The 111,983-nt window shown below is 35.6% G+C and overlaps 2 protein-coding genes across 2 annotated transcripts; both read left to right on the forward strand.

Annotated features, from left to right (window-relative positions):
• Positions 1-32,938: 32,938 nt before the first annotated feature.
• On the forward strand, positions 32,939-107,670 carry TMPRSS11F (transmembrane serine protease 11F). Its single transcript, XM_037989387.2, has 10 exons — positions 32,939-32,998; positions 63,643-63,794; positions 71,183-71,301; positions 86,168-86,235; positions 88,028-88,191; positions 90,526-90,564; positions 91,705-91,906; positions 95,263-95,522; positions 100,783-100,925; positions 106,795-107,670. The coding sequence occupies exons 1-10, from the start codon at positions 32,988-32,990 to the stop codon at positions 106,951-106,953; spliced, it is 1,317 nt and encodes a 438-aa protein (XP_037845315.2). The 5' UTR covers positions 32,939-32,987; the 3' UTR covers positions 106,954-107,670.
• On the forward strand, positions 97,075-97,593 carry LOC103235596 (putative synaptotagmin-14-like protein). Its single transcript, XM_037989392.1, has one exon. It carries the CDS (start codon positions 97,075-97,077, stop codon positions 97,591-97,593), a length of 519 nt encoding a protein of 172 aa, XP_037845320.1.
• Positions 107,671-111,983: the final 4,313 nt, after the last annotated feature.

A 111,983-nucleotide genomic window follows, 5' to 3' on the forward strand; every position in this document is an offset into this window, starting at 1 on the left:
AACTCGTACAACCTCAACCTCCACAAAAGAACACGTCATGAGATTACTTAACGTGTAATCAAAACAAAATCTGTTTCATATGTTCATTAGGTCAACAAAAGATATATTTAACATTTCATAAGACATTAATGTGACCTAAAGTATTCACTATATAGTGTTCTGTCTGAAGACATCTCTATTTCTACTGTCAGTGTCACATTGTCATGTTTATTGGGTTCCTTGCCCCAGATGTCAGAATAATCTGACATCTGCAGAACCAAATCGGTTAGATTGCCACTGATTGTAGGAAAAATGTTCATAGCCCCCAAATTAGATAGAGTTGTTTTCACTTCATTCTCTTCCTTTGAGAGGAGTGGAAATAGTGGTCCTATTGTGTTCTTTTCTTTCCCCAAATCTGGCTGCAATTCTTTAAACACAATACATTAGCACGTTTGCTCTGGATATTTGGTGAAGAATGCATACTATGCATCAGTATAAATCCCAATAGTGCGCAAGCAAACAATTACCTGTGGGATAACCTGTTTATATATTCTGCTGTTGCTACATCAGAATTACTTCTGACATGTCTGTCTCTAAAAATTCCTAAGCATCACCTCTTGCAATCAAGATACTTTCAGTGCTAGTGATTTGAATAGTTGCATGTGTAACTCCCGTCCACCCACCATGCCATCTGTTACCTACGAAGTATAGAAGTTGGAGTCAGGAAATTTGGCACAGTTCTCCAAGTGGGGCAACCTCCTCTACCTTCTTGGAGCCTGGCAAATAAGGTTCTCTCTTCTGTTCCTCTTTCGTCTCTCAATCAAATAATTATAAATAAACCCCTAAATGGTTTTATTAACTATTGAATAATGGTAGAGATCATAGGATGGCAAATTGTTTTTAGTCTGGATTTTTTTTTTAGAAGATAGAGCCCAAGGCAATTCTAGGGATATGCAATTCTAGGGAAGAAGGACTGAGGGAAAGGGATCAATGGAGAAACAAAGGATGGAGATGGAAAGCAAATGTAAGGGGTACATTACCAATTGGGCTAGAGTTTTATATCAAGCTAGTGGGATATCTTTGGAGAGTCTATATGAGCCACTGTGTTTCTGAATGATCTGTCTAGGGAGAGGAAGGGAGAAGAATTCACCTTCTTGTATCTGCCACTGGAAAAAATTCATCCCATGACACATCAACTGTGATACACTTTTAGGTTGTACCACCTGGCCCTCTAGCAGTTATGAGGAAGCAAGATCACAAAGCAGCAGTGACAACATCCACAGTGCCAGCCACACTGCATGAAGTAAGCTAGTGAGTGGAAGCAAGTCCGTGACACTTGCCACTGTCCATGTATAGTTTGCAACGTCACAAACAAAACTGGGCAAATCAGTGTACCTCCACAGTGTCTCAGAGGCAGTAGAAAAGCCTCACGTGGGAAACAAGAAATGCAGTGTAAACAGTGAGGCAATATGCTGTCAGATTTTGTCTGAGAACCCTAGGAGGGACTGGGAACAGGCACCTCAATGGAACTAGCTGGCCGAGCAGGTGTAGTACCATGAAAACATGACCCCAATGTGAAAACGTCAACAAACTTTCCTCCAACGAAGTCTGAAAGCCCTTTTCTATGGTATAATCTACTGTGGTAGATGCCAGACAGTTTTCTGAAGTATCATTAGGAGCATTCTAGAGAAAACTACAATCTAGAATCCAAGTAATTCCAAAACTAGGTTTAGCCAGTAACCCAACAGAGCTGAAAGAGTGAGATCATGATAATGGATTGTAGTTGTAAAAAAGAACTATTTCTGGAAGTTGAGCTTGTAAAAGGTACATGAGAATGAATCATTCTTAATTCTGACCTGTTTAAAATAAGTTCTTGAGTTTACAATAAGCTCTTTAGAGGTATCGAACCATTTTACAGTATTCACCAAAGTGAGGAAATTTTGACAAAGCAAATAAATAGTACCTGCCTGCACTGTGATAAGAGGCACTGTGAGGTAATGAAAACTACTTGGAATTAATAAAAACTGGGTTTCAATCTCAATCCTGTTACTCATATTGTGACCTTGTGAGCTGAGAAGTTGATTCAAGCTCCCTGATCTCAGTTTGCTCTCCAGTTTAATGGGAATAAAGTGCGTACTTCACAGCATTTGTAATAATTAAGGAAGTGAAGTATTAAAAAGTGCCCAGTGCAATAATAGGAAATCAGCAAATTTAAATCAGAAACTACTCTTAAATCCTACCTCTTCACTCATTTTTTCTCAGATACTTAATTTCACATGCAAATATGTATGCAGATCTCTTCCATCATCTATGTAACACCAGTTCGATATAAAGTGATTTTGGATGAAGTAGTTAAAAGTTCAACTGAGATGTTAAAAACATTCTATGAAGAATAATTCTTCTTGAGAATTAATAACTGGTTACTAACTGTAGCTCACTAATAATAGCATTTATTAAGCACTTTCCTATGTGGTGGTGAGGTAAGTATAACATTGATTATCTTATTTATCTATTTATTATTATATTAAAGGGACAGGTTCTTTTTATGTTGCCCAGGCTAGACTTCAACTCCTGGGCTCAAGAATCCTATCACCTCAGCTCCCAAGAAGCTCGGACTATGGGCATACATCTCTGCAACTGACTGGGCGCTAAGTAATAATTTTCAGGTGGTAGTGAAAAATGAAAATGCAATACTCCTTAAACTTTTAACTTCAAAAATATTTTATCACTTATAAAACATAATAGGGATGAAAATAGTATGTGGGTAACAATATAAACTAATAAATTGCAAAAATACAATTTTTGGTGTTTTAATTTTAGATCATAAAAGAAATAATACTTTATAATGTGTAATCTTGATTTCTCATAATTTTTTTTCCTGCTTTTCTGGAAACTCATTTGTTAGTTTATCAAAATTTGTTCTTTTTAAACTTCAGTTGATATAATTGAAATTAATGCCAGTTGCTCTTGGTAAGATCACAATTTGTTTTTTACTTTTTATAAAGATGAACTTTTCATTTTAGAACAGTTTTAGATTTACAAAAAAGTTAAGATGGTAGGGAAAGTTTCTATATATTTCACAGTTTCCCCTGTTGCTGCCATCCAAAGTGTGGTACATTCGTTACAATTAATGAACTGATATTGGTACATGATTATTATGAAAACCCATACTGAATTCATATTTCCTTAGTTTTTATTTAATGGCCCCTTTCTGTGCCAGGATCCCATTTAGGATACTACATTACATTTAGCCATCATGTCTCCTTAAGATCCTTTTAGCTATAATAGTTTCTCAGATTTCCTTTGCTTTTGATGATCTTAACAGTTTTGAGAAATACTTGTCAAGTATTTTATAGAATGTTCCTCAATTAGGATTTCTCTGATGTTATTCACATAATTGGATTTGGAGTCATGGGTTTTTGGGAGAAGATCACAGAGGTAAAGTACCATTTTAATAATATCGTATCAGTGGTTTATACTATCAGTATAACTTATCTCTGTTGATATTACTTTGATCATCTAGCTTAGGTAGTGTTTGTCAGGATTCTCCACCATAAAGTTATATTTCCTCACTTTCCATTTGTACTGTTTGGAAGGAAATCACCGTTTAGAGATGACATGTAATGAGTGGGGAGTTATGACCCACTTCATTGAGGGTGGAATATCTACATAAATTATTTGGAATTTTTCTGCGTGGGATATTTGTCTCTTCTCTCTCATTTATTTATTCAATCATGTATTTGTACCACTGTGGACTCTTGGATACTTATTTTATAGTTTAGATTAAAATCCAATACTAGTTTACTAATTTTATTGTTCAAATTGTTCCAGATTTGACCATGGTAACAATCTGTGTCTGTATTAAGCTGAGTTTATACTGGTGAGTATGATGATTTCATACTGATGTCTCCAAGTCTAATCTATTGATTACAGAAAGCTTGGTTGCTTTTTCAAAATGTATTTTATTTTGTTGTTGTTGTGTGTGTTCCAATTCCATTATTTTATTTTATTGTTTAACTTTTAGTTTCAGGGATACATGTGCAAGTTTCTTTTTTCTTTCTTTTCTTTCTTTTCTTTCCTTTCTTTCCTTTCTTTCCTTTCTTTCCTTTCTTTCCTCCTTTCCTTCCCTTCCTTCCTTCCGTCCGTCCGTCCTTCCTTCCTTCCTTCCTTCCTTCCTTCCTTCCTTCCTTCTTTCCTTTCTTTCTTTCTTTCTTTCTCTCTTTCTTTCTTTCTTTCTTTCTTTTCTTTCTTTTCTTTCTTTTCTTTCTTTTCTTTCTTTTCGCTTTCTTTCTTTCTTTCTTTTTTTAGATGAAGTCTCGCTCTGTCACCCAGGCTGGAGTGCAATGGCATGATCTCGGCTTACTGCCACCTCTACCTCCCAGTTTTAAGCTATTTTCTGGCTCAGCCTCCTGAGTAGCTGAGACTACAGGTGCACACCACCACACCCGGCTAATTTTTGTATTTTTAGTAGAGACGGGGTTTCACCATGTTGGCCAGGACGGTCTTGATCTCCTGACCTCGTAATCCATCTGCCTTGGCCTCCCAAAGTGCTGGGATTACAGGTATGAGCCACCACACAAGGCAGCAAGTTTCTTATATAAGTAAAGTGCATGTCATGGGGGTTTGGTGTACAGATTATTTCCTCACTTAGATGATATGCATACTACCTCATAGGTAGTTTTTTTGATCCTCCCCTTCCTCCCACCCTGCACCCTCAAGTAGGCCCCTGTGTCTGTTGTTCCTTTCTTTGTGTCCATGTATACTCAATATTTAGCTCCCATTTACAAGTGAGAACATATGGTATTTGGTTTTCTGTACTTGCCTTAGTTTGCTTAGGATAATGACTTCCAGCTGCATCTATGCTGCTGCAAAAGACATGACCTAATTCTTTTTTATGGCTGTATAGTATTTCACAGTGTATATGTACCACATTTTCTGTATCCAGACTACCACTAATAGGCATCTACATTGATTTCATGTCTTTGCTATTGTGAATAGTGCTGTGATGAACATGCAAGTAATACAAGTAAATGTGTCTTTCCAGTAGAAGGATTTATATTCTTTGGGGGTATATTCCCAATACTGGGATTGCTGGGTTGAATGGTAATTTTAAGTTCTTTGAGAAATCACAAAACTGCTTTTCATAATAGCTGAACTAATTTACATTCCCACTAGCAGTGTATAAATGTTTCCTTTTTCTGCAACCTTGCCAACGTTATTTTTTGACTTAAAAAAAAAAAGCCATTCTGATTGATATGAGCTGGTATCCCATTGTGGTTTTGATTTGCATTTCTCTAACGATTAGTAATGTTGAATGTTTTTTCATATGCCTGCTGGTCACGTGTATGTCTTTTGAAAAGTGTCTGTTCATGTACTTTGCCCACTTTTTAATGGTGTTGCTTGTAAATTTAAATTCCTTATGATTCTGGATATAAGACCTTTTTCAGATGCATAGATTGCAAATATTTTCTCCTATTCTGTGGGTTATCTGTTTACTCTATTGGTAGTTTCTTTTGCTGTGCAGAAACTCTTTGGTTTAATTAGGTCCAATTTGTCATTTTTTGCTATTGTTGCAGTTGCTTTTGGCATCTTTGTCATGAAATATTTGCCATGGCCTATGTCCAGAATGGTTTTCCTAGGTTTTCTTTCAAGGATTTTCATAATTTCAGGTTTTACAGTTAAGTCTTTAATCCATCTTGAGTAAATTTGTGTATACGACATAAAAAAAGGGTCAAGTTTCAATCTTCTGGATGTGACTAGCCAGTTATACCAGCACCATTTATTGAATAGCAGGTCTTTTCCTTATTGCTTGTTTTTGTTGACTTTGGTGATTATCAGGTGGTTGCAGGTGTACCACTTTATTTCAGGGCTCTGCATTCTGTTCCATTGGTCTATATGTCTGTTTTTGTACCAGTACCCTGCTGTTTTGGTTACTGTTGCCTTGTAGTAGGTACTGTTTCTTCAGATTCCTTGGATTAGGTTTTCATTTTCTCTTCCATCTTAATGATCTTCATTTCTATCCATATTTTAAGTCATATGTCTGAGATTGTAGCCATTTCAACTTGGTTAAGAAGCATTGCTGGGGAACTAGTGCAGTCATTTGGAGATAAGAGGACACTTTGGCTTTTTGAGTTGCTAGCATTCTTGTGCTGGTTCTTTTTCATCTATGTGGGGTGATATTCCATCAGTCTTTGAAGTTGATTTCCTTTTTGCTTTTATCTTCTTTTATGCCCTTGGGGTTTTGATTATGGTATAAAGTGGATCCTATAGACTGACTTTGATTCCTGGAAGATTTTAGGGTGCCAGGTGCTCGAGTCAGCACTCCTGGGCTGCATATTCTAACTCTGGGACTCTGGTACCCAGCCCCCTTTACTTTGTTCTCTGGCTCCTAAATATTTGGAACTTGCTGTGCTGGAGGGGCTGAGACATTCCTGGGCTGCTGGCCATAACACTCTGATGGGAGGTGCTGGCCAAAGTGCTTCTCATGGCAGTGGGAGTTGAATCCATGTTCGCTCACGTGTGCCAGTAGCCACAGTATCGCAGCAGGGTGCATGCGCATTAGCTGGGATACGGTGCTGGAGGCAGGTAGCCTTTGCCTTAGTTTTCACAGGTTCTGTATAATGGCAAGAATATTTTGATGGTGTATTTTGGGCTGTGATCCAATAGGTGGCGCCTGAGAGCGTTAGCCAGCACTTAGATGGCTAACACTTTCAAGTGCCACCTACTGGATAGGTCTTTTGTATTTTGGCTCAGTTGGCAGCAGTGTTCTGTGATGAGGGGCTGAGATAAGACCCCCTCACCTAATTCACCCTGAGTCAAAATTTAAATACAACTTTTATGACAACTAATACTGGAACTGTTAAGTGTGTTTTTTAGACTCTGACAACATTGGGATAAATTAATGATAAAGTATTTCAAAACTTAAGTTTCAGTACATCTACAGCTGATGATTTTTACAGAAAAAATTTTCTAAAAACATATAACTCTTCATATAAATCAGTTTTCTGTTAGTCTGAAATCAATTTTACATATATATTTACACAGTGGGGTTTTAATGTTTCTTCTGACATCTCCTGAAACTTATGGAGATAATATAAGAAATTGAAAGAGGCCTCGTGATTTATATATAATTTAAAGTATCTGTACAATAAAAAAATTAAATTTCAAATTATTTCTCCTTAATAATTGGTTCATCTAAAGCCTCATATGAAAATAGTGTTATTTTCCATTAAATGTGATCATGAGGGAGAATGCTAAGATGGCTGACTAGAGATAGTTAGGAAGTACTTCTCCAACCCAGACAGACCAGAATATTGAGTAAACTGGAATATTCTGAAAAGACCATCTGAGAGAATACACTGAGAGAAGTTAGAGTTGACTAAGATGCCAGACTGAATGAGGAGGAAGCTGAGAACCCTTCATAGGGTTGTTGAGCACTAGGACATATTCCAGGCCCTGAACAGTTCCTAAGGAAGGGGTACCTTCTGCCTCTGGTGCTCCCCACCATCCCCTGTGGAGTGCTGTTCTCAGCTGTCTGAGAGCACCTCAGCCCGTCCAGCCCAGCCAAGGCTTGACCTCAAGGGACCAGAGGACAAAGTCACAGATTCAGTCCCAGTCCCCCAGGATTAGAATACACAGCCCATGAGTGCAGAGCTGAGCCTTCCCCTTAAAAGCATCCAGAAATGAAGATATTCAACTATATCCAACTGGCACCACTATTAAAACCTCAAGGGCAATAAAGATCTTTAAAAACAAAAAGTCCCATCCAGAGGACAACAACTTCAAAGGAAAAAGGAAACTCAGCCTTCACAGATGAGAAAGAAACAGCACAAGAACTCTGGTACCTCTAAAATCCAGAATGTCGTCTTATCTCCAAATGATCACAGTAGCTCCCTAGCAATGGATCCTAATCAGATTGAAATGGTTGAGATATCAGACATAGAATTCAGAATCAGGATGGCAAGGAAGCTCATTGAGATACAAGAGAAGGTTGAAACATAATCCAAGGAAAAACATTAAAATGATCCAAGAGTTGAAAGACAGCATAATGATTTTAAGAAAGAACCAAAATGTACTTCTGGAAGTGAAAAATTCACTAGAGGAATTTCAGAATTTGGAATCACTAACAACAGAATCGACCAAGCTGAGAAAAGATCTCAGAACTTTAAAGATCACCACTTTGAAGCAACATGGGGAGACAAAAATAAAGAGAAAAGATTTTTTAGAACTGAACAAAACCTCTGATAAAAAGGGATTTTGTAAAGAGACCAAACCCACGAATTTTTGACATGCCAGAAAGAGGAGAGAGACATCAAGCAACTTAGAAAACATATTTGAGCATATAGTCCATGAAAATTTTCCCAGTCTCACTAGGGGGGTCAACATGCAAATTCAGGAAATTCAGAGAACTCCTGTGAGATACTAATGCAAGATGACCATTCCCACAACACACAGTCATTATATTCTTCAAGGTCAACATGAAAGAAAAAAATATTAAAGGCAGCTAGAGAGAAGGAGTAGGTCACTTGAAAAGGGAATGTTATTGGGCTTAACAATAGACCTTTCAGCAGAAACCATACAAGCCAGAAGAGATTGCGGGCCAAACTTCATTATCCTTTAGCAAAAGAAATTCCAACTGAGAATTTCATACTCTGCTGAACTAAAGTGCAGAAGAGAAAGAGAAATGAAATCCTTTTCAGACAAAGGCTTAGTGAATTTATTACCAGATACGTAAGGTCCGTCTTACAAAGGTGCCTACAGGGAGCACTAAACATGGAAATTCAAGAATGATACCTGCCACCATAAAAACACACTTAAGCACATACCCCATAGACATTACAAAGCAACTATACAATCAAATCTACATAACAATCAGCTAACAGTACAATGACAATATTGACCCTAATTGTAAATAAGCTAAGTGCCCCACTTAAAAGGCATAGAGTGGCAAATTAGATTAAGACGCAAGACCCTACTGTCTTCTGTCTTCAATAGAGCCATCTTAAGAGTAATGACATCCATAAGCTCAAAACAAAGAACTGGAGAAAGATCTATTCAGGCAAATGGAAAACTGAAAACAGCAGAAGTAGTTATGCTTATACCAGTTCAAAGAGACTAAACTAACAATGATCAAAAAGAACAAAAAGGGGTGTTACATGATGATAATGGATCAATATAGCAAGAAGACTTAACTATCTTAAATATGTACATACCCATCACTGGAGCATGTGGATTCATAAAGCAAGTTTTTAGATATCTATGAAGAGATTTAGACAACCACATAATACTGGGGGCCTTCAACTCTCCTCTGATAGTATTAGATCAATCACTGAGGCTGAGAACTAACAGATATCATGGTCTTAAACTCGACACTTGACCAATTAAACCTCATAAATATGTAGAGAATACTTCACCCAGTGATAACAGAATATACATTTTTCTCATCTGCACGTGGCACATAGTCTAAGATCAACTACATGCTTGGCCATAAAACTCATCTCAACAAATTAAACAAAAATAGAAATCATACCTACCACACTCTCAGACTGTAGGGCAAAAAATTAGACATGGTGCCAAGAAGATCTATCAAAACCATCCAATGGCATGGAAGTTAAACAATGTGCTCTTAAATGACTTTAGAGTAAATAATGAAATTTGGGCAGAAATTTAAAAAAATTCTTTGAAACTAATGAAAACGGAGACACAATATACCAAAATCACACAGATAAAGTAGTTTTAAGATGAAAGTTTATAGTGCTGAATGCCTACATCAACAAGTTAGTAAAATCTCAAATTAACATTCGAATGTCACGCCTAGAGGAACTAGAAAAACAAGAGCAAACCAACCCCAAAGCAATCAGAAGAAATGAAATAACTGAAATCGAAGCTGAATGGAATGAAATTGGGATGCAAAAATCCATACAAAAGACAAATGAAGCCAAAAGTTTGTTTTTCAAAAGATTAAACAAGATTGATATACCGCTAGCTGTATTAGTTAAAAAAAAAAATAAAAAAGAGAGGATCCAAATAAATACAATTAGAAATGGCAAAGGTGATATGACAACCAACCCCACAGAAATACAAAAAATCCTGAGAGACTATGGTGAACACCTCTATGCACACAAACTAGAAAACCTAGAAGAAATGGATACATTCCTGGAAACACAAGCCTCTGAAGACTGAACCAGGGAGAAATTAAAATCTTGAGCACACCAGTAACAAATTCTGAAATGGACTTGTTAATAAAAAGCCTACCAACTAAAAAAAAGTCCTGGACCAGATGGATTTATAGCCAAATTCTACCAGATGTATAAAGAACTGGTCTCTCTCCTATTGGAATTATTTCAAAAACCTAGGAGGAGGGACTCCTCCGTAACTCATTCTACAAAGTCAGTGTTATTCTGACACCAAAGCCTGGCAGAGATACAATGTAAAATGATAACTTTAGGCCAATATTTCTGAGAACATAACAGCAAAAATCATCAACAAAATACCAGCAAATTGAATCCAGCAACACATCAACAAGTTAATTCACTATATTGAGATGGGCTGTATTTCTGGGATGCAAGGTTGGTTTAACATATGCAAATCAATAAATGTCATTCACTACATAAACAGAATTAACAATAAAATGACATGATCATCCAATAGACACAGAAAAAGTCTCTGACAAAATTCAATGTCCCTTCCTGTTAAAAATCCTCAACAAATTAGGCATCAAAGGTACCTAAAAGTAAGAGCCATCTATGACAAACCGACAGCCAACATCATATTGAATGGGCAAGAACTGGAAGCATTTCTCTTGAGAATTTGAATAAGACAGGTAAATTCACTCTTGTCACTCCTATTCAACATAGTACTGAAAGTCCTATGCAGAGGAATTAGGGAAGAGAAGGAAATAAAAGGCATCCAAATCGGAAGTCAAACTATGTCTGTTTGCAGAAAGTATGATTCTGTACCTAGAAAATCCTATAGTCTCTACCAGAAGGCATCTAGAAGTGAAAAATGACTTCAGTAAAGTTTGAGGGTACAAAATCAATGTAGAAAAGTTGGCATTTCTATACACCAATAATATCCAAGCTCAGAGCCAAATCACAAATGTAATTTCATTTACAATAGCCACAAAAAGTATAAAATACCAAAGAATACAGCTTATCAAGGAGGTAAAAGATCTCTGCAATGGGAATTACAAAACATGGCTGATAAAAGTCAGAGATAACACAAACAATAAAAAACATTCCATGCTCATGGATAGGAGGAATCAATATTGTTAAAATGGCCATACTGCTCAAAGCAATTTACAGATTTAATGCTATTCTAATTGTTATAGGAGTTATTAAGAAATTATTTTAGGCAGATAGGACAAGGAGTCTTTGGGAAGTTATTTTATTTATTTATTTTTAAAGCAGTTCCAGAAAATTTTCTTGTATTACAGAAAACCCATTAGAAGCTGAGCTCACCCAAACATGGTGATTCCTGCCAATTCTTCAGGTCCCCACCTGTGCCTGGCAACATGGCTGCCCCCACATATCCCCACGTGTGTAGAACATCATGGCGCCCTGTGTTTGCATATTAAAAGGCCAGGGTGGGAGGGCCAGTTTTTTTGCCTCGGCTACTTGAATGACATAGCTGGTCAAACCAATCCCCTGGGTCCTATGCAAATCAGACATTGCCTCCTCATATAACTGACTGTTTTCTGCCACACTTGGGGTTTCCTCTTTTGAGTTGGAGGTCTCCTCCCTCTATCTCTGTAAGGGAGTTGCCTCTTCCTTCTTTCTTGCCTATTATGTTGCCTCTACTCAAATGCACATTCAAATATAAAATTGTTAAGAATTTAAAGATGGCGAGAATAAAACTTTAAATCTAGCAAGGGTCATTCTAGTGGGTAGTGCTCTATAAGACTACACAAGTTGCACTCTCCTGAAGCTATCCCTGGGATAAATATTATTATTTTCTCTATCAAAAAGTTTGCAAATTAAGGTTGAAATATCACCTCCACAATGTTATGTAACTAGTAAACAGCAAAGCTGAAAAATCCAAATATATCTAATTCAGTTGTGATGCTCTGCCATATCGAAAAATTCACTTCTAAAAGTTTTCTCAAACTTCCAATCAGTCACAGGAACTGCTAATGACTTATTCATTCTATTGAAGAAGTAGCTTAATTTTTCTATGAGAAATATCTTGTTCCTAGTTCCAAAGCCAAAAAAAAAAAAAAAAGGTCTGTGATTTTGACATTGTTAGTAGGTTAAATGTTATAATGAATGAATGAATGAATGAGGGAATGACTCCAAATAAAGTTCAGTCTCTGAATTATAGCTTGGGCATGGTCTTTCAGCCCACAACCCAGAGCACTACTGCTCAGATTTGAATCCCAGCTGGGACACTTATGTACTGAGTAATTTTGGGAATGTTGCTTAACTTCTTTGTGCCTTATTCATTGTTCTCTCATTGGTAAAACAGTAGTGACAAGAATAGGGGGTTTTCACTGAGATTATAATGAATTAATCCACATAAAGCTCTTAATACATTGCCTGGCATATATTAAGTCTGCAATAAATGTTAGCATTTATGTAGCTCTTAACATTTCATAACAGTTTTGTATTTGTGGATATCAGGAGTGAAGAGTTAAGAAAATCCAAAATTTTAACAGTGATTATCTCCAGGCGATGGAATTATGAATGTTATAACTTTATATTCTTATTTGTTTTCTAAATTTTGTATATACTAATACAATAAAAGTATTTAGTAATGTGAAGAATATATTTGTTATCTCTCATGCAGAGTCATCTAAATTTTCTCTCTCTGTCTGTCTCTCTCTCAGTCTCTCTTCCACCCCCATCACCCCCATACACATGGACACATACGCACACACACACACACACACACGCTGAGATGCATAATATAAATTTAGAAAAATATATGCATAGATCAATCATGTACTTTGGAATAAAATTGCCAGATTTTATAATAAAAGTACAAGGCACTCAGTTAAATTTGAATTTTAGTAAACAACAATGATTTTTAGAATAAATGTGTCCTAAATATTGCTTGTCCTAGAAAATAAGTGGCAACCTTAAGACCTGGGCAGTACAGTTCTGGGATGTAGGAGTATGTAAAATATTGCACGCACCATACACTACAAAATTTATTTTTATCTGAAATTGAAATTCAGTTGGGCATCTTGTATTGTATCTGGTGACTCTACTTTTCATCTCTGTTGGCAGATTAATGCCAATTTCCCCTGTCCCTATTTCTAGCCTGATCTATATATAACAAATAAAGGAATTGACGTACAGAAAAGCTGTATGTATTTAATGTATGCACCTTGATGAATTTGAAGATAAGTATACACCCATGAAACCATTACCATAAATAATGCCATAGACTTAGACATTGATATCTCAGTACTCCTCCACAAAACAAAATGCTTAAAACACTCAAGCATGTAATTTTTGCTCCCCTCCCAAGTTCTTGTTCTATTACACACACACACACACACACAGCCACACATGCAGGAACATATCTTCTCTTTTCTCTAACACATCCTCCTTCTTGCTGTCATAATGACCCACTGTCTCCATTCCTGTTGTCTGTAACTTTTTTTTAAGGGAGTGAGACAGCAGAACTAAAAAATTATACTGAGGGGGTAAGGTAAAATAGTTTGAATCAGAGTAACATATCCTGTTCTTTTCCCCTCATATCTGGGATGTGTCTTTCCAGTCACTGTGTGAGTCATGAGTCATGGTCCTTCATTTGCTGTGTTGAATCACAGGTAGTCTTTGTGAAAATGCTCTGGTATCAGTTCTTATAGTGACAAAGGACTTTTTTTTTTTCAGAGATAAATTAGCCTTAGCTGAATCATCCATTCATCCGCTGCTTGCTTCTTTGCTTACTATTTTCTTTGGTTTCTTTTTAGCTGAGGGCTTAGCATTTTGGGGATATCAGGGATTGTGTCTGGCTCCTGCTGTCTATTTATCTTGGTTGTATTTCCTTATAGGTTGCTCAATAGATATTTGACATTTGGGCTTCTACTCTGACTCTTTCTTAATCCCATCTCTCTGTGATACCACCTCTTTTCAGACAAGAGAGCCATTTGAATTTTTAAAAATCACCTTTCAGAAAAAGGTAGTGAGGCCAAGAATGAGTTAACTCTGTCAGGAAGTCAGCCATATAGATCCTAAGAGGCCTCATATCCATTGTCTGTGATTCAACAGCCCTTACATTTGTGGAATTAGAGAAAGAGGTGAGAGATATTGGCAGTTACTAATAATCACAGCCTTTGCTTAAATTTTGGAGAGGAGGCATGCAGAAAATTTTAGTACAGAGAAGAGACCGACATACATCAACATTTTCCCCTAGATTAATAGCTGACATAGTATAGTAGAAAAAGTCAATCTCTGCAAGCTAAAATCTTGGCCCTACTCCTTATAAGCTGTGTGACTTAGAATTTGGTCATTAACCTCTCTGAGTATTGATTTCTTCATATGTTAAAGGGGGATAGTAATACCTCAAGTGCTCTAATGTGGGTTAAACATGATATGATGAGGCATATGGCACATGATAGAAAATCAGTGGTTTTTATCTCGATTGCTATGCTTTCATAATTGGAAATTTAAGGTTGAAAATCATTAAAATATCTTCGTATATAAGTAAAGATACCATTGCATCTATGAATTTCAGCTTTCCTCATGATTTGAATGTGTATATCATAGTTGTTCTGTGAGAAAATGAGAGGAACAATGTGCCCTTTAGCTATTTCTGATTGGACTGTAAGTCATAAACAATTTCAACACACGAGAACTCCTTAAAAAACACACCCAAGAAACTTGAGATCCTAGTTAGGGAAAAACCCAAAGGTATTATAAATGTCAACCTTGCTTTGTTTTCTTATCCTATTCTTACTTGTAGCCTAACAAAGACACACATTAAACACATTCATATTATGATGCACATCTCATACTGTAATTGTTTAAAGATACTTTCTATGTACATGGTTTTGAATGGGTATATATTTTTATAAATCTAATAATGTATTCTACGTTATTGCCTTTAAGAGAGAAAAGCAAAGGAGAGTTAATGATTTAAGAAAAAATCCTGAGAGTTCCAGAATGCAAGATCTTTATACTGGAATACTCTACTTCCTATAAATTTCTTAACTGGAAGTTCCCTATAACTATACTGATATGTTAAAGGATAAACCACAGTTAAATATGGAAGCCTAAATTCATGCAAGTCAAAAGGGGAGATGTTCAGCTGAAGTTCCACATGGAGTACGGAAAATTTAAAAAAAAGAAAAGAAAATGAGTGACTAGAATATCTAGTGGGTTCCATACTTAAGGAAAAATGGGAGATAGTATTACTGTCAGAAGATTCCATTCATTATGTTCTCTATGAAAAGCCCGGTATTGTGGGAAATAAAGGATGACAAGTATATGTAATAAGGTAATATTTTAAAAATTACATCATTGTGCTTTTCTCTTTTGCATTTTTTCATGCATGAACAACCCCCCATCATGCCAAGGATATACATTTGCCTTGGGTTAGGAATTTTACAATGAATATTTTGTAAGAGAAAGATACAACTTTTGAAATCCAAAGTAAAATTTGTTTGTAGTTGAGGGAAAGCCATAATTTGAAAGCTAAGCTTTGACTTAAAAAAAAAAAAAAAAAAAAAAGTATTTTCTAAATCCTGCTAGCTCCAATGATCATTTCTAGAGCCAAGCCAGGACAAGATTGTTAACATTCCTTCCATAGTATAGAAAGGATATTCCTTCCTTATTTAAAACTAAATTCTGAGGATTACTGCCTCAAGGAAGAAAGTTATGATAAGGTAAGTCCATGCTGGAGAAAAAAAAAAAGAACTTTTCTTATTGGGTAAATTATGAAGAGAATGAAAAAGACTTGGGGAAAGGAGGTTAGATGCACATTTACTCATGCTCCCACTTGAAGTAGAACTCCAGGGGGTGGAGAGGCAAGTAAAAATAGAATCCACTGCTGCCAGTGGATGGGGAAGGGATGGCATCGGTGATTTAAGACTGTCTTTTCTGCCCTCTTCTAGTGCTGCTTTTAATGATATGAAGTGAAAACCAGGTACTGTGAATGGTCACTTGATTTTTGGTTCTTATGAAGGTGATTTTTTTGGTGTAGATGGTTGTTAAATTGGTGTCCTTGTTGGGTGACAATCAGTGGAGCCTTCTATTTGACAATCATGCTCTGCCCCTCTCTTGCTGCTATTTAAACTGCAGCCTCTGCGAGATTATAGATTTAAAAAAATTGAAGAGCCATGATCAGAGAACATTCTAAAATTTATACCTAAAGGAACATTTGAATATTGTAATCCCCAGAATTTCCTATGTTCTCTTCTCACTTTCTTTCTTTTATTTGTTTTACTGTTTGCCACCCATTTTTTCTCTATCCTGCTGAAAACCTCTACTTGTTCCCTTCTCTGCTCTTCCTCTTCCACATCCTGATAGCTAATATGAAATTTCATACTTAAAACTGTTACACTATATGAAATTTCGTACTTAAAACTGTTACACTTCTTAAACAATTTTATATTGCCAGTGTTTATATATAAAAATCACATTTTGTCTTATAAAAATATTTTTCTTTTGTAATATTTTTCTGCATATCTTTGTAGTATCTTTAAAATGCATGTTATTGGGGGAGAGGCCAAGATGGCTGACTAGAAACAGGTGTGGTCAGAGGCTCCCACCGAGAGGAATGAAAATGGTGAGTGAATCCTGCACCAACTACTGAGGTATCCAGGTTCTCTCACTGGGACTCTAGGAAGTTGACATGACCCACAGACAGCAAGGAAAAGCAGGGTGGTGTGATGGCCCACCTGTGAGCCACATGGGGCAAGGGGAGCTCCCATACGCAGCCAAAGGAGGCAGTGAGTGATCGTGCTACCCTGCCCAGGAAACCATGCTCTTTCCATGGATCTGTGTAACCTGCAGATCAGGAGATCCCTCTTGTGAGCCCGTGCCACTGAGGCCTTGGGTCTCAAGCACAAAACTGTTCAGATTCTCAGTGGCCACTCGACTGGAGACCACCTAAAGATATAGAGTTCCCCAGGGAAAGGGGCAGCCATCTTCACTCTGGTTGCCTGCTGCCTAAGACACCTGAACTCCCAGGGGGAGGGGAGACCACCATCACTGCGGCTGCCTGCTGCCTAAGATGACTGAACTCCCAGTGGTAGGGGCAGCTGCCATCACTGCAGCTCCAGTCTGTGGTTTTTTCCCCCTGCCAGTGCTGGGGATGAAACAGGAGTTAAAAGAAATTAAAGAATGTCTAAGCAAAAACTCAGCTGTATGTAAGAAAACCCAATTATCCCAGAGGAAGAGAAAGAGCCAAAGTCCTTTAAAAATTAACTGCCTGTTTGTCTGTGGCTGGTGAGCCTTGTCTCTCCCCTTCCAAGGCATCATGAAGACTCTGTTTCTCTAGCTGTGCAGCTGCAAGGTCACTAGACAGATAATCTCAAGTTGTAAAACATGTTTTTCCTTGGAAAGTAAGAAATGATATAATGCGTGTCTCAGTTGAATAACTGTCTTTGTTTCTTGCTTCTGTAATATGCTTCCCCCTGCACAGATCTCCCCCCGCCCCATAAAATGCTTAAAAGGTAACCAGACTCTATATTCAGGACTCAGTCTTTTTGGATGTTAATCTGACTGGGCTGGTGCACCTAAATAATACTTAATAAGTATCCTCCTCAACCCCTTGGTCTCTCTGATTCCTAAATTATCCCACTGCAGGGAGACTGGATGGTTTGGGCCCAGGAGGAATTCTCCCCAGCACAGCACGGTGACTGTGGCAGATGGTGGCCAGACTTTCTCTTTAGGCCAGACCCTCACCTATCCCTCCTTACTGGATGGGGCCTCCCTGCAGGAACTCCCTGCAACTCCAGCTAGGGGTTTAGGGACAGAATTCTGATCTCCCTGGGACTGAGCCCCTGGGGAGAGTGGTGTCCATGATCTCCGTGGATCAGCAGACTTAGTCTTTCTCTCTGCTGGCTCTGGGGAATCTGGGTAGTCCAGACAAGTGGGACTCCCCCCAGCACAGCACACCCCCTCTGCCAAGGGGCAGCCAGAGTGCTTTGTTAAGTGGGTACCAGATCCCATGCCTCCTGACTGGGTAAGAACCCCCTCCAACAGGGGTTGCCAGACACCTTATACAAGAGTATTTCTGCTGGCATCAGACTGGTCCCCTCTGGGACAGAGATCCCAGAGGAAGGAGCAGGCAGCCATCTTTGCTGTTTTGCAACCTCCACTGATGACAATCCAGGTGCGGGAGGGACCCAGGTGAATAGTTTCTGGAGTGGACCCCCAGCAAACTGCAGCAGCCCTATAGAGATAGGCCTCAGGATTAAAAGAAAAACAAACAGAAAGCAACAACAACAGCAGCATCAACAAAAAGTCCCATGTAAACTCCATGCAAAGTTCAGCAACCTCAAAGATTGAAGCTAGATAAACTCACAAGATAAGAAAGAATCAATGAAAAAAATACCAAAAACTCAAAAAGCCAGCATGCCTCTTCTCCCCCACTTGATTGCAACACCTCTCCAGCAAAGGCATAGATCTGGGCAGAGCATGAGGTGGATGAATTGACAGAAGTAGACTTCAGAAGGTGGGTAATAATGAACTTCACTGAGCTAAAGGAGCATGTTCTAACCCAGTGCAAAGTCACTAAGAATCATGATAAAACACTACAGGAGCTGTTAACCAGAATAACCAGTTTAGAGAGGAATATAAATGACCTCATGTAGCTGAAAAACACAACATGAGAACTTCACAATGCAACACAAGTATCAATAATCAGATCAAGCAGAGGAAAGAATTTTAGAGCTTGAAGACTATCTTGCTGAAATAAAACAGGCAGACAAGATTAGAGAAAAAAGAATGAAAAGAAACAAAGCCTTTGAGAACTGTGAGATTATGTAAAAAGACTGAACCTGTGACTGAACCTATACCTAAAATGGGGATAATGTAACCAAGTTGGAAAACATACTTCAGGATATCATCCATGAGAACTTCTCCAACCTAACAAGACAGGCCAACATTCAAATTCAAGAAATCCAGAGAACCCCAGTAAGAAACATAATCATCAGATTCTCCAAGGTTGAAATGAAAATGTTAAGGGCAACCAGAGACAAAGGCCAGGTAACCCACAAAGGAAAGCCCATTAGACTAACAGTGGACCTCTCAGCAGAAACCATAGAAGCCAGAAGAGATTGGGGACCAATATTCAACATTCTTAAAGAAAATAATTTCTAATCCAGAATTTTATATCCAGCCAAACTAAGCTTCATAAGTGAAGGGGAAATAAGATATTTTTCAGATGCTGAGCAAATGCTGAGGGAATTTGTCACCACCAGAGCTCCTGAAGGCAGCAGTAAACATTGAAAGGAAAAAATGTTACTAGCCACTGCAAAAACACACTTATATCCTTAATAAGGATACTTATTAAGTACAAAGACCAATGACAAAATGAAATAACTACATCAACAAGTCTGCAAAATAATGAGCTAGCATCATGATGACAGGATCAGATTCACACATTATAATATTAACCTTAAATGTAAATGGGTTAAATGCCCCAATTAAGAGATGCAGAATGGCAAGCTGGATAAAAAGTCAAGAGCCATTGGTGTGCTCGATTCAAGAGACCCATCTCATGTGCAGAGACATAGGCTCAAAATACAGGGATAGAGGAAAATTTTCCAGGCAAACAGAAATCATATAAAACAGGGGTTGCAATCCTAGTTTCTGACAAAACAGACTTTAAACCACCGAAGATGAAAAAAGACAAAGAAGGGCGTTACATAATGGTAGAGAAGTCAATTCAGCAAGAAGAGCTAACTATCCTAAATATATGTTCATTTATTACAAGAACACCCACATTCATAAAACAAACTCTTAGAGATCTACAAAGAGACTTAGATTCTCATAATAGTGGGAGACTATAACACCCCTCTGTCAATATTAGACAAATTATTGAGACAGAAAGTTAACAAGAATATTCAGGACTTGAACTCAGCTCTCAATCAAGTGGACCTGACAGATATCTAAAGAACTCTCCACCCAGAAAAATAGAATATACATTTTTTTTTGGGCACCACATGTCACTTACTCTAAAACTGATCACATAATTGGGAGTAAAACAATCCTCAGCAAATGCAAAAGAACTGAACTCATAACAAGCAGTCCCTCGGAACACAGCACAATCAAATTAGAACTCAGGATTAAGAAACTCACTCAGAACTACACAACTACATGAAAATTGAACAATCTGCTCCCGAATGACTCCCGAATGGGTAAATAATGAAATTAAAGCAGAAATCAGGAAGTTCTTTGAAACCAGTGAGAACAAAGAGATCATGTACCAGGATCTCTGGGATGCAGGGAAAGCAGTGTTAAAAGGGGCATTTATAGCATGAAATACCCACATCACAACGCTAGAAATATCTCAGATCAACACCCTAACATCACAAGCAAAAGAACTGGAGAAACTAGAGCAAACAAACCTAAAAGCTAACAGAAGACAGGAGATAACCAAGATCAGAGCATAACTGAAGGAGACAGACACAAAAAACCCTTTAAAAAATCAATGAATTCAGGAGCTGTTTTTTTTTTTTTTTTGAAAAAATTAGTAAAATAGATAGACCAGTAGCTAGACTAATAAAGAAGAAAAAAGAGAAGAATCAAATAGATGCAATAAAAAATGGTAAAGGGGATATGACCACTGACCCCACAGATATACAAACAACCATCAGAGAATATTATAAACAGCTCTATGCAAATAAACTAGAAAATCTAGAAGAAATGATTGAATTCCGGGAACACATACACCCTCCCATGACCGAACCAGGAAGAAGTTGAATCCCTGAATAGACTTATAACGAGTTCTGAAATTGAGGCAGTAGTAAATAACCTACCAACCAAAAAAAGCCCAGGACCAGACAGATTTACAGCTGAATTCTTCCAGAGGTACAAAGAAGAGCTGGCACCATTTCTTCTGAAACTGTTCCAAACAATTGAAAAGGAGACACTGCTCTCTAACTCACTTTATGAGGCCAGTATCATCCTGATATTGAAACCCAGTAGACATACAGCCAAAAACTAAAATTTCAGGACAATATCACTGATGAGCATTGATGCAAAAGTCCTCAATAAAATACTATCAAAACAAATCCAGCAGCCCATCAAAAAGCTTATATACCACAATTAAGTCAGCTTCATCCCTGGGATACAATGCTGGTCCAACATATGCAAATCAATTTAAATCATCCCATAAACAGAACTAATGACCAAAACCACATGATTATCTCAACAGACACACAAAAGGCCTTTGATAAAATTCAACATCACTTCATGTTAAAAACTCTCAATAAACTAGGTATTGATGGAACATGCCTCAATATAATAACCATTTATGACAAACCCACAGCCAATATCATATTGAATGGGCAAAACCTGGAAGCAGTCCCCTTGAAAACTGGCACAAAACAAGGATGCTCTCTCTCACCACTTCTATTCAACATAGTGTTGGTAATTCTGGCCAAGGCAATCAGGCAAGAGAGGGAAATAAAGGTTATTCACATAGGGAGAGAGGAAGTCAAATTATCTTGTTTGCAGATGACATGATCCTATGTCTTGAAAACCCCATCATCTCAGCCCAAAAGCTCCTTAAGCTGATAAGCAACTTCGGCAAAGTCTCAGGATACAAAATCACTGTGCAAAAATCACAGGCATTCCTGTACACCAGCAGTAGACGAGCAGAGCCAAATCATGCATGAACTACCATTCACAATTGCTACAAAGAGAATAAAATACCTAGGAATATAGCTAACAAGGGAAGTGAAGGACCTCTTCAAGGAGAACTACAAACCACTCTTCAAGGAAATCAGAGAGGACACAAACAAATGGGAAAACATTCCATGCTCATGGATAGGAAGATTCAATATTGTAAAAATGGCCATACTACCCAAAGTAATTTATAAATTCAATGTTATTCCCATTAAACTACCATTGATATTCTTCACAGAATTAGAAAAAATTACTGTAAAATTCATATGGAATCAGAAAACAGCCCCATAGCCAAGGCAATCCTAAGCAAAAAGAATAAAACTGGAAACATCATACTACTTGACTCCAAATGATACTAGAAGGCTGCAGTAACCAAAACAGCATGGTACTGGTACAAAAACAGACACATAGACCAATGGAACAGAATAGAGAACTCAGAAATAAGACCGCACATATGCAACCGTCTAATCTTTGACAGACCTGACAAAAACAAGCAATGGGGAAAGGATTCCGTATTTAATAAATGGTGCTGGGAGAACCGGCTAGCCATATGTGGAAAATTGAAACTGGACCCCTTCCTTACACCTTATACAAAAATTTACTCAAGATAGATTAAACACTTAAATGTAAAACCCAAAACTATAAAAAATGTAGAAGAAAATTTAGGCAATACCATTCAGGACATAGGCACTGGCAAAGATTTCATGATGAAAATGTCAAAGCAATTACAATAAAAGCAAACATTGACAAATGGAATGTAATTAAACTAAAGAGCTTCTGCACGGCAAAATAAACTATCATCAGATTTAACAGACAGCCTACAGAATGGGAGAAAATTTTTTCAATCTATCCACCTGACAAAGGTCTAATATTCAGAGTCTATGAGAAACTGAAACAAATTTGCAAGAAAAATACAAACGATCTCATTAAAAATTGGGCAAAGGACGTGAGTAGATACTTCTCAAAAGAAGACATTTACATGCCCAAGAAATATATGAAATAAAGCTCAACATCACTGATCATTAGAGAAATGCAAATCCAAACCACAATGAAATAGCATCTCATGCCAGTCAGAATGGCAATTATTAAAAAGTCAAGAAACAACAGATGCTGGCAAAGCTATGGAGAAATAGGAACACTTTTATACTGTTGGTAGGAATGTAAATTAGCTCGACCATTGTGGAACACAGTGTGGTGATTCCTCAAAGACCTAGAACCAGAAATACCATTTGACCCTGCAATTCTATTACTGGGCATATACCCAAAGGAATATAAATCATTCTATTATAAAGATTCATGCATGCATGTGTTCGTTGGAGCACTATTCACAATAGCAAAGACATGGAGTCAACACCAATGCCCATCGATAGAGTGGATAAAGAAAATGTGGTACATATACAACATGGAATACTATGTAAGTATAAAAAGGAATGAGATTATGTCCTTTTTAGGGACGTGGATGGAGCTGGAAGCCGTTATCCTCAGCAAACTAACACAGGAACAGAAAACCAAATACCACATGTTCTCACTTATAAGTGGGAGCTGAACAATGAGAACACATGGACACGTGGAGGTGAACAACACACACTGGAGCCTGTCAGGGAGCATGGGGGAGTGAGAGCATCAGGATAAATAGCTAATGCATGTGGGACTTAATACCTAGGTGATGGGTTGATAGGTGCAGCAAACCACTATGGCACACATTTACCTGTGTAACAAACCTGCACATCCTGCTCATGTATCCCAGAACATAAAATAAATTTAAGTTAAATTTAAAAAATGTATATAACTTTTTTTACATGAGTTCTCCACATTTTAAAAGGTTATTATTATATTTTATGATTTTTGGTCTTGTGAATGAAATGATTTTTAAATTATTTACAGTTAGCTGATAGTGTTAAAGTTACTTAATTTGGTATATTTATTTTTTGTATTAAGTTACTGTGAAATTCTTTATTAATTCAGTTTTCCTCTTAATTAGCTTGGAATTTCTATGTAGAAAATTACATTTTTTGCAAATAGTGTTTTTACCTGCAAGGCGTTAAATGTTCTTGTATAATTTCCTGCTATATTATATTATTGTGAGCATACAGAGAGCTGTTGATAGTATTTATATCCGTAATTTTTAACAATTAGAGAAACCATGGCTTAGAGGGAATAAAAGCCCATTTTAACACCAGTTAGTCAATGAAAGTATGCATATTAATCTATAATGAATCCCTATAATCCCTACCGATTTAGGTCATCTTTTTAGTTGATGTGAAGTAACTGTATGGCCATTGGTGTAGAACTAAGAATATATCATCCTCTTTTCAATATTTACCAAGGGCTTTTCGATAACATTTTCATTGTTTAAATAGATTTCTGGAAATTGTATAATAATGATTAAATCTCTGTTTATAACTGTTCTGTTTCCTAAACCAAAGAGTAGGTAAGAAGGAATAATTTGTAATATTTGAAATGTGTCATTAAGCCTAAACTTATCATCTTACTGTTAATTAGGCTTCTAACTATAGCTTTCATGAGGAAATCCTGACCAGCCAATATTGCATCATGACTGGTTTCATTCATGAATTACGGGCATAAAGTAATTTCTCCAGTGACAGGTACTTGATTTATGGATAGATAGTGAGAGAGATAACTAAGGAGTCAGTACGCTCACTGGAGATGAATGAAACAAAACACATGGTCTAGAAAGGCATGGACATTGATGAGCTTCAGTGTTCTGTGAATTTGGAATGGAATACAAATTTGGCTAGAATTCAGTAAGAGTAATAAGCATATTTTAGATGAAAAATAGAAATGGAGGAGAAATTGAGAGATGGTTAGGGCCACACTTGGGAATAAAAATTCCAAAGAGCAAAGTTGGGGAGTCCGTCATACTCGCCCCTGAGCCTGGGACTTAGCTTTGGTATACAGTTATCTCTTGTTTATGCCTATTAGTATATAAGGTCCAAGAAAATAAGTCAACTCCTTTATTTCTGTTTTTTGCCCTTCAGTATCGGAAGTCTAGTTTGTTTCAGTGTTGAAACATATCTAGTTCACAGGACTCCAGGGAAACTACCTAATTCATTTTAGAAAAGATAGTTCAAACTTGGTAGTTCTAATTTGGATTGCTAAGGATCAAATTCAAGCAATATTTTTTTTTCAAAATCAGTGCCATGACCTTTTAGTAGTCACATGACTCCTGTGAAACATGTATGTGTATCTATGTGTGTACTTTGCTGTAATTTAAAATATATTTTTACTGTGGAACATAGTAAAAATTTTGAAAAATAATGCTGCACTCAGAAGTATCAGAAACCCCAATATTGACCAGGAAAAAATCTTAATTCCTGCAAGGGTAATGTTAGAGCAGTGATTTAGGAGGAAGAGTGGGGGTAAGGTGTCAGTGGGTAGTAGTCTCTACCCCCAGCATGGAGGTATATTTTATCAGTGATGTTGTTTAAAATTGTTGGTGAGAGGTGATCATCATAATAAACACACCAACTTTGTTTTAAAATTCTTCATAGATAATGTACTCGCTTATTTCCTACCTGCAGAACAGACTGCTTCTGTTAACACTGGACTCCAACTTTGGTTTGTCATTGCTTTGTAACAGCAATGAAAGTTCCAATAGCCGACACTGGAAGACATCTAAGAAACAAAAGATTCAGTTTTTAGAGTCTTTAGGATTTTTAATGTACTTGAAGAGACAAAACTAGAGTAATACATAAGATAATAGCAAATAACACAAACCCACATATAATTAAGGGCTAAATTGTATGTCATGTATTATAAGTGATAGAAATCTATCACTTATAGAGGAGAGGCTAAGAGTTATGGAATAGTATGCTACTGTCACTAAACTGTTGTTGTTGTTGATGATGATGTAATATTTATTAAGTGATTTCTTTTTCTTTTTTTTCTTTTTCTTTTTGAGATGGAGTCTCACTCTGTTGCCCAGGCTGGAGTGCAGTGGCGCAATCTCGGTTCACTGCAACCTCCACCTCCCGGGTTCAAGCAATTCTCTGTCTCAGCCTCCCGAGTAGCTGGGATTACAAGCGCCCACCAACATGCCCGGCTAATTTTTGTATTTTCAGTAGAGACAGGGTTTCACCATCTTGACCAGGATGGTCTTGAACTCCTGACCTCGTGATCCACCCACCTCGGCCTCCTAAAGTGCTGGGATTACAGGCATGAGCCACCATGCCTGACTTATTAAGTGATTTCTTACATAATGTTCCAAGAAATCTATCACTTATAGAGTACAGGCTAAGAGTTAATGGAATAGTATGCTACTACTACTAAACTGTTGTCATTGCTTATAATGATGTAATATTTATTTAGTGATTTATTAGCGTTCCAATTAATCTACATTCATTATTTCATTTGCTACTCAGAACTATGCTAAAAGATAAATGCTATTTTCATCTTTCTTTTGCAGATGAAGAAATGGAGGCACAGAAAAAGTGATTTAACCAAAATCAAAAAGTTCGTAGCAGAACAAAGATTTGAGTCCAAGCAGTCTATATACAGGAACTGCACTTTAAACTGCTGTCCTAATCTCACAGAGATTTCGTTAAGGAGGTGGTAATTAGACTGAGCTTTTTCAAAGTGTCATATTTAAGTGAGAGAAAAGAATGTAGAGAATACTCCAATGGGAAGGAGGCTGTGATAATAGAAGATAAATTACAAAGTTAGAATGAGAATTACATGTTTTAAAAATGACAAAGCTTAGTTAGATTTAAAGTTCATAATGTGACCTATTATGAGAAATGAAATTGGGATAGATTTAATTCTTAGAAAATTTTGAAGGTCGAGTATGTTCTTGATGAGGTAGAAAACAGAAATCCAAAAGATTTTCTACAAATAGTCATATGATGAAAACGCGTTTTATGGGCAATTAAAGTCTTTAGTGAGCATGAATGTGTGTCGGAAGGAGAAAGAAACAAATGATGGAGTTCAGCTAGAAATCTACTGGAAAATAGAAACCCCCAAAACTATGAAGAGACGAAAGAATGCTGTGTAAGTCAGTTCCTGCAGTTTCACTGTACTGCTTAAAACTGATAAAATTGTTTTAGGTACTATTACACATACTTGTCAGCAAGGACACCATTTCACACTTGACCTTTGAGTGATAATAGAGTATGTATACCTTTGAATATGGTTATAATGAATTAATTAACTTATATATTGATAATTCAAATGTGACCTTTTTCTCTTAGGTGTAAAATATATGTTTTGCTTAAAAATAAAGTGTTCTAAAAGAAACAATTAAGATCTGACAAAAAAATTATTGACTTGAACATTGATGTGTTCCAAGACACACTTTTTGAGTTAAAATGCACATATATTATTTCTCTCAGTTCCAGAGTTTAATGAGCAAATGGAAGTGATCCATAGAAATGAATAGATTTTATCGTGAGTTTCTCCAATTTTTATTGTCTTAGTTTTTTGAGACAAATCATATCAATTCTTATAATAATGGCCACCCAATTTGGTCTGCCTTTCCTCAGGCCTATGATTCATTCATTCTAACTCATGGGACTCTCTGTCTCCGTTAAAGGTGGCCTCTTCTTTCCAAGATTGTGTCTTCTGGATGCTTATCTTTTGGATCTGATTGCTCATACTTGGAAAGGTGCGATTCTGCACTAAATTCCCTTATGTTCTTTCTTCAGTGGAAGAAATAGTACATTGATTGCATCACAAGCACAAGGCAAAACTTAAGGCCAACTTTTAGGTTATTAGTAGGTATAAATTAAATTATTTGCTGATGACTCATTTATTAAGTTAAACATTTAATTAATTTATTTTAAAGTCAAAAATTACAGGGAAGGGCACAGAATCCTTTTAGAAAGCCTATTCTAGATGTTGGGGTTTTAAAAAAATTTTCTTTGATTTTGAAGAAACATGATCAATTTGGCAGTATCTTAACTCTCCCCTTGACATCCTGGTGTAATGTCATATTATCGTTGACTTTTCCTTATTGATGTATTGCATCAAACATGCATTGTCTTTTGACTGATAATAAATCATTCAACAGTGCAGCAATAGAAACCAGTGTGGGCTGGGCGTGGTAGCTCAGGCCTGTAATCCCAGAACTTTGGGAAGCCGAGGCCGGCGGATCACTTGAGGTCAGGAATTCGTGACCAGTCTGGCCGATAAGGTGAAACCCCATCTCTACTAAAGATACAAAAATTAGCTCGGTATGGTGGTGCCCACCTGTAATCCCAGCTACTGGAAGGACTGAGGCAGGAGAATCTCTTGAACCCAGAAGGCAGAGGTTGCAGTGAAGCAAGACCATGCCACTGCACTCCAGCCTGGGTGACAGAGCGAGAATCTGTCTCGAAAAAAACCCAAAAAACAAAAGACAACAACAACAAAAAAACACAGTGTGGTGTTGGCCCACATATGGCAATACGTGTCTAACTAAGGGTGCTGAATGCTAATGAAAGAAAATTCACGTGTAGTAATTTCACTTTTATAGTATAAATTGCTAATGCCTGTCAACCCTCAGAATTTGTTTTATGAAGGCTTGTAAATCTGTATGAAGATCACTCTTTTTAAAATCTTCACATGCTACATGAACTAGGACCTAATAGTTCAATGTTTTAATCATTTATCACATTTTTGTTTTTAATATACTATATTCTTTCAGAGTAGTTTTAAGTTTATCATGAAATTGAACAGAAGGTTCAAGGAATTCCCACGTACCTTCCTCGCCCCTCCCACACACAAACTGTTACCCTGCTTTTTGTAGATAAATAATATTTTACATATTTATGCAATACATATGAGTGCTTTCTACATGCATAGAATGTGTGATGATTACCTCAGGGCATTTGGGAATATCCATCACCTTGAGTATTATCATTTCTATGTGTTGGTAACATTTCAAGTCTTCTAGCTACCTTGAAATACACAATATGTTGTTGACAACTATAGTTGCCCTAGTCTACTATCAAATATTGTAATTCATTTCTTCTATCTAAGTTTGTACCCATTCACCAACCTCTCTTCATTGGCCCTTCCTATATTCACTCACTCCCTTCACAGCCGTGGGTATCTATCACTTTATTCTCTATCTGCTTGAGAACGTGTGGAATTTGTCTTTCTCCACCTAGCTTATTTAATTTAACACAGTGACCCCCAGTTCCATCCATGTTGCTACAAATGATATAACTATTCTTTTTTATGACCTAATAGTATTCCATTGCTTATATATGCCACATTTTCTTTATCCATTTGTCTGTTCATGAACACTTAGCTTGACTCAATACCTTTATTGTGAATAGTGCTGCAATAAACATGCAAGTGCAGGTGTCCTTTTGATACACTGATTCTTTTGTATAGACACCCAGTAGTGGGATTATTGGGTTGTATGGCAGTTTAGTTTTTTGAGAACTCTTCAAACTGTATTCTATAGTGGTTATACTAATTTACATTCCCACTCACAGTGTATAAGAGTTCCATTTTCTCTGTATCCTCTCTAGCATGTGTTATTTATTTATTTTTAAATAACAGTCATTCTACCTAGGGTAAGATGACATCTCAGTGTGATTTTGATTTGCATTTCCCAGATGCTTAGCAATGTTGAGGATTTTTAAATATACCTGTTTGCCTTTTATATATTTTCTTTTCTTCTTTCTTTCTTTCTTTCTTTCTTTCTTTCTTTCTTTCTTTCTTTCTTTCTTTCTTTCTTTCTTTCTTTCTTTCTTTTCTTTCTTTCTTCTTCTTTTCTTTCTTTTCTTTCTTTCTTTTCTTTCTTTCTTTCTTTCTTTCTTTTCTTTTCTTTTCTTTTCTTTTCTTTTCTTTTCTTTTCTTTTCTTTCTTTTCTTTCTTTTCTTTTTCTTATGGAGTTTTGCTCTTGTTGTCCAAGCTGGAGTGTAGTGGCATGATCTCGGCTCACTGCAACCTCCGCCTTCTGGTTTTGAGCGATTCTACTGCCTCAGCCTCCTGAGTAGCTGGGATTATAGATGCCCGCCATTATGCCCAGCTAATTTTTGTATTTTTAGTAGTGACAGAGCCAGGCTGATCTCGAACTCCTGACCTCATCATCCACCCGCCTAGGCCTCCCAAAGTACTGGGATTACAGGTGTGAGCCACCACGCCCAGCCCATATATCTTCTTTTGAGAATTACCTGTTCATATCCTTTGCTCAATTTTTTTTTGGTTACTGTTTTTGTTTTTCTTAGAGATAGGATCTCACTCTGTCACCTAGACTGGAGTGCAGTGGCACAATCAAAGCTCACTGTAACCTCAAACTCCTGGGCTGAGACAACTCCATTGCCTCAGACCCCCAAGTAGCTAGGACTACGGGAATGTGCTACCACACTCAGCTAATTTTTACTTTATTTTATTTTTTGTAGAGATGGGGTGCCCTGCCTTTGAACTCCTGCCTTTGCCCACTTTTTAATGTGCTTATTTGTTGTTGTTCAGTTGCTCGAGTTCCTTGTGAATTCTGTGCATTAGTCTCTTGTCAGGTGAATATTTTGCACATATTTTGTCCCATTTAACAGGTTGCCTCCTCACTGTAATGATGGTTTCCTTTGCAATACAGAGGCTTTTTAATCTAATATATTCCCAGGTGTCTGTTTCTGTTTTAGTTCTCAATGCTTTTAAGGTCTTAGCCATAAAGTTTTTTTCCAGATCGATGTCACAAAATGTTTTCCCAATGTTTTCTTTTGATAGTTTTATAGTTTTGGGTTTTATGTTTAAGTTTTTAATCCATCATGAGTTAATTTTTGTATATGGTGAAGGATGGTGTCCAGTTTTATTCTTTTGCATGTGGATATCTAATTTTTCCAGCACCATTTATTGAAGAGGGTGCCCTTTCACCAGTGTATGTTCTTGGCACCATTTTTGAAAATCAATTGGCTCTAAATATGTGGTTTTATTTCTGTGTGCTCTATTCTGTTCCATTGGCGTGTCTGTTTTCATACCAGCGTTATGCTATTTTGGTTAATATAGCCTTGTAATATGTTTTGATGTCAGGTTGTGTCATTCCTCCAGTTTGCTCTTTATATTCAGTATTGCTTTGTCTATTCAGGCTCTTACTTGTTCCATAACATTTTAGGATTCTTTTTTCTATTTCTGTGAAAAATGATGTTAGTATTTTGACAGAGATCATATTGAATCTGTAGCTTGCTTTAGGCAGTATGGTCATTTTAAAGATACTAATTCTTCCAGTCCATGAGAATAGAATGTCTTTCGGTTTGTTTGTGTCCTCTTTGAGTTCTCTCATCAGTATTTTGTAGTTTTTCTTATAAAGATCTTTCCATTCCTCAGTTAAATTTATTTCTATGTATTCTATTTTCTTGTAGTTATTGTAAATTGGATTGTGTTCTTCTTTTCTTTTTTGGCTCTTTCATTATTGGTGTATAGAAACACTTCTGATTTTGGTATGTTGACTTTGTATCCTGCAACTTCATTGAATTTGCATGTCAAATCTAAGAGTTTTTTGGTAAAGACTTTTGTTTTTTCTAAATATAAGATCATGTCATCTGCAATGAGGGACAATTTGACTTCCTCTTTTCCAATTTGAATATCTTTTCTTTCTTTCTTTTTTCTGATTGCTCTGGCTAGGACTTCCATTACTATGCTGAATAGGAGCAGTAAAAGTGGACCCTCTTGTCTTATTTGAGTTCTCAGAGGAAAGACCTTCAACTTTTTTTCCATTCAATATAATGTTAACTGTCAGCTTGTCATATATGGCCTTTATTATTTTGAGGTATGTTCCTTTTAAGCCTAGTTTGTTGAGAGCTTTTATGATTAAGCGGTGTTGAATTGTATCAAGTGCTTTTACTGTGTCTATTGAGACTGACAATATGGTTTTGGTTTTTGTTCTTCTGTTGATGTGATGAATCTGTTTATTTTCTGTTGATGTGATATATTATATTTATTGATTTATGTATTTTAAACCATTCTTGCATCCCTTGGATAAATCCCACTTTATGAATATGGGTGCTCCAGTGTTGGGCACATATATATTTAGAATCGCTAAATCCTCTCCCTGGATTTAGCACTTTATCAGTTTGTCAGAGGTAGAGTGTGTTTCTTATAAGCAGCATGTATTTGGGTCATGTTTTTTATCTGTTGTCTGTATCTTTGAAAATTTAATTAATTTATTTACATTCAAGGCTATCATTGATATGTCTGCTTTTGTTTAAGTCATAGTGTTAATTGTTTTCAGGTTGTTTTGTGTATTTTTTATTCCTCTCTTTTTCTCCTATTGTCCTTTTAATACCTTTGCAGAGCATTATAATGAAAGTGTTACAATTAGATGCACATTGCATTTTTAGCATTTTAGATGAAGATATTCCGTACAATGAAAATACAAATTTATCATTTTTCTTTAATATATTTTGACTCTGAGCCTTAGTAGCTCTTAAAATTGTAATTTCTATTTTGTAACTTTTCTAATCTTTATAAGAAGTTCATGTATTTATACTGAATTATCTACAGATACATGAAAGTATTTAAAGGGATGGTTTGTAAATACTGGGGACTTCATACCACTAAGATGGACAAAGTTATTCCTAATAATAAGAAAGAAGAAAATACATTTTTGCTTTTGTTATTTACCTTTCTTTTGGGTAAATGAATTGTTTCAATACATTTTATTATATTTAGAGCTAAAATGGACAGTATTAAGAAAAGCTAATACAGTCCTGCCATTTTCCTCAGGAGGAAAGTAAGTCCCAATAAGCTGAATAATGGCTGAGACAGGTGCCCTGGTTCATAACTTAGGTCTTCTCCGCTCCACTATGCCTTGTTATTCCCTCAAAGGGAAGAGACAGAACATTTCTAATGAACAAATAAGTGCTATCAGTGCGCTCTAGTGTGCTTTGTTTTGTCAGTTTTTTTTTTTTTTTTTTTTAAAGCAAACTGGGGCCACACCTCAATGCTTATCATACTTCCCCAACTGGAAAAGTGTGGTCTTCTGAATCATCACAAGTTGCACATTCTGAGCCCTCTACTACTTGGAGCTTCTCTATGCGGATACTGACAATTACTTCCCTGTGTGGAGCCAGTTGGCACAAAATTGATCATGTTCTTGTTCTTATCAGGCTAGAAGACTGCATACCTCACTCAGTAAACCTGTCAAACTTGTTTCCTTTCTTGTTGCCAGTGACTGTCATTATTTTGCAGCCTCCCAGTCCTAACCTGCTGATACAGATCAGATGGTGACTGAATAGAAGCTGCCCTAGTCCTGGGTTCATGATGTACGCGTAAGTATTCAGCTTTTCTCAGTAAAGGTTATCAGTGGGGACAGAGGTTTACAATTCCTGAGACAGGTAGTACAAATGTTGGCTGGTGGAGATTGATTTAAACATTAGAGTTGTAATGTGTGTTATTGTATTTTATATTAAAGTTCTATTGTTGTTGTTTTTAAATATCAGAATTTTTTTGAACAACAGAGGCCAGTGTGGTGTTTTTTTTGTTTCTAAATAAAAGAAACAGAAGTGATATGAGGTAATAAGTTAACTATGTTAATATTTAAAACATTTAGAAAAACCTGTACTTCAAAGAATAAAGTGTTTAATATAGCCCATTTAGTTACTTTTCCATGTTCCATAGCATGATATACATTTTTATCATATGTTACTTATTGAAGTATATTCTGGGAAAAGTAAATACAAATTTAAGAGGAGAGTCTATTAAAATTTTTATTTGTTTAATTCTAATAGAAAGTATGATAGCAGTGAAGTTATTGTGTATATCATGAGTGAAATGATTAAAATTAAAACACTCATATGTAAAAAATTATCAAATTAACAAAATCTAGACTCTGTGTCATAACTGAACTCCAAAATAATTAATCAATTATTGAATTTAATGTAAATAAATTTGTATTATATATTTATGTTAGGTAATATTCAGACTATAGTTTTATAAATTTCAAAAGGAATAACTGATATTTGATGAAGGATTTCATTCAAACTGTGCTAAGTCTAGCCTTGTTTCTTAAAAAGGTTCTTGATCTTTCTACAGACACAAATTTCCTACATGTTCTGCACTGACTGATATTTCCAACTTAATCATGATTTTGTGATAATTTTAATTGTTCAGTCATTTGATTTTGTCTTCAGTTAACCTAAATACTAAGGCCTGTAGGCTCTGGCACTCTTAAATGATGAGTGTTCCTGCCCTCCCTAATTTACTTTTAAATGACAGCATGATCCTGAGGAAGATTGTCCATTTCATGCATAAATCTCCCATATAGACCCCATCATGATAGCATGATATGGCATATTATCTGCTCTTCTTACTAAATACAACAAAGTATATTTCTTATTTATCAAGATAAAGATAGAATAAGATAAAATGTACAGTAGAAAAACTTTTATATTTAACTATCATTCATATAAATATGATATGCTCAAAATTTCTGTAAAAAATTAGCAAACATTTTGAAGTTCTCTTATTCTAATTTATTTCAGAATTCTTCAGTATGTGTTTTCTATTAGCCTGGTTCTCCTCTTCCCAACTTACGGCATCATCTCTAAACACTCACTTTTCCACCCTGAAAATATCATTACAACATGAAATTTCTATATTGAATCCTCATCAGCTTTGATCCAGAGTTTATTAGAGTTCTGAGGATTTTTTTGTTTTATTTTTAAGTTGACATATAATAATTCTACATATTTATGGGCTACATAGTGCTACTTCAATATCTGTAATACATAGTAATCAGATCAGAGTAATTAGTATATTTATCATCTCAAACATTTATTATTCTGAGGCTTTAAAATATTCTTGCTAAATTAGATTTCAGATCAGATCTGCTTTTAAAACAAATACTCTATCAAAAAATATAGATTGTGTATAAAGATAAGAAGCTTAGACAGTGGGTTTATTGAATTCATTAGTAAAGGTATTTTGCCCAAGGGATCTAGTCTCAAAGAATGAATTAGATAGACTATAGCTTCTTAGCAAAAGCCCTGTCTTTCTCATTTTGGTGAAGTAGAAAGAGTACCAGCGTTTAGATGTGTTCAAGATCCAACTTTGGACTCACTTGTCTGGTACTTCTCTTTTTTTTTTTTTTTTTTTTTTTTTTTTTGAGATGGAGTCTTGCTGTGTCACCCAGGCTGGAGTGCAGTGGCCGGATCTCAGCTCACTGCAAGCTCCTCCTCTCGGGTTCACGCCATTCTCCTGCCTCAGCCTCCCGAGTAGCTGGGACTACAGGCACCCACCACTTCGCCCGGCTAGTTTTTTTGTATGGTTAGTAGAGACGGGTTTCACCGTGTTAGCCAGGATGGTCTCGATCTCCTGACCTCATGATCCGCCCGTCTCGGCCTCCCAAAGTGCTGGGATTACAGGCTTGAGCCACCGTGCCCGGCCTGTCTGGTACTTCTCAAGACCTCACTTTTATCTGTGAAATGTGGGGAAGGTTTATAAGTAAATGAATGAGGGGAGGGGTTGTCACCATTAATGGGCCTTGAAGTAATATTTGTGGATAGCTAAAAGCAATTTTTGGTTTATTGGTTTGTTCTTTGGTTTATTTTGGTATTATTCATTTGTTGTTGGTATATTTAAACTGTAATAAAATAAGATTTGTATTAATTTTGTTATTTTTTCTATATCTTAAGTATTAGTATAAATGTTATATTATAGATATATGATTCAGATTCAGATTCAGATATATGAGTATGTGCACCAGGCCATGATGTTGAAGATTTCTACTGTGGGTTATCATCAAAAATATTTTTTAAAACACTGCGTTAGATAGCCCTGAAGTCTTTTTGAATGCTTAATTCTATGATTTCAAAGAGTTAATAGCTAGTTAATATGGAGAACACATTAGCATTCTCAAGGCACTAGAGAACAGTTTAAATTATCCCACATTGTAGGTTATTTAAGTTTTTCTCATGAGTCCCTGTATTTGGTGCCCTCTGCAAGTGAGGCAGAGATAAGAGAGATGCTTATCTTTGTGATGAGGCAAATCAATAAGCCACATTCTGATGGCACATTGTGATCAATGGGAAAAAACAAATACTGACATGCTGCTATAGGGGTGCACATTCAATTTCATAAAAACTTCTTTGAATACGTAATAACTGTGTTTAGTTTTTAAAAGCAAGCAGAATTAGTAGGAGAAAGACGGTATTCTGGGTTGAGAGAACATAGCCCTTGCAAGGGTCATGAGACTTGAGATACACTCACAAACAGATGTTGGAAGTTGTCAGATAAAGCTGAAGTGATCATTCTGACTATGAAGGGCCTTTTGCACTAGGTTAAATGTCCATATTACATAATAAAAGTTGATTTAAGCAAGAGGAAAAAAATGACAATGCAATTTAGAACCATTGGAGTGTACCAGTGCAGCTTGGTGGTGCTATTGTCACTTTTTGCAGAACTAAATGAAGGGCGTGGCAGAGAGACTGCCTATGTATTTGTTGTTTCCTCTGCCTAAAATGAATGTTCTTCCTGACATTTAGTGAGACCGATGGTCTTCCTTCAAGATATAACAAAGTCACTGTGAAATTTTTCTCCTACCTTCACATCTTAATTGTTCCTGAAGTACAGCTGCCCTCTCTTCAAACATATGCAACGCATCGTGTATACTTCTGTTGGCACTCCTCTATTTGTATGCTAATTTGTTTTCATTTATATGTCTCTGCTTAAACAGAGAGCTCCATCCCTTTATTGCTAGTGCCAAACACATTGCCTGTCACACTGTAGACTCTCAACATTTGTACATTGACTTATGATTACATATGGCTAAAACGAAAGAACAGATACTGAGGAAAGAGGAAAGGTTAGGAGTAAATGAAAATTTCAAGTTTTACTGTTTATCATGTGTCTGTGTTTGCACATAGCTTACATATCTTCTTAAAGAAGGCCTGTGAGATATTTGAGATTCAGTAATTCAGAAAGTAAGTACAAAGCTGAAAATTAGAGAGAGTGTACTTTAAGTAAACTTAAGTTGTAGTGCTGATAGAGATTTATTGTTGAAGAGATAAAAACATCAGATAGATACTTATAGACTAGATTTTAAAGTTTCATTTATTCATTGATACAACAAATATTTAATTTAGCTTATAGTATACTAGTAGCACATTATACACATATGTATATATCTACATATGTTATATGTAGACATATGTGTTGTGTATATATAAGATGTGTTGTGTACATATAAGATGCATATACACACATATACACATATATGAATAAAATAAACAGAATCTCTACTTTTATGGTGTTTATAATACCATAGGAGGAAGAGGAGGAAACACGATAAATAAGCAAATATATATGAATTATGACTTTGACAAGTATGAGGTAAACATTTTGTACTTTTTCCAAAAAAGGTTTCTAATTCACTTTATTTCTTTAATGGCTAACTTTTTAGAAAGTAGATCTCCAGTTTATATAACATTTTACTGCCTATTTTTGTTTATCTGCAGGAAAATAAAAGCTAAATTTCTGAAATGCATTTTGAAAACATTAAATACTGGCATAACTTCCTATTGCACTTAAAGAAGTCTTGGGAAGATCTAAGTGGGACCTCTTAACACTATTAAACAAATGTAGGAAGACAGCATGGAAACTAGATCTTGACCAAAAAGATAAGTCTGTGTTGCTTTAAGCAGTTATTTGCAGTAGTCTTTAAAAAAGGATATTGTGTCTTTGGAGTGTGGGACTGGGTGTGTTAGGGTAGTGAATGGATATTTAGGGACAAATAGCAAGAAAGTTTTTATACGCTTGGATCATACAAGCATTATAAGGGTTCAATATTTATTATGAAGCATTGTCAACTTAGCATTTCAGGAACATTCATATTCAAAATCCAGATTCAAAACTAAATTCAAAAAACAATCATATTCAAAATCCAGGTTCAAAACTCAATTCAAGGAACATTCATATTCAAAATCCAGGTGCAAAACTCAATTCAAAGACAAATCAGAGCTATCTGCATGTGCTATTTCAGATTCTGTGTATTATATTTTCTTCCAGTATCATATATGACTAAACTTTGACTCTAAACTAATTTTCTGTAGTTGGCTATTATTTAAAATGTATTATTGACTTGTCTTTAATTTTTTTTGCAAAGTTAGAAAATTTTATAATTATTTGACTGCTGCTCAAAATTTGAATGTAGAGTATTTTGAAGAATTCAACAATTTACATAGCATTATTATCAGGTGATGGGAGCAGCCCACATATTCAGTACTTTATATAAAATAAAAATAATTTAAAATATAGCCATAAAAATATTTAGTATAATCTACAAGTGGGAACCATATGAAATTGCCCCATTTGTAGGTTAAAAAAACCATTGAATACAGGTAATTTCATATGGTTCAAGTTTATGAAGTCTTTTCCTGGTCTTGTTTTATTTTTTGTAGAATATAATATATGGAATGATCAATGCAGCATTCAGAATACATGATTTTCAAACTAAATATCAAGGATTGAAAAGTCTTTTGTACTAGGTAAAAAAAAAAAAAAAGCTGGTTTAGATACTTAGAATGTCAAACTACTTTGAAGACACATTCCAACAGGTAAGATAAGATAAAAGCAAGTTGGCAAACATTCACTTCTGAAAATACAAAAAAAAAACAAAAACAAAAACCACTCAGTGCAAAACAGAGTGTAGGGTGTGTCTAGATACTATTGTAAGCAAAAAGAAAAAAACAAAATCTAGTTAATCGTTTGATTTACAAGGTGCCAAACAACTTGCCTTAACTCTTACATCTACTACTCTTATGCCCACCAACAGACTGTTGTATTTGCTTTGCACTGCTTGCTTTTATAATTAGGCAAATAAACCTGAACAGGCAGAAGGACCCCAAATGAATGAGGCCTTTAGTGTAATACATTGATGTCAAATAACAAGAGAATCAATGAATCAATACAAACTAAAATAACCTACAGCTTCGTCTTTTTCTGTAAGACTGCAGTTTCCACTCAGTTGCCCGAGTTTTGCCCATGATCGCTGCTCACTACAACCTCTGCCTCTCAGGCTCAAACGATAATTCTCCCACTTCAGCTTCCGGAGTAGCTGGGACCACAGGCGCACACCACCACGCACAGCTAATTTTTTGTATTTTTGGTGGAGATGGGGTTTTTCTCTATCTCCTGAGCTGGGATTATAGGTGTGAGGCACCATGCCCTTGGCCCCTACAGCTTTATCTTGATAAAGGTTTTTTTTTTTTTTTGAGATGGAGTCTTACCCTGTCGCCCAGGCTGGAATGCAGTGGTGCAATCTCAGCTCACTACAACCTTTGCCACTCGGGTTCAAGTGGTTCTCCTGCTTTAGACTCCTGAGTAGCTGGGATTACAGGCGTGCACTATCACTCCTGGCTAATTTTTGTATTTTTAGTAGAGATGGAGTTTCGCCACATTGGCCACGCTGGTCTCGAACTCCTGACCTCAGGTGATCTACCTGCCTCGGCCTCCCAAAGTGCTAGGATTACAGGCATAAGCCACCATGCCTGATCTTGATAAAGATTTTTAACAATAGATTAAATGTAAGTTATTTATGATACTGCTATCTTTAACACTAAATTCATTATTTCAGTCATATGTATAGACTTGAATAGATTGTAGAGGCTTAAGGATTGAGTTTGCCATATTAGCATAGACATCACCTTGAAACCACGTCAACAGTATCATCTATCTCCTCTCTAGCAAATCAGTGAGACATTTCCTGTCCTACTGTGGCCCTACTGCCTACCTTCCCCTCCCTTTTATCATTCATTCTTCCATAATCATCTTGCTTTGTGGTGGTTAGTAGGCCCAGATTATACTTTAATTTCCAATCTCAAACTTCAGTTGCTTTGGATGGTACTTGGCCATGATTTCTGCTGGGTAAAGGAAAGATCAATTTATTTTGTTTCATAGCTTGTATATCATATCACTTTAAAAAATATTAACTCATGGGATGTTGTGGTTGGGCTCTTGGGATATTATCAGGTAAAAATGGTTGAGACAAGCACCTTCACTTTTTCACAGAATGGGCAGAATCATTTTCAGTAAAGTTAACTCAAGAAATGTATCCTCTTTAGATGATATAGACTTAGATTTCTTGACTTTCATGATTTATTCTTTTTGGGCAACTAATTCTTGCTTAGGACTGCTCTTGTGTTCTTTACTTTTTGACCTAATAAGAGCAGCAAGAATTTAGTCAGTGTGTACTACTTCTTAAAAACTGCCAAAACCATTAATTTCTTCTCATTTGAATTCATTTAGCTACTTAGCTACCATATTTCTCCTACTGACAACAGCTTTTAGAAGAATGCGAAACATTACTTATAACAAAACTGTGGCAACACAGAAGATAATGGATTATTAGCTGTTGTCTTCTTTTGTATTGTGGGGATTTATTTACCCTGACTCTTTTAGGGCATTATCTGGAAGTCTGAATGGCTAAGATAGACTTGCAGTTCATTATCAAGGAACATAGTAAAGGCAACTGTGATTATGTTCTTATCTCACTACCCAACTTGAACAAACTGAAGTAGGTATTTCTGAAAATGGTAAGTCAGAGTTCAGACTGAAGCGTCATTCTAACATTCCCTCAAAAACATTTTTTTAAAGTGGATTAGGAATTCAGGCAGCATTAATGTGCATATGTCTAAACTAATAAAAATAAAGCGTTGTATATTCATGATTGCCTTTCTGGAAGTAATTTAATAAATGCTAAGTAAGATGAAGTTTTTCATTCAACAGGCATGAATTAGGAGTTGTTCTAGATAGATGCCTGGCAGTGGTTTATCTGCTTGAATTATGTGTTATCTGTGCATTAGAATAAATGACATAAACATTGTTTAGAATGGAATCTACCTATTAGAATTGCATTTTCTTTGATTCATATGCTAATATTGAGAAAACTATTTTTTCATTTATAATGTTTAACTGCTTAGGGGAAAATACACGAAAGCTAGATTCCAAATCCCTCTGTATACTTAATGAAATATTGGTATTATCATTCATACAGCTATGAAAGAAGCTTTTTTTTTTTTCTGGCTGTAATTATTTTTCAGTATTTTATCTGTAGCCAGATACAGTACTATAATAAATTAATAGATTTTCATGCAAATAGAGAAGTAAATTTCTATTGATCTACTTATGGAAATAAAAGTAAGGTCTATCATATGAAATTCAATAATAGAATTTTAGGTATTCTTACACAGACAAAGCCTAATACTTACATTGTTTTAACTATACACATGGTTTGTAAGGTATTTTTCGTTTAAAGCTCAACAGTTAAAGTGTAATTATTCTGTGTTATCCTATGCTATATCGTATATCTTTTAAAACATCTTGAGAATTAGGTGACTTTATAATAACAATTAGGTCTTAATGAATCACTTAATACATACTCAAATCTTCAAAAATAAAAAAAAGTGGTTATTTAAAAATTATAAATCTTAGGAAATAGCATTTGGGTTGTTTTTTGAGTTAATTGGGCAATGCTAAGGCCACTTGGCATTAGAGGGGAGCATTCCAAGAATGAGAAGCTCTCAAAGGTCTTCGTATGCAGCACTCTAAAGTACTCATTACCTCTTTCACACATGGCCCTTTAGAAATATGACAGGCAAATTCTGGGACATGTTAATTTTGTTTATTTAATATGCAGATTATATTAGCTGTGAACATTGCTGATCACATCTCTCTAGGACAATTATATCTTAATCATAGCTCCTCCCTCTGAACTGGATTGCAAAATACCACTGAAATACAAATATTTAAATCAATCATACAGGAAGCTAAGTGAAGAACACTGGCTGCTTATTGAAAACAACTGTGTTTTAAAATTTATTTTTTTGTATTTAGTTACTTATTTTGCCAGAAACTGCATAGCCATAGCACATTATGTTTAGCCTCCATGATATATATATATAAGATAAAATAAAACTAGTGTTTATTATAAATTGAAATGTATTATCATTAATATAACTTTGAATAGGAAACAAAATATTGAATTATTTCTAGGAATAGCATACCAAAAATGTTCAACATCAACAAGTAATATGACATATTTTTCAGAAGAGAGTTTACTGGACAATTTATGAATTCTTTTTTTTTATTTTTTATTTTATTTTAGTTTTTTGAGACAGAGTCTGGCTCTGTCGCCCAGGCTGGAGTGCAGTGGCATGATCTCAGCTCACTGCAAGCTCCGCCTCCCGGGTTCACGCCATTCTCCCGCCTCAATCTCCCGTGTAGCTGGGACTACAGGCGCCCGCCACCAAACCCGGCTAATTTTTTTGTTGTATTTTTAGTAGAGACAGGGTTTCACCATGTTAGCCAGGATGGTCTTGATCTCCTGACCTCGTGATCTGCCCATTCTTTTTCAGTCACAATTTTAATTCTGCTTTTGTCTCCTTAGATGTTTTCCCATACTCAGTCACAAGTAACAGAATTTGATTCCTCAAGAAACATTTTACGGGCTCTTAGATGTGGGTGGTTAAAATTATTTTGGTTGAAACAATTGAAATTGAGTTTTATAAAACACAATTAATTGAGAGGCCATTGAGATATCTCATAGAGCAAAAAAAAAAAGAATAGACCTAAGAAGTATGGATCCAGTCAACTGGGTGGAGCATATAGAAGGCGAGGTGAGACTTAATACATGCACACCCTGAAGATATTGCAGTTTCTGTTCCAGACCACTGCAATAAATATCACAATAGTGAGTGCCACAAATTTTTTACATATCCCAGTGCATGTAAAAGTTATGTTTACACTATACTGTGGTCTATTAAATGTGCAAAAACATTATATCTAAAAGAAGCACATACCTTAATGAAAAATACTTTATTGATGAAAGAAATGCTAACAATCACTGGAGCCTTCAGTGAGTTGTAATCTTTATGCAGGTGAGGATCTTGCGTTAGTATTCATGGCTGCTAACTAGTCATGGTGGTAATTGCTGAAAGTTGATGTGCTGTGACAATTTCTTAAAATAAGACAATGAAACTTGTTTCATCAATTGACTCTTTCTTTCAATAAAGATTTCTCTGTAACATGTGATGCTGTTTGATAGCATTTTGCTCAGAGTAGAACTTTTTTCAAAACTGGAGTCAGTCCTCTGAAATTCTGCCACTGCTTTATCAACTAAGCATACATATTATTCTAAATCCTTTCTTTTCATATCAACAGTGTTCACAACATTTCACCAGGAATAGTTTCTATCTCAAAAAACCACTTTCTTTGTTCATCCATAAGAAGCAACTCTTCAGCTGTTCAAGTTTTATCATGAGATTGCAGCATTTGAGTCATGTCTTCAGGTTCCACTTCTAAATCTAGTTATCTTGCTTTATCCATTACATCTGCAGTTACTTCCTCCACTAAAGTTTTGAACCCCTCAAAATTATCCATGAGGGTTGGAATCAATTTCTTCCAAATTCCTGTTAATTTTGATATTTTGACCTTCCCTCCATGAACCATAGATGTTCTAAGTGGCATCTGGAATGGTAAATCCTTTCCAGAAAGCTTTCAGTTACTACTATGAGAGCTATAGTCTTATCAATGTATTTCTTAAATAACAATACTTGAAAGTCATAATTCCTCTTTGATCCATGGGCTGCAGAATAGACTGCTGTTAGCAGGCATGAAAACAACACTGATCTCCTTCAGAGCTCTGAGATGACCAGATATGCATCATCTATGATCAGTAATATTCTGAAAGGAATCTCTCTTTTTTTGGAGCAATAGGTCTCAACGGTGGGCTTAAAATATTTGGTAAACCATGCTGTAAAGAGATGTTCTGTCATCAGGCTTTGTTCTTCCATCTATAGAGCACAGGCAAAGTGGATTTAGCATAATTTTTAAGGGCCCTAGAATTTTTGGAATGGAGATGAGTGTCGGCTTCAACCTCAAGTCACTAACTGTATTAGCTCCTAACAAGAGAGTCAGCCTGTATTTGAAGCTAGGCATTGACTTCTCCCCTCTAGCTATGAAAGTTGCCTACACTGAAAGTCTATTATTTAGTTCACCCACCTTTATCAGGTATCTTAAGTAATCTTCTGGATAACTTGCTGAAAATTCTACATTAACACTTACTGCTTTGCCTTGCACTCTTATGTTATGAAAATGGTTTCTTTCCTTAAGTCTCATGAACTAAGTTCTGCTTGCTTCAGAATTTTGGTCTGTAGCTTCCTCACCTCTCTCAGCCTTTATAGAATGAAAGAATTAGAGTTAGGGCCTTGCTTTGGATTAGACTTTGGCCTTAACACATGTTATGTATGGCTGGTTTGATCTTCTATCTAGCCCACAAAACTTACTCCATATCAGTAATAAGTCTGTTCTACTTTCTTATCATTTGTTTATTCACTGAAATAACACTTTTAATTTACTCAAAACTGTTTCTTTGCATAACTTGGCTGTTTGGTACAAGAGGCCTAGCTTTCAGCCTGTCTTACCTTTCAATGTGACTTTTTCGTTAAGCTTAATTATTTCTAGTTTTTGATTTAAAGTGTAAGATGCCCAACTCATCCTTTTACTTTCACCCTAGTTAGATGATCCTTCAGGTATTCATTTAAATGTTCTCAGAAAAACCTTCCCTGACCCCTTACTCTAGATAAGATTTCCTTGTTATAGACGTATAAGAGCACTTTTCATTTCTGTTACCATTTTTAATTATGTTAATTGTTTACATATACATTTTTTAATATTTGTATTTCCCCCAGCCTATAAACTCCTTGAGTATCTATGATTAACCATTTCACCTTCAGCCAGCAAAAAATTTCAGTAAGTATTTTTTGAATGAATTAAGAAATCTCAGAATTACTTAACCAAGCATATGACTAAAGACCTGTTTTCAAAGAATTGCTAGAAATATATTGTAATTAGTATACCAAGCATATGTAATGGGTGCTTTAAATTGCACAAAATATGCAGGAAGTGTCTTTCTTTGGTGGGTTATAGTATTTTTTAAAAAATGTTTTTGTATACGTGTAATAGAAAAGTCCTTGTTTGAACTATCAAAAATTGTGTTATAATAGAGTTTGAATTGAAACTTTTCTTGAAGTTTCAGATAAAAAGCCTTCCATATTTTTGGAAGATTCTTGAGGCTATGGGAATTAATGTTTAAGTATGTGTATTCATTTGGGTGTTTTCAATTGCAATTAATTAAAACTTCAGCCCCACACTGGTTAGTGTTAACAATATGAAAAATTATTATTTAATATACTAGTAATACCAAAAGCTGGGTTGTTCTCAGTGACATTTGATCCAACCCCTCAAATGTGTGATATGAAACCCTGGTTATTTCTTTCTACTTTGGTATTCTTTGTGAGTCTACATTCTCCTCAGGTTAGTTTCTCTTATCGCTTGCTTCTCATAGAGTTGTAGCAGTCTCAGGTGTCACATCAGGACACAACAATATTCAGAGAAAATAATAAGGCGTTATCTCTCAGTTTGACTTATTTTAGAAGAAAAGAAGTCTTTCTCAACAATTTCCCAACTGTCCCTCACATATCACTGGCTAGACTTGAATTGCATGTCCATTTTTGAACAGGCCTGAGCCACAGAGATGGAATTATCATGATTGAGACTAACTACCTGGGTGTGAAATATATGTAGGAATGTGTTTTAAGGGGATTTTGCCAAAGAATCAGTGGTAATTAATAGTTATTTTTATAATTCAGTGAGTTGACAGTTGAGAACTTGGAGCCAACCCTAGCCCAAAGGGTTTCTCAGTGGAGACACCCAACTTTCTATTCAACCTAACAACGATCCTAACAGATGTGAGGTGATATCTCATTGTTGTTTTGACTTGAATTTTCCTGATGATTAAGAATGTTGTTCACCTCCTCATAAACCTGTTGTCCATTTGTATGTCTTCTTTGATGGAATGTCTATTCAGGTCATTTGTCCATTTTTAAACTAGATTATTTGGTCTTTTGCTATTGAGTTTTTGGAGTTCCTTATAAACTTTGGATATTAACTTTTTATCAGATACATGGTTTGCAAATATTTTCTCCCATTTCGTAGACCACCTTTTAATTTTTAATTGATTCCTTGACTGTGCAGAAGCTTTTTAGTTTGATGTAATCCCCTTATCTGTTTTTGCTTTTGCTGCCTTTGCTTTTGCTGTCATGTCATATCCAATAAATCATTGCCAAGTCTAATATTTAGAAGCTTGGTCTCTATGTTTTCTTCTAAGAGTTTTAATGTTTCAGTTTTATATTTAAGTTTTCAATCCATTTCAAGTTAATTTTTATGAATGGAGTGAAATAGGGCCCAATTTTGTTTTTCTGCATGTGGATGTTTAGTTTCCCTAATACTCTTTATTGAGGACACTATCTTTTATCCACTGTGTATTCTTGGTACCCTTGGAAAATATCAGTTGGCATAGATGCATCAGTTTATTTCTGGGTTCTCTCTTCTGTTGCATTGGTCTCTATGTCTGATTTTATGCCAATACCATATTGTTTTGATTACTATAGCTTTGTAGTATACTATGAAATCAGGGAGTATGGTACCGCTAGCATTGTTGTTCTTGTTCAAAATTGCATTGCATATTTGGGGTCTTTTGTGAGTCTAGATGAATTTTAGGACTTTTTTTCTTTTTTTTTTTTTTTCTGTGAAAAATGCCATTGAGATTTTCACAGGATTGCATTGAATCTGTAGATTGCTTTGGGTAGTATGGGCATTTTAACAATACTCGTTTTTTCAATATATGAACATGGAATGTCCTTCCATTTATCTGTGCATTTTTTAATGTTTAACTTCATTTCTCCCAAACCAGTTTCTAAAGTGGAGGTACCATTTTGCATTCCCAACACCAACATATGAATATTCTAGTTATTTTCCCTTAGGAAACAAACAAAAACTTTAGCCATTCTAATAGGTGTGTATTTCCTATCTACAAAATATTTTCTACTTCATGGACAAAAATATTTTCTTCTCTATTTTCTAAGTTTTATAACTGTAGGATTTTTTTTTTTTTTTGAGAAAGAAACAAACAATTCTAAAGTTGATATTTAAGAACAAATGACCTAGAAAAGCCAAAATAATTTTGAGAAACAATAAAAAGCTGAAGGACTCACATTTTGTGATTAATAGTTGATTCTTGCTGAGAATATATAGTTAAACTTGAAAAGAATTGTCAAATTAACAAGATTAACTTTTCTAATTAAGCATAATATATCTATCAATTTTTAAGGTTTTATTTGATTTTTCATAAATGCTTTAAATTTTTTTCCATTTAAATATTTTACAAATTTTGTTAGATTCACAGATAATTATTTCATAGTTTTCAGTGCTATTGTATATGTTACTGCTTTTACAATTTCAGTACTTATTTGTTCAATGCTTATCTATGGAAATTGTTTGATTTTTATATATGACCTTTCACTCGGTGATTTTTGTAAATGTACATATTAGTCTCTTTATGGCAGATTCTCAAGAATTTTCTTTATAGTATGTTAATAAAAGCATTTTATTCCTTGCCATTTTGTGTGTTTTGTATTTCTTTTTTTTTTTTTTTTTTTTTTTTTTTGCTTTATTGCAGTGGCTAGGACTTCCAATACAAATAGGAGTAGTAAGAGCAGACATCCTTGCTCTGTTCTGAGCTTTAAAAGAAAGCATTCAGTCTCACCACTGTATATATTAGCTATAGGATTTCCTTAGAAGAGCTTTATATACTTGGGAAACTTTACTTCTATCTCTAGCTTGTTGAAAGCTTTCTTCTTCTTCTTCTTTTTTTTTTAAATGATGAATTAAGGTTAAGTTTTTTTCAGATGCTTTCTCTGAATATATTGAGATGATCATATAGGAGTGTTTCTGTTTCTGTTTTGTTTTTTGGTCTGTAAATACTATGAGTTATACTGATTGGCTTCCAAATTTTGAGCTAACTTTGTAGTTCTAAGATAAATCTCACTTGTTTTTATATAATATTGGTTTTAGGTACTCTTGAATTCCATTTTTTAAAGATTTTTACTTCTTGTTTCGAGGGGCTTTCGTCTGATTTTTTTTCCAGTTCCCTTTAGGAAACTCTAACTTGTCCGATTTTTAAAAATAATGTCTTTGGTTTTGTTATCAGGATATGCTGGATTCATTACAAAAATTTGGAAGCATTTCCTTTTTTTCTATTTTCTGGCAGAATCTGTTATTTTCTGGCAAAATCTGTTTAAATTGATGTGATTATTTTTAGATATGTACTTTTCAGACATTTGTATCTTCCTGAATGAGCTTTGAAAGTTTTTGTATTTCAAAAAGATTTATCCATTTTATCTACGTGAGCAAATTTATTGGCATAATGTTATTCATAGCATTTATTTATCATTCTTTTATGTTTAATAGGTCTGTGGTAATACCTTCCTTCTCATTCCTAGTGTTGCAAATTTGTGCCTTCTTTTATCTGAATAATTATATAGGGCTTACCAATTTTTATATATCTTTATAATGAACTGACTTGTTTCTATTGATTTCTCTACTGTTTTCAATTTCATTAGTTTCTTTATTGTTTTCTTTTTTCTGCTTTTATTTGGTTTACTTTGCTTAGCTTTTTCCCGTCTTAAGGTAGGGCTGATTATTGTTTTCTTATTTTCTTATTTTCTAATTAAGAACTTAAAACTATAAATTTTCCCCAATTATTGCCTTATGTGCATCTCACCAATTTTTTTATGTTTTCATTTAAAACAAAACATTTTTAAGTTTTTTGTGCTTCTTTTTAATTCCTAGGTCATTTAGAAGCTTATTGTTTAATTTCATAATATTTGGGGATTTTCCAGATATCTTTCTGTTATCAACTTGTGGTTCAATTCTTTGAAAATTGAAGAACATACTTTATAAGATTTATGTTTTAAAATTTGTTAAGGTGTGTTTATGAACCAAATTGTGCTCTTTTTTTTATTAATTTTGTATATGCAGTGGCAGATAATGTGTATTATGCTGTTGTTGGGTGGAGTGTTCTACAAATATCAACTAGGTCAAGATGATTGATAGTGTTGCTAGTAGATATATTTCCTTATCAATTTTTGTCTACTTTATCAGTTACTGAGAGAAGAGTGTTGACGTCTTAAACTGTAATGTGGATTTGTGTACTTTTCCTCTTCATTATAACAGTATTTGCTTCAAGTACTTTGCAGCTCTGTGGTTAGTTGCATACACATTTACAGATTGTTTTAACATTTGTTATGTTGATGAATTGACCCCTTTATAATTACATATCATCTTTCTTTAGTTCTTGGCAAAACCCTTGATTTAAAGTTGATTTTGTGTGATAGTAATACAGACATACTTCTTTTTGTTGTGATTCACTTTACTGCACTTCACGGGTATTGCATTTTTTTCCTTTACATTTTTCATATACAGTAGGCAGTCAAGAAAAGCCAAGCCATATCTTCAGTAATTCACATAGATATTTCCTTGGCCAATATCCAATTTCATCACTCAGGTTCTACCTTCCACAAAACACTAGGACACAAAAACAATTCAGCCAAATTCTTTGCCACTTTATTACAAGAATAGCCTTTTCTCCATTGTCCAATAACATGTTTCTCATTTCTATCTGAGACCTCACCAGAATCACCCTTTATGGGACGATTTAATTTTTCTATAATCAAAGAACATACTTTGTAAGATTTAATTTGTTTTAATTTGTTGAGGCATGTTTATGAACCAGATTATGCCCTTTTTTGATGAATTTTGCATATGCAGTGTAAGAGAATGTGTATTATATTGTTGTTGGGTGGAGTGTTCTATAAAAGTCACCTAGGTCAATATTTGTATAATATTAGAAAAATAAATATTTTAGAATTTTACTTTCTATGGAGCAAATTTTGCAGAGGGAAGATTTATTAATATTTTTAATCACATATTTAGGAACTCTGGAAAAGATATAGAGGAGAATGCTATATATTCTGCCCTTTAAGAAACTGTAAACTAAGAGAAGGTATAATTATTAACATAAAAGAATATTGAATGAGGTAGATTGTAATGTCTGTATTACTAACTCAATAATGTTTATTATACACCACTAAGGCTCAGGTACTCTGCTAGACACTGGAGTTACAGCAACGAGCAAAATAGGTACTATTCATACTCTATGGAGTTTACTGTCTAGCTGGGTAAAAATGATATTAGAATCAATACAAATAATATTTGATTATTTATTGATGTATTATTAGTAGTATTTTTTAGAGGCAGGAGTCTCACTACATAGGCTGTACTGTAACTCCTGGGCTCAATCATATTATATTTTTATTATTAATTTAAGGTTGTAAAAGTATTGGGCACTATAGGAACATAAGCTTAGCAGAGAGAGCACAACAAATAACAGAAAAGTATTAACCCCAAATAGGTTTGGCATTAGTAAAACATCACTTTTAACTAGGGATTCAGAAAGGGTCCGTGGAGATATAACAGTTAAGCTGGATCTTGAAAGGTGAATAGGATTTCAGTGTAGGGAGGTAGGAAAAAAACAGTGCCGATGGGGGGAGCCACAGCTTGAGCAGGATCAGTTAAGTGTGGGGGCATGTTCAAAGGCTCAAGAAGGTTCAGTAGGGAAGCTAGACTCACTGAACTTGAAACGCCAATGAAAATAATAAATGCTTGACTGAAAAGATATGAGTTCATGCTATGGAGTGTGGGCTTGATTCAGTAGACAGTAGGTAGAAGAAGACATTTGAGCAGAAGAGAGAGTATCAAAGACTTTCCAAAATATTTGAAATCACAGAGCGTCTGATGGATTGCTGCAGAGAAATGTGGAAATAGGAAGAAGGGCTAAGACTCCATTGTGATAATTAAGTAAGTACATAATGAGATAGAACTTAACCAAATCGTTGGTTTTAGTTATCTGTGGATTAAATATCAAAGGAAGATTTATAGAGTACAGAAATAATTGAGAACTGGGAATCATAGTACTGAGTCAAAATCTTAGTTCCATTACTTGCCAAATTTACCTTGCCTAAATTAGTCTCTCTAGGCCTTATTTAACTAATCATTAAATGAGGCTATTAAATAACTACTAAAAAGAATTGGGTAAATTTGAGATAAAATGTATCAACCACCCACCACCATGCTGGCAGAAAAATATTGAAATAACACAAATTCCATTTCCCCCTCAAGATGGCATTTGGGGAGTTTCACTGAAATAATTATAGTTTCAAGTTGATGAATAATAATAATTGTAATAGTTTCCTTTCATAGGCTATTACCTGTCAGACATTATGCTAAGCGCTTAATTTATTATACCTAAACCTCACTACAGTCCAGAAATTTAAGGCCATTATCATCATTTTTCAGATGAAGAAACTGAAGGGTATAAAAAGCATATACAGTTAGTAAGTGGTAAAATCAGCTGCTGTCTACAAGTATTGGGGCATCTGTTTCATGGCTTTTTTTTTTTTTTTTTAAATACAGTAGGCAAAGATGTCTGAGTTGTCATAGGAGTAGTCAAAAGTTTTGGAAGGACTGTTTATTAAGAGATTCAGTGCATGAGAATCATTTTGGAAATATAAAACTGAGATGGGTGAAGATTGTGAAAGTACATGTATGAGCTCCAACTGGGAAGAGTACACTAGACAAGTCACATAGAAAAGGGAACAGTACTGAGATTTAGCTATGTTACATCATCATGCTTAATGCTATATGGAATTTGTATAAAAACAGCCTCTAATTGGTGGACTTCAGTCCAAATAAGGCATAAAAGAAAATGAGATTGAAATTTATCATGGCCTTGTTTATTTTGAAAGGACTTAGTACCACGGTTTTGAAGAATGGTTAAAGAGTTGTACTGTCCATTCCCATCCTTGGAATTTTATTTTTAAAGACTGGAAATTCAAGAAAGCAGAAAAACATTTCACTAAAGTGAGAACAGAAATAAAGTGGTCATACTGAAGAGGAACAAAGACATTTGGATTTGATTATTCCTACGCATTTAGTGTTTTAAAATAAAAATCAGTGAGCAGATAGCATTTTAATAATAGCAATAACATTTATAGCACTTTTGACATGTTAAATATATTATCTCATTTTATTTTCATAAGGAGTGTATCAAGTAGATACCATTATACCCATTTTGCAGATGAAAAAAACTGAGATACAAAAAGGTTCAGTATCTTGCCTAAAATCATACAGCTCATAAATGTCAGAGTTGGAACTTAAAATAGAACAGCGGGACTCCAGAATCTGTGCTTCTAACTAGTATGTTATATGCTCTCTCAACTTAAATCTCTCAAAACAAACTTTATACCTTTTAACTGCCCACAGAGCAGGCCATAATTAAAGGCAGTCCAGTTTTGGTGATTTAATTTTACTCTGCCACATATCCATGGCTAACCGCTGCGGAGGAAGAGGTCTGAGTCTGTGGATTTTTTTTTTTTTTTTTTTTTTTTTTGAGACGGAGTCTCGCTGTGTCACCCAGGCTGGAGTGCAGTGGCCGGATCTCAGCTCACTGCAAGCTCCGCCTCCCGGGTTCACGCCATTCTCCGGCCTCAGCCTCCCAGTAGCTGGGACTACAGGCGCCCACCACCTCGCCCGGCTAGTTTTTTGTGTTTTTAGTAGAGATGGGGTTTCACCATGTTAGCCAGGATGGTCTCGATCTCCTGACCTCGTGATCCACCCGCCTCGGCCTCCCAAAGCGCTGGGATTACAGGCTTGAGCCACCGCGCCCGGCCGAGTCTGTGGATTTTGCTGAGGTTCACAGTTTCCTTCGTGCATCTAAAATAGCATTTAAAATAAATATTGTGTTTGTTCTCTATTGCTGCTTCTCACCACTGACATGTGAATCTCATTCTGTGTATCTGTGTGTATATATGTGTAGTAAGGAAGGTCATTAACCTTAGTTAACCCATGTCATTAAGGAGATGTTATTAACCACATGTATTCCCAGAAATGAAGGCTTTTTGGCAAGAAGTAGAGAGAACTGTGCCCAAACAGAATATCTAATGTGTATCTATGCTTCAGGTTGAATACAAATATGTTAAGACATCTGTAAGACATAAAAAGAATTTCCCCCCAAGGCTACAGCTGTGAGAATACTTGATCAGCACATAAATATTTATGCTGCACATAGAAGAGTGTACTGCATTTAATTTAATGTTTTGTTGTTTACATTTCTTTAGTAGCAAGTATAATCAGATATTTAAATCCTCATCTTGATGTCATCAGTTATCTTATGGATTCACTTCACCAACTTCAAATTAATTGCCCAGTGTTTTCTTGTTTTAATGATGTTAAAAACAAACACGGAAATAAACCAAATGGAGGGTCATGTAGGATGATCATAAACATTTGAATAATAGTAGTCATATGTTATTAAAGGATGTTTATACAGTCCTCACAAATAACTTCTCTTTTGCACTTAAACCCTCGGCCAACTCATCCTTCTTTTCTTTGTGTTACTAAGTTGAATATATAAACTTATTCAACATAAACTATTGGCTCTTTGTTTCAAATTTCGAGATACATTATTTAGGTGGTTGATTTAAAACAAAGCTAAGCATTAAAGTCTGAACCTAAAAAGCAGACTTATAAAATTTTTAGGGAGCTGTACCTTCATCATTATATCCACCTGGTATATAATTCCTATTCATATTTCTTAATTTATAAAAGATATGTGGCAAATGCTTTCTCAGCATGACCCTAATTTTTCACCAAGGCAATAAGGGGATTTAACCCTCTGGTTTGGCCAGTTGGTGGGAGGAACTGTAAATGTGTAAGTGATTTTATTTCTGTTACTGGAGTACCGGACCTTCTTTTGTTCACTAGAGAATACCCAGAGCCTAGAATAGTGTTAGGTTATACAGTAGGTGCTCAATTAGAACTTGTTGACTGAATTAGATATGACATAAGGATTATATCCATTTTGAATGTTCTTAAGAAAATACAGTTAGTGTAGGAGATGCAAACTTTGGGAATGCATGCCTAGAAGGCATCATCAGACTAAGTAAAGGTGAAGGGAGCTTTTTCAGGAAGTTAGAAGGAAAGGTTTTAAGAATAGGCTAGACAACATTATGGTAGGGTTCTGATAAAGTGGATGTTAGTATTGATGAATGAAATGGAATAATTGTAAGTTAACTGTAAATTCTGTGATTCTGTCAGGTCCTGGGTAAAATAAAAAAAGAAATCTTTCAAATCCCTACCCCCATACTTACAAATACATTTGTACTACAGCTAGTCTCAGAGGAAGCAGGTCCCGTTATCAAAGACTAACTTCTCTAGATCACAGCCTTTTCTACCTCTTCTGAAGCAATAATCTCTTCTGAGGACAGAGAGGAAATAAAAGGCATGCTAGTTCCTTATTTACAAGTCAAAGCCTACCCAGGAGTTTTATATGTTGGAAAGATTTTATAGAGGTGACATTAGAAAAATGAAGGTGTGCTCATTGGGTATATGGCAGGTAAAGGCTGGAGAACGGAATGCAAGAGACATCAGTAGGGACTGGGTGACAGATCTTGCTGCCCAGGGCTCCATCGTGGAGGATCTTCAGGATTTTGCTGAAGCGATCGTAGTCAGTGTGAAATTCAGCAATTAATTCTTGCAAATGTGTCTCAGGGGTCCCTTCCTGTGGGGAGATTACATACTGGCAGACTTCTGTACACCTTCTCCATCCCAGAACATCTTTGCTGTAAGTCTGTGTTATACACTAGAGTTCCATATAAGCATTAATTTGAGAATGATGTCACTACTTTCAAATGTTTCATATCCACTGGATTATCATTTTTCTCTGCACAGACTAAAGACCTTGACATCCTCCTTAACTCTTCTGTTTCTCTCATGTTCTACAACCAATTCATCAGCAAATTCTGTCAGCTATAACTTGACAATGTATTCTGAATCCAGTTATATGTTCTGATTTTCTTGTTGCTAGCATCCTACTCCAAGCAGCCATCATCTCAGACCGGAACTATTTCAAGGGTTCCCTAATCAGTTTCTCTGCTTCCACTTTTCACACCTTCACTGCTGCCTTCTACCCAGTGTATTCTTCACAGGGTCATCCTTTTAAAAAGATCAGTCCCATCCACAGGGATCAAAACTCCAAAATCGTTCTTTTTTTTTTTTTTTTTTTCTTTGAGACGGAGCCTCACTTTGTCTCCAGACTGGAGTGCAGTGGCACAATCTCAGTTCACTGCAGCCTCTGCCTCTCAGGTTAAAGCGATTCTTCTGCCTCAGCCTCCTGAGTAGCTGGGACTATAGGCAAGTGCTACCACACCCAACTAATTTTTGTATTTTTAGTAGAGATGGGGTTTCACCATGTTGGCCAGGATAGTCTCGATCTCTTGACCTCATGATCCGCCTGCCTGGGCCTTTTAAAGTGCTGGGACCAAAATGGTTGTTATTGTGGCCTGCTGGGTTATGATGTGGTCTATAATGATCTCTGATTCCATCATCTTTCCTCTTCCACTTGCACACTGCCTACTGGCCACACTGACTTTTTGCTCTTCTGCAAATTCACCAAGTCTGTTCCTACCTCAGGGCCCTTGTAATGACTATTTCTTTTACTGTAGCATTTTCCCCTCAGATAGTTGCATGGGTCCATCTTTCACCTTGTTCATGTCTCCAGTTAGATATCACCTTTGCAGAGTAATCTCCCCTGATCACATTAATCCTACCACCTCCCTCACTGTACCCTCATTATTCTCTGTCCTCTTACTTGATACCTGACATTTATGTATAGATTTGTTTATTGCACAAACTGTCTTTTCCATTGGGACACATAAAGGCAGTCTATATCCTTAGTACGGCCATAACCATATAACTAAATTAGTGTCTGGAACATAGTAGATGTCCAATGAACATGTACTAATTGAATATAAGCTAAATGAATGAATGAAATTTATTTTTATTAATACTATACTTGGCAGTTAAACTATAAAGTCTTCTTGAGGTAGAAAATGTGACCATTCTAATATAAGAAAACTGCATAAATGCTCCTAGTATTTGTATGAATGAAATTAAGTGACTAAGTATTGTTACTTGTGTAGCTGCTATCAGAGGTATAGTTGACCTTGCTGATACTGTAGCATGAGAGTAGTGCTTCCAAGATGGTAATAATGATTTTGAAAGTCAACTATGAAGAGAGATAGATCTTTTACTGAATCTAGAACTCAAAGGTCTAAAAAATGTTTTCAAAGAAAATTTCAGAAAACTGATGAAATTATTATAACCAGTTTCTTTAAATGTCTTATATGTTTTACATTATATTCCATTATGTAAATAAGATTTAATATTTTCCCCCGTGTACAGAGCTATTACACATTCCAATAAAGGAGCAGGGTGCTATGCAATTTCTGCCCACACTCCACAATTTCATTCTTCTTCATTGACTCTTTTGTCAAACCAGTCATTTCTAGCTGATAGGAAGCTAATTCTGATAACTAACTCATAGTTGTAACTGCCCCACCACCCCAGTTTCCCCCCAACTTTGCCAGTTCTTGATGCTTCTTAAGTCACTTATGATAATGACTTTTATAGAATATACCCTTGTATGTCTTTTGAGAAAACCAAGGACATTTTTTTGCAGTCCTCTGATTAGTGTTTCTTATCTTTGGAATTTTTATTGAGTCCAAAGGAAATTTTGCCTTGTCATGAAAATACCAGTGTCATTACGACTTAGATGGCTATATCATTTTAAGTGCTGCAACAACACAATTAGCTCCTCCTTTTTACTATCTGTCTCCCATTGTCAGTGTTTCTGACTCATGCTTTCCAGTATTGCCAATAGACCTACCACAGAAACAGATCTCCTGAAGGGGAATCCCACTGCCATCTACAGAACTAAATTGGACTGTTTTGACGTGCAGTCCATTCCTGTGACTGTTCAAGTTTTCTTTCTATTTAAATTACCAAAGGGCTTTAGTTACTGTGTTCTGTTTATTTGAATAGATTTTTTAAATGATATGGACAAATATGCTAGTTATTTTATGTCTCATTACAACATTAATGTGATGTCACAACAATGTCATTTTATTTGGTGTCCACATTGAATTATTAATGGATAAAGCATTATCCCACAAGTTTTTTTTAACAGGTGTATCAGTTTTATTTTAAATATTCTGTGTTTGTTACCTTCAGTCTGTAGATCAAGATTTTATTTTAATTCTGCTGAGTGGTTAATATCTTAAAGCAGTTAAAATAGAGAATTTTGGCAGTAAATACTGACAAGTTTATATTCTTTATGTTTATGCTTCTAGACATCATTTTGTTCATTTTGCAAGAAATTCAGAAACATTTATTTTTATAAATTTTAAAAATAATATTAATGAGTAACAGTAATTATACAGATTGCTCTGGAGAAAATGCAGAAATGTTCCTAACTATAAACTGTCAGGTCATCTGAAGAATTATATTTAAAGAAAAGACCAAAAACAGAACAAAACAAGGCCCTTTGCTTTAGGGATTGAAAGAAACAGGACTATCCACCAATTATTTACTGCTATTTATTATTTGTATTATTTTGGATTCTGATAAAGCCATGAAAGACTTTGATTCTTCATTTTACAGATGAGGAGATTGAAGTACAGAATTTAACTAGCTTGCTGATAGTAGCAAAGCCAGAATTAAACCCAGTCAACTTGTATTTATTTCAATCATAAAAATCCATCACTAGTTTAGAGGATATGCAGACATTTTCTGTTTAACTTTTAAAAAATTTACTTACATGGAAGATTAGGTTTGAGTTGCGTACTTCTCATTTTTATTCCCATTTTACTTTAACATGAAGAAAGAAAATACAGCAAAACAAACATTTCCACCTTCAAAAGGACTAAAGAACAAACATAATTTTATCTTCTATAATAGATGCAATACAAAGTATGATAAAGGTTGTTAATTTCCAACAAAGAAAAGCCCAGGACCAGATGGCTTCACAGCTGAATTCTGCCAAATATTTAAAGAAGAATTGATACCAGTACTTCCCAAACTCTTGCAAAAAAAAAAAAAAAAAAAAAAAAAAAAAAGACCTAGAGGGAATGATTTCCAACACATTTTACAGGGCCAGCACCACCTTGATACCTAAGAAGACAAAGACATCACAAGAAAAACAAAAAAAGCTACAGGCAACTTTCTTAGATAAACATTGATGCAAAAATGCTCAATAAAATATATTGAATACAGCAGCACATCAAAAATATACATCATGATCAAGTGGGATTTAACTTTGGCATGCAAGACTGGTTTAACATACATACATCAATCAATGTGATGCATCACACTAGTAGAATGATAGATAAAAGCCTCATGATTATCTTAATAGAAAATATCTCTGACAAAGTTCAACATTATTTCTTGATAAAAATTCTCAACAGTTTTGGAATAGAAGGTGTATTAGTCCATTCTCACACTGATATGAAGAAATACCTGAGAGTGAGTAATTTATAAAGGAAAGAGGTATAATTGACTCACAGTTCTGCAGGGCTGAGGAGCCCTCAGGAAACTTACAATCATGGCGGAAGGTGAAGCAAACATGTCCTTCTTCGCATGGCAATGACAAGGAGAAGTGTAGCGTGAAGGCAGGGAAAAGCCCCTTATAAAACCATTAGATCTTGTAAAAACTCACTCACTTTCATGAGAACAGCACGGGGTAACCACCCCCATGATTCAGTTACCTCCCACCAGGTCCCTCCCATGATATGTAGGGATAATGACAACTACAATTCAAGATGAGATTTGAATGGGGACACAGGCAAACCACATCAGAAGGGAAATTCTTCAACCCAATAAATGCCATTTATGAAAAACCTACAACCAATATTGTAATCAGTGGGGAAAAACTGAATGCATTTCCACCAACATCTGTAAAAAGCAAGAATTCCCACTCTTGCCACTTCTGTTCACCATAGTACTGGAACTACTAGCAAGAGCAGTCAGATAAGGAAAAGAAATAAATGGTATCTGAATCAGAAAGGAAGAAGTAAAATTATTTTGACATGATCTTAAATGTCTAAATCCCAAAGATGCCACAAAACACTATTAGAACTAATAAGTGAATTTTATAAAGTTGCAGGATACAAAATCAACATACAAAATCAATATTGTTTCAATACACAAATAACAACCTAATTGAAAAATAAATGAAGAAAACAATTCTATTTCCAGTAGTCAAAAATTTAAAAAGTAATATACCTAGGATAAATTTAACCAAGGAAGTCAAAGATTTGTATGCCAAAACTATAAAATATGAAAGAAATAAAGACAATACCAATAAATGGAAAGATATCCTATGTTCTGAATCAGAAGAATTGCTATTGTTAAAATGTCCATACTAGCCAAAGAAATATATAGATCTAACACAATCCCTATCAAAATCTCAATGGCATTCTTCATAGAAATAGAAAAAAAAATCTCCCAAAGTTTGTATGGAACCATAAAAGACCTTGAATAGCCAAAATAATTCTGAGAAAGAAAAAGTTTGAGACATCACACTTTCTGTTTTAAAATTGTATTACAAAGCTATGTTAATCAAAACAGCACCACTGCTGGCATAAAGACAAACACTTAGGCCAGTGAAACATAGTAGAGAGCTTAGAAATTAATCCAGACACATATGATCAACTAATGTTTTTGTTTTGAAACAGGGTCTCACTCTGTCACCCAAGCTGAAGTGCAGTGGCGTGATCACAGCTCACTGCTCCTTTGACCTCCCGAGCTCAGGTGATCCTCCCACCTCAGCCTCTCGAGTAGCTGGGACTACAGGCATGTGCCACCACACCTGACTATTTTTTTAAATATATTTTTTTGTAGAGAGAGTTTTGCCATGTTGCCCAGGCTGGCCTGAAACTCCTGGACTCAAGTGATCCACCCACCTTGGCCTTTCAAACTGTTGGGATTGTGGGCATGAACCACTGTGCCTGACCATGGTCAACTAATTTTTGACAACGGCATCACAAGGACACAATAAGGAAAGGATAGTCTCTGAATAAGTGGTACCGGTACCAATAAATGGTACTGGTATGGTAAATTAAACAAGATTTCCACATGCAAAAGAATGCAATTAAAACCTTATCTTACACCTTACAAAAAAAAAAAAAAAAAAAAAAATCAACCCAAAATTGGATAAAAGACCTAAATAGAAGACCAGAAACTACAAAACTTTCAGAAGAGAACATAGGGTAAAAGCTCCTGGACATTGGCCTTGGCAATGATTTTTTTGGGTATCACACAAAAAGCTCAAACTACAAAAGCAAAAACAAACAGAACAGCATTAAACTTAAAAACTTCCACACAGCAAAGGAAACAATTGATAAAATGAAAAGACAGCTCCCAGATTGGGAAAAATATTTGCAACCATATATCTGATAAAGGGTTAATATCTACGGCTTAACAACTCATACAACCCAACAGTGGGGAAAAATAACCTAATAAAAAATTTTCAAAAGACCAGAATAGACATTTATCTAAAGAAGACATAAAAATGGTCAACAGTATATGAAAAGGTTCTCAACATCATTAATCATCAAAAAATGTAAATTAAAACTAACATGAGAGACCACCTCACACTCCTTAGGATGGCCATTACCAAAAAGTCAAAAGGTACCAAATGTTGACCATGGTATGGAGAAAAGGGAACCTAGGACAATGTTGCTGAGAATGTGGATTGGTACAGACATTATAAAAAACAGTATGGAGGTTTCTAAAGAAATTAAAAATACAGCTACCATACGACCCAGCAATCTCTCTTCTGGGCTTATACCCAAAGGAAATGAAATCTTCATCTGGTAAAGATATCTGCACTCCCATGTCCATTGCTGCATTATTCACAATAGCTGAGATACGGAAACAACCTAAGTGCCCGTTGACAGACGGATGGATAAGGAAGTTGTGGTAAATATATACAATGAAATTTTCCTGAGCCCAGAAAAAAAAAACAAGATCCTGCCATTTGCCACGCATGGATGAGCCTGGAGGATATTAGCTAAGTAACATAAGCCAGAAACAGAGAGAAAAATATTGCATTATCTCTTAGATGTGTAATATTTTTTAAAAAATACAAAATACAGAGTTGCAAACAAAATGGTGGTTATAGGGGCAATTAAATGGGGAGATGTCAACTAGAGGATACAAAGTAGCAGGTATGTAGGATGGAAAGTCTGGAGATCTTATGTACAACATGAGGACTATAGGTAATAAAATTGTATTCTATGTAGGATTCATGCTAAATGAGTAGATTTTAGTTGTTGTTGCCACAAAAACAAACAAAAAACGGTTACTAGGTGAGAGAAAGGATAAGTGAATTTGTTTCACTATAGTAACCTTTTTACTATTTATATGTATTCCTTAACATCATGTTATATACTTTAAATATACACGATAAAATTTATTTTTCTAAAAAAAATGCTGTTGAAAGGTTTCATTTAGCATCCCACTCATTCAGGTTTAAATGAACAAAAAATTGTCATGTACAAATCAGGAGAAACATACAGGAATTTTAAAGGCATTAGGGAATTTAAATGTCATCTAAATAATCTTTTTCAAAGCTTAAACCATTTATACATCTAACATATCTAAACTATAGTCAAAAGCTCAAAGTTTCTTGCATAATTGAGAATGCCCTGAATATATTTTGTTTTATTTATTATGCTTATTACAAGCTTTTCACAACAGCCTAACCAACACATTTCTTAACAATTTTCTGAACACTTTGTTATTTTATTATGACCTTATTTTCCACAATTAGGGTAAACATCACTTCCTTTGCACTTGGCTGGTGTCTGCGTACTGTACCTGCCAGCTACACTTCAAAACACATAAATGGCATTTGGTAAAACTTATTTCAACTTCCACATTAGACAGAAGGCAACATTCCAGATACATCAGACTGAAAATAGCTAATCACTAGGCAGAAGAAGCTTATTTTAAAATCAAATGTGACTATGTTTTTTTAAAAAGTCCTTTTACAACGATGCAGTGCTACCATGATGTGATATTTGGCTATCAACACCTTACATTTTATTAAATTTGATTCTTGTTATTTCGTGCTTCTTGAAGGGATCAGAGTACAGTAATGAAACTCATAAAACTAAGGGGGGAAAAGGAATGGGAATAATAAAATAATTACAGCAGCCATAATATTCACAAGCTACATACTCAAACTATCTATTGCCATAGATTTTGGAAGTGCAGGCTTCGATTGTGGGTGAGAAGAATGGTATTTCACATGAGTACACAGTAACGTTTTCATTTTTTCTCTAGGTTATATAATTCTAACCTTAACATTTGCTTTATTAGAATCATATAAACAGATATTAGTGATGCAACTAAAATAAAATGAGTCAAAGAGAAAGACCGTAAAACAGATACTTTTCATTTGATTCAGACCCAGACCCGTCTAAGGACAGCAAATTGCTCTTTATTAACTATATTGATGTCTTTATTGGAAACACTATTCTCCTTTAATATTCCTCATCTTGCCTGGAGTCACAGTCATTTACCTGGACATCCAAACAAGTGGGCCATTATTCCTTTTCTTGTCCCACAGATGATCAATCATTCAGTGAAGTTCAAGAACTACAGCTAAATCCATCTCTTCCTCTCCACCCCATTCCATAGCCTCAGTTCAGGTCCTCACAATCTCCTTCCCGGGCCTTCAATATGACCTCTAAACTGTTCTACCTGTCTGCACTCTTGCCCTAATCCCCATCCTCATTCACATCTGTGTGACTTTTCCAAATCTTCAGAACTCTTCAATCTAATTAAAAATTTTTTATTGACTTTCCACCTCCTCCAAAGTAAATTTCCAGGTGTTTACTTTGGATCATGAGACTCCCAGCCCACCAGCTCTATCATATCCTCTTCCCAGAATTGCAGTCTTGTGAAAGACTTGCAATCTCGAACATATATTGAGACAATAAATTCTTAGAAGACAAAAGTCATGTTTTATTTATATTTTTATCCCTTATTAGTAATGAATGCTTTTTCACATTTCTACCTTCCCCCACCACCCACATTCTATTTTCTCTTTTTTTTTTTTTTTTAACTGGTGAGCTTTTATTCCTCAAAATTGTAATCATATCACTTTCTTAATAAAATCTCCTGACACAACCCTTCAAAAAGTTTAGTGTTCCCTCATCTTGTACAAATTTATTTTGGCGCAGTTCACACTATATAATAACTACTTGTTTCCATGTCTATCTCCCCTTTTAAAGTGTGGGCATCCCAAAGACAAATAGTTTATCTTAAAATCTGTATACATTTAGGGATCTAGAGCAGTTTCTGAAACATTATTTTAATGTGGTAGCTACTGTTCTAAGGACTTTTTCATGATCTCATTTAACAAAATAAGTTCACAATAAATATGAAGTAAAGTTAAAAGCATAAAGACATTTACAGAAAAATTTCACTTGAAAGATATCATAATATTGAATCTTATTTAAGAATTCAGACAGTAAAGTAAATAAACAGCAACTTTCAAGTTGGAAAAAGATAAATGGTGTAAGATATTTTTGAGTAATGGAGGTAAAGCACCAGTGGGGTCATGTGAGTCAAATGTAAGTGAAGGATGGTCATGGGTGGTGGACTCTTACTAAGTGCAATTCACCACTTTTTATTTCATTGGGAGGTGCTAGTAAATGAAAAGAGCCATGATCAGGTCTTCAAAAGTAATGTTGCTACTTTTACAACATGTCATTAAGAAATTGTTAAGTTTACTTAAAAAGTAGTTATATTAAAATCTGAAAGCCAGTCTTTGTGTTTCACTACCAAAGTTTCAAATTGCCAATAAGCCGGATAAAATACAGTGGGAAGATATCCTCACTTGAATGTCAACATCAGCAGCATTTTATCTAAAACTCCTTCTGTGATTGAGGTTTTGGGGGGGGATACGCAAATTAAAATCTACTGGTCTTTTCAAAGTCTAAGTTGCTCACTGTTATTTAGGAGTATAAACTATTTTCATAGAGGAACATAGTAAGTAAACAAAGTTGAACTATAATGAATTTTTATTGTCTCTATTTTCTTTCTATTATCACAGACCTGTTGAATTTTCAGAAGCTGAATTCTCACGACTTGAATATCAAAGAAAACAGCAATTTTGGGACTCAGTACGGCTAGCTCTTTTCACATTGGCAATTGTAGCAATCATAGGAATTGCAATTGGTATTGTTACTCATTTTGTTGTTGAGGGTAAGTATCCAGGTCATAGTTCCATTGCCTAAGTACTTCACGACTTCATATCTTGAAATTTTCTGTTATATAAAAAGTGACATTTGCATGATATTAACATTTTAATTACCAGTCTTTTACTGATGTTAAATTATAGTTTGCCTCTGTATTGAGCTCTGTGTTACATATTTCCACCCAGTTAACTTTGTAATAAGCGTTGCATTGATAGACATATCTAAAAGAAACACATAAAAAAGAGAAAGAAGAATGAAAAGATCATCTTTAGCATAAAGACAAATTACATAATATGCTGAGAGTTTAGTATACTCTTCTCAGAATCAGTATATTAATGAGTCGCCTCACGAAAAACTCAGAATATAAGAAGAGTTATCTGAAAAATACTTTTAAAGGGCTAAAGATCAAGCATTATTTTTGAAAAAAACCCTTTTTTTTTTGACTATGGGAAGAAGGAAAAGCTCAGAATTAATTCGTAATTATATATGCAAAAATGGAGAGTCAGTATCATAGTTGAGCCAAATGACAATCAACTAAGATTCATTTACCTTCCTCTTTGGTTTCTGTATTTTCCTCTTTTTTTTTTTTTTTTTTTTTTTTGAGACAGATTCTTGCCTTATCACTCAGGCTGGAGTACAGTCCCACGATCCCGGCTCATTGCAACATCCACTTCCCAGGTTCAAGAAATTCTCGTGCCTCAGCCTCCTGAGTAGCTGGGGTCATAGGTGCCTGCCACCACACTCGGTTAATTTTTGTATTTTTAGTAGAGTTGGGGTTTCACCATGTTGTCCAGGCTGGTCTCGAACTTGCAACCTCAGGTGATCTGCTCGACTCGATCTCCCAAAGTACTGGGATTACAGGCATCAGCTACCATGCCTGGTCGATTTCTGCATTTTTAATCACAGGTGATTGAAACTTAAAATTTTAGGCACTCATATCAGTCATGGCAATAAAACTATATTTGAATGATCCGAAGAAGAAATGAAATATTGTCCAACATGCCCAGTTTATCTTCCTACCTTCATTATTGGGGGATTGATAATATCCATCCCTTAGACTCTCATAAGATGAAAGCATAAGCCAAGTTACCCTATACAGTTTTATCTTTTGTTAGTATTTTCTTTGGATTAGGAGGTAATGAAATAGCTTTGTTTTTAAAATGCCTTTCACTCCCAATGCTTAAAAAAGAAAAAAATGAAGGGATAGTAAAAATAATCACAAAAAAAGCACTTAGCCATTAAAAAAAATCTTAGAGGTTGTCATGGACTGAATAATGCCCCATTCCCATGCAAAGATGTCTATGTCCTAATTGTTAGAATCTGTGAATGTTACCTTATGTAGCAAAAAGGCCTTTCCAGATGTCATTAAACTAATGATATTGAGATGGGACATTATTCTGGTTATTTTGGATAGGTCCTAAATATAACTGCAAGGGTCCTAATAAAAGGGAGGAAAGAAGGTCAAAGGAGGAGGAACAACAAAAGCAAGAGGAGGATGGGATGATGTAAAATGGGACCATCAGCAAAGGAATGAGGGTAGACTCTAGAAAAAGGCAAAAAATAAATTCTCCCCTTACAACCTCTAGAAGGAACCAGCTCTGCCAACTTTTTGATTTTAGCTTTGTAAAACTCACATATAATATATGACCTCCAGAACTGTAAGAGTATAAATTTGTGTTGTTTTAAGTCACCAAACCTATAGTAATTTGTTATAGCAGCAGTAGACAACTAATACAGAGGCTAACACCCAAGGATTTGAGTGTTCTATCTCCAAGAATTTCCTGACTGCAGATAATTGAAAAGTTGCCTGACTCCAGATGGACATTTAGGAAAAGAGGGGAGAAGGCAGACCATGACAAAAGTTAAACAAGTAGAATGGGATATAGAGGTACATAAGATGATGTGGTTTTTAAAAGGAACATACCTATTTTTATAACAGAAGGAATTCAGTGAAGGAAATTACATTCTAGTAACTAGGGTAACAACAGAAGACAAATTATTTCTAAAATACTACTTTTATAGATTGTACATGAATAGATCTGAAAGACAGTGGAGTAAAAATTATCAATAATTGTGAAATAATCACAATAGAAATAAGGATTTTAGCAGACAGTGGTAAAAGTCACATCACCAGGATGGAAGTGTATTTGATGGAGTTATTTTTATTCTAAAGATCTCAGTAATTATGAATGATCGGCTTTCAGTGTATTATAATTCTGACCAATTATCCACTGTTTATAAAAATGGGCAATTTTAAAATAAGAATTATTAAAGTCAGTGAGTTTTGAATATGGTTGATTTATCAGTGCCCTTCAGCCAGAGATCATAGGAATACGTCTTCAGATATATACAGGGGAAAAAGAACATATGCCATGGAGAACCACAGACTGTGTAGTAAAAGATTGTTTAAACAAATGCACTATAAGATTTTGGCTTATCTTAGGTTATTCAGGGGGAGGGTTGAAGGAACTGGATCTTTTCTCTGAACTGGATTTTATCTGATTGCTGTCAGAAACCTGGAATAATGCTATGACCGAGTAGCTTACTAAATCCTATTTAGAAGGTTAACAGTGAAGTGAGGCTAAAGCTGTAATTTGGTAGAGAAACAGTAGTCACTCCTATTGGCTAAAATAGGGAGATGTTCCATTTTTGTTTTGTTTTATTGTTTTAGATAGTCTTCTTGTCTTTGTCTGAGTTCAGACATAATTTGGAATGGCCTTTTTTTTTTTTTTTTTTTTTGGTCTTCATTGATTATGGTCACAGAATGGCTTTGTCTGATATTGAAGTTCAATGGAAATACCAAAACTCAGCCCATGGATATCAGGAACTACCTTTTCCTTCTCAGGTTTTATATTTACAACTCCATAAAATTTTTCAATGCTACTTGAGTATCATTTAAAAAAACAATTACTGTGTTATTAATTGACTATTAAATGCTTGATAGAATTCATGTCTCTATTTATTACTTGACATGATGAAAAGACTTTTAGATTAATGTGTGCTTATTATCCTCAGGATTTCCATTTGGATTCTTATTGATTATTTCCTCAGGGAAAGAAAATGTCTTAAAATGAAATCCTATTTGAATATTAAATGAATATAACAGCATTGTACATATTTTTTTGAGACTTGCATCTCCTCAACATTGTTGCAAGCATCATCTGCCTTGTTGAAGGTAGCTTTAGTCTGGTTTTTTTTTTTTTGAAATTACTGACTGATATTCATTATCTTAAATATTCCATAATTTACTTGTCATTCAAATACTTAGACATTTGGATTGTTCCAGGTTTTAGTCATTAAAGCAATACTGCTGTAAATCTTTTTATACGTAGATCTTGTTACACACATCCAAGAGTTTGTCTAGGAACTATGCAGATACCGAATCACTGGGTCATTGGACATATGCTTTTTTTTTTTTTTTGAAATGGAATCGTGCTCTGTCACCCAGGCTGTCCTGCAATGGTGCAGTCTTGGCTCACTGCAACCTCTGCTTCCCAGGTTCAAGCAATTCTTCTGCCTCAGTCTCCTGAGTAGCTGGGATTACAGGCACCCTCCACTATGCCCAGATAATTTTTGTGATTTTAGTACAGACAGGGTTTCACCATGTTGGTGAGGCTGGTCTCAAACTCCTGACCTCGTGATATGCCCGCCTTGGCCTCCCGAATTGCTGGGATTACAGGAGTGAGCCACCGCTCCTGGCCAGGGCACGTGCTTTTTTATCATCATGGATAATACCAAACAGTTTTCTACCGGCACTGCATCTCAGTTCCCATTGCTCCATATCCTCACCAACATTTACTGTTGCCATAACTTTTTACATTTGCTAATTTGGTGTAGGTTATAGCATTATCATCGTAATCTTAATTTGCATTTGTCTGTTCTACAGTGATGTTGAGGATCTGTCCATGTCTCAGTCAGTCATTTGGATTTTCTGCTATTGTGAAGTGCCTTTTTAAGTCATTTTCCCATTTTGTATTGAGTCATCTGTTTTTTCTTTTTGATTTCAAATAGCTCTCTCTGGATATATATATTCATTGTCAGTTGTATGTATTAGAAATATCCTTTGCTAGTGAAAAAATTATGCACACATATATACACAAATCTTATATATAATACATATTATGTGTTACACATATTATATACATATATTTTTATGTCTTATAAAGATGTATGTATATAATACTGCCTTCATAACTGTGTAAAGCTCTTTTGAGATTAATGAAGAAAATAATATTCACTACCATTCACATGAAATATGACCCTAACTTTAAAAATTCAAACACTGAATTTGCCAGTTGTCTCAGGATTTTCTGTGTTTGTTGTTATTTTGTTGTTTAGTTACTGGAATTATATAGTAAATTATATTTTCAACAAGCATTTTCATATCCCAGATACATTTTTTCAGGATTTTTTAGAATCAATTATACCACTTGTTATGGGGTAAAAACAAATATGCTTTATAGACTTGCATGAAATATTTTAAAGATTTTAGTATTTAGAATTATGTTTTAACAAAATCCAGAAACTGAATTATCAAAAGCTGTTTTTTAAGTTTGGTTTCTTGAAAACCTAAAGAGTAAAATTTGCATTGAGATAGCATCACTTGTCTTCCTGTTCTGTAGAAGTGTATCCACTTCCAGGAATGTAGGGATTTTGTTTTCTCATAAAATGTTATTCTCCCATGAAATCCCAAGAGCCAAGCATACCTTGGTTGTAATCTCAGGTTCACCATAAATTAGTTAGGTGATCTTTAGCAAACTTCTTTTCTACTTCGCTAAGCTTCAGTACTGTTGTGTAAAGCGGTTTACTATTATTTTTAATTCAGAAAATTGTTGTGATGATTAAACTAGATTTGTGTTGTCACACACTGCATGGTATATAGTAATTTCTTACAAATATTTGCCATTATTAAATTGGATTTCTACAATGGCTTCCTAATTGATCTTTTATAAAAACTTATTTAATGTTGAATTTCTTCACTGGTGAAATGAGCTGAGCATGTAATATTCAATAAATGGCAAATATCATGTTCTCTGCATATAATGACAGTTCAGTAAAGGAAAGGTATTATTATTTATTAATACAAAAGTTCAACATTGACATAATTGCTATAGTATAGTGACTAATATAGTTATGCTTCACATATAACATATTTTTAGCACTTTTAAAAGCACTTAAAGTATATATTAAAATCACTTTTACTTCTACGTGATTCCAGAATATGCTTTTGCTTAACAGGAAAATTCTTAAAGACAATATAGGGATATGTGTATGATAATGAGTAAAATAGCTCTGTCACTCTGAGATCAATCTTCATTTTAATCTTTTTTTGTAATAAAACTTTAATTGTGAAATCTTTTCAAGAAGTGCCTTGAGAGGTAGCTTGAATTCATTAAATTTAATAAGATAATATATGTGAGAGCCGATTAGACAGAGTTTAGTGTATGTTAGGAACTTGGTAAATATTGATTAATTCATCCACTCATCCATCAGTTAAAAAAAAAAGAAGTAAAAATTGTCAGCAAAATAGCAAAATAGATTGTAAACTGTTGTGGTAAAATGTCACCTTGATTCGTATTTCTTGACATCTCATTTTGAATGAACAAAATGTACTTTTTTAAAGAAGATAATGCTTAGAATAAATTTTGTAAGTGGAACAAAAAAGATACAAAATTGTGGTGATAAGCTATCTCAGTCAAGTAAAACAATTATTTTAACAGAATAAATAAAAACCAAAATTATAACATCAGTTACTTCTAGATATTACAGTTACAGATTTTTATTCTCTTGTATATAATTTTCTGGTCATGCCAGATTTTCTGATATAGCATTTATGATCTAAAAAATGTTTTTAAATGAATATTTGTTTTTGACATTTAAAAAAATTTAAATGAATATTTAAATGTTTTAAACATTTAAAATATGTTTTAAAATGAATGTTTAAAATGCAGTAAGAAATTGGAGATTTGGCCGGGTGTGGTGGCTCACACCTGTATTCCCAGCACTTTGGAAGGTTGAGGCTGGTGGATCACTTGAGGTCAGGAGTTCGAGACCAGCCTGGTCAACATGGTGAACTCGTTCTCTACTAAAAATACAAAGATTAGCTGGGCGTGGTGGCATGCCCCTGTAATCCCAGCTACTCAGGAAGCTGAGGCAAGAGAATCACTTGAACCTAGGAGGTGGAGGTTGCAGTGAGCTGGAATTGTGCCACTGCACTCCAGCCTGGGCAGTAGAGTGAGACTCCATCTCCAAAAAAAAAAAAAAAAAAAAAAAGAGAGAGAGAGAGAGATTAGAGATTAAATGGGTTATAGTTACAGGATTTAAAGACTGAAAAATTAATTGGATATTGGAAATCAGGATGAAACCAAGTCATGGGTAACCATATGGATGTTAGAGCTGTTCACAAAGATATAAAATATAGGAAGTAGAGGAGGTTTAAGTAAATAAGGAAGTAAATGATTATTTCACTTTGGAAATATATTAGAGGTGCCTATTTAATGTGCAATAAACAGTCTCCTAAAGTCAGTTGATAGAGAATTGAAACTCATGACAAAGATTTGGTCTGAAGATAAAGAATTTGAGTCATCAATAATTAGTTAGTGGGTAAGGCCATCCCAGTTAAGATTACCAAAAAGTACTTAATATGACCAGGTCAAAGATAGAATCTTTGAATGCCAACGAGAAGGGTGGAAATAAAGAGCTCACCAAGATAACTAAGATGTGTGGCCAGGGAGGAAAGAAGAAAACTAGAAGATGGCTTCATAAAACCAAAGATAGATTTTCAGGGAACATGATGAAGGCTACAAGGAAATCAAGGAGTAAAACAAACAAACGAAACCATGAAAGACATTACAATGGTTGTCCTTGACAAAGACAGCTTTAGTGGTGTGGTAGGAACAGATTGCAGAGAATTAGGGAGTGAATGGGAAAAAAAGAAGGTGAAAACAATAAATATGGACTTCTACTTAAGTAAGCTTAGCAGTAGCATAAAAAAATTTGACAGCTTGTTCAGTGTATCTTCATAATACAGCTTATGTCTGATATACCTGTTAGCAATTCCTTGAGGGAACTGATGACATTTACATGACTTTCAGCAATTGCTTTCGCTATTATCTTTCCACTGTATGTTGCATGTCCAATTTTATGAATATTTTGGTATGCATAAATATCTATAAATGGAGTGTTCTATATGAGTACTTTGGGATCAGAATTTTTCATTTTAACCGGCGGCAGTTGTGAAATTACAAAATATTTGAGAAGTGTCTGCAAGAATTTTTGCACTAAGTAGAAATAATATGTATTATAGTAGCCTATCTATTAGATGTGGGCAAGCTATAGGGGACAAAACAACTTATTACATTTAACCATGAGACTTTTGCTTGTTTTACCTTTTAGATGATAAGTCTTTCTATTACCTTGCCTCTTTTAAAGTCACAAATATCAAATACAAAGAAAATTATGGCATGAGATCTTCGAGAGAGTTTATAGAAAGGAGTCATCAGATTGAAAGGATGGTAAGCTCAATAGAAATTTTAAGTGTTTATTAATGTGTCTTTTGCATCACTTTGAATATGGGTGTTATATAGGAACTTAGTCCCAATTTCTTCTTTTGTAAAATGGAGGTAATATAGTATGTAAGTCATGTAGTTGTAAATATTAAATTACTTAATATGTGTAAAATATTCAGTATACTGTGTGCACCATCAAATGTGTATAGTAGATTAGAGCAGGCAACTAATTAACTCCTGAGAAATTGTTGGTTGAAACAAATGTTTCCCTATTTTTAACTATTGATTTTATATTTTTCGATTCATTTTGTTTATTCTTTTTTAACATAAGAATATAGAGTTGCCACAATCAGCTTACCAATTTGTTTATTTTGAAAGCACTTGAAAATTATATAAAAGGACATGGTATATCTATAATTTTTGATATTAATCTTAAATCTGGTTATGACTCACATATTTTGTTTTATTATAACTTATGTATTTATCAAGCTATTTCTAATTTTTTAAGTATATGGGGTGAGCCATCTCCTTAACTGTCGTCGCAGAAAGTCAAAGAGAATAGTCTTCCATTTTTTGTCCCATGAAAAGCATGGTTATGGAGATCATAGATTTGTTTAGCAAAATTCAGTATATTAGCTTGGATTGTAGTCTTTTAAACATATAAGAGTTATTCTAGAACAAAGAATTAATGGCCAAATAGGAAGAGCACTATGTTAATACAATTCTTTATGATTAGCTTTAGACACTAATCTCCTTTAGTAAAAGATGAGAACTTTGGCATTCCCATTCTTCCCTCACTATACTATCCTCTCTCTGTATTATTCACAATGTGAGAAAATATTTACAGTTTATCCTGTTATTTATATAAGTTGATTCTAAATGTTGAAAAGCAATAAGAGCATTTCTATTTCCATAGCTTTATAAATAGTATTTTTGTTTTTTACAATTATTACCACAGTTCTTATGCCAGTCAAATAATGTTCCCAGAATTAAGTATGAATATCTTTTCTCTCTCTTTTGTGTGTGTGTAACCCCCCTGCCATTTTACTGTATTACCTGACATTTCCAAGGTCTTGGTATTTCTTTAAATCTTCTTTTCTAAAACCTTATGTTTCCTCCTCAGTTTCAACTAGTTGTGCTGTAGGTGCACTTTACAAAGGTAAACCTAACCCAGGACAGGACTGCACCCTTTTGTGAGATCCATTGCTTCTTGCATCCCATGTTTTCATTGATATAGTAAGATATGTCCTCAAGTACCTTTTCTAAGAAAAAGTTCATGGGATATAAAATTTATGAATTATTTTATACTGAAAAAAATCCTGTATTCTATATTTCACTCAGTTGAAAGTTTGGATGCACAACTTTAAGTTGAAAATCATTTCCCTAAAAGTGCATGCAATGTGATGCCTCTGCCTTTTTTCTTTTTGCTTATGATTGCTTTGGTGATTTGGGCACTTTTTGGTTCTCTATAAGTTTCAGAATTTTTTTTTCTAATTCTATAAAAAGTGATCTTGGTGCTTTGATAGAAATAGTGTTAAATCTCTAAATTGCTTTTGGCAGTATGGTCATTTTAATGGGATTGATTCTTCCAATCAATGATCATGTCTATGAGACAACGTTTGTTTTGTCTCTGATTTCTTTCAGCAGTGTTTTGTATTTCTCCTTGTAGAGATCATTTACCTCTTCAATTAGACGTATTCCGAGGTATTTTATTCTTTTCGTGGCTATTGTAGATGGGATTGCATCTTGATTTTGCTGTCAGCTTGAACATTATTGGTGTTTTCCAATGCTAGTAATTGTTTTATGTTGATTTTTTGTATCCTGAAACTTTAATGAAGTTTATCAATTCTGGGAGCTTTTTTTGTGAAGTCTTTGTTTTATAGACATAGAATCATATCATTTGTGAAGGGAGATTGTTTATCTACTTCTTTTTCTATTTGGACGCCTTTTACTTTCTTCTGTTGCCTCATTACTCTGCGTAGGACTTCTAGTACTATGTTGAATAGAAGTGGAGAGGGTGGGCATCCTTGTTGTGTTCCGGTTCTCAAGGGGAATGGTTCCGGCTTTTGCCCATTCAGTGTGATATGGGCTGTGGGTTTGTCATAGATGGATCTTATTATTTTGACATATGTTCCTTCAATGCCTAGTTTGTTGAGGGTTTTTATCATGAAAGGATATGGGATTTTATCAAAAGCTTTTTCTGCATCTATTGGGATGATCATTCTGGTTTTGATTCTGTTCATATGGCGAATCACATTGACTGATTTGAGTATGTTGAGCCACTTGCATCCCAGGAATAAAGGCTACTTGATTGTGACAAATTAACTTTTTGTGCAGTTAGATTTGGTTTGCTGGTATTTGGCTGAGGATTTTTGCGTCTATGATTATAAGGAGTATTGACCTGATATTTTCTTTTTTTCGTGTGTCTTTGTCAAATTTTGGCATCAGGATGATGCTAGCTTTGTAGAATGAGTTAGGGAGGACTCCTTTCTTCCTGATTTTTTGGGAATAGTTTTAGTAGGGCTGGTACCCATTATTCTGTGTATGTCTGGTAGAATTTGGCTGTGAATTCATCTGGTCCAGGGATTTTGTTGATTTGTAGGTTTTTTATTACTGATTTAGTTTCAGAACTCGTTATTGGTCTGCTCAGGTTTTCAGTTTCTACTTGGTTCAGTCAGGGAGGTTATATGTTAGCAATAATTTATCTATTTCCTCTAGATTTTCTAATTTACATGCATAAGTGTTCATAATAGACTTTTGTATTTCTGTGGGTTTGGTTGTAATGTCAACTTTGTCATTTCCGATTGTACTTATACGGATTGTCTCTCTTTTTTTCTAATTTAGATAGCTATCAGTCTTGTTTATTCTTTCAATAAACCAAAAATTTGGTTTTGTTCATCTTTTTTTACAGACTTTTGTATCTCCATTTAGTTTCATTCTGCTCTGGTTTTAATTGTCTTTTATTTTTCTAGCTTCAGTGTTGGTTTGTTGTTGTTTTTCTAGTTTCTCTATGTGCATTGTTAGATTGCTAATTTTAGATCTTTCTAACTTATTGATGTAGGTGTTTAGTGCTCTAGACATTCCTCTTAACACTGCTTTGGCTGCATCCTAAAGATGTTGATGTCTTGTGCCTTTACTGTCCCTAATTTCAAAGAAATGTTTGATTTTTGCCTTAAATTTGTTGTTTACCCAAAAGTAATTCAGGAGCAAGTTGTTTAATTTCCATGTAGTTGTGTTGTTTTGAGATATCTTCTTGGTAATGATTTCTATTCTTATTGCGCTGTGGTATGAGAGTGTGCTTGCTGTGATTTTTTAAAATTTATTGAGGCTTGCTTTGTGGGCAAGTATTTGATTTATCTTGTAGTATATTCCACATGCAGATAAGACGAGTATGTATTCTGTGGTTGTTAGGTGTATTATTCTGTAGATGTTTGTTAGGTCAAGTTGGTCAAGTGTCAAGTTTATGTCCACAATTTCTTTGTTAGTTTTCTGCCTCAATGATCTGTGTAATGCTATCAGTGGGACTGTTGATGTTTCCCACCCTAATTGTGTAGCTATCCAAGTCTTCGTAAGTCTAGAAGAACTTGTTTTATGAATCCGAGTGCTCCAATGTTGGGTACATATATATTTTGGATGGCTGAGTCTTTTTGTTGAATTGATCCTTTTATCATTATGTAATGGCCTTCTTTTTCCTTCTTTACCATTCTTGCTCCTTTTTGTTTTCTGTTTGCATGACAGATTTTTCTCCATCCCTTTACTTTGAGCCTATGGGTGTCACTACATGTGAGATGGTTCTTTTGAAGGCAACAGATTGTAGACTCTTGTGTTTTTATCCACCTTGCCACTCTATGCCTTTTAAGTGGGACATTGAGACCATTGACATTTAAGTTACTATTGATATATGATATTTTGTTCCTGTCATGTTGTTAGCTGATTGTTTTGTAGATAATTGTATAGTGGCTTTATGGTGTCTGTGGGCTATGTACTTAAATGTGTTTCTGTGGTAGCTGGTATTGTTCCTTCATTCTGACATTTAACATACTCTTAAGGACCTCTTATAAGACTGGTAATGGCAACGAAATCCCTTAGCTTTTGTTTATCTGAAAATGATTTTATTTCTCCTTTACTTATGAAGCTTAATTTGGTGGGGAATGAAGTTCTTGGTTAGAATTTCTTTTCTTTAAGCATGCTGAAAATAGGTACCCAGTCTCTTCTGGCTTATAAAGTTTCTACTGAGATAGCCTGATGAGGTTCCATTTGTAAGTGACCTGACCTGTGTCTGTAGCTACCTTTACATTTTTTTTTTTTCTTTTGCAGTGACCTTGGTGAATCTGATGACTGTATACCTTGAGGATAGTTGTCTTATAATGCCTCTTGTAGGGGTTCTTTGAATTTCTTGAATTTGCATATCAACTTCTCTAGTGAGATTGGGGAAGGTTTTGTGGATCGTATGCTTAAATATGTTTTCCAAGTTGTTCCTCTCTCTTCTTGTCTATCTAGAATGACAGTGGGTCATAGCTTTAGTCTCTTTACATAATCTCTATTTCTTAGAGGTTTTGTTCTTTTTTAAAAATTCTTTTTTCTTTATTTTTGCCTAAGTTGATTTAAAGAACTGGTCTTTGAGCTCTGAGATTATTTCCTTAGCTTGATCTATTCTGTTGTTAGTGCTTCCAACTATATTATAAAATTCCTGTAGTAAATTTTTCAATTCTAGGAATTTAGTTTGGTCCTTTCTTGACAAGTGGCTATGTCATCTTTCACCTCTTGGATCATATTACTGGGCTTGTGGGATTGGATTTCAACTTTCTCCTGAATCTCAATGAGTATCCTTGCTATCCAGATTCTAAATTCTATATCTGTAGTTTTAGTCATTTCAATCTGGTTCAGAAACATTGTGGGGGAGGTAAAGTGATTGTTTGCAGACAAGGAGACAGTCTGACTTTTTGAATTGCCAGAGTTCTTGCACCTATTCTTTTTCATATGAGAGGTCTCATGTTCCTTTATCTTTTTGAAATTGCTGTCATTTGAATGGGGCTTTTTTTTTTTTTTAATTCTTTATTTCCGTTGAGATTTTGGCTGTTGTATAAATTGAGTATAGTCTGTTGTCTTCATTTCGTCGTGCTTTCAGAGGGTCAGAGTTCTGTACTGCGTCTTTATTTGTGGCTAGATTCTTGCATGGCTTTCATAGGCATGTGTTCTGGGAGAATTTTGTTGGTGTTATAATTCAGACTGTGATCCAGTAGATGGTGCTTAAGAGTAATGGCTGGCAGATAGGCTCTTAGCTGCCCTGCTCTTGTGTATTTCACCGTGTTTGCAACAGTGCTCTGTGGTTGTGGAATTGAAGAGAGATGATGCTCTTACCAGGTCCATCCCTGTGCCCTAGGGGGCTCCCTTTAGTCACTGGCACCATGCCCTCATTTCCTTAGCCTCAAGAGGTGTCCTAGCAGGCTGTGTTTCTGCCTGCACTAGTGACAGTCCAAGCCAAAGATTAGGTTGCCAAGGGACCTGCAATGTTGTGGAAGCTCACTGGTCCTCTCTGCTTGGTGGAGTCAAAGCAGGTTGTGCGGTATATCTGAAGGTGGTGATGCCTTGGCCTACTGGTCAAGGGTGAGGGATCTCTGGGCAGGGTGGTGTTGTCATGGGTATGCAGCTTATGTAGTGCTTGTGGCTCACAGGTTTTTTGCCCAGCAGACAGCTGTGGGGCCTGCCCAGCTTGTTCTCCCTCAACCAAGTCACCTTCTGTTTGCTGCCTGAGTATTTGGCCCAACCAGCTGGTTTTGTCCCAAGCCTTCTGTATCCAGATCACTGGGCTGTTAGGTGTCCGGGGCTATGGTGCTTCTTTGGTCAGAGGCAGTGACTGTCAGACAGGGCACACTCTTTCTGGATTATCCCTGTAGAGGGAGGCACACCAGCTTTTGCACCAGCCCATGAATCCATGTCTCAGTCTTCTCAGTGTTCTGAGAGTGGGGGCTCTTCCCCTGCTCAAGCACCAGCCATAGATCTCGGCTTGGCACTCCTGAACTATGTGCTGTAACCCGACGGGGCTGAGATTGAGCCTGCAGCTTTGTCTTCTGGCCTCTTGGGTTGGAGACTGGCTCTGCTGGGGGAGCGGACCAGTAAGGCAAACCAGTAAAGCACTCGTACTGGGCAGTGGAGGCTCTGCTGTGTGTGTGTTCTTGTGGGAGCAACCAGGTAGCATCCTTGGGAGGGGCCGGCGGAGAGCAGCCTGTGCAGAAGAGACACACCCTAGTCTCATGAGAAAGGCAGCCCTGCTCTCTCCTGGCCCTGCAGCCAGCAGACGTCAGAGCTATTTGGAGGAAGGGAGAGAGTCTTGGAGGATGGGTTCCTATGGCTGTGTTTTGCTGCAGCTGCCCCACATGCAAAACCCTCTGGGCTCCATGCAGGCAGGAGCTCTCTGCCTACTCTCGAGGCAGATCCCCCTGCCAATTCAAGTATCTATGGGGGTCGTGGGATCTCTTGTAGGTATGATCCTAGAGATCCCCAGCAAGAGCGAATTGCCCCACAGTCACTTCATTCACCCCTTCTCTAGGAGCTATTCAGGGCCAGGAGCTAGTCCTAACATCCAGCAAGACCACACAGAGTTGCCAGCTTCCTCCTCTTCAGCCTCTGTGTCTGCATTGCCTCTCTATCAACTCTGAGTGTTTTCTCTCCCAGAAATCTGTCTGATATATGTTGGCTTACTCCATATTTTGGTCTCTCTCAGTGGGAAAGTTCTTTTCTGGCTGTATCTGGACAGCCATCTTTCCACTCCCCCAAGAAGTTCTCAGTTATTTTTCACTGGTGGCAAAGAGAGGAAGTGAGTGAAATGTATCCATTTTAATGATAAATTTATACTTTAAATCATAGTTCTTCAGCAAAAATGTTGAAGATTGTCTGTCTCTATCATCTTTCTATGCCCAAAAGCCATATGAAAGCCATGCATGTGTAGAATTTGCATGGAACTGTTTTGTTTAAAAACTGAATTTATATTTTGACAGTACTCCATCGTTTTTGCCAAAGTTAAAAAAATGACTAGTCTGGTAATTGAAACAAGATACTAATTGTTTACACACTGAGAATTGCTAGTATGATTAAATTAATATTGATTACTTAAAATTAACGTGTGAAGTATCACTACTTAACTAAATGGAATGCAGGAGTGATTTATCAAGTATGTATCCTAGGACAAGGAATCATTCTAACAGACTGGTTTCCATTTTCCCCTTGGGAGCATCCAGTAATTAATGTACTTACGCTAGGATTCCACACCTCAAAGCTAATGCTGTAAAAAACTGTTTTTTTAGATAAAAATAAATATAAACATGAGTTCTGGAATTTTTCCATATGCTCTATGATACGTTGACTTCACCTTGGAACTGAATGTTCAGGACAATCCAAAAAGGTAATACTATAAATAAAATTATAGTATTATAATTATAGTATATTATAGTTGGATAGGTAAATGATTTCCGTAATAAAGACTGGAAAATTCTCACGACTCCCATCCACTATGCAGAATTTTCAGTATCAAAAGGCTACAGATGTTGACTCCATCACTTTCTAATTTCATTTCTTAATAATAGCTTCTCACTGAAACCATCTTTATTGGGCTCCTTATATTCTAAAACTACAACAACTAGCTTGAGGGATTATCTCTTAAAAGGACATCTTAAAGAGATTTCTTTTTTCATTCTTTGTTCCTTCTATTTTAAGAGATTAACATTTGCAATACAAAAACTTCTTTAGAGACAAAAAATATTACCTTTAAAAACACTTTTTCATTTAAGTTTATGGAATCTTTTCCTGACTGTAAGCTAAAATCCTTATCTGAAAACTGGGGATGTGTGATGACAGAACTTCCAAAGAATAGACACATTGAAATAGATGCATAGCAGAGCATTATCTAGTACCGATTAGTTTATTTTTACATAGGTTATATTCCAAAACACAGAACTTATGACTGGTGAGCTTGATTAAATAATTTATTAATTCATTAATTTATTAATAAAATATTTATTAATTTATTAATAAATCATTAATAATTTATTTTATAACAAATTTATTTTGATTTTTTAATTATAAAATTTGTTCAAATTTTAATTAGATAATTTATTAATCAAGATCTTTCAGAAAAAATTCATAAGGAAGTGAGGACAGCAGGAAAGGGCAAAGGAAGAAGCTAGATAAAGATGTAGTTTCAAAAATGTAGCCTCAGCATGATTTCTCTGGGAGATCTGGAAGCTAGATTAATCACGGAGGTGATTCTTCCCAGAAATAGAGGGTTGGGTTGTTTGTCTTACACCAGTAGAGCTGCCCAGGGAAGGTGGAGCATAGCCTACCAGACATTACTAAACAAGGTACTCAGGTCAGACAAGGACAATCCTCTGCAGAAGTGCAGGTGTGAACTGTTATCAGTCAATTCTCGAAGCTGGGGTATGGGTACACCTCCCCACTCAGTGCAATTTGAATAGAGAACAAATATCTGCTACAATTCTTTTCTCACAACTCATTATCATTTAAGTAATTTCAGCTTCTTAAATAAATTTCTTAAGAAAGAAGAAAAAGTTTATTTGCTTGATAAGTGACTGCAAGCAATAACTCCCCATTGACCTAGGCCTCCAGATAATCCAACTCATGATCCTGGCTTTGCTTTGTTTCCTTCTGTGGCTCTGTAAGTGATTTCATCCATTCCCATAATAGGAGTTCAGAAGAAGACAAATCCCTTTGAGTCAGCAGGAAGCGTTCCTGGAGAGGAAAGAGGAAAAGAATCAGTTTTGTTGGTGTTTTTGCGCTCTGCTGGCACATTTCCTTGACAGTAGCAGGAAATTTGCATAACCTGCTTGAATATTTTCATGGGTGGACCTCAAAAGGGATTCCCTACCTGGCATGCAGTAACTGCTGATCTTCCTTGAGGACTTAATCTGCATTTAGTTCATAACCAAAGGAAAGATGCAAGCTCAACTTGTCAAAAACAGTACCTGGATGGGTATGAAGCTAATTAGTCAGAGCCATAGGTATCATTTCAAATATGTTATTTTGTTTTTGAATACTGGAGTTCAAACCAAAGACTACAATTGGTATCTGATTTCAAGGTGAAGTTTTTTTCCCCCATTTTACCACAAGCACACTATCTTGTTTCAAACAGAATCATCTCTAGTAAAATGATCTATTCTTAGGTTTGAACTATAAAAAGGGACAGGATACAATTAGTTTTTGTAGTTTGGATCATATTACAATCATCATAGTACTGAGTTACCAACAGAAAAATGTAAAAATTACCAACAGAAAAATGTAAACTTTCCAGAAACTAGTTATAACAATGATTAGGTATCTGAGGAGGAATAGTTCCCCTACCCCTGTTAAACTTAGAAGCAGGAAACAACCTCTGAAGAGATTATCTCTTAGGAGATTTATATTCAGGGAATAAAGGATGACTTTGAGGTTTTCTTTAAGGGTTTCTTTCACCATGACCTTTCTACCTGCCTGTCTCCCACCAACTTTAACATCTGTCTTCAAATATGTAATTAATTCAAGGTTGTCAAAGTCACTTAATGCACTTAACACAAGATCTAAAGATGGCTTCCCTGGGTTCATATTACAGAGCCACCATTTCCTTTGCCACCTCAGACAATATTATATATCCTGAGTCTCAGTTTCTTCATCTATCAAATGGAGCTGATGAGAATGATACTTTTCCTCCTAAGGTGGTTTGAATTTTAAACAAAAGAATCAGTCCAATGCCTGCCATGTAGTATGGAATTAATACTTGTAAGCTTTTAGTAAAGGTCACACCAGTATTGTACTATACCAGCATATGTCATTTTAAAAATAGAGGTTGATGTGTTGGGGGACCATAGTTTGTTAATATCACATTTTAGTTTGAATTGAATCTTGGTATTTTCTTATACTCTAATATAATAAGACTCCTAATCCTTCCCCAAAGTGTCATAGGTACAAAGTTCAGAATTTCAGAGGACGTTTATCAGAAGTGCTAGCGACATAAAAGTCATCTTTTCTCCCTGTTTCCTGAATGATGAAAACAAAATGAACTTAGAGAAACTTAGTGAAATCGTAAGTGTCATGACTCAGAACTGATCCTAACCTGAGGAATGACCCAAACATGTGAGGTCACCACTGGGGTCTCCTGGGTCCCACCTTTCTGCAGATGACCATAGATTTCTACTTTCACTTGGCAACACGATTTGCAGATAAAACAATGTGTTACCATCTTCTTCCCTTTACCATCTTGTTGATTCTTAATTCATTAATTCATTTATTCATGCACTCATTTATTTATCAAACATGGCTTGTATGTTCACCATGGGCCAGACAATGGGTGGAGCATTGGATATACAAACATAAATCACACCCCCTGCCTTACACAGTTCACAGTCTAGAGTGAGAGAGACACTACTGTAAACCAGTGTGATAATTGCTATTAATATAATAAAATCATATTCAAGATGACAAGGTAGCCCAAATAAAGGAGTGTTCAACTTTGAGGAGGGCTTGTTAGAGCTAACTTAATTGTCATTGGAGTTTCTCAAGTAAGGTAAAGTTGTAATTGAAATTTGCCAGGGGAAAAAAAAAACGTTGTAGGAAGAGGAAAATGAATGTGCACAGTCACAGAGGTGTGAACCAGCCTACTGTGATTAGGAAAGAGAAATTAAATCAATAGATAAGAGGTTTTGGCCCCTCTCCAGCTGGACCAGGCTCAGGGGAGGGGAGGGGGGTACAAAAGAGGTAAGCAGGTGGGAGTAAGGGTGGGATGGGGGTGGCCAGAGGCCAGGGGGCCATCCACCGCTTCCCGGGAGGGCTGTGCCTCCGTTGGGTTTGTTAGTGGCCAGGACAGGGCAGGGCAGCCCAGCCTCCTGTCTCTGCTTCCATCTTCCATTTCCCAATGTGCTCATCCTGGCTGCCACAGAACCCTCTCCCCTCAATGACATTGAGCCCTAGCTAACATCTAGGATGGTGTGGAGCCTGCCAGTGAACCGCCCACTACCTAAGGTGCTAGGCTGCAGGAGCTGCAGTGCTTGCTCAAAGTCTGCTGTTCCTTGCACAGTTGATGGTCTTTCTTATTTGCATCATCTGTCTCATATTCTGTGGACATCTGGGCAGTCAAGCGAGGTAGTGTTACACTTGTGAATGATACTGGGATTTCAGTTAAAACTGGATTAGCCTCCCCTTGTGACAAGCTAATGTCTCAATCCTTTGTAGGCAAGAACCTGAAATGTGTGGGGACCATACTTCAAAGAGGAATCCTTATCTTGATGCTGTGCTGTTTTCCTTGCTAGGCCATCTTTCTCAATACTGACAGCATCTTCCTGCTCTTAAGGGGATCCTGATGCCACCAGGATGGCCCAAATTTATGTGATGATTTTCATTCTTGCTCTTCTAGCAGCATGTCTGTTCTGGCTGCAGAGGAGATATTTACAAAAGTCAGGGCATCATCTTGCCTTAAGTTATCACTGGAATCACAGGGAATGCAGTCTGTGTGGGCCTTAATGTACTCTTGCTTGTAAACTGTGCACATTAGAGGGTTGGAATCTGCCTGAGCCAACACCACTTCCTGGTTCTTCCTTTCTGCACTTATTTTCCTCTACATGTGGAAAAAAAAAAAAAAAAAACTATCAATACTTGGGGAGGTTGGACTAGGGACTTTTCCCAGGAGTGGGGCTTGGCTCCTACATCCAGCCGGCTATCCAATTATGCTCATGGTGTATACTGAGTGACAAACTTGAGATTGGAACGCTTCTTGCAGGACTGATTAATGTGACAGAGCTGGAAGCTCAGGGCATCATCTGTGAACTGGCCTTTGTAGTCAAGATGGTTGCCCCCTGGCTTTGGCATGGCAGCTGGTGTACGAGTGGGCAATGCTGTGGCAACAGGAATCATGAGCAGGCTTGGTGCCCCCACTTTACTGTTCTCCTGTGTGCCAGTGTGTGTACACTTGCAGCAAGTGTTTTTACTTGTAGTTTTGAAGAGTGTGGTTGCCTATGTATTTACCATTGACAGATATTATTTCCCTTTATGAGCCAAATGATGCCTGTTTTTGCTCCTCTTCATCTACTTGATACACTTACAGGTACCTTTGGTAGAGTCGTGAGAGGCACAGGAAAATGGAAGATTGGTGCTATCTTGACTGCCATTGGTTATGGGAAAACCTTTTTTGTTTTCCCATGGGAGTATCTCTGATGTTTGCTGCTAAACAGGATAATAGGACTCTGGTCTGGATTGAGCGTGTCTTTTAAAACCTCTTCTATTTAGCATACATTTTGAGAATAAACTAGAATAGAGTTGCAGAGCAGGCACAAGTTTGAGCAAGTTTAAAAGGGTGCAGAGAGACCATAGCTACCCCAACAGAGCTACCTATCCCAGAAAGAGAAGTAACCAATGGAGCGATTTTGCCTGATATCATCAGACCAGAGCACCAGACCATACAACTGATGGAAGAAAACTCCTCATATGCAGTGCCCTCTGTTGGGGATGTTTTGACAAGACAGTTGATTTTTATTGTGGAATGACTTTAGCTGTTGCTATTGCTATCCTTTTAGCAGGAATTTTAGTAACAGTTTTCAATGACTATAGTTAAAGTAGAAAAATTATCACCAGCCTTCAGCTAGAAATGATAATTATACGCCTTATATTAAGCATGGAAGGCGACCTTGTTATTTGGACAGTGGTTTTACTCTCGACTCTGGGTGGAAAGGCGATGTCTCCATGATTATTCTGAGAAACTGTGTTACCCTAATGGAAATCAAGAAAGGAGGTATAACTTTAAGCAAAATTTTCTGTTAACTGTATCATGATTTCTAAGTATGTAAATTTGATTTTTCCTTTTGGAAGTGTTCCTTGTTCTTTCTTTTTTCTTTTCTTTTCTTTTTTCCTGAGATGGAGTCTCACTCTGTTGCCCACACTGGAGTGCAGTGGCGCAAGCTCGGCTCATTACAAGCTCCACCTCCCAGGTTCATGCCATTCTCCTGCCTCAGCCTCTCAAGTAGCTGGGACTGCAGGCGCCCGCCACCATGCCTGGCTAATTTTTGTATTTTTAGTACAGACCTGGTTTCACCTTGTTAGCCAGGATGATCTCGACCTCCTGACCTTGTGATCCCCCCACCTTGGCCTCCCAAAGTGCTGGGATTATAGGGGTGAGCCACCACGCCCAGCCTATTCTTTCTTTGGTTGAATATCTTTCTTCTTCCAGGAAAGCGGTTCATTGTCCTATAAACTGTTATTGGTGACCTAGTTTTCTTTTATTTCTCTTAATGTGCTTAGTCTTGCCACTGAATATATATTAAGTACCTGTTCAAGTCCTATCTAGGATATTACCATATAAGCTTTTACAAAATAAACACCTTAAAATGAGAGAGAGAGAGAGAGAGAGAGAAGAGAGAAGAGAGAGAGAGAAGACTTTGAAGGTAGGGATGGGGCAAAGTAGGGGCCAATGAAGGGGTAAGATTGTGTTGAGGGAAATATTGAGCTTGAGGCAGTGGTCTAATATACTCAGGTTTGCATTTTAAAGATATCATCCTGGTTGCAGCATTCGGAGGGAACAACTGAGGGGACAGAAGATAGGGTAGAACCACATCAACATGCCATGAGGAGGCTGCTGCAAAGGCCCAGATACAAGTTTCTAAGGAGCTGATTTGAGACCATAGCAATGGGATTGAATCAAGGGAAGTGGATTTAACATTTAGGAGGTAAAGTCTACTGGGCGTTATTACCACATGAGAAGAGTCAGGGAGAGAAAGGAATCTTGTGGGGAGGGAGACTTTCCTTCTCCTGACAAGATGTAGAAACTGGGGGCAAAATTTACCATGGAAATAGATCTTATGTAAACTTCCATCGACTTGTTATTCTGACTTATAACTCTCAGCCCAGTGCTTTTTAAATTTTTTTTTATCTATTTATTATTTATTTTGAGAACAGATTATGACTCTGGTTAATTTTTGTATTTTTAGTAGAGACGGAGTTTTGCCATGTTGCCCAGGCTCATCTGGAACTCCTGGGTTAGAGCAATCTCTCCACCTTGGCCTCCCAAAGTGTTTGGATTACAGGCGTGAGCCACCACACCCAACTAGCCCAGTGCTTTTTTGACAAAAAGGCAGTGTCTCAATAGTCAGCTGGAATCAGAACCCTTTAGGAAATCAGTTTCCTGAATATTGAAAAACTTCCAATGGCTTAGACTGGAAAAGCTAAGTAATGAAATGCTGATGATATAAGAGTGTGGTGAAACTTACTCCCAAGCAGAGTACCAGTTTTGAAATCCTGTCTCTCATAGAGATGACTAATAAGTGAGGGTGTCAGAGCCACATGGCAGAAGTCATTTCAAGTCATGTCAAATGACTTAATCATTTAAGAAATCAACAAATTCTATCAGTACTGATGAGATAACGTATTTGGGATGAGAGCAGCAAACAAGGTAGGCTTTTTTAGAAATGAGGATGCTATCTTAAAAAAATAGCATGTACTTTTAATTTACTTGATAGTATTTAAAACTATCATCAATAGCTTAATAGATACCAGACAAGGTGTAAAATGTGTGATGTAATTTCACCTAATTCTCAAATCAACTGTATTAGGCAGATATTGTTGTTATCCCATTTTACAGAGGCTTAGCAAAGTTGAACAATTTCGTTGTGGTTATTTGGTTCCACAAAGATAAAGCCCCAGGTTTAGTCTTACAACTGTCAGTATACCCATTAACATGACTGAGAATAAGCTGAAAACCTTTTTTTTTTTTTTGCCTAAGTCTCTGGCTAAGACAAAGAATAATACTTTTCTTAAGACTAATACTTCTTTTTTAAAATTATTATTATTTTTTATTTGACTTTTAAGTTCTGAAGACTAATACTTATTTTTTAAAAATCAGATGTCTAGGATATTTCGACGTTCTTCTGTAGACGGTCGATTTATCAAATCTCATGTTATCAAATTAAGGTATGTAAACTTGGTTTGTAATTTCAAGTTAATACTGTTAAGATGAGGTATTTGATGAACCTAATTGCTTAGCTGCCCTGAGCAAGTCTTTACAGCAATACACAGATTTCATAAATCTTGAGCAGCCCAAGGTTTCCTACCTATTCCTCAATCACAATAGAAAGTTGTAAGGTGCTTTGTGACAAGAAAATCTCAGTTATTGGATAGAAAAAGAGGAAACAAATACAAGAAACAGGGGAATGACACAGCCGACATTCCCTCTTCCCCCAGCCTCTTTAGTTAGGGGCTAAGTAGAACTTAATGTCTTTTTCATTTTCCTCATTTTAAGCCTACCCCACCATCAGACAATGACTTTCTCCTCAGTAAAGTTTTTCTTTCATGATAGTGCATGTTTATTGTTAGTTTAAAATGGCTTTTCATTTTGATGCTTTGGTGAAAACTAATTTGCTTTGGTGAAAACAAATTAGTTTTGGTGAAAACTAATTTGGTGAATCATGAAGTTATTATCAGAGACTAAAATTACAGAATCCATCCTGAATGTTTTTACATGTTGTCTAAAAAGCTTAGATTCCATAGTGATATATGTCTCTTCATATATATGTATATATGTGTATATATACATTTGCATATATGTATATATATTTGTAACATATGTATTATATATATATTTATATGTATATATATTTATAACATGTGTATATATATATTTGTAATATTTGTTTGCTTCACTTCTTGGTGACAAAGTAAATATAAATATGGTTAAATGATTAAGGAACCCATGTCTTTCCTTTTTCTCTTGCACTTCTTTCTTTCATACCTTCTTAGCTTTTTTCCTTTCTCCTTTCCACTTTTCTCTCCTTCTTTCGCTTTCTCCTCTTCTTCCTTTCTTCTTTTCTTTTATCTCTCAAATTCATTCTCAAAAGATTTCTTGAGGCTTTCTAACCCCGTACATCACAATATAAATTTATACATTTGAACTGTTTATCAAATGATTCTCTTTTATAACTGCTTTCTTTAATCATTTGTCTATTAACAGACCACCAGAGCCCAACAGGTCAGTGCTTTAATATAGTAAAGGTTTATTTCATTTTTATGGTACAGTCCAAAGAATCAGAAGTTGGGGCAAGGGTGTGGGTGCCAATTAAGATTAGGAAATGAAACTCTCCACTGTATCTTCTGCATCTGGTGGCAGACAAGGGAAGAGTGAGAGCAGGAAAATGCTATGAGAGGTTTTATTAGAAGCCAGACCTGGAAGTAGGGGACATTATTTCTTTCCATATCTCATTGACCAGATTCATTAGAAAGTTTCAGTAAACCTCAGGAATGTCCAGGAAATGGAATCTACCTCTGTACTCAGGAGACAAAGGAAACTGGGTTTGGTAAACAAACTCCTTGCCACACCATTTCTAAAGAATAATGACATTAGTTACAGCTTTTGCTAAAATTGCCTTAAAAAGCAAGCCATTTAAGTATGTATAAAGCATGATTTCACAAACATCTCCTCCCATAAGCCCCCTCTAAACTATGAGCTAAGTAAAGACAGTGAACAACTTTTCAGGTATGTATTTTATCCAGTATTTCTAGCATGTTGTGTTTAGTTCTTCTACAGTGCTTCCAACACTTCCTGGTTGTTATACACTCATTTTTAATCTCTGTATCTAGAGATAATTTAAAAATCTGGTATGCACATGTATCACGCATTATGCTTTTAAAGTTTAATTTGAGTCCTAATAGGTTAAAGTCATTAATGATTAGATAAATGGCATTTTTAATCTGCTTTTTTGTTCTTCAGTCCAGATGAACAAGGTGTGGACATTCTTACCGTGCTCATGTTTCGATACCCATCTACTGATAGTGCTGAACAAATCAAGAAAAAAATTGAAAAGGCTTTATATCAAAGTTTGAAGACCAAACAGTTGTCTTTGACCATAAACAAATCATCGTTTAGACTCACACGTAAGTCTTTTACTTTTATTTGCCACTTTTGTGGTTCCCTCCTCTTGTAATCCTCTTTAATTTTTATAAGCAACATACATATATATTTTTTGTAAAATATACCCATTAACATATATACCCATATATATAATTTTTTGTAAAAAAATATATATATATGTATATAAAATATCAGCACGGAATAAAACTAAAATAAAATTCCACTATGAGGCAAAATTTAGTATTAAAACATGTTTTATTTCATATTTTACTAGGGCTTTTAATAAGGTTTCTAAACTTTTTTCCATATCATATATTATTGGGTCCTTACAAAAGTTCCAAAGGGTAAGTATTACTTTCACCATTTTACAGGTAAAGAAGCTGAGACTCAAAGAAGATGTGACATGAGATTAGCAAACCTTGGGGCTAGAATTAGACACAGGTATTGTGACTCACAGAGGTCTTTACAGATCAGTTCTGGGGGTTATTTTTTATAGTATCAAAGAAAGACACATTTATGAAGGTTTACCCCTGTAGGAAGAGCCAGCGACATGAACCGTAAAGAGGTTCTCTAGCTTGTTTCCAACTTAAAACTATTTTTCATCCGTTCCTTATTTATTCCTCATGAAATAAAATAGGACAGTTCTTGTTTTGTTTTCCTCCCAAAGTGGAAGAAAAGGAAGTTCAAATTAAGAAACTGAAATTCAAACTACCTTACAGCTAGTTGGAATCCGAGCTCATTTCTATGCCAATATGTAATTGAAGGTAGTAAAATAACGTGTTTTAAATAAAATTTTAAATGTCAAAGGCAGGAACTGTGTCTTTTTATTTTCTTACCCCTCCCTCAAACACTAGCATACATCTCACATGTGATAGGTGTTCCAGCTCTATTCATTGCTTCTTGTTATGTATTTCCAAGTTTAGTTACTTCTAATTTAATACAAAAAAGACGGAAGAGGGACTTGTATTTTGGACCCAAAAGATTTCTCCCTTCCCAAAAGCCATATATTTATTTAGGAAACAGGTTATCTAAAGTTAATTCTTTTGTTGTTAGAAATCAGGAAAGTTCTTTAAATATATTTTGAGATAGAATCCCCACAAATATTGTTATGTTCTCATAAAGTAATTAGAAATAATGGAGAGTATAATATCCACCTTGATTGTTAATCAATTATATTCCAAAGTATAAGTATTTTCCAGCATTCTATACATGGAAATCTCAATTCCTGATGATATAACTGTCCCTAAGCCACAATCATATATCCTAAAGTAAAATATCCATTATAAAAGTGACATTATGTTTACTGAGTTGTTACTGTTGTAGAGTTTCTTATTGTACAATTTATTAAAAAATTTTGTCATTGTTGGTTACATACAATGATTTTTTCTGATACAAGTTGTTTTAATACCAAAATAACTAAATTCTCTGACCATGCTCAATAATGAACTGTATATGTTTTCTTCTGCCACATACATGTATTCTGTTAAATAAAGAGACATATCCATGAAACCTCTAGTAGGAATTGGGACTTGCATCCCTTTCTGGGGAGAAGTCAATGTTCCTGATAAAATCACTGTAATTCTCCATTTTCTCACTGACAAACAGAAAACCAATCACCCAACGAACATCTAATGTATCTGAGTTATAATGAACACGAATGAATAAATTTGAAGGGAAAAAAAGATGTCACGGAAGGGAAACATAAAATGAAGTGAAAGTTTGGGTGTGACTGGGGACTCTGGACTGGTTGTATGTGAAAGAACTTCATGCTTCTAGTGCCTGCTGCCTGAGCCACAACCATCCAAGCCATTCACAAGAGAGAATCCTCAGGGAGACAAGGTTATCAACCTGCACTGACTAAATTCCTACTCTGTTAGATCAGGGCCTTGAAATTGGGCCCTCAGGGATCTGTGATGCATTTAGCTCCATAGAGCTACCATTTCAGACTGGCCATTAGGAATATGCCTAAACCACATAGGTTGGTAAACACCAATTGTGTTGGGAATTGGAGGTTGCTCCTTCAGATTATACTGAAGCCCCCAAAGAAAGCAGTCAGAGACATTTATCCTTATTTATTATTTCCTAATTTCCTAGTTTCTATTTCTTTTTCCTGAGCAAAATCAGGAAATAAAATGCCCTCTGGTTTAATTTTAAAGTAAATTATACAATTTGGACCAAAAATAAAATCAGAGGAAAGAGTTATTTATATATTACTTGATTATGAAAAATCTCATGCTCTCTTGAAATATGTATGCTTAGTGGATAATTTGCATTTCTATTAATGACCAATTGAACAAGGTAACATGAAAATGGGAATATATTATTCTGCCAGCTAATTCATATTTTACTTATTCCAGCGATTGACAGCAGAAAGATGAGGAATCTTCTCAACAGTCGTAAGTTCCAAAACCCACAATTAACTGTTTATTTCACAGTGAAAGATCATGAAAAAAAGTTATAGAAAAGTTAGTGGTAAGATTTACCAAGCTTTTTAAGACTCATTTTATATTTTTGTAAGTCTTTTTATTATTTTTAGTATTTAAATTTGTAAATTTATACCAAATACAATTTTAAGTTCATATGACCTATGAGATGTGGTTAAAAACACCTTACATAATATTCTAGATATTATATTAATATTCACTATAAATAGCTCTTTTAATATTATCTGACAATTCAAGAGAGTGTTTTAAACTGGTAACATTTAGGCTTTAATTTTTTTTTAATTTGCTTGCATTTTTATTGAAATATCTGTTATGTAAATTCTCTTCCTCTTCCTGCCCTGCACCCCACATTCCAGCATTGGTGCACAATTAAGGTCTATTGTGGACAAACGTGCCCATTAAAAATGTTGTAACACTTTAAGGTCTCTTTTAAGATTGACTTGAAATCTAGTCAATTTAGGGTTTGATACCAGGGAAGAAGAATTTTTTTTTTTTTTTTTAAACTAGTCTTTCAAGTTTTAAAAGACCAAAAAGGTCAATATTGTTTGAATCTGTTAAAATATAGGGCTTTGCAAACACAATAAATTGATTCTCCTTAGTCATTAGTTAAGAGAAAATCATGACCCACATTTAGTATTGGGCTCTCTCTCAGTAATAAGGATACTGCTACTAGTTTTGGTGTGGGTCCTCCTAATTTTGTATCCCACTCTGTCACTTACCAGCTGGGTGACCGCCAGCAATGTTCCCTCTTCAAGGCTTAATTTTCTCATCTAAAAGGTTTGTTGCTATAAACACATCTAAAACACATAGCAGAGGATCTATACATTTTTGGTGCTAGATGAATTATCTATATATGCTTTATAAGGAGAGACAGAAGTTAATTCCTGGTCTGAATGCCTTGAAATGTTAGTGAACATTTCTTCTGAATCTCAATAGGATCAGCAAGACCTGTATCAAATAAGCCCAAAGGCTGAGTGCTATGAATGGTTCACAAGGTAACAGGGACAAAGGATTGTCTATAAACAAAGCAAATCAGAATATACATTTTCCCTCCTTTTTATGAATACGGACGATCATGTATTTCTGCGGCAGGCTGTGGAATAAGGATGACATCTTCAAACATGCCATTACCAGCATCCTCTTCTACTCAAAGAATTGTCCAAGGAAGGGAAACAGCTATGGAAGGGGAATGGCCGTGGCAGGCCAGCCTCCAGCTCATAGCGTCAGGCCATCAGTGTGGAGCCAGCCTCATCAGTAACACATGGCTGCTCACAGCTGCTCACTGCTTTCGGAGGTAAGTTAACCAAGGCTGCTGTGAACCTTCTTTCCACAGTCCTCATCTGCCATTGATTTAGTGCATCAGAAGAGTCCAGTCTTGCCAGTGTATCCTTTGCTCCATTCAGCATAGACCCTGCTATCCCCTAAATGGATTATGCTTCCCCTATGCCCTATCTATGATGCTTGGGTTTTGTCATTTATAGTTCTTATATATTTTCCTCTCTCATGACCCTAGTGCTGTGTTTCCTACCATGTGTTATATAAAGTAATAAGTAGATTATTATAGTGTAAAGACTATTACACATGTAACAAGTTTAATGTCTTACATACTCAAGAAGAAAGCCAGCTACTTTTGTTTTGTTTTTTTTCTAATTAATCCCTCTAACTTCCCACTGTCAGCATGGCCATCACTTTACAAATAAGAAAAGAATCATAGGTATCCCTCTTGAAGTTCTCTCTTCTCATTGCATTCTCTAGGAACCCTGCAGGCCTGTATGGTCCAGAAAGGTGTGTGGAAGGTGGGAGAGACCTGCTACCTTGTCTTACTCCCCTCATAGTATTCAAGACTGGTTAAGTACAGCCCAGCAAAATCTCTCTGGGCTTTCATGGTTGTACCCCTAAAAACTCAGCTGTGTCATTTCATGTATACAGACACACACAGCACCCTAGTGCCCAAGAAGGTCAGGAACACACCGCTTTTCTTCCCTGAGGTTTTACCATCATGGTACAGAAAGTTTTTCCTTTTAAACTCTCAAAGACAAAACTCTAAATAGAGACCCTTTGCCTGGCCTGTGGCACTACTTTTGCACTCTACACCTTATTAAAGGAGCCTATCCTTGGTGATTCTGGGAGGCGCTTTATCATCCTTCGAAGGGTAACATCCCAGATGGTTCCAAGATACTAAGTTGATTATCTGTTGCTTCCTCACAGAAGAGAAGAGAAAAGGGACTCACTTATACATGTGTATTTACAGCTCCCAAAATAACTGGCATTAAGACTTATGGGTAAATTTGAGTCCCACTCACTTGTGAAGATTTTCTAATTTTTTCATATTCACACAGTCCTCCAATCTTTGCACTTCTGTTTTTGTGAGAGTGTCTTCCATTTTAGTTTATAATTTATCTCTTTTTATGTAAATTAAAAATAAACAAATCCAGAATTCCAACTTAATATTTAGTGAAGAATATAAGCTGTGGCAATTGAAATACTTGTTTCAGCAGGTCCAGTGCAGGCTCTGGGTACTCACAGACCTACTTGGGAATTGGCCATTGAGCTTGATGAAGTAGAGATTACTGGTGACCTTGATAAAAGAAGTTTTTCTAGTATGATAGGGATGGGAATGGATTCAATAGAGAACGGAGGAGGATTAGATGCAGTAAGTTTTAAAACCACTTTTAAGAAGTTTTTAAATGAAAGGGATCAGACCAAATTTGACAGTTGTTGGCAGTTGTGAAGTTAAAGAAGAGATTTTTTAAAATATGGGAGACACATAATAGCATATTTTATACTGATAATAATAATCCAAAAGAGTTGGGTAAAGTGATGATCCTAGGGAAAAAAGAGTGCAATCTAGAAGTGATATATTAATAATTTCATGTAATCGCACAATGTGGTATACTGTTGTGAAGGAAAACTACGTGGTACTTTGAAGACAATATTGCGTTATTCACATCTTTAAATTTTTATAAATTTATTTTTTCTGCAGAAATAACATATTTTCAAAATCATATTTAAGACAAATCTTAGCACCCTTATGTCTATGAAAAATGATTCCAGTCTTTGTGTAACAGTGTGGGTGGGGAAGACACTCTTGAAAAGATGGAAAGAGACCTGGATCATCTCCTTTTGGCACTAACCAGCGGAGTGTCACTCACCTGCACAAGTCATTGAACTTCTGGGCCTTGATTTTCTTATTCATAAAACATGTTGAATTGGCCCATCATGTGAGGTTTCCTCTCTCATTGGCAGTACATAAAGGGATGGGATACTTTTTATTCTCTATCTGATTGATTTGTGAAATCCTTAAGACCTGAAGTCATATTATGTCTTTGTATCTCTGAGAATTCTAGTATCTAGTGCCTAGTTTTTAGTCAGTCCTAAGATTTCTCGTTTGAATAAAATCTTATCTTAATCTGTAAAGAAGTAAAATAGATGAGAGCAGAACCCCTCCCTTCTCCCTGGGCTCTGCCTGCCTTTTTTTTTTTTTTTTTTTTTTTTTTTGAGACAGAGTCTAGCTCTGTCACCCAGGCTGGGGTGCAGTGGCATGATCTTGGCTCACTGCAACCTCCACCTCCAGGGTTCAACAAGCAATTCTTCTGCCTCAGCCTCCTGAGTAGCCGGTACTACAGGTGCATGCCACCATGCCTGGCTAATTTTTGTATTTTTAGTAGAGATGGGATTTCACCATATTGGTCAGGCTGGTCTTGAACTCTAGACCTCATGATCCACCCGCCTCAGCCTCCCAAAGTGCTGGAATTACATGCGTGAGCCACCGCACCTGGCCTCTGCCTGCTCATTTTTAGAGAAGTGCAGCACTTAGGAAAACACTAATCTTTCAGGTTTTTAAAATTACATTTAAAGGTTGATGATTCACGAACATAGTAATTCTTCTTCACCCAGAGAATTTCAAGTTACTATATATTTCCAGTCACTCAGGATGAGGATAACTTTAAAAGGAAGGAACTGGGCTTTGGAGGACCATAAGGAGGTAAAGAGATGATAGTACTAGGTAGAATTTGCTGATGATATAAACCTTGTGGGAGAGAAAAGCATCTATGTGAAAGGAGAACTCAAAGTCTAGTAAGAGGGACTGACCAGGCCAGATCCATGGGTGGTGGGAGCTGAATTTGAGTTAGGATTACTTAGTCCTTGTATATCAGGGAGGAATATGGGCGTAGGGTGGAGAAAAAAACCCAGTGTATGCATGAAGGTTTGCAAAGCAGACAAATTACACTTCACTTCAAAGATCACAGTAAAACCCAGTAAAATAAGAACCAACAAGTGAGTCATAAAATAAGAATGGGTGGAAGATGTGACATGGAGAGAAAATGCCTCTTAGTATGTTTATTATCCAAAACAAATCAAAATTAATTTCTGTACAGTTTGTTGAAATTAGGGAAAAAAGAGAATCTGAAGAGTTCCTAGTAAGAACTTTAAAAATTGGAAATTAATCATACTTATTAATTTTTTGTACATAATTAATTGTAATAATTTTAAGAACTATTGTTTTCCTATTATGTTATCAACTACAAATTTTCTCACTAAAATGATGTTTCAGGAGCATAAAACTGATAGTTGGGAAGAAATACAGTCTCATTCTTTTTTACAGAATCAAGTCAAGCACCACAAGTATTACTTTTTAATATTTTGCAGAAATAAAGACCCAACTCAATGGATTGCTACTTTTGGTACAACTATAACACCACCCGCAGTGAAACGAAATTTGAGGAAAATTATTCTTCATGAGAATTACCATAGAGAAACGAATGAAAATGACATTGCTTTGGCTCAGCTCACTACTGGAGTTGAGTTTTCAAATACAATCCAGAGAGTTTGCCTCCCAGATTCGTCTATAAAGTTGCCACCTAAAACAAGCGTGTTTGTCACAGGATTTGGATCCATTGTAGATGATGGTGAGTAGTTTCAACCTAATTTTCTTAGCACAAAAATGTCTTAAGATCAAACGAGCTATCTAAAGGAATCCTTCTTAAGTTTTTAATAAAAGTAATGGTCTTTTCAATGTGTGTGGGCTTGGGCAGAACAGGGGACTAGGGGTTAAAAAGTAAAAATCAGGTCCTGTCTTTGAGTTTACAGTTGGAGCAGTGGTGGCCGGGTGTGGTGGCTCACACCTGTAATGCTAGCACTTTGGGAGGCCGAGGCAGGTGGATCACCTGAGATCTGGAGTTCTAGATACGCCTGGCCAACATGGTGAAAACCGCATCTCTACTAAAACACACAAAAAATTAGCTGGACATGTGGTGTGCACCTGTAATCCCAGCTACTTGGGAGGCTGAGTTAGGAGAATTGCTTGAGCCTGGGAGGCAGAGGTTTCAATGAGCCAAGATCGGACCACTGCACTCCTACCTGGGTGACAGAGCTAAACTCCGTCTCTAAAAAAAAGAAGAAAGAAATCTCCATAATTGGAGCAGTGGAAAAAAAAAAGTCAGGGAAAGAGACTTAATATAGAAGGAAAAAAACAACTACATCAGGTGATATAAGAAGGGACAGAACACTACGGGAGTTCAAGGCAGTAAGTAGTCACAAATTTTGTCTTTTCCTGGATATAAATACGTTACATATACTTTAAGTCACATATATTTTATTTTAATCAGCATGTACTTTAAATCACAAATGTAATGATAGCATTTTCCTTTATTTTAATTCTTTCTCATTATATGAGAATTTATGATGGTCATAAACATTAAAATGGTTTATAAATATTTTGAGCAATTTTTTTGGTTAGTTAATAAAATCTGTGTCTTTTTCCTCTGTCCAACCTACTAGGGGTGTTAAAAGACATCAAGTCTAGTAATTGTATAAATTAAATACCAGAACTTAAGATTTCTAGGTACTAGTTCACTCTACTTTAAAGAGAAAGATGAGGCCAGATATGATAGCTCACGCCTGTAATACCAACACTTTGGGAGGCTGAGTCGGGGATCACGAGGTCAGGAGATCAAGACCGTCCTGACCAGCATGATGAAACTCCTTTTCTACTAAAAATACAAAAAAAATTAGCCAGGTGTGGTGGTGGATGCCTGTAGTCCCAGCTACTTGGGAGGCTGAGGCAGGAAAATTGCTTTAACCTGGGAGGTGGAGGTTGCAGTAATCCAAGACTGTGCCATTGCACTCCAGCCTGGTGACAGAGCAAGACTCCGTCTCAAAACAGAAAAAGAAAGAGAGAGAGAGAGAGAGAGAGAGGGAGGGAGAGAGAGAGAAAGAAAGAAAGAGATTAACTGAATGTTTTAAGGAGAAATAAGAAATACTTAAGTTTCACCATCAGTTGGTGCGTTCCATGGTGAACACATCATGGCAATTGAAGGTGGAGAGAGAACATGTGGAGTTCATGAACTTATCTGTTTTAGAAAAGTATCTCCAGAGGCAGTTGGATTTTCGTCAGCTGTTGGGGTATTATCTTGATGCTGCTTCTTTTTCTCTATATTAATAAGCAGTTCTGTTTTGAAAATGTTGGAGGGCTTCCAGATCTTGGTTCAGAATAGAGTACAAGGAACAATTCACAAGATAAAATTTGGCCGTGACTCCCAAATGATAATGTCAGAAATGTTGTGTAGTGAAAGCATATCCTCATGTCAGTCTCTTGAACTCGGCTCAGTTCCAGAAATTCTCATTAGCCTGTTTTGTAATGCCACAACTGGAAGACTATCAGCAGAAGTGATAAAAGGCAGCCTATTCAAAAATTTGGCAGCAAATAGACCACCCAATACATATATTAAGTTAACTCTGCTGAAATCCATGGATCAAGAGATGTCCAAATGCAAGATACCCATCTGCAGAGGGCAGCCAAATCCAGTGTACAAGGAAACTTTTGTTTTTCAAGGGGCCCTATTTCAGCTTTCTGATGTGACACTCATACTGACTGTGTATAACAAACGCAGCATGAGAAGTAAAGAGATGATAGGCCGGATTTCTTTAGGTCACAACAGCTCTCTGGAGAAGAAGAACTCAATCACTGGACTGAAATGAAAGAGTCAAAAGGACAGCAAGTACATAGATGGCATGCGTTGCTAGAGTCATGATGAATAGAATAAGCAAACAGTTACCATCCAAGGCAACATATTTCCAATTACAACATTACTGTTTCTGCCAAGTCGCCATTAGAAGAGCTGTTCTTTGAAGAATCATATTCAACCTTTTCGAAAAATGCTTTAAATTCTGTGGAAAGAACATCTCATACTGACATAAATGAAGAAAATATGTGTATCTGGTAGAGCTTGTTTGGGAAACTGAGAAATGTACATTATCATTGCTAAACTAATAGTCCTCCAGAAATTTAATAAGGTGTTATTGATTTGAAGTTAATTTTAATTTAGCAAAAGAGCTAGTAATTTTATTAAAAATCAAAATTATAAGTGATTTTAAAAATTAGAATTTTAGTTGCAATATAATTTTAATATCACCCTACATATTATTTATAAAACATAGCTTGGCCAGTCCCTGGTGTTTGTAATGTTCTTTAATATGAAAAAGTAGTTCTCCAACCCTATCATAAGTCATATCTAATGGCGAAGAGTTTCGGTCACATTGAAAATTGTTTTATTTCAGACATGTTCCCTTTGTGCACTTAGTTTCATTGTGCCTCAGTTCCTCTCTATAGCACTAAATCTAAGTGCAAACAAGTATTCATTTTCATACAGGAATGTTTTTAATATGTTTTTTTTTTTAAGATCATTTTTCATTTGCCTCTGCTTTTGCCTAATCTGAAGAGATAAAGTCACTGTGTTGGTCCCTTGCAAGTCTTTTAGACAGGTTGTACTGTAGAACTATGTAACTTCCTGTTGAATGCACTTCCTGTATTCTTGTATTCCAATGTAGGAAGCTAGTAGAGCAGGACTTTACTTTAAAATTTCTTTCAGTGATTGACTCTTCAAAAATTGCAGTAACGTGAAAATACGTTTTTTTTTTTTTTTACAAACTGAAAATACAGCAGATAAGCTGTAGAAAATGAAAAATAATTCAATTTTAATTTTCTGCTCTAAGTAACCAACACTGCGTAAAGCAGGTAGCATCCAAAATAATAAACTGTTCTCTCTCTAAATCTTCACTCTTACTTCAATTTATATTTGTGATATAAAGAGTATGCAGTTCTCAGTATGAATCAGAATATCATGTTAAAAAACAGTTCTGTGATTCCTTATGAAGTTTCCAGTAACTTGTGACTAGACTTTAAGAAATTTACAGATAAAGTTCTTCAACGTGATGTTATCTTGTGCCTTTCATGTAAGTAAAATTTGCTCATACAGCTTGAAAGTTGTATTTGCAAAATTAAGCCTTCGATTTTTATAAAGGTAACGATTCCTCAGAACAGTGTCACAAGATCTTTATTTCCTCCGAGATACGTAAAAGTTGTATAATGTGCTAATTTTTTAAATGACAAGGTACTTTCATTTGTTTTTATATTTAGGAACTCTAATTAATCAGGAATATTATAAGCTGTTTTCTTTTTAATTTTTCTTCTTATCTAATCTATCATTTTATGCATATACTTTATTAGGGTATGTTTTATATATATTAAAAATAGTTTCTTTTTTCTCCTCACTTCTAGTTAAAATATATAAAAACATACTATTTATCAGTTACTAAAAAGCAGTATATCATTGCTCCTAATCCCAACTAAGTGCTATATATTATTATAAACTAGAACTTGTTATTACCATAATAACAAAACAATGCATAGGCATTACTTCAGCTTGGCTATACCAAAAGGCCTTAAAAGAAATCCAAAAAGACCGTGATATTCTATATTTTTTCGTTTAAAAAATGGCAGCTCTATGCATTCATACACATGAATTATAAGAAAAAACACAAAAGCTATATTGGATGACTTGAGGTTTGAGAATGTGTGTTACAGGGCCGCATTAAAAGGAAAAATTCACCTTTTATTGTTACATCCAAGAGCTTTTTCCAGGATTTTTCAAATAAACTAGTAAGAGTTAGAACCTGGAAAAAAAAAAAAGAGAGAGAGAGAGAGACACTTAAGTTTCTTTCAAGGATATCCTGAAAAAAACAAACAAACAAAAACTAGTGCTAATATTATATATATATATATATATATATATATTTTTTTTTTTTTTTTTGAGACGGAGTCTTGCTCTGTGGCCCAGGCTGGAGGGCAGTGGCGTGATCTTGGCTCACTGCAAGCTCCGCCTCCCGGGTTCACACCATTCTCCTGCCTCAGCCTCCTGAGTAGCTGGGACTACAGGCACCCACCACCACGCCTGGCTAATTTTTTTTATGTGTGTGTTTTTAGTAGAGACAGGGTATCACCGTGTTAGCCAAGATGGTCGCGATCTCCTGACCTCGTGATCCACCCGCCTTGGCCTCCCAAAGTGCTGGGATTACAGTCGTGGGCCACCGCGCCTAGTCATGTAGTGCTAATGTATCTTAATCTAGCTTTTTTTTTTTTTTTTTGACAGAATTTTATTATATGAAAAGTTTTCCAAATGCTCCATGCATATCCAACTTGGCTTTGTGAGATGTTCTTAAAAGTCTCTTACAGCTAGCACAGGGGTATTCACCAATAGCTTCAACCCAGAGCCCTAAACTACTTATTTTCTGTATTCAACTAGGCAGTATCCTCTCCTCCTAACATCCAGTCCCGTTCTGTATTGTCATCAGATCACTGATGCATATATTGGGCATTAATTTTGCTTCCCATGCTGTGAGATACCCCTAAATAATACATGACAGAGTAGAGTAGGGTGAAGAGATCTGTGCAGCTGTGTCCTGGTTTCTACGTGAATAGCTTTAGGAATATCAGTGAACTTCCAGGGGCCATGGTTTCCTTATACGGAAAATGTGGCAGTTGGACAAGACCAATGTTATGAACCTCTATGAGAATCTAATGAGGACTAGGGGCCCTTTCCTCATGAAAAAAATGCATGCATATGTAATATTTCACATGTAGTTTTAAAGCTCCTAATAGCCTTGAGAGATCTACAAATGTGATGTAATACTGGGACATGTATATTTATGGCTCCTTGCATGTAGACATTTATGGCACAGAAAATAAGATGATACCTAATGTTAATAAAATAATCTTTGGCTTTTGCTACTGAGAATATAAAATGTACAATTTATGTGTCTTTTATGTCTTAGATACAATTGTATTTGAGGAATATCGTTTATTTGTTTCTTTGTCCATTTGTGCAATAGGACCTATACAAAATAAACTTCGGCAAGCCAGAGTGGAAACCATAAGCAATGATGTGTGTAACAGAAAGGATGTGTATGATGGCCTGATAACTCCAGGAATGTTATGTGCTGGATTCATGGAAGGAAAAATAGATGCATGTAAGGTAAGTTTAAAGTAAAGGCCAAAAGTTTGTGGGGAAAGTTTCCATTAGCTATTTCTGACTTTGGCATATATTTTACCTAGGAGAAAAAAAAAATGGCATCTCTTACACCAAGAACTGAGTTTATTTAATAATCAAAACAATAATAATAATTGTATTGAGTGTTTAATATATGCTAAGCCAAAAATTAAGCACTTTTTATACATTATTTCATTTAATGTAATGAGATAAAAGCAATATCATAATTATCCTTATTCATCCCCCAGCCTCCCAGTCATTTCCCTTCGCCCCTTGCATTTTTTAATGACAGCGACACCTGAAACAGGTTTTCTTTACAGTAGATCTTGAGATCTACTGCAAAGGCCTGCAGTAGCCCTGCGTTAGCAACACTGACCTGTTTAAATCCTGGACTTTTAGTTCCTAGACCTCCTCTTCTCCAATGATCTTCTATACTCTTCAGCCACCTCAGACCTTCCTCTTAGAGTCATACTATGGGCCTTGTTATCAAAAACTGCTCCATCTCCAAAAATGCTTATTTACATCTTCCTTTTTGACTCCTATCCCCCAGTGTTTCCCCCTTGCTTTTTAACTACTGCTTCCCTAGATACACTTACTATGTTACACCCTAGTCTACCAACTCTCATTCCCAACGTGCACAACCTACATGGACATTCCTTGTGTCCTTTCTTTGTTCTATTTTTCTCCTTAGGCTTTGTCACCATGCAGTATGCAGTATTTTCATTTATCTAGCTTATTGCCTATTTCTCCACTAACTAAAATGTGAGCTTCATGAAGGAAGACATATTTTAATCTATTTTATTTACTGCACCTGAAATAGACTGGTGAAAATATGTGTTGACTGAACGAAAAACAGTCTTTTTTCAACTTCATGGACACCTATTGTCCATTGATTTCTCTGTTTTCTCACAGTTCATTAATCCTTTCCTTTCTTCCATCTTCTACTTTTCCAGCTCAGATTTCACTATTGTTTTTTATTGATAAATCATAGTTGTATTACATCTACGGAGTACAATGTGACATTTGATACATGTATACAATGTGGAATGGTTGAGTAAAACTAATTAACATATTCATCACCTCACTTAACTTTTTTTGTGATAGACATCTAAATTTTACTCTCTTAGTTATTTTGAAGTCTATAATAGAGTATTATTGATTATATCACCCTGCTTTGCAGTAGATCTTAAAACTTATTCCTCCTTGCAGAAACTTTGCACCCTCTGACTAGCAACTGCCCCTTCCCTCACTCTCCACCACCCTAGGCCCACCCAGACTCTGGTAATCATCAGTCTACTCTCTACTTCTATGAATCCAACTTTTTTAGATTGCACATATAGGTGAAATGATGTATATGTCTTTCTGTGCCTGGCCTATTTCACTTAGCATAAATTCATTTATGTTGTCCCAAATGGACAGAATCTATTCTTTTTATGGCTGCATAATATTTATTTTGTAAATATACCATATTTTCTTTATCTCTTCACACACTGATGAACCCTTAGGTTGATTCCAAATCTTGGCTATTGTGAATAATGCTGCAGTGAACATGAGAGCACAGATATTCCTTTGACATACTGATTTTAATTTTTTGAATATATTCCCAGAGGTGGGGTTGTTAGATCATATGATAGTTCTGTTTTAGTTTTATAAGGAGCCTCCATAGTGTTTTCAATAATATCTGTACTAATTTACATTTCCACCAAGAGTGTATAAGGGTTCCCTTTTCTCTTCATCCTCATCAATACTTGACTTTCATCTTTTTTATAAAAACCCTTCTAGCAGGAGTAAAGATGTATCTCTTTGTGGTTTAAATTCATTTCCCTAATGATTTGTAATGCTGAGCTTTTTTTTCATGAATGTGATGGCCATTTGCATGTCTTCTTTTGAGAGGTATCTAAGTCCTTTGCCAATTTTTTAAAATTAGGTTTTGTTTTGTTTTATTTTTTGCTATTGTGTTAATTAACTTCTTTATAAATTTTAGATGTAAGCCCTTATCAAATACATGGTTTGCAAACATGTTTTCCCATTCTGTGAGTTGTCTCTTCACTTTATTGTGTTTTTTTTGTTTTGTTTGTTTGCTGTGCAAAAGCTTTTCAGTTTGATGAAATCTCATTTGCCTATTTTTGCTTTTGTTGCCTGAGTTTTTGAGGTAATATTCAAAACAAAAATTCTTGCCCAAACCAATGTCGTGGAGTGTTTCCTCTGTTTTCTTCTAGTAGTTTTATAGTTTCAGGTCTTAAGTTTAGGTTTTTAATCCATTTTGAGTTTTTTTTTTTTTTTTTTGAGACAGAGTCTTGCTTTGTCACCCAGGCTGGATTGCAGTGGTACGATCTCGATCTCGAATCACTGCAACCTCTGCCTTCCAGGTTCAAACTATTCTCCTGTCTCAGCTTCCTGAGTAGCTGGGACTGCAGGCACACGCCACCACGCCTGGCTAACTTTTATATTTTCAATAAAGACGAGGTTTCACCATGTTGACTAGGCTGGTCTTGAACTCCTGACCGTAAGTGATCCACCTGCCTCAGCCTCCCAAAGTGCTGGGATTACAGGCGTGAGCCACCACGTCCAGCCTAATTTTATTATTCTGATATAGATAACCAATTTTCCCAGCACCTTTTATTGTATAGACTATGTTTTCCTCAGTGTGTATTCTTGGCATCTTTGTCAAAAAATCAGTTGACCATAAATATGTGTTTTTCTTTTTTTCCTGGCTTTCTATTCTATGCCATTAGTTGATGAGTCTTTTATTATGCCAGTAACACGCTTTATAAGACATTTTGAAACCAGGTAGTCTAATGCCTCTAGCCTGTTCTTTTTGCTCAGAATTATTTTGACTATTCAAGGTTCTTTTTTGCTTCTATAGGATTTAAGGATTGTTTTCTCTCTTTGTGAAAAATGGCATTGGAATTTTGGTAGGGAATGCATTTTGACAATGATAATTTTAACATTTTAATGAACATTTTAACAATGATAATTCTTCCAATTTATAAACATGGAATATCTTTTCATTTTTGTGTGTTTTCTTCCACTTCTTTCTTCAATATTTTATAGTTTTCAGTATACAAAGTGTTCACCTCCTCAGTTAAATTTACACCCAAGTGTTGTATATTTTGTTGCTATTGTAAATGGATAGTTTTCTTAATTTCATTTTCAGATAGCTCACTGTTAGTATATGGAAACACTAGTGAGTTTGCTATATTGATTTTGTATTCTGCAAACTTACTGAATTTGTTTATCTCTTCTAACAGCTTTTTGTTGGTTTTAGGGTTTTCTATCTATAAGATCATGTTGTCAACACACAAAGACAATTTCATCTCTTCCTTTTCTATTAGAATGTCTTCTGTTTCTTTCTCTTGCCTAATTTCTCTAGTGACAACTTCCAGAACTGCATTGAAAAGAAATCAGAATAGACATCCGTTTGACGTCCCTGGTCTTACAGGAAACACTTTAAACATTTTACTATGGTTTTAATAATGAAAGCCAATATATGACTTTTATTGTGTTTGACATACACCTATTACGTTGAGAGCTTTTCTTACAAAAGTGTGTTGACTTTTGTCAAAAGGTTTTCCTGCATCTGTTGAATTGATCATGGTTTTTAGCCTTCATTTTGTTAATGTAATGAATCACACTTATTGATTCAAATATATTGAACCATTCATGCATCTGAGGGATAAATCCCACTTGATAATAGTGAGTGATTCTTTCAATCTAGTTGAATTTGGTTCAGGAGTATTTTGTTAGGGATTTTTATGTCCTATGCTTATCAGGAATATTGACCCATAATTTTCTTTTCTTGTAGTGTCCTTATCTGGCTTTAGTATCAAGGTAATCCTCACCTTGTCAAATGAGTTTGGGAGTATTCCCTCTTAAGTTTTTTGGAAGAGTTTAAGAAGGCTTGGTATTAGTTCTTCTTTAGATGTTTGGTAGAATTGAACTGCGAAGTCATCTGGTCCTAGACTTGACTTTGGTGGGAGACTTTTTAATTACTGATTCCATATTCTTACTTATTATTGGTCTGTTCAGGTTTTCCATTTCTTCAGATTTTCCACTTCTTCATGATTCAGTCTTAATAGGATGTTTTACCTTCTTAAATATTTCTGCATCACCATTTCTCTATTGCCTTTCCTTGCCTCTCTTTCATGCTCCTTTCCTTCCTCCCTTGACCAGACAACTACACTAGCTGTCTTGCTAATTTCCTCATTTTTACTCTTATGCTCCTCTCAAGTGTTAGTCGCATAAGAGCCAGAACTATTTCTAAAGAAATGCTAATCACGTCAGATCTCTCTCTGAGAACACTTCAGTGGCTTACCTTTAGTCTTAAGATACAAACAAAAACTTCTAAAGACCTACAAGGCTCTACAAGGACTTGTCTTTCCTTACCTTCCAGACTCATCACACACTATTTGCCCCTCTTACACTCCTCTCTCCACCCACTTCCTTTTTTAGACCCTTGCATTTGCCAGGCTCCTTCATGCCACAGAGCATTTGCAATACTGTTCCCTCTGCCTATAACACACCTAACTCCCAATTCCCTTGTGGTTAGCTCTTCTTCCTTCAGATATCAGCTCAATTATACTCATCAGGGGAAACTGTCCTGTTTTTCCTTATCAGTCAAATTTCCCTGTTGTATGTTACCAAAGTAATTATCATAATAGTAATTACGTGTTTGTTTTTAGGTTTATTTTATATATATATATATTTAACCTAAACTTCAAACTCTATGAGCACAGGGGCCTTTCATTTTTGGTCATTATTTTATCCCTAATAGACATCAGATTACCTCAGAGATAGAGTAGGAACTCAATAAATAATTAAAGAAACAGATAAATAAATAAGTGAGGAAGAGGCACAGAAAGCTTAAGTATCTTACCTAGGGTCATACAGCCAGTAATTAATAGAGCTGGACCTGAAACCGGCAGTTCAGCTGCTTAGACCACACTTTTAACGACCACATATTTATTTACTTACTTGTTTATTTACTTAATCTTCTTTGTTCTTCTTTTTGTTTATCAAAAGAGATTTACAGGAGCTTATAAAAATTTAGCAAGAAAACTAATTAGCCGGGTGCGGTGGCTCAAGCCTGTAATCCCAGCACTTTGGGAGGCCTAGACGGGCGGATCACGAGGTCAGGAGGTCGAGACCATCCTGGCTAACACGGTGAAACCCCGTCTCTACTAAAAATACAAAAAAATTAGCCGGGCGAGGTGGCGGGCGCCTGTAGTCCCAGCTACTCGGGAGGCTGAGGCAGGAGAATGGCATGAACCCGGGAGGCGGGGCTTGCAGTGAGCTGAGATCCGGCCACTGCACTCCAGCCTGGGCGACAAAGCGAGACTCCGTCTCAAAAAAAAAAAAAAAAAAGAAAAAAGAAAAAAAGAAAACTAATTAGAAGTAGATGAGTTAAAGAAAAGGAGACCAAGAATAGGTCCATAAAATACAATCAAGACCAAGAATAGGTCCATAAAATACAGCATTTGGAAGAGATCCTTGAAATTGCATACCTAGGCTTACAAATGCTAACCTCACATTTAACATTTTATATACATAGTTACTAAACCATGCTAAACAGGTATGGTCAAACTAGGGAAAAAAAAAAAAAAAAAAAAAAAACCAACACCTAAGGATACTGAAACAGAAATAATGTAACCATTTCCTGTGAATGAGTGTTAGCCTTCCTAAGAAAAACAATACCCTTTAAAGTCTAGCAAAAATTTTTATTCAGTTAAGAGACCCATTACATAGTCTGTAGTCTGTGTACCAATTTCCTTTCTTTTTCTGTGAACATCAGATTACAATACCTTCCTACTGAATTAAAGTAGAGTTAACAACTTAAAATATGTTTTTATTTCAGGGTGATTCTGGTGGACCTCTGGTTTATGATAATCATGACATCTGGTACATTGTAGGTATAGTAAGTTGGGGACAATCATGTGCTCTTCCCAAAAAACCTGGGGTCTACACCAGAGTAACTAAGTATCGAGATTGGATTGCCTCAAAGACTGGTATGTAGTGTGGATTGTCTGTGAGTTATACACATGGCACACGGAGCTGATACTCCTGAATATTTTCTATTGTTTAAATTAGTGTAGTTTGGATTAGTGTTTTTGCTAGATGTCAAGAAACCCTTCAAACCCAGACAAATCTAGTATCATGAGGTGGTCTTTATGTACATAAGATCAAAACTTCTCTACCATGAGGGAAGAAGACACAGTAAATGACAGATAGCACCTATTCCTTACTCACAAGGGAAACTGCTTGTGATACTTCCTAATAAGATAAATAAGTGGTTTCCCTCAATCGAAGACAGGAACATCGTTTTCCACAAGATATGAAGAGCTGCCAGTAATGCCAAAATCTTACCTCATATAATACCTGGAGCACCTGAGATTCTTCTAGTGAAAAAGAGCAGTCTTCCCTGAAGACTCAGGGCTTCAACATTTTAGAACTGATAAGTGGACCTTCAGTGTGCAAGAATGGAGAAGCACGGGATTTGCAATATGACTTGAACTCTGACCTGGCTTATAGCTAATAATACAGAGCATTATCACTAACCTCAACAGTTGACATTTTAAAAGTTTTTAAATGTATCTGAACTTGCTGTTAACACAGTGTTACACACTCAAGTACTAGCTTCAGGAAGCATGTTGCGTTGTTAAGAAGCATTTCTGATTTATTCTTTAACAGCATCTTGCCATCTATATGTTAGTTGTAGTTGGCCCAGAAAGGAAAAAACAAAACAAAACAAAACGAAGACTCTTGGGAGTGTTTTTCCATGAGCACAAGAGGATAAAAAGAAGCAGATGAAGGCTAGGAGAGTTGGTTTCAAATAATTAGTAACAGGACAAGCATGCTAATTTTTGATGGAATGAGCTATCCAATTATTTACTTAGAAATATTTATATCAGTATATGGCAACTGGTACTTTTGTAGGTCTTCAGCTCTCTGATAAGTCAGATGTCCATCAGAGTATCAGGTCAGATGTCTGTCAGAATATCAGAGCTGATTTGTGTAAAGCTTAGTGTAAAGCACTTAGGACAGTGCCTGGCATATACTATGAACTAAATAAATCTTTGTTGTATGGAAGTGAATGCCTTGGCAAGCTTTAAGATAAATGAACTCAATTTTTCAAGTAAGTGTTACATACGGCCCAAATCCTAATGATGGCAATAGTGATAGCATTGACTTTGAACCAGGCTCCTCAAGCTGAAACATTGTCTCTGCCTCATAGGAGCTGTGTGTCCTTGCTCAAGTTCCTTAATGTCTCCCTTCATTAACTCTTTCACCTCTACAATGGGAATAAAAGTAGTACTACCTCATATAGTTGTTTTGAGAATTAAATGAATCAAAACAAGTACCACACTTGCAATAGTGTCTGCACACAGTAGTCTCTCAATATGAATTAGCTTCTATTTATCGTTAATAATGTGTTTTAGACTCCTCAATATAACTTACTATACTTTTAAAAAATTGGTCTTTGCCTCTTTAAAGCCATGTAATTGATTTCAAAGTACTTTGAATTACATTGTAAAACAAATTCGGTGAACTACTAGAATTTTTTGAAAGTCACTCTTATGCCTCTTGAATATACTTTGAACTATGTCTGCTTATAGACAAGTAGTCATAGGCTGTGACAATCATTTGTCACTGTGGTTCTGACTGCAGAGATGCATCTGTATCCATCTATAGACCTCAAATGTGAGATTCGATTTGTTGCCCTGATTTACTAAAGTCTAGACTATTAATTTCCCTAGTGTTAGAAAATTTTGTTAGTTTACATGTACATGTGTTTATATGTAATATATGTAAATGAGAGAAATACAACTAAAATATCTCCCAGTTATTATTCACATGTCAATAAGATATAAACACAAAAAGCTTATTATATACATTTCCTCTTTAAAAACGAAATGTCATCGAATTTGAGTCAATGACTAGGTGTAACTAAATACCACCAGGGAAAGCAGAGTAAAAACTTAAATTCTTACACGTCCTTCACTTAAACTTCTACAGTTTGTATATAGCATAGAAACATTTGAAGTTTTTGAGAATGTTTAGCATATTAAAAATGGGCTTGATTGATGATGAACATATTTTATATTAAAGCTAAACACTTCCTTTAGTAGATATGGGACAGCAAATCTGTCTACCAAAAAATCACTTTCCTCTGTTTAATTTCTATAACAATGAATATGTGTTTTGTGTAATCTTATTTATATTTAATAAGACTGTGATACCTTTTTGTGTGTAAGTATCTGTGAAACTGTGTATACTGATTTAAATATTTCTGTTCTTGATTCAATTGAGTTCAATGATATTTAAGCACAAATGAGAGAAATAAATACACAAGGTTATAAGAAAACCCAAGAATGGAAAAGTGGATTTTTTTAAACAGAATTTATATGTCCTATTTCTAGTTAGGTGTCTGACTTATTGAATGGTTTTGTAGAAATCATGTAATGTTTTTTACCTCATGTTTTCCATCTTCCAAATGGGACCTTAAGCTGTCTACCTTCTGGCATCGTTGTGAGACTTTTGAGATGAATAATAAAGTTGAAAATTCTATGAATGTTCAAAACTTGCTCAAACATGCAAAGTATATCATTATAAACTGATATCATTTCCGATGATGCTGAAAATCCATTAACATTGTAAAGAAGTTTGGGTTTTTCTACAGTATTGGCATTTTTATGCTCTGTGAGTTTTGAAAATATATTTGTGGTCAAAAACAAACAAAAAAAACACCCTAAAACATAAAGAAAAACAGACTTTGCCTCCTGTGTGGTGATCCTATAGTAATATTCATACCTTTTCATAGAAAAAAAAAACTTACAATTTGTCGGACTCTTTTTAAAATACAGGTCAAATTCATTAAACTGACAATAAATAAGGCAGCTCATAATCTCCGTGCAGTCCTGATGGAATTTTGGGTGGCCTGAGAACTCTAGTTAGTTTATAATGCTAGAACAATATTAGACCAAAATTGTTGCCAATAGCTAACCATCTCTCAGTGAAATCTATATGATTCAACAACAATATGGGGAACAAAAATATTTTAATAGGAATCTACTCTTCCCACTGCTAAACTTATTTCTTTGTTAATGTATTTATTTGACAGACAAAGGAGGTATGCAAGGAATCTCTTCATGCAATCATGAAAATGAAAAACAAACTTGAAAGCTAGAATCATAGCTATTAGAACTGGGAGAGACCTAAGAGATTATCTACATCAACCTCCTCTTTTGACTGATGTGAAGTCAAGGCCAAGAGAATTTCTGCAAGGTTATACAGTGGATTTTAGACAGTGGAGGAAGAGAATCTAGGAGCTCTAGTATCCAGTCCAGTCTTTTCTCCTCTATTCTAACCTGAGTTTTCCAGGTTCAGTAGGCAGGATCATTGCAGACCTACAAGTCACTAAAGTTAAATGACTACTGCCAAACTAATTTCTCCTAGTAGTTATAAATATGCTCAACCAAACAGCATCTCCAATAATTATTGTAACTTTAGCAATGAAACTGGGAATTCCCCCTTTCACTTCTGAGTTCCAGAAGTAACACAAGGGATTTCCCCAACATCAGCTGTGATTCTTTTTATGTGACAAAAACTAGCCCCAATTTCTATTATGTTCTAAATCTTTTCCTCACTAGACCAAAATATACTGTTAGCAATCGCAGTACTATTCATTCTACTAGGAGGTTCAAGAGGACTCAAACACAATAAAAAATTCTAGCCTATTCATCAGTTACCCACATAGGTTGAGTAATCGCAATTTTAATTTACATCCCCACCGTCATTCTCAAATCTACTAATTTACCTAATATCAACAGTAACCTATTTATACTATTCAATGCAAATATAAGTAACACAACATTATCACTATCCTATATGTGAAATAAATGACCATTACTAACATCTATAATCCTTGTTACTCTACTATTCCTAGGAGAACTGCCCCTGCTAACAGGATTTTTACCCAAATGAGCTATCATTCAAGAAATAACAAAAAATAATAGCCTCATTATACCTACATTCATGGCTTTCATAGCTCTTCTCAACCTGTACTTTTATATACATCTAATTTATTCCACATCACTAATGATGTTCCTAACAACTAATAACATTAAAATTGCAATTTTAAAACATAAAACAAATCCTCCTCCTACCACCATTCATTATTACTTCAGCCCTATTCCTGCCAATCTCACCAATATTTTAAATATTAAACTAGAAACCTAGGTTAAATCAGACCAAGAATCCTCAAAGCCCTAAGTAAGTAAATTATACTTAATTTCTGTAATTCAATAATAAGAATTGCAAGATCTTATCTCACATCTATTGGATACAAAAAAAAGGTGAAGTAAGCTAAACTTACATGGTGTTCTGCAAAGTATATTGCTGGACCAAACCAGTTTTATGATTAAGACAACAAGCCACTTACAACTATATTCAACCATTCCTAAGGAAACAGAAGATGAATTAGGCAAAGCTACTAAGCTAGTTAAATAGGAAGATCATAATACTTTGTGAGAAGTTTCCCCCCAGATTCATACCTAATTCCATCCTTTTCTCACTCTCCACACAGTTATAATTTTTAACATTTTGAAGTAATTTAAAGCCTTAATATGATAGAAATAAAATATCCATACCATATTTTAAAATAAGGCAGCAAAAGATTTCAAGCCTTATTAAAACAACAAATATCTGTTTTACTCTTTACTTTTTTAGAATATTCTGTTTTATTTAAAAAAAGCTATAGAAGCCCACTAAAATGCAAACAATAAACAAGTTTTGATTAAGTCACTTTTGTAAATGCTTACAGTTAACATTCTTTTACAGGTTTCAATATATTCTTTGCCTTAATGTTTTAACTATGACTAATGAGAAATGAGGAAGATGGCCTGTAATCCTAGCACTTTGGGAGGCTGAGGTGGGTGTATCGTTTGAGGTCAGGAGTTCGAGATCAGCCTGGCCAACAGGGCAAAACCCAGTCTCTGCAAAAATAGAAAAATTAGCCAGGCATGGTGGTGTGCACCTGTAGGCCCA

Source organism: Chlorocebus sabaeus, chromosome 7 (genome assembly GCF_047675955.1).
Source record: "Chlorocebus sabaeus isolate Y175 chromosome 7, mChlSab1.0.hap1, whole genome shotgun sequence".
Classification (NCBI taxonomy): domain Eukaryota; kingdom Metazoa; phylum Chordata; class Mammalia; order Primates; family Cercopithecidae; genus Chlorocebus; species Chlorocebus sabaeus.

Coding starts and splice junctions, on each gene's coding strand:
- LOC103235596 (XM_037989392.1), top strand. CDS start 97,075: ATGTTGGAGGGCTTCCAGATCTTGGTTCAGAATAGAGTACAAGGAACA.
- TMPRSS11F (XM_037989387.2), top strand. Junction 71,302..86,167: donor GTCATCAGATTGAAAGGATG/GTAAGCTCAATA, acceptor TTTAAAAATCAG/ATGTCTAGGATATTTCGACG. Junction 100,926..106,794: donor GAAAAATAGATGCATGTAAG/GTAAGTTTAAAG, acceptor TTTTTATTTCAG/GGTGATTCTGGTGGACCTCT.